The sequence below is a fragment of the Carassius carassius genome, chromosome 18 (genome assembly GCF_963082965.1).
Source record: "Carassius carassius chromosome 18, fCarCar2.1, whole genome shotgun sequence".
NCBI classification, from domain to species: domain Eukaryota; kingdom Metazoa; phylum Chordata; class Actinopteri; order Cypriniformes; family Cyprinidae; genus Carassius; species Carassius carassius.
In genome coordinates, this window is record NC_081772.1 from 18,650,994 (window position 1) to 18,772,889 (window position 121,896).

The 121,896-nt window shown below is 38.0% G+C and overlaps 3 protein-coding genes, 1 long non-coding RNA gene and 1 pseudogene across 5 annotated transcripts; 3 read left to right on the forward strand and 2 right to left on the reverse strand.

Annotated features, from left to right (window-relative positions):
- Positions 1 to 55,664: 55,664 nt before the first annotated feature.
- On the reverse strand, positions 55,665 to 67,345 carry LOC132092606 (desmocollin 2-like protein). 2 transcript variants are annotated; one of them, XM_059498909.1, is made up of 16 exons: positions 67,059 to 67,345; positions 63,825 to 63,915; positions 62,955 to 63,145; positions 62,752 to 62,865; positions 62,455 to 62,610; positions 62,198 to 62,339; positions 61,051 to 61,205; positions 60,755 to 60,889; positions 60,391 to 60,576; positions 59,684 to 59,931; positions 59,233 to 59,375; positions 58,037 to 58,258; positions 57,662 to 57,898; positions 56,838 to 56,953; positions 56,461 to 56,742; positions 55,665 to 55,931 (listed from the first exon to the last, which is right to left on the reverse strand). In XM_059498909.1, exons 1-16 carry the CDS (start codon positions 67,098 to 67,100, stop codon positions 55,719 to 55,721), a joined length of 2,673 nt encoding a protein of 890 aa, XP_059354892.1. In that variant the 5' UTR covers positions 67,101 to 67,345; the 3' UTR covers positions 55,665 to 55,718. The 2 variants fall into 2 exon arrangements, with proteins under 2 accessions (XP_059354892.1, XP_059354891.1); XM_059498908.1 differs by having other exon boundaries at positions 63,813 to 63,915; positions 67,059 to 67,344.
- Positions 57,274 to 57,578, reverse strand: LOC132092608 (uncharacterized). Its single transcript, XR_009422237.1, has 2 exons — positions 57,523 to 57,578; positions 57,274 to 57,334 (listed from the first exon to the last, which is right to left on the reverse strand). It is a non-coding gene; the product is annotated as an uncharacterized LOC132092608 (long non-coding RNA).
- Positions 67,346 to 75,034: 7,689 nt separating the features above from the next.
- LOC132092873 (5S ribosomal RNA) lies at positions 75,035 to 75,151 on the forward strand (annotated as a pseudogene).
- A 14,193-nt stretch (positions 75,152 to 89,344) lies between these two features.
- On the forward strand, positions 89,345 to 101,572 carry LOC132092609 (desmoglein-2.1-like). The gene is made up of 14 exons (XM_059498910.1): positions 89,345 to 89,553; positions 92,550 to 92,678; positions 93,475 to 93,636; positions 93,756 to 93,897; positions 94,890 to 95,053; positions 95,308 to 95,439; positions 95,529 to 95,714; positions 96,483 to 96,913; positions 97,014 to 97,156; positions 98,143 to 98,364; positions 98,551 to 98,802; positions 99,632 to 99,759; positions 99,873 to 100,181; positions 100,427 to 101,572. The coding sequence occupies exons 1-14, from the start codon at positions 89,500 to 89,502 to the stop codon at positions 101,471 to 101,473; spliced, it is 3,501 nt and encodes a 1,166-aa protein (XP_059354893.1). The 5' UTR covers positions 89,345 to 89,499; the 3' UTR covers positions 101,474 to 101,572.
- Positions 101,573 to 107,747: 6,175 nt separating this feature from the next.
- Positions 107,748 to 120,553, forward strand: zmp:0000001074 (desmoglein-2-like protein). The gene is made up of 14 exons (XM_059497992.1): positions 107,748 to 107,854; positions 109,140 to 109,262; positions 109,882 to 110,037; positions 114,245 to 114,386; positions 114,527 to 114,696; positions 114,802 to 114,936; positions 116,049 to 116,234; positions 116,384 to 116,874; positions 117,101 to 117,243; positions 117,503 to 117,724; positions 117,916 to 118,155; positions 118,269 to 118,390; positions 118,527 to 118,814; positions 119,015 to 120,553. Exons 1-14 carry the CDS (start codon positions 107,801 to 107,803, stop codon positions 120,521 to 120,523), a joined length of 3,981 nt encoding a protein of 1,326 aa, XP_059353975.1. The 5' UTR covers positions 107,748 to 107,800; the 3' UTR covers positions 120,524 to 120,553.
- Positions 120,554 to 121,896: the final 1,343 nt, after the last annotated feature.

A 121,896-nucleotide genomic window follows, 5' to 3' on the forward strand; every position in this document is an offset into this window, starting at 1 on the left:
GGGTGGCTGATGAGGGTTTGGTGGGCTTTCTTGAGATTTAAGCAGTCTGATCCGATGTAGCTCTTAAAAGCTTCTGATGACCAGCGACCGAGTGTTTGGATCTGATGTTGGGAAAGGCCATTTTGAGCCGCTGTGGTGGCTGCACCTATTCTGAAGGAATGGCTGGAGAAATCATCAGCTGAGATGCCGCACAGACATAAGACAGATTTTAAGTGTTTTTGGAACCAAAAACGGGAGACAGGGCGGCTACAGTCATCTGTGAAAAGAGGGTCGGAAAGGGATTTAGCTTGGGCTTTCCTGAGCTGGAGGAAGGCTAGGAGAGTTTGGTATTGGAGAATAGGTGATTGGAGGTTAAAAATATAAATAAAGTGACCCTTCATGTCAATGTCAATGTCAATGTCAATGTCACCTTTATTTATATAGCGCTTTAAACAAAATACATTGCGTCAAAGCAACTGAACAACATTCATTAGGAAAAAAGTGTCAATAATGCAAAAATGATAGTTAAAGGCAATTCATCATTGGATTCAGTTATGTCATCTCTGTTCAGTTAAATAGTGTCTGTGCATTTATTTGCAATCAAGTCAACAATATCGCTGTAGATGAAGTGTCCCCAACTAAGCAAGCCAGAGGCGACAGCGGCAAGGAACCGAAACTCCATCGGTGACAGAATGGAGAAAAAAACCTTGGGAGAAACCAGGCTCAGTTGGGGGGCCAGTTCTCCTCTGACCAGACGAAACCAGTAGTTCAATTCCAGGCTGCAGCAAAGTCAGATTGTGCAGAAGAATCATCTGTTTCCTGTGGTCTTGTCCTGGTGCTCCTCTGAGACAAGGTCTTTACAGGGGATCTGTATCTGGGGCTCTAGTTGTCTTGGTCTCCGCTGTCTTTCAGGGATGTAGAGGTCCTTTCTAGGTGCTGATCCACCATCTGGTCTGGATACGTACTGGATCCGGGTGACTGCAGTGACCCTCTGATCTGGACACAGACTGGATCTGGTGGCCACGGTGACCTCGGAACAAGAGAGAAACAGACAAATATTAGCGTAGATGCCATTCTTCTAATGATGTAGCAAGTACATAGGTTGTTATGGGAAGTGTTTCCGGTTCCGGTTTACCTAATTAATGCAGCCTAAAAATCCTTTAATGGATTTGGATAATAAAAGCATATTAGTATGTTATGTGTATGCCAGGTTAAAGAGATGGGTCTTTAATCTAGATTTAAACTGCAAGAGTGTGTCTGCCTCCCGAACAATGTTAGGTAGGTTATTCCAGAGTTTGGGCGCCAAATAGGAAAAGGATCTGCCGCCTGCAGTTGATTTTGATATTATAGGTATTATCAAATTGCCTGAGTTTTGAGAACGTAGCGGACGTAGAGGATTATAATGTAAACGGAGCTCATTCAAATACTGAGGTGCTAAACCATTCAGGGCTTTATAAGTAATAAGCAATATTTTAAAATCTATGCGATGCTTGATAGGGAGCCAGTGCAGTGTTGACAGGACCGGGCTAATATGGTCATACTTCCTGGTTCTAGTAAGAACTCTTGCTGCTGCATTTTGGACTAGCTTTAGTTTGTTTACTAAGCGTGCAGAACAACCACCCAATAAAGCATTACAATAATCTAACCTTGAGGTCATAAATGCATGGATTAACATTTCTGCATTTGACATTGAGAGCATAGGCCGTAATTTAGATATATTTTTGAGATGGAAAAATGCAGTTTTACAAATGCTAGAAATGTGGCTTTCTAAGGAAAGATTGTGATCAAGTAGCACACCTAGGTTCCTAACTGATGACGAAGAATTGACAGAGCAACCATCAAGTCTTAGACAGTGTTCTAGGTTATTACAAGCAGAGTTTTTAGGTCCCATAATTAACACCTCTGTTTTTTCAGAATTTAGCAGTAAGAAATTACTCGTCATCCAGTTTTTTATATCAACTATGCAATCCATTCGTTTTTCAAATTGGTGTGTTTCACCGGGCTGCGAAGAAATATAGAGCTGAGTATCATCAGCATAACAGTGAAAGCTAACACCATGTTTCCTGATGATATCTCTAAGGGTAACATATAAAGCGTGAAGAGTAGCGGCCCTAGTACTGAGCCTTGAGGTACTCCATACTGCACTTGTGATCGATAGGATACATCTTCATTCACTGCTACGAACTGATGGCGGTCATATAAGTACGATTTAAACCATGCTAATGCACTTCCACTGATGCCAACAAAGTATTCAAGTCTATGCAAAAGAATGTTGTGGTCAATTGTGTCAAACGCAGCACTAAGATCCAATAAAACTAATAGAGAGATACACCCACGATCAGATGATAAGAGCAGATCATTTGTAACTCTAAGAAGAGCAGTCTCAGTACTATGATACGGTCTAAATCCTGACTGGAAATCCTCACATATACCATTTTTCTCTAAGAAGGAATCATGGTCTGATCTGTTTTACTCCGCTTTAAATGAAATGACATGGCTTCATTGTCCAGGACTGCTAGATCAGAAATGGTGGGGTGGATATTCGGTTTAAAGCTGGAAGTGGTAGTGAGCTCTGAGCATCTGAGAAAGCCGAAAAAGGCTAGGATAAACATGGCATCTAGCGTTCGAGCAGTGTGGACGGAATAATAACCTTTGCGGAGCGTAGAAATGCATTTGGTCAGGATTTCAAAGGTTATGGGCTGCCTGGAGTCTGGGCGCGTGGGGTGGGCTCTTTGAATGCCTTTGATGAGAAGGGAGGTCTGTGAATTGGCTATTTGGGGTGAGGTTGAACCAAATATGAGTTTATGGAAAAATTGGATTCCACTTAGATAGCTTTCGATGGAGCTGACTTGGAAGGTTTTGTTAATGTTGAGGTGCGATATAAATGAGGTGATAGAGAGCAGGGAAAATCAGGGAACAGTAGATTATAGGCGGAGTGGAATGCTTTAAAGCATTTCCATGCTGTGAAGTATGACTGCAGGGTACTGGGGGAAATGGCTTGGAGAATAGAATTTCTTGAAGTTTCAAGAAGGGGTCTCAGAGGATGATTCAGAGGAATATTAGCTCTGAATAAGGAGGCACTGGGTTGGGAATGGTTCCGCCTGCGGTGCCAACAGCCTGAATTTCTGAAAGGCAAAACGAGAGAGAGAGTCAGCTATTTGGTTCTTTACCCCGGGAATGTGTTTTGCGGTTATGATGAGCTGATCGCAAGCTGAGATCCAGATTAGACGTCTTAGTAAGGGCATTAAGGTGGGGGAATGAAAACGGCCATTATTAATGCAATGTATGGTAGCCTCGTTATCGCAGTGAATAACGATGCTGGTGGTGGACCACTCTTTTCCCCATAGAAAGGCTGCCACGACGATAGAATATAGCTAGAAAAGGGCTGAGGAAATTAATGGCTGGGGTAAATCTAACAGTTGGGAGGGCCATGTAGAAGCAAACCAGCGGTTTTGGTAAAATCTTCCGAAACCGATGGAGGGGGCGGCTTCTGTAAATAATTGTATGTCAGTTGGGGATGAAACCAAATCACTGTAAAAGAAGGATAATCCATTCCATTGATTAAGGAAGGATATCCACAAACTGAGCTCGTCTCGGCATGGATTGGTTATGAATAATGGGTCCTCTAGCTCGTGAATGGAGGACGCGAGAGAGAGGAGGAGAGAGACGAAGGGGCGGCCTTGAGGGATTATGCGCATCACGAAATTTAGATGACAGAGAAAGGATAGCAGCTCACGTTTGGAGCAATTTGGATTTGCTAAGAGAGTGGAAGCCACCAGAATAGTTCTGTCGATTTTTTCCTGGGGTAGAGAAGCTTGAAACTTCTTCTGAAATCTAGGTTGATTCCCAAAAATTCGATGGAAGTGCTTGGACCTGAAGTTTTTTCCTGAGCGAGGGGAATCCCGAGCTCTGCGAAAACCTTTTGAGTTGTCATGAGTCAGGCGGTGATATGATTAAGAAATCGTCTAAGAGGTGAAATAGGTAGGGTATGGCGTAATTGTTGGAAAGGATCCAGCAAATTGCTTCTGACAACATGTCAAAAATCTTTGGGCTGCTTCTGCAGCCGAACGTGAGGTGGACGGAAAAGTAAAATTAGTTAGAAAAATCTGGGTTGGGGTGATGGAGCAATTCGGAAGATAGGCGAAAAATATTTACAGGAGTCGGTAAGTATTGTTTTTCATTTTTATTGACATATTTTTGTACAGGACAAATCAAGCAGGCGTGAGCGCCGCCGCAAAAGTTGCAAATATGCATGAACCAGCAGCGTTGTCTTGAGCACCTGCCGGCATTGAAGCTGATGCAGAGTTGCCTGCCAGAGAAAGAAGGGGGGCGGCGATTAGTGGAATTGGGGAGGGAATGATTGTTTGGGAAATTCGGTACATAGCTGGTGGACTTGGGCTGGGATGGTTCGTCACAGGGAGGAATGGATGGGTTGACAAAGGGGCATGTTGTAGAGGAGTGTGCGATGTCCGAACATGTTAGAAAAAAGGGAGGGAATGGTGGATGTCGGGGCTTTTGCCGTTAGCTGAGGTCGCCTCACCCTAGAGCAGGATGGCGGGGCTGGGGGCCATGGGTAGGGGAGAGGGTTGAGGGTGGGAAAACACTGGGACTGGGAGTGAGACTGCGCTGATAGCAGAGGTTCTGCTGGCCGACGTTCGGAGGATCAAAAGTCTTTTTGTGCTGGATCTGACGCTTGGCCCCGGCTTGCCAGAGGCCTTTTGTTTCGGCCTGATGAACGGGACTCCGTCCTTGAAGGTGTTGTCGTTGGATCGGGCCAGGAATAAGGAACATAGCGGCCCCGATTTGCTTTGTCTTTAGCTTTGGATGGAGGAGTGGACATTGGCGGTGGCGCCCTCGCATGGAGGGAGACGTAGAGGGCTTGTACTGTAGCTCTGCCTTGTTTAGCCGGCGAGGAACGGTGATGCCGGCGTTTGAGAGTGCTTGGCGTAGACTTTTCAATGTCCATTTCTCCGTGGCTGGAGCGGAGGAGAGAGCTGAGGCATGGGAGGATGCTGGTGACGGTGGCTGATGCCTGGAAGGTGAAGGAGAATCCCTGCGTCTGGAGGTATGAGCGGTGGTAATGCGGGAAGACCTGCGACCCCGAAGTGCAGCCGCGAGCTCAGTAGAAGTTTCTTGCGGGGCGTTGGTGTCCCGAACTTCGGCTGTGGACGCATGTACACTTTACTATAATGTCCAATTAATTAATGTTAGCTAATGTATTAACTAACAATAAACAATAAGCTGTTCATTGTTAATGCTAGCTCAAGTCCATTAAATAATATTAACAGATACAACGTTTGATTTTAAGAAAGTATTATTAAATGTTGAAATTAACATAAAGATAATAAATGCTTTAGATTTCCATTGTTAGTTCATGTTCAATAATGTAGTAACTAATGTTAACAAATCTAACCTTACTGGTTAAGTGTTACCGAATATCAAAAGCACATCAAAAAAATTTAGCATTTTGACTTTTGCACAGAGTCTCACATCAGCAAATTACATTTATTTATTTATTAGAAGCTTTTCACTTGCATGAACCCTTTTAATGACCTCCACTAAAACAAAACAGACTTTATAGCACTCCATACAATTAATTCACAAAAAAAAATAAATAAATAAACATAAAATGGTGCAGATTTTGTTAACATACACTGCTACTTGATGGAAAAAGGAGCTTGTTATGGAAACTGAAAACAGCAGGGCTACTGATAAAAATGTAATTAAGTTTTCAAATTTTTTTTTTTTTTCACATTTTTTTTGTTAGTTATTCCTCAACTCTTTATCAAAAATATCTAAAATGTAAAAAATTATTTCAATGTTAATGTGTCTGGAATGACTCTTAAATTTTCTGAAACTCTTAATAAAAAGTGAAGTTGTATTAAAAAAGAAAAAGAAAGAAAACTAATTCAGAAAGGATAGAAAAATAAGAAGTTTTGCCCTGGTAAAAGGCCATTATCAGCCTCTCTTATGCTCTGTGTCATTTTCCTTTTCACAACTTACAATTTAATACTGCTCATTTTCCTACTACCGTTGGGAGACCAAAAAAATATATTTAGGACAAAGAGGGTCTTTTTTTATGATGCATACATTTTTACCTTACAAATCTAAACATGGCTCATTAAAAAATGTATTTCCTTAGAGATCTCCTTAGAAAAGAAATGAGCAAAAAACTTTTCAAAAAATTTCATAAGATAAATGCTTTTTTGTACATCATAGGATTTCTTCTATAATATAGAAGAATATATGTCTTCATTGTGCTGCTTCATCACATCAAACCCAGAGGGAGGACTAAAACGCACACACACACACATACACACACAAAGACCTCTCGCACACTGACACATTAGTACATGTATAACCCGCAAAAAATCATTCACTCCTTCTGTGTTTGAATATTTCATTGTTTCAACCATGCATTTGACAAAAAACTGACTCACTAACTCAACCCCAACTCTCACTTGAAGCCTCGATCACATTGCCATTAATTGTTCTCCTGTAATAAAACCTGACTTTAATATTCATCTTTGAAGGGACAGATCAGCCAAAAAAATAAAACTGGTTGGAACCCATTGTCTTTCATTCAATAGACAAAAACACAGAAACTTTTCCAAGAAATTAAGTCGGTTTATGTCCACTTTAGATATTCTATAAATAACTTTGAAACTGAAGTACATGTCAACTAACTCTTATTAACTCTTATTATTTTCCAATTACATGTCAACTTACATTCATTAGAGTATTAGTTGACTGTTAGGTTAGAGTAAGTTGGCAATGACATGTACTTGCATAGATACTTGCAAAGTTCTGTGTCTTTATGTCTAACGTGGATTACCAAAATAAAGTGTTACTATGAATTCATACATGTTCGGAATGACATAATGGTGAATAAATAATGACATTTTCAATTTTGACCTCTCCCTTTAAGAAAATACATTTTACCATACATTACGATGCAGTCACTTAAATACAGTTAAATAGCAGTTCTGTACACAAAATGGTGAGCAGTATGTGAGAAAATATGTTTTTTAAGCCACTTTGATTTGTAAGACATGGAGATATAAGTCAGGAAACAGTATTAAAAAGAGTAATGAATGAGAATGTTGCAAGCCAGATTCAAACTCTGATTACCTATTTGAGCACCACAGCCTAATAAAATACCTATTTAACATGTTGTAAAAGATTTTGAAGTTGTACATAAAAAGACTACTACAGTATATTTTACAAGTAAATAGTATTTCAGTATTTCTTAATGTCAAGCTTATTTCAGTGTTACTTGTCATATCTTTGCAATTATTTGTGATATTTACTATCAATTTTTGACTGAAAATAATTCGAGCCCTGAACAAAAACTTCAAAAACATCAAATGAAAAACATACTCCTACAAAGAAGTGTTGTTTTATCCTGACTTAACTTGTCTATAGGACACCATCTGTGACATAAGTAATCAGTGGAGTTCCCTCAAATAAGCAAAAAAGCCCATGGTTCGTCCTATGCTAACAGGTCACGGCTCTGACAGACATTTTCAATGTAAAACACTTTTGGGGGAAGTCGTGGCCTAATGGTTAGAGAGTCGGACTCCCAATCGAAAGGTTGTGAGTTCGAGTCCCGGGCCGGCAGGAATTGTGGGTGGGGGGAGTGCATGTACAGTTCTCTCTCCACCTTCAATACCACGACTTAGGTGCCCTTGAGCAAGGCATCGAACCCCCGACTGCTCCCCGGGCGCCGCAGCATAAATGGCTGCCCACTGCTCCGGGTGTGTGCTCACAGTGTGTGTGTGTGTTCACTGCTCTGTGTGTGTGCATTTCGGATGGGTTAAATGCAGAGCACAAATTCTGAGTATGGGTCACCATACTTGGCTGAATGTCACTTCACTTTCACTTTCACTTCTTTCACTTTCACTTTTTGAGTTTTGTGATGGAGTATGACATATCCACTTTAATTTGACACTTCATTAGCCACAGCTTAACAGGACAACAGAAGAAACTCTTCAACATTTCAACTCAGTGGAACAAACATTAAGTTACTGAAGATGTGTATCCAGCACTGAAAACAGGACGGCCTCTTGGTGTCTGTCTCTACCAGTAACAGCAATAGGCCGGGCGACAAATCTATACTGAGGCAAACAACTGAAAGGCTCTGTTGGACAGCACATCAGTCAATCGTAAAGGAGCATGCTGTCTTTTATCTCACACAGTCTCTTCTTTGTCTCTTATTCCCTTTTGTGGCTTTGCTTTGTTCTCGCTGTTTGTTCTCCCTGGTTGCAGTCGGAGTAAAAGTTTTCTTCTGTCTGTCTGTGTGTCTGTGCATCTGTCTGTCCGTGGATTCAATGGATGCCTAAGAGAAGCAGAGGAGATAGAAATGGGTCAGGATTCAAATCTGTTTCAAACAGAAGAAGGGGACTGAAGAGAGGGGTCTTGTTGATATCAATGGAGAGAGAAGGTGGAGAACGGTTCAAAAGCAGGAATGTTGAGCGCTTTACCGGTTTCCAAAACAATCAACCATCAACCACAGTTTTCTTTGAATAGTAAAAGGGCCATTTAATGTAGCCCATTTGAATTAAATGATTCAATCAACTCAGTGAGGTATAAGAGTGCCCAAAATAAAGAATAGAAAAATTATTTCACTAATTTTTGAAACACACTCTTTGTATTCAAGTTTGTGGTTTTGAAAACAAAAAACATCAACAAAAAACAAAACTGTTCATATTTTATGAAGTGATGTAATCATTAACATTTTTTATTTTCATTTACATTTATTATTTATTGATTTTTGCCTAATATATATTATATATATATAATATATATATATATATATATATATATATATATATATATATATATATATATATATATAATACTAAAATAACACTGGTTCTACCACCCTGACAATTCTGACTTCATGGCCAAAAATAATAATAATAATAATAATAATGTTTTATTGTAGTTTTAATGATTTTTTAATAGATCTGTACCAACACAAAAATGTCATGTCATTTTTTATTCTTTTTTTTTTTTTTTTTTTTTTTTTTTGAGAAAAAGTAGCCAACAAGGGGTTTCATCAGAATGTTCTCCCTGTTATAAAAATATCTGACAGAGTGTCCATGGGATTAAGACTCCAATATTAATCTTGCCTTTTCATTAAGATGACAAACAAACTCATCTCCGGAGACATTGGCTGTGCTGGTATTTCCTTGCAGCTGACTCTATTAGCATGAGTATGTCTCCACTGGTCTTTCACAGTTTAAAGGGATCGAGCAGTGTCAGAGTAAATTAGTGGCTTGTAGTCTTAATCTATGATAGCACATTTGTGTGGTCTGTCAGCATGACTGGCTTGAGGGAGTGAATGGCAGTGGCCCATGTTGGCCAGAGAGAATGCTGGGAATGGTTCGGTGCTGCAGTTGAATTGTCTGCCTCTCTTTGTGTCAGATACGGCTAATGTAGCCCCTGGCCCCCAGACCGCCACATGGCTGACACTGCGGTAATTGAGCTGTAAAGACTGTCGAGAACGACACATTGAAATACCAAATCATAACTGACTCCGCAACTCCCCCATTGTTGCTGTTTTTGTCTTTGCATGTGTGCATTGTGCAACCGAGGGGCTTTTGAGAAGGCATTGATGCATTGGCCTAAGGCCCTTTCGCTAATCAGGTTGTGGGTAATATCATCCAGTGACCTTTTCCATTAAAAACAATTTTTTTCCACAGCTTAATCCCCAAACCCCTCCCTCTCCATCCTTCCCCTTCTCATTCTCTCTCTCACTTCTCTAGTTATGATAGGAAGGCAGCTCTCTAAATTGGGTCGGTACAAGGAGGAGGTGCTCTGATTTAATTTTCTCTGCCCTTGTCAGGGGGCATTTAAATAAAGGAAACTTCAACTGCACACTCATCACAGGAAATCAACAACAGGCAGATCACATCCATTTTCATGCAGTTTCAGAGTTTTAATTATTTGTGGTCAATTGAAGGTTTTGATGATCAGTGCCAATATATCTTATATAAATGAATATAACACACTATTTTATTTAAAGATAATAAAAACACATGCATAACAATTGCTGCAATTAAATTTATATTTACGGTGCTTCAAGTTTATCTTAATAATCTGGAAATTAATAAATATGAAAAAAGTTGAACTTGATAAAAAATTATCAAGATAAATTCTGTAAAATAGTTTTATTAGATGGCAACTTCTTGATTCTGTAATTCTAATATAGTACTTTTCAAAAAAAATATGAATAAAATGAAAGTGCACTCTGTAATCAACAGTGCAATCTGGTAAATTCGTGTGCACTGGGAATCATATTTTTAGACAAGTTAGTGCTATTTTACATACAACATACAATGAATATGCCGTAAATATTACAAATACAACATATTTACAGTTTGTTGATTCTGTGTGTGTGTGTGTGTGTGTGTGTGTGTGTGTGTGTGTGTGTGTGTGTGTGTGTGTGTGTGTGTGTGCGTATATGTGTTTCTTCAATTAAGTCACCCGTCCAATTCACACAGACCAACCGTTAAACGCATAGTAAACTTTTTTTATGCAGTCTACAATTGCATACTTCAGAGGATCTCACATCTGAATTCCACAAAGTTTGCAAGTTTAGTGAATTTAAAAGTTTATTAGATATACAAAGACTTGTTTAAAAGAAATGCATGTTTCCTGAATGCAGACTGTAGGTGAGAAAGTAGGTCTATTATAGTGTTTGCATTTCTGTTACTAGAAAATCAAATGCTATACAGTATGTACAGACCAAAAGTTTGGAAACCTTACTATTTTTAATGTTTTTGAAAGAAGTTTCTTCTGCTCATCAAGCCTGCATTTATTTGATCAAAAATACAGAAAAAAACAGTAATATTGTGAAATATTATTACAACTTAAAATAATAGTTTTCTATTTGAATATACTTTTAAAAAAATTATTTATTCCTGTGATGCAAAGCTGAATTTTCAGCATCATTACTCCAGCCTTCAGTGTCACATGTAACATCCAGTCTATCACATGATCATTTAGAAATCATTCTAATATTCTGATTTATTATGAGTGTTGGAAACAGTTCTGCTGTCTAATATATTTGATGAATAAAAGGTTAAAAAGAACTGCATTTATTCAAAATAAAAATAAAAAATTCTAATAATATATATTCTAATAATATATTTTCTTTACTATCACTTTTTATCAATTTAACACATCCTTGCTGAATAAAAGTATTGATTTTATTTAAAAAAAAGAAAGAATGAAAAATTACTGACCCCAAATTACTGACCAGTAGTGTATATTGTTATTACAAAATATTTATATTTTAAAAACATAGCTTCTTTTTATTTTATTTTTTATTTTTTACTTTTTATTCATCAAAGTATCCTAAAAAAGTATCACATGTTCTGAAAAAATATTAAGCAGCAGAACTGTTTCCAACTTTGATAATGAATCATCATATTAGAATAATTTCTAAGGGATCATGTGATAATGATCCGAAAAATTCAGCTTTGCATCACAGAAATAAATGATAATTTAAAGTATAATAAATTTTAAATCAATTATTTTAAATTGTAATAATATATCACAATATTAAATTTTTTTCTGTATTTTTGATCAAATAAATGCAGGCTTGATGAGCGGAAGAAACTTCTTTCAAAAACATTAAAAATAGTAATGTTTCCAAACTTTTGGTCTGTACTGTAAGTCTTTTTCATATTTCCTTTACTAACTTTGTTTTTAAAAGTTCAAATTTATTAGTCAGCCATATTCAGACTTTTACATCCAAACAGACAAAATATTGGCCGATGCCAATAATATAAAAGTGCCAAATATCGGCATATCAGCTGACCACTATTAATACAGTAAATTAATTATATTTGGTTTAATTTGCAGCACTGCAAAAGCCTGTTTTCTCAAACTAAATTTTCATTTTGTTTATGACAGACATATCCTTTTTGTCATACTCACTTACAAAGTGGAAACTGTCAGTCATTTCCTGTACGATGGCCAAAACAAAGAGAGTCCAATTAAATCAACAAATGCCATATTCATGAGCCTATCGTGCATACCCATAATAGATTATTCAATAATTTATTAGCGATTAAAGTGAATAATTTGTATTGAGAGGAGTATGACAAAGCAGCTCACAGAAGGTCAAAGAGGACCTTATGGAGAGCAGCCTCACTCATTGGGAGGCAGGTGACATCCACTGAGTCAGTGCACCCTGCTAATGAGAACATAATGTAATCAGTGTGCCTGAAGGTCAGCGTGGGGCTCAGATAAATATTCCTCTTTCTCACTATGAGGAACCAAACGCAGGCAAATTCAATTAAACAATGTTATCTGGTGGATGTTCCTTTTCTTCGCCGAAGAGGAGGGAGATGGATAGAGACTATCAAGGCCAGATACTTTCAAGGGCACAGAAAACATTTCGAAATGACACTTTGTGGCATTTCATGAGACTGGAATGAATGTTTGAATTGTATGTTTGTGAAATCAGTGAAAATTAAACCGTAAAACCGTAAAACCCTGAAGAAAGATGTTGTGAGATGTCTGTTCAGAGCAACAGTTCACTGTCATTTGCACTCTCAGAAATAAAGGTACGGAAGCTGTCACTGGGGCAGTATCTTTTGAAAAGATACGCCTTTGTACCTAAGGTGTATATATTAGTACCTAAAAGGTAATTCCCCTAGAATGTTTTTACTGAGAATGTTTAATGAAACTATTTCTGACACTTAATTTAAAAAAATTAAAAAAAATAATATGTTAATTACTTGTATTGAACAATGGAGGTTTAATATTGAAAGCACATACAGAATTTAAATACAATTATTGTGTGCGTATATAGGTGTTTCAACTTTTTTCACATAGGTTGATTTTTATTAAAACTATCAGTAACAGTTATTAAGGTAAGGTTAAAACATCTTGGAGATATATCTTCTCTGAGAAACTCCTTTCTGATATTGCTCCACTATTTTTAATCGCAGCATTGGGGGAATTGGTGATCCTCTACCCGTCTTGACTTCTGAGAGACACTGCCACTCTGAGAGGCTCTTTTTATACCAAATTCATGTTGCCAATTGACCTTATAAGTTGCAAATTGGTCCTCCAGCTGTTCCTTTTATGTACATTTAACTTTTCCGGCCTCTTATTGCTACCTGTATCAACTTTTTTGGAATGTATAGCTCTCATGAAATCCAAAATGAGCCAATTTTTGGAATGACATTTCAAAATGTCTCACTTTCAACATTTGATATATTGTGAATAAAATATAAGTTTATGAGATTTGTAAATTATTCCATTCCTTTTTTACTCACAATTTGTACAGTGTCCCAACTTTTTTGGAATGGGGTTTGTATATATATTTTACTATGCCTTCATTTTGGATACTTTTAAGATGACTTTTTAAAAATGTACACTTCCCAAACCCAGACTTTTTTAAAATGCATCTTACAAATACAAAATATCTACTGTACAAAGAATAAAACAAACATTTTCTACTGAGAGAAAATTATTTAAATCAAATTTTCTACAGTCTATATGTATGTCCACATCTGTGTTGTGTTTCTTTACAAAGTGACATCGCCAACTACTGGCCTGGCATGCACTATACAACTTTTCGAAAACACAAAAAAACTTTTCAGTTTTTAGTACAACTGTTGTATAAATGTACCCTAACACTCTGACCTAAACAGTGTAAATGACAAACACTACATTTTGTCAGTTGTTTGGATTCCACCTCTGCAGGTTGTGCCATACACACACACATAAAACACACTGGACTGATGTACTGCACCTCATGTATAAAAATCAGCAAACAAGAATGAGTGGACACTGATTGATCAAGTTTACTGTTGGATATTATAAACCACAAATCCCTCAAGTTCCACAAGGAAAATGATAAGCAAAAAGCATTGGAGAGTTTGAGAAAATACAAGATATGTGTTCTTATGTATGCACTATTCAGTTGCAGTTGGAGAGAGAATGGAAAGAACTGTTCTGATTGTCTGTTTTGTGATTTCAACATATGATATAGACTGACAAATTGCTTGGTGTGAATCTTGTCAAGTTGTGCCTGATTAGGATATAATGCAAGTCACTTTTACATCAAAAAATATGTTATTCGATTGCCTCTTAGTGTATTATAGTATTAGGCAGTGTTGGGGGTAATGCATTACAAGTAACGCGAGTTACGTATCCAGATTACTTTTTTCAAGTAACTAGTAAAGTAACGCATTACTTTTTAATTTACAAGAAAATATCTGAGTTACTTTTTCAAAAAAGTAACGCCAGTTACTTTGTATTCCCATTTTTTGACTGACAAGCCTCCTGTTCCCATATTGGGAGAAATCAGAAGTATGGAGGCGTTGTGTGCGCTGTGTGAACATGATGTTACTGTAGTTCTACTGTAGACTTAATGTGAATGTGCATTAATTCATCCCACTCACAAAAAAACAAAAAACAAAACAGATTTAGTATTCATCAAAATTAATCAAAACAGTGAAATGCAAACTCAGAATATGACGCAAACCTGCAATAACTAAATATATTAAATAACACAAATGTATCTATTCCCATTTTATTAACAGTGTCTTTGCTGCTGACCTTTAATGATCCAGTTCAACCATACTAATAATTAAAAAATGATTTAGATAAACTAACAATTGTGCTTCATTGGTTTTTTTTTTATTGCTGAAGAGTGTTGAACCTTCTTCTCCTGTGTTCTACTGTACAGACATGAATTTACTTTTCCTTCAGCCTGAGGTTTATTCATTACACTTTTTGGTGTGAAAGGGCTTTTACATTTGCTATAAATAGAACTTCTTATATTAAAAACAATCAAGCCCTGCTCATATTTAAAAAGTAACGTGAAAGTAACGCAAAAGTAATGTAACACATTACTTTCCATAAAAGTTACTAAGTAACGTATTTAGTTACTTTTTTAGGGAGTAACGCAATATTGTAAGGCATTACTTTTAAAAGTAACTTTCCCCAACACTGGTATTAGGGAGGGATTATTTCCATGAATGGCTACTCAGCTTTATTTGGAGCCATTAAAGACTCACTAAATTCCTCATATGAAGCAGTTAATGGTATTTCAACGCTGCACAAATGTTTTTTTATATGCAATGCTAATCACTGGTGCCCAGATGATTGTGGGATATTATATGTTTTGAGATATAGCAACATTACATGACATTAGCTAAACTTAAATGAGTTTCAAATGACTTATTTCAGGCTAAATATAGATGAAATAATATGAGTATATATGAAGACAGCAATTATGAAGTAAAAGATGATTCTGACTGCAGTTTCTTTCTCTTGCTGGCACACAGACAGGCACACATACTCTACAAACACATCCCAATACTTCCAGCCTAATTACAGGGCCATATGTAAAAGCTCTCCTCAGGAAAGATTATATAGCTCTATTTCTGACAGGTAAAAAATAGATACCTAATGGAATGGAAGCTTTCTACGATGAAGAGGACAGTGAAAAATATATATATATTTAATTTAAAAGCACCTTAAATTAGATTTTAATTTGCAGAGTACCATTAAAAAACCTTATAGAATAAATCAGCTACTTTTTTCCCTTAGTTTGTGTGTGTGTTTGTGTGTGTGTGTGTGAGAGAGAGAGAGAAAGAGAGTGGATGGATGTTTGTATGATTCCTTCAGTTTTCCTTTGTGCTTAAAATTTAAAACTATTCATTTACAGGCCTAATTACAAAACACTGACATTTTCCTCATCAGTCTTCTCATAGTATAAAACTTCTGATTTAAGAGTGTATAGTTGGACAGCAGGTGTTTTTTGTTGTTGTAGTTGTTTGTCCAATCAGGACTGGATTCTGGTTACTGATCCATTACTATATAAAAATTATAAAATATAATGAATATTTTATTGCTGCTTGTTTAATTTACTTAAAAATATATCTTTCAAGACTTTGTCTTAATTTCATCATTCATCCATTCTATAAAACTTTAATAAATTGACTCAGCCGAAAGATTTACTCAACCTCAGGTCTTCTAGATAAAGATGAGTTTGTTTGTTCACCTGAACAGATTTTGATTAGCATTGCATCACATGCTCACCAGTGGATTCTCTGCAGTGAATGGATGCCAAACATCTGATTAAAACATCACAATAATCCACAAGTAATCCACATCACTATAGAAACAGGAAAGAAGATTTCCATATAATATACTGGGTATAAAGTAATAAAGTGTTATTTCATGCATTTTTAGCAAGATGAGGAGGGGGGTATGTTAATGTTAACTGCAGTGAAGTGTCAAGCACCTACTAACAGGAATTAAAGTTGCTTTAATAAAAACGAACAAGCACCATCTTCTAGCTGTCAACACCTCAACACCTAGCTTGCTAAATATACTGAACAGAATTATAAATACAACACTTTTGTTTTTGCCCCCACTTTTTATGAGCTGAGCTCAAAGATTTAAGACTTTTTCTATGTACACAAAAGTCCAATTTCTCTCAAATATTGATAAAAAATCTGTCTAAATCTGTGTTATTTAGCACTTCTCTTTTGCCAAAATAATACATCCACCTCACAGGTGTGACATGTCAAGATGACGATTAGACAGCATGATTATTGCACAGTTGTGCCTTAGGCTGACCACAATAAAAGTCCACTCTAAAATGTGTATAGTTTTATCACACACCAAAAGGCCACAGATGTTGCATGTTTTGACTGTAAGAATGTCGACCAGAGCTATTGCACGTGAATTGAATGTTCATTTCTCTACCATAAGCCCGTCTCCAAAGGCGTTTCAGAGAATTTGGTAGTACATACAACCAACCTCACAACCCCAGATCACCTGTTACCACACCAGCCCAGGACCTCCACATCCAGCATTTTCACCTCCAAGATCGTCTGAGACCAGCCCCCCGGACAACTGCTGCAACACTCAGTTTGCATAACCAAAGATTTTCTGCACAAACTTGCAGAAACCGTTTCAGGGAAGCTCATCTAAATGCTCGTCGTCCTCATCGGGGTCTTGATCTGACTGCAGTTCGTTGTCGTAACCGACTTGAGTGAGCAAATGCTCACATTCGATAGAATCCTGCACAATTCCTGGAAGCTGAAAACATCCTAGTTCTTGCATGGCCAGCATACTTACCTGACATGTCACCCATTGAGCATGTTTGGGATGCTCTGGATCGGCGTATACGACAATGTGTTCCAGTTCCTGCCAATACATAGTAACTTTGCACAGCCATTGAAGAAGAGTGGACCAGCATTCCACATGCATCAATCAACAATATGTGAAGGAGATTTGTGTTGTACTGCGTGAGGCAAATTGTGGTCACACCAGATACTGACTGGTTTTTAGGCCAGCCTAAGACACACCTGTGAAACAATCATGCTGTCTAATCAGTATCTTGATATGCCACACCTGTGAGGTGAAGGAGTTATCTCGGCAAAGGAGAAGTGCTCACTAACTCAGATTTAGACAGATTTGTGAACAATATTTTAGAGAAATAGCCTTTTTGTGTACATTAAAAAAAGATCTTTTAGTTCAGCTCATGAAAAATGGGGGCAAAAACAAAAGTGCTGCGTTTATAATTTTGTTCAGTGTTAATTATTGCTAGGTAACAGTTTACTTCAAAAAATTATTTTATTTAGTTGTATTTACTCAGTTGTATCGGAGTAGTGATAATGTTTATATTGTGTGGAGCTACTGTCCATTATCAAGTTTTTTTGAGTGTCATCTCATTCTGCTGAAGCAAACCAAGGTCAATAAAATAGTGTTTTTTATCTAGCATTAATTTTCAATATTCAGTTCTGTAAATTAGAGAATATTGCCAGTGAGAAAGTTGATGGCAACAATGGCTAGAAGAAATACCCTAGAAAGATACAACTTAAATACAAACAATAAGTTCCTTTATGTTCACACTATAAAAAGTCTAATATAAAACAACAATAAACATCTCGGTTAAGTATGGTAACCCTCGTTCCCTGAAGGAGGAAACGGAGATGTCACGTCGGTGACCGACTACTACTTTGAGTGTAAACTAAATGAGCCAATGCACCCAGCTGCATCCAGCTGCAGCTGATCACAGCATGAGCATAAATAGGCCGAAGGTTCAATGCATACCAGGTTTTTGCTGAGGAGCTGAGCCGGTGACCCGGCCACTCAGCGATGGTACAGCAGCCATGGCGACGTCTCCATTCTCTCCTCAGGGACCGAGGGTTACCATACATAACTGAGGCATTCCCTTTCAGTCGCTCACTCTTGACATCACATCAGTGACTGGCAAATTGAGATTCCCTACCAAAGCGGCATGGATGTTGTCCCTTCCAGTGCCCTGTGCGAGCCACCTACACCCCTTTTTGGTGTAGGCCGGGGTTTCATAACAAAAAGACCACTAACTGTTGTCGTAGCACTACCTACTCAGTGAGATTGGATAACACTGGGAAAACATACCCGTTCCACTTGGAACAGTGATGCTGTGGAAGCAGACAAAGTAACAGATAAAGAGCTGGTCTGAGAACCTTGGGCACATAGCCGGGCCAGGGCCTCGGGATTACCTGGGTGTAAGGAATTTTAGCTCTTTTAGAGGGGAATCGAATCTAAAGATTTGAATTAATTTGATTGAACTGATTCCAAATTTGATTAACTTATACTTCATCAACGGTTCATCCAGCAAACGTTAAAATCAGAATATCTTAACCATTCTGTCTATGCTAATTCATGGCCAAAGAGAATACAACAAACAAAAATGATTATTTATAAGCAACGAGCAAGGTAGCAGAGGATCTGGTATTTAGTTAATTATGATCAGGGCAAAGTTTGACTTTAAAATACACAACATAAACAATGAAACAAAAGTTTATTTACTAACTGCTATTACATGGAACTAAGCTAATGAACACACACACACACACACACACACAAATACAGTTAGTCTCTTCTTATATATCTTCTCGCGCACTCCGGTCTTCTAATTCTAAACTTCTTTGTGTACCTAGGTTCCACCTATCTTCAATGGTTGGCAGGCCCTTTTCTGTTACTGCACCCCAACTTTGAAATTCACTTCCCTTGGCACTAAGAACATTCACCTCTTTCAGTGAATTTAAATCAAGGCTTAAAACTTATTTGTTTAATCAACACTCTCACTAATTTACATTGTGTATTTGTCCGTTTTGTTTTTTTTATTTCTATGTCTTTACTACATAATCTGTGTTATAAGCAACTGTATTATTTGCAACTGAATTGGGCACATGTCCAATGGAATTGTTTCTTTGTAATCAATATTTGTTGCTTTTGTGTACCTTGTTTATGCCTCCTTGAGCTTGGGAAAGGCACTATATAAATGAAACATATTATTATTACAGTTACTGAAGATGAGGATTAATGGAATTTGAATGAAGCCCCAAGAGTCTAGTAACTTAAGTTATTCGTACTTAGATTGCACCAAGAAAATCACAAAAGCAGTGATTTGTCTTATCTTTACTGCTTAAGATCAATTCAAAGCTTTGTTTGTTTTACTTGCGTTAGATCTGAGAAGTGGGGTTCCCGTTTCTGCCTGAGGGAGTCCCATTGCTGATTGGCTGGCAAACTTCCTTGATGATGATGTCTTCTTGGGAGAGCTTGGTGATAACCGGGGGTTTTCTGGTGATGCAGCAGCTTTTGCAGTTCTTCTCAGAGTTTCTTTGTTCAAAAGCTTTAGACTTAGAAAAAAATTTTCTTTGTTCTATGTCCCTTTGTCTGTACAAGCGAGAAGCGCGCATTTTTCTGTAATGTAGAGAAAGTAGGGGGAAAAGTGGAGACAGTCAGAAAGTCACACTGGGCGATCCTGTGAGTCATCAAGCTGGGGGAACATCAGTGTAAATCTGTCCATTTAACTGATGCGATTATCAGTTTATGCGTTAAACGGTCATGGGATACCTTGCACATCTGTTTCTGGACTATCTCCAGATAAGTAGTGTCAAAGTATCATAGCACATCTGGTGCTTGAGTTAAATGTTATCATTGTCTTAGTGTTTTGCAGGCCTTTAACAGGTATTGTAAATCACTCTCTTCCTACCAAGTCTACCATTGCCTTAGGGCTCTCTTGAGGAGATAAGCAGAGCAGGACGAAAACTGAGACAACTGGACGCCTGAGCTGGACATGGATCAGTTTTATGGCTCACAAATGATTAGGAGGGTGAATCCATATATGTCTCTGGAATGTAGAGCTTCAACATCTAATGTGGTGATTACAGGGTTTATTGGTGTCTGTTCACTAAGGTCTTACATGGGAGTCAGCCAGCCCAAACTCTAGGCATGAATTGTCGACTAAAAATGGGGATGGAGTTGCTACTCTCCTGAGAGTGTAGCTTGAAGTAGCTCGTTGGTCGTACGGTTGAGCAGGCCCAGAATGTGAATGCCATGAATTGACCTTAGAACCTTCCAACTCCAAAGGAGAAGGTGGCAGAAAAATTGAGACATGCGATGGGACTGCACACCACCTTGTCGGTTGATGTACGCAGCGGTCACTGTGTTGTCAGTTCAGACCAGCATGTGCTACCCTCATAAGTGCCCTTTGAGATGGTTCAAGGCAAGGCACACTGCAACTCTAGGCAACTGATATTACCGACTGGCCTTTGTAACTTGGACCCGGCGAGTGCTGCACTGCCATGCCCACCTTGGGACTTGGCCATGAAGCCAGTGCTGAATTGGTCTCATATGCAATATCCGTAGCAGTGTTAGTGCCGCTGCAGCTGCAATATGCCCCAGGAGCCTCTGAAATAGTTTCAGTGGGACCACCGTCCTGCCCTTGAACAAATGCACAAAAACACAAGCAGGTCAGCACAGACCACACACTGCCCTCTGTGAGGCGTGCTGTCTATTCAACCGAATCCAACTCCATATCGAGAAAAGAGATCCACTGCATTGGGGACAGTTTGATCTTTTCCCAGTCGACCTGAAAACCCAACAGGCTGAGCACCAAGTCCCTGTGCTCGTACAACTGATCCAGAGATTGTGCTAGCATTAGCCAATTGTCAATTGAGGACTCCAACACCCTGCTCTCTGAGGGGAAAAAGAGCCCCCTTTGTGGCTTTCGAAAAGACACGGGGAGACAGGGACAGCCCGAAGGCCAGGACCTTGTACTAATATGCCTGTCCTTCGAACGCAAACTGTGAGCGGGCCAAAGAGGGACATGAGTGTGGTGTGCAAAACTTACCTGGTGTGTGAGTAGGGCCTTTGTTGACGCTCTTGATCTGCCCACTGCTGCTGCTGGCTGGCAAAGGAAGATGATGAGTGAGGTCCGGAGTTGGGCCATCCTTGACTCTGCTTGCCCTCCTGGTACCCAGAGATAGAGAAAACCATTCTCTCATCGAGAGAGGGGAGGGAGAAGTCCCGGAGCCTCTTGTTCTTCTGCTCACCGCCAGGATTGACGGGGGCCAGGGTGGATGCAGTGGCCTGCCTACACCCAGCTCCACGACACCACTTGCTGGAAAATGCTGCAGATGTGGCGCGGGTGTGGGGCAGTGGGCCACCCTCGGCGATGAGAAGGCCGGGGACTGCATTCTGCAGACGGATGGAGGCAGCAGCTGCCCAACGGGGCAGGGTTTGCACCTCAGTCTGCTTTTGTGCAGCTAAGAACTGCTGGGCCAGACTCTCGACCGCTTCACCAAAGAGGCCGGTGTCCCACATGGAAAGAACCTATATGTGTATATATGCGCATATATGAAACCTATATGCAGTGTATATGCACATATATGTTGCATATATGCACATATATGATAATATATATACTGCATATATGCGCATATAGGTTTCATATATGCGCATATATGAAACCTATATGCAGTGTATATGCACATATATGCTGCATATATGCACATATATGATAATATATATACTGCATATATGCGCATATATGCTGCATATATGCGTATATATACTGCATACATGCTGTATATATATACTGCATATATGCTGCATATATGCGTATATATGCCACATATAGGCAAAATTGAGTTGCATATACAGTATGTGCATATACAGGAAATATAGGTCTCCTGTATTGCTTCTTCATATCCACATATAAGCCCTATACATACAAGATATGTCTTCTATATAGCTAATGGCAAGATCTGGTCATTTTGTAGTCATCTGGTCATACATGATGCCTAGCTCATATTTTCTATTATCAAGGCAAAAACTAACGAAAAAAATGATGCAAGAACTTCTGTATGTGCAAACACTTAAATTTGGTATCACATGTAATTGGCATGTTATGGAATTTAACTATGGCAATATATTAACATGATATATATCTACACGTTTTCCAGAAACATTTACAAGGTCAATTCTATCTTGTATGAAGATAGTGGAAAAGAAGGAAATTTGTTACACAAAATGGTTTTTAATTTTACTATTATAGGTGAACATATAGGTGCATATATACGTGCATATATGTACCTATATAGGTATATGTATGCACATGTATATGTGTACATATTGTGTGTACATATGTGTACATATATGTGTATATATATATGTGTGTGTGTGTGCATATATATGTGTGCATATATGTACATATATGTGTAGATACTGTATATATATATATGTGCACATATATGTACATATAAAATAGGAAAACGGCCAATTTTAAATATGACACATATATTAAAAACCTATATCAAAACCTATATTGAAACATATATGTTTATATAGGTTTTTTCCATGTGGGCGTGGGACACAGGGGCATTGAGGAACTGAACTTGTCAGCATCCCTCATATCACCAGACACAGCGATATGAGGGATGAGTACCTACAGTACCTACCGGGAGGTGAATCACGGTTCACCCTGCCGGGTGGAGACAGTGTTAAAACACAACTGCACCAACCACTCCACCAGGGGATTACCGTATACTCCCTAGCTGCACCACCGTCGAGGGTGGTGAGGGAGGAGGAACCAGAAGATCATTTTCTAGCAGTAAAAGGAGCTGTCCATGACCTGGTGAGCTCCTCATGCACCTCTGGGAAGAAAGGCTCCTAGGTGGGGTACTGAGAACCTGCAGAACCAGTTTCATATGAACGAGTTTCATATGAGTCTGAACGAGATCTAGAGATCTTATCGTTCGTGTATGAAATGACTGAACTGTTACCCATGTCGTTCGTGAACGAGTTGAATGATTTAGTACATCTCGTTCGTGAATGAAATGACTGAACTGGCACACATGTTGTTCGTGAGCAAGTTGAATGAAAGGATACATGTCGTTCGTGAATTAAATGAACTGGTACATATATTATCTCGTTCGTGAACGAAATGAATGAGAGTAAACTGGGAGAGTCTGCTATTTAGCATGTCAATCTCGCAAAATGCAAAGCGCAGTCATAGGCACTGTGCATATACGCTTGTTTTGATATTTAGCAAACAGAACTCCACGTTTAATCCCCGATTTATGAATGTGAATATATAATATACAAACTGTCTGACCAAACAATTAAAACAAAATTAAAATGCTAATTAGGCAAGAAAACCTCGTGCTTTGTTCATCTGAACAACTTAATTAGACTTTATATATTGAATGTGTTTATGCACACATTTTAATAAAGCCAGATCAGTTGTAACAAGTGAATACGTTCGTTGATTTAAGACATAACACATAATACACTCTTTTTTGCCACCTGCTGGGATATTTTGTGTAATACGAAGAAATGATCACTGAACAAATCAGTGAACGATTCTGAACGAATCATTTTGGTGACCGAACTGAAAATGAACAAATCTCTTGAAAGAATCATAATTTCCACCACTATACTACTGTGAAAAGCCCTTGTCTGGCAGCCGCCAAGATGAACACTAGATAGCATCAGAGGCAATGAAGCTCCCCCCCCCCCACCCCCTTTTTTTTCAAGGAAATGGAGGCTGGCCCACAGCTCCAAGATGGTCATCTCGCATCCCGCAATGGTAATTTGACTCATCCATGAATGCCACCTCAGCGTGTTTAATCTTTCAAGTTACAAATAGCCATTTAACAAATATATATGAAGATAAATGTATTAACAAACATAAGATAATAAATGAGCAAGTGTACTGGTATTTACAAACTAAAAGTGTAGATCAATGAATTGATTGACCTAATACAAATTAAACCCTATTGTGAAAGTGTTAAAAGTGCAAAAACGCTTAGAAAATTATTTGAAGTCAGCCAATAAGTTTGGAACTGGCAGTTTATGTCAGATTTTGCTATTTTTATACGCAATATGCATCTGCTAGTCAGTAAACAGCCTCATATTGCATATCAATGCCACAGTCTAACATGTCATTGTAGAATATAGACACATGTTTCTAATGACTTTGCCTATGACTTAGATTGAATATGCAGTGGTGCTAATGTAATAAGCCCAGTAAAGTACCAATCACTGATGGACAGCCTGTGTATATTTACAGTGGTTTGATTCAATTAGCAGGGGAAGAGAGATCTCATGCTTAGTCAAATTGCATCCCTACAGCTTCAGATATTAGCACAGCACATAATAGGAGAGAAAAATAAGAGTAGGCTTCGTTCTTGAGAAACAGGGAAGAAAATGAAAAAAGCATAATTTGAAGGAGCATACTGTTACGAGAGAAGCGAGAGGATACTAATGCCATAATGACAGAACTGATCAACCTTTTCTGCCCGCTGTGCAATGCATATCATCACTTCGTGTCAACAGAAAGAGAGCATGCAAATCACAGTTAGCAGGTCAATAAGTAGGCTACAACAGCACGTCTGAACAACATAGCTGCTTGTGTGCACTCAGTAATGGTTTTGTGTGATATGTGTGTGTTCTTCTGCGCTAAGCTCTCAAAATAAACACTTCCAATATGCCATGCATTTGCATGGGGACAAAAACAGTCAATTATTGAACAAATGAAATCTGGGAATGAGAAATGTAGGCAATTTATTCCTCAAATCAAATGAACACAAACACGTATCCATTCCACAAAATGTGGAGTGGCTTCCCGAGGCGTTCAAGAAAAGAGGTGGAAAGACACAGAAGGGGAGAGAGCAAAACAGAAGAAGAGACAAAGCAAGAAAAATGTGGAGAGCTCTGGGAGGAGTTGTTCACACAATGCCAAAAGCAGACGTGCTGCCTCCTTTACCGCAGGCCGATAATACAGACAGTGTGGTGGAGGCATTCAAAGAAGATGGCAGCTACAGCCTCAAAAGCACAGAGGTTAGATTGTGCCAACATGGTGCACACTTAAAAATGTCATCAAGAATTGAAATGCAAATAATCTGTGAAAACATCCACACAAAGATACATGCACATTGTAAGCTTCACCTCATCTGTGATGAATGAAAACAGAGTTTCACATACCTGTTGAAGAAAACAGCTTGATTGAATCAAAATAGACCTTATTTATTTTCACAGTGCACATTCCTAGATTTAATGTAAATAATTTATTGATATAAAATTGCTTGTCTGTGTATCCTGTAATCAAAATGTAATAGAGTTAATGACATAACACAATTCCTCCTTTCTGGTGAATGCGTTTTCAATTTGAAAATGTGAAAGTTGTGACATTTGCCAAGTGTGGTAACCCATACTCTGAATTGGTGCTCGCCATTTAACTCATCCAAGTGCACACACACAGCAGTGAGTACAGAACACACACACAATAAACACACACCCAGAGCAGTGGGCAGCTATTTGTTCCAGCACCCAGAGAGCAACTGGGGGTTCAGTGCCTTGCTCAAGGGCACTTCAGCCATGGGTGTTGAGGGAGGAAGAGATCACTGTTCATTCAATCCTCCCACTTACATTTCCTGCCGGCACTGAGACTCGAACCTGTGACCTTCAGGTTTCAAGTCTGACTGTCTAACCAGATTTTCATGAAAATAAAAAAAATTAATTAATTAAACTGGTGACTTTTAATTTGAAATTCATTTAAGAAAAGTCACAAGTAGGTATGCAACAAAATACCAATGCCACAGTTGGATTCAGTTCACAGTTTTGGAGCCAAGGTTCGGTTCGATTCTGTTTGCTGTAGGAACAGGGTTCATGTCATGGCACCAGCAATGCTAGAGAACACTAGATTCACTTTTAACTTAATAATAATAACAACAAAAATAACTTAACTCTATCTTTATTAACATTATATATTATTTTCACGTTTCCTTTTAATGGGGTCAACATATCTGAGAAAATTCAATAAATACCTCCAATATAGACTTGTCAGAAATAAACACTGGTTTGTCCACTTACCTTAACAAACATTTGGAATGTTCAATTAAGTTTTCTTCAAAAACCCCTTCTTCATGTCCACATTCTCGGGGGAGAGGCTTGCTCTCTGTGCTTTAACAATGTCCCCTGCTGTAGAGAACACCCTCCCACTTTGGACAGATGTTGCTAGGACTCCAAGGTAGCATTTAGCCAACTTGGCCACATGAGGAAACTAGCTCTTGTTGTCTTTGCACCATATAAGTTGATTTGACTCCACTGGAAGAGTTGGCACTTGCTTGTGACACACAACCTCCTCTTTCACCATTTGAGATGGAGACGAGGGTGCAGGAGTGCTCGGCTCCACTGGAAATAACTTTCAAAAAATTTATTTCAGAGATTGGTGCTCTTTTGGCTGGAGAATCACCACTGCTGGATGCCACTTTTAACTGCTCCTCTGAGGCCTGGGCAAAACAAAGACAAAGTCACAAAATAGTTTAAGGTTAATATAGCTAATTGCAATTCATATATGACACATGTAACTACCAAAAACAAACACAGTGATGGTCATTTCTGATGCAATTTTCAAACCAGTCTAATGTGGTTTACTTGTCTAGTAGCTGGTCTCTCAGACTGGACAAGCTGGTGTTGAGTTGGTTAAGTGCCCAAGAGACCCCTTGAGAACCATCGAAACAGACCTGCTTGGAAGACTAACTAACCACACAGGCTGATTTAACCTGTTTTCTCAACATTTAATCAACTTATTTTGTTAACAGATACACACAATAAATACACAGATAAACACAATATAGGCTAGTTACATACCCAACAAAACACTGTAAAATATATAATATTTCAATATCTAGGACAGAGAGATACAGTGCAGAGAAAGAGAAAGAAACAAATAAAGAGACCACACTCTGTCATTCCAATCCATTAATGCAGTCAGTCAGTTACTGTTGCCGTACCCAACCACATCTGAAGGTGTCTGCATTAATCAGACAGATGTGAATCTTGTAACGGAAGAGTTTTTGGCAAGCAGTGCAGGTCAAATTTTGTACAGCTCACACCTCAATGGATCTGACAGCCTTCAAGGTAATAACATATACACCACACCTGTGCTCTCTCTTTTCAATCATAACATTGCATTTTAATATTTATGAAAACCTGGCACACTGGCCACATCCTAATACATCCGCCGGACTAAACCAATAAACAGTTGCATACAACAAACCTAATGAGAACTAAAATTAACATGAACTGAACCATCATATTAACCCCCATAAATACTGTTATTGCACTGCTGGAGAATATCGTTTCTTGATTAGAGGGGAACTGCAAATGCCCGCTGCATTCAAGTTTTCCATCTGGCATCATAATTAGATGACGGTTCTGGAGCAGGAAAGGTCTTGGAACCTGAAGTGGAGGTTTGATTAAGGATGCATAATGTAAACCAGGCTCTGATGCATATTGATGCGATGCTCTGGTGTTACGTGGCCACCTCAGATACTCCCTGAGTTAATTCCTGCCCCCCAATTATGTCCAAATGTATCTTGCTGATTGAGAAGGATGGAAATAAAAACTAAAAGTACAACTGGAGATGAATTAAAGAACATCAGGATTTACGCAGAATTCATACAGATAAACTTCACTTGGTCTTTTGCAGACTGTGGCCTTTTGCATGGCAATGGGTGTTTCCACGGTCTCACACAAGTTCCATTAGAAGTGCTATAATGACTAAAAATACTGTTCACAGTACAAAGGGGAGTTTGCTATCATGCTTCCCACACACACACACACACAGCAAGGTCTGTTGAGGGACTCTCTAATCTGCAGTGGTTTGATGATGCTTTCTAGTGCAGTTCTTACCCTCTTACACTTTAACAGCAATAAAAACCTTATTAAGTAGTTGAAATATTATGACCTTCATTTTCTGCATTGTCAAAGCAATTTGTTGACATTTTACTAATAGAAACGTACCATGGTCATTCCCAACATACTTTCATGGCAATTCATATTATTATCTCATTCGTATTTGTATTTCTTTATTTATTGCATGATCTGTTTAAATCTCTGACAGCTTCATGCTAACCTCATGCTTACCCTTTTCTAAAAAAATTTAATAAAATAAAAATTGCATGTTTCCATACGATCATCACCGCATAAAATAGTTACGATTCCTCATAAGACCAGACATGACACTATATTATATCATAGCTTTTGGACAAACCATGGTTTTTAACTAACAATACTTCTCAAAAAAAAAAAAAAAAAAAAGCAGTAGATGCAAATTTTCACATCTCTGCTGCTCCGTTCTCTCCTTCACCTCACACTACCTCTACCTTCATATGGTCTATCTCTCTACACACGCGCACACACAGGTTTTGACAGCACATTCATCACCTCCTCTGTTTTCAGTGCTTTAATTAGCTCTGCACTTAAAGCTGCTGTCATTGTGCCTGTGTGGCACACGGTGCTCATATCAAGAGGCGCTCATGCATAGGGCTGGAATTGGTGTGTGTGTGTGTGTGTGTGTGTGTGTGTGTGTGTGTGTGTGTGTGTGTGTGTGTGTGTGTGTGTGTGTGTGTAGGTGATGGTAGCTTCACCTTTGCCAGGGGGAGGAGATGAAATGAAAAATATTTATCAACTTGTTCAATGAGCCTCTGTGAAATTTGTTAACTTTTCTGCTTAAAAAGAATGATCTGTGTCAGTTCTTCCTTTTTATATGCTCCTTTCTGTTTTCTGAAAATCACCTTTGAAATGTTTTTCACATTGATTTTTCTCGTTTAAACCTCACTTCAGTATGTTAGATTTATAGTTAAAACTATAAAAATAAATACAAAATAACTAACCAATAAATGATAAATCAAATTCAGACAAAGTCTTAATAAAGTTATACATACACGGTATATATATATATATATATATATATATATATATATATATATATATATATATATATATATATATATATATATATATATATATATATATTAAATCACCTTTAAAAGAATTACCCCAAGATCGAAATTTGCTGAAAACCCTCAAGCCATTCAAGATAAGTTTATTTCATTGGAGCAGATTTGGAAAATTGTAGCATTACATCACTTGCTCACCAATGGATCCTCTGCAGTGAATGGGTTCCGTCAAAATAATAGTCTAAACAGCTGATAAAAACATCACAATAATCCACAGTTCCAATGAAGTAACAAACTCATATACATGAGGGTGGCATGAGGGTGTCATTTTTCATTATATTTTCATTTTTGGGTGAACTATTCCTTTAAGAGATTGTCATAACAGTTAGTAATGAAATATGATTTTTAATAGTTAGTAACAAATCTCCAAATCTGTTGCGATGAACAAACAAACTCATTTTCAGCAATACATGTCGAGCAAATTCTCCTTGGGTGTACTATTCATTTAAAAAGGCTCTGAATACGTTTGACTGTACTACATTCTGAAAGGAAAACCTACATTTAGCGGCACAACCTTTAACGCTATAAAAATGACATCAACTTTTACTGCTAAATCTAAAAAGACTGCTTCTGACAAAATGAACATCAAAACCAGCCAACATGGTGAGACAGTCAGACACGCTTCAGTTTAGATGTTTTGAGCTGTTGATGGCAAGGTTAGAAAGTACTTAAACATTAAACAGATCTATTAATAACTGACAGGCCTCTGTAGAACCCAATGTTATATGAAAGAGGCAGATCTCAACCATAGACTGTATAAAAATTAAAAATAAAAAGATCTCAACGGGCGGATCTGTGAGCAGGGGAAAACATGATTGACATGTCCATGTGACAACTCCATTAATTGCATCATCATAATTTCATGGGAGTCAGTGGGAGTGTTTAATTTAGATGTGAATGTTTGTGAGTCCATTACAGTTTCATCTCAGCCCACTTTGGGACACTTTGAGCATTAGCAGCATTCAGTATCACATTCAACAACATGCTTAAGATCAATCAGAGATGATTGAGATACAAGGACAGATGCAAACTCTCATATGCACAAACAGTGAGACTTTAGGCAGAATGCATGAATTAATCAGTTGGTGTAATTAATCTCACTGTGGTGTTAATTCAGCTGGTGTTCTCATTAGGCTAGAATAAAGGGCTTGGCTGTTGTCAGATAACTCTGTCACTGCCATGCAAATCATTTTGCTTAGAGATTATCTAATTGTTACAGAAGAATATATATATATATATATATTATTATATTATATATATTTTTTCTTTTCTTAATTTAATTACTTAGCATTCTTGATAAAATAAATGTCAGGCAGAAAAAGTATGAGCTGCATTTCTTTGAGGTTTCTAATAATAATAATAATAAAAATAATAATGAAATAAAAAGCAGTAAGAAATAAAGAAACCAATAATTAAACTTGTAAAGAGCTCTTCAAAATAGACTGCAGAGACGTGAGATTCCAGGAGTAATTCTGCAGGAGTTAGTCTGTTTCACATAAGAGGAGCGGGAAAAAAATATAAAGAAATCTAAACACCGTGCTCAATAAGACTAAAAGAGCTCCTTCTACAAACATTTGGGATACAGGGAAAACTGTAATGGAACAGAGGTAAGTTGGCTGTATTTATACACATGTACTGGGCTTGTGATGAGATCCACCTGGGCCAGACGGATTGATTATCTGATCGTGCTCCTCCTGAACCTTGTTAATAACACATCATATAGTTGCAAAATTATTTAAAAACCATATTAACAGTTTAATTTACAACACTGTGCGAATAAGAACACTCAGAGGCTGCCCCACAAATTATCATAATGCATCACTTTGATAATGAGTTCTTGAGTCATGCTCCATTTAAAACCCTAAATTTAAGTTTTCAGATATTTACTATTTTAATAAGAAGCAAAACACAAAAAGTATTTTTTACATTTAATTTATACAAAAATTCATAATTTGGCAGAAAAGTCTCCATTTTATTACTGACTGAAAATCATCGTTTTACACAAAAAAAAAAGAAAAAAATAGGAAAAAACAACAAAAACATCTTAATTTCATAATTTACACAAATACATTTTACAAAAATAAAAAGAACCAAACCATACACAAAAATATGAAAATAAAATAAAAAATATATTTTGTTATAATTGATTAAAAATCCAATCAAATCAATAGTATTTCCCAACTAGCATAATCATACAGTTTGTATAAGAAAATGAAAAACAGAGAGAAGATTTTTTTGTAGCAGATGCACTCAATCAAGTAGATTCAGTCCGTTTCTCAGCAGATTCTGCATGTATTTGGTGCACATTAAAAGTCTGTGCACTGAAGCAGCCATCAGTGCTCTTGGGCAGAAACGAGCCATTTGATGGAATACTGGGGACACACACATGCTGACTGCTGCATCAACGGACTGGAGTGTCTTTGAGGGCGGATGTGCCTGGAGGCCCGATAAACCGGCAAAGACTTGCTGATTGGATTGAATCAGAAGCAAGGGAAAGGACGCTGCATTCTCCATCACAACGCCGGCATGGACAGATGCCAGACGCTGACACAAAGACAAACTTGGCTTGCCTTCAGTGAACTCATCCCACAATCTTGCTCACTTTCCCAGAAACATTGTCTGCTGACAATAGCACAGGAAGTGAGGCTCCGTTCACAGTGCAGAGGTTATAGGGGTTGACAACTCTACAGCGACCCTGCAGACAGATGCCCCGCTGGGATTTATTGCATTTTGCCGCATTGTAATTTAACTGAATGACTCCTTTGAGATTAAAAAATGATTGACAGGTGACAGAAAGCAAATGAACTTCAGCAGAACAGCAGCTATAAATTAAAGTAACAAAGATTCCTGTCAAAACAACAGGAATGGAGAGAGCCAAGACATGCGGAAACAGAGATGGAGATGACAGACACAACAGTGCAGTGTGGGGTTTATTCTCTTTCCAAGATTTTTGTGAGTGTGGCAAATATCCAACTGGCATCCTGTTCATAATATTACTTAAAAACACCCAAAAGGAACATTTTGAACAAAGCATTCCAGGCAGAAACATTTAACCAAACAAAAGTTTGAATTTTTGAAACGGCTGAAAAAAAAAAAAAAAAAAAAAACTCCCTCTCGAACCTGTGCAAAACCAAAAGCTGGATGCTTTGCACCTTTTTAACTCACTCCAGATTGCAAACTGCAAACAATATGACATTGAAATTAACAAAGCTAATCACTCAAGTAAAATACAAGCAAAAAAAAAAAACACAGTCAGATCGGCTAATCAGAGTGGCTGATAAAATCTTTGACGCACATTCAAAGCAACAGATATAATAGGCACAATCTTAGTACAAAGAATCACAGACATAAAAAAAAAATAATAATAAAATAAACCTGGAAACTGCATTGTGGACTGACATCTTCATGTAAACATAAAATAAGAGTTTCTTTGAAATTATCAGAATTCAGGAGAACGAGTTTGAGAACATTATACAGTGAAGCTGCTTGACAGCATAATAAAATAGTGAGGACATGTGCAAAAGAGTATTTTTAAAAATGAAAAATATAAGCACAAAGGATACAAAGAGCTCAAATTCTTTTGCTTCTTTATTGATTTTGCAAGAACACTTTTTTTCTCAAACGAGTGGATAAAAGTTGCATACAGTATGTTCACAATAAAATTATCTTTATGTTGCTAGTGTTGTTTAAAAGATGAATAGATTGCAGAAAACTGTAATTCGCATAAATAAATAATCACTATCAAAAAGCACAAATGTGTCAATGAAATAAGTGTGAAGACTCAAACAGAGTTCTTATGAACTCAGGTCACAATTTTTCACTATAAATGATAAGATGATTTGTTCTTTTTACTTCCAAAATGGAACATTTAACCATATTGTACTGTAAAATTACATGAAATGTAAGATAAGAATAAGATACATTAAATGTAAGTCAGATCAGCTAAAATGGAAATAGTGACTGCAGATGCATACTGTACGTTACTTGCGATCACTAAAAATCAATTTATTTGCAATCAATCAATACAAAAATGTAATTTCCAAATTTAAAATTATGCATTTAGTTTTAGAATTTAATATTTATCGCTTCAATTTGAAAATGTTACAAATATTTGTACATTTATTATTTTATATATTTTAAAACACTATACAGTAACTGTACATTTTCTACATATTTATCCAAAGGAAAATTGGCAGTACAGTAATATTTTATCTGCGCTTACCAATTATAATTTTGCCTAGCTTATAAATTAAACAAATTGAAAAGTAAAATCTGCAATCAATCAATGCATAAAATCGAATGTTTAAATTGGAAAGACATAAATATTAATATACATTTTTAAAAAAGTATGTTATAGGCCAAGTGACAGTCCTGTAAGAGAACCATCCTTTTTGTTGAGCCATAACTAATGCTACTATAAAGAAAAATCACAAATGAGATCTTTTTAATAGCTCAACTGTATCTTTTTAATAGCTCAAAGGCCATGAAAATAAATGATAAGATGTGATGTCTGGAGATGTCTGCTGTAGCCTGCTACTTCTTTTTTTTTTTCTCCAAAGAAAAAGGCCACAGTAATCTCACATTTGCCTTAACTGGAGTTTCTGAAGAAATCTTAATATCTTCTGCCAAAGACTGTCTGCAATAAAAATTCTAAATATACAATTTAAAAATAAGTTTAAATATGAACTTTTCTCTTCTCTTCAGGAGAATTTTGGAGTTGTTTTAAACCACTTTTGATTTTTACTTTCTATGATATCCCTGAAAAATAAACAGGGCAAAAGATTGTGCTATAGCTACAAAGCGAGGCCTTCCAGCTATATGTGAGAGAGAAAGAATGAAGCAGAGTAAGAATGAGGGTGATTTGTAGAGGGTTCAAAAACCTTGCAACACTATCCTAAAGGGGCTTCAGGATAAACAAAGAGAGCAAAATGACAGAAAGCTGCAAAGTGACAAGGATCATGTCTTGGTGTTTGATTCTCCTGTGACTGGTGAACAAAACAAAGGATGGTGTCACTGATTGAGTATTTGCTGTGCATGTGTCTTCTTGTTGTTCAGAGCTTAGGCACGAATGACATCAAAAACATCAGACTCCCCTCAGCCAGACTCCCCTCAGCTCCTCAAAACCTCACCAATCACACACACACTCTTACTTTGACACTTCAGTATGCTGCTACACACAATGCTTGAAAATTAAAGGGCTGTTCCAAAACATCTCAAATCAGTGTTTTTCCTTTTTAGCATTTTTTATGAAAATGGTTTCAGTAGAACTCTTAAATGATGTATGAGTAAAATCTGTTTGTGAAACTTTTTGATAGTTTCTCACAATTTACATTGTGCAAATAGTTATAGATTATACTTACAATATTTTAAAATTGTACTACTTATTGCAAATAGTGCCAATTATCTGCACCTCAGTATTGTAGTACATTGTAAAACAGTATGCAATATTAACTTATTGAGTGTACATTTTAATTTTAATTAAAATTAATAAATGGATGCCACCCAATTGGGACAATAAAGCCCTCCCTAAACCTATCCTATCCCTACCTGATACTTTATTTTCATATTTTTGATAATATTCTTCATTTTCATTGAAAATAAATGCTTTTCTGAGGTGAAATGAAATTTGAAAAGGGAGAAAAAAGTTTGTCAAAAGGCGGAATTGAACCCAGTTCGATCTGGTCAAAATGAGCATGTCACACATTCTACCATCTGAACCAGTGAAACTGACAACTATTGGCTGTCTTTTGTAGTGTTGACTAGCCGAATCACACGTTGGTGGGTGGAGTTTCAGCCAACAAGGCGAGCTGTTCGCACTTAGTGTAAATAGACACTCCGATTTAAAAATTGTGCTTGACAAGCATGAAAAAAAAAGAATTATGTTAATAAGATGTTAAAAGTCATGAAAAAGGCATTGGAAAATGTGCATTTCTCTGATTAAGCTCAGCAATGTAAGCACAAAAAAGCTCAATTTAGCCACATCTGAAATCACAGGCCTATTTATTTATTTTTTTTTTTTTTACAAATAATTATAGTTATCGTATATATATATATATATATATATATATATATATATATATATATATATATATATATATATATATATATATATATATATATATAAATAGATAAAGTTGTGCTTCAGTATTTATGAATAAATACCAATCAATAATAGGTAGGTCTGAGTATCTTATATACCATTGTTGTTTGCCACTTGTTGAAAACCATTGTTTTACAATAATGAAACATATTTCTGAAAAGCCAAGCTGATGTTGATTCATGTTTTATTACGGACACTGTCACTTTCCTTTTTTGCTTGTAATCTCATTTCTATTTGAGGTTCATTGTTACTTCAAGCTACTATGACAGCTTATAACTGTGGCCTAACCTTCTTTTCTTTATTCACAAATATAGAAACACGCACAAAAATGATGGAAGTACATATAGTTGCCTATCTGTCGGTCACTATGTTATGTCGAACGACATATGGGGTCTCACTTGGGAGGCCAATCATCTCTGAGTTTAAGAGAAAACGCCAATGAAAATTGGCTAGTGGATTTAACATACCTGAGCCACTCCCGTGCCAGCGGGTATAAATAGGGCGACAGGTGCATCCACTCATTAGATTTTTGCTTCGGAGCCGAGTGGTTGTATGAAAGCTGTTATACTCCACAAAGCCATTCATCTGCTGTGTCGGGAAGCTGTTCCAACACGGGCTGGGGCACGACATGCAACGGGCAGGCAGCTTCAGGGTCCTGGACAGGACCTTGACTGCTTTGGCACATCAACTGTCTGGAGTTGCTGGCAGTGCATCTAGCCTTACGGCGGTTTCGACCACTGTTTCTAGACAGGCAAGTGTTGGTCTGCACGGACAACACTGCGGCTGTTTTGTACATCAACCAACAGGGCGGTCTACGATCACGTCGCATGTCTCCACTCTCCCGCCATCTCCTCCTCTGGAGTCAGACGCGGCTCAAGTCGCTGGGCTCTACCCACATCCCAGGGGAGCTCAATCGTGCAGCCGACACGCTCTCATGACAGCTCACCTTTCCCGGGGAATGGTGACTCCATCCCCAGATGGTCCAGCTGATCTGGAGTCGATTCAGGGAAGCCCAGGTAGACCTGTTCGCTTCCCACGAGTCCTCCCACTGTCAGTTGTACTATTCCCTGTCCCAGGACCCCCTGGGCACGGATGCACTGGCACCCGGACCTGGTTTTCGGAACTCATGCTCCTCGTGACAGCCCCTCCCTGGCGCATCCCCCTGAGGAGGGACCTCCTCTCTCAGGGGCTTGGCACCATTTGGCACCTACATCCAGATCTTTAGAACCTCCATGTGTGGCTTCTGGATGGGACGCGGCCTAAGTGATCTGCCACCAGCAGTGGTCACTATCACTCAGGCTAGAGCCCCCTCTATGAGGCAGGCCTATGCTCTGAAGTGGAGTCTGTTCACGAATTGGTGTTCTTCGCACCGAGAAGAACCCCGGAGATCCCCAGTCAGAGTCGTGCTTTCTTTCCTGCAAGAAAGGCTGGAGCGTGGGCTGTCACCCTCCACCCTGAAAGTGTATGTGGCTGCCATTTCAGCCCATCACGATGCAGTAGACGGCCGGTCCCTGGGGAGACATGACCTGATCGTTAGGTTCCTGAGGGGTGCCAGAAGGTTACATCTTCCTAGGACACCCCTGATTCCCTCATGGGACCTCGCTATTTTCCTGGCAGGACTTCAGAGGGGTCCCTTTGAGCCACTGGATTCAGTCGAGCTTAAGTTCCTGTCTCTCAAGACAGCGCTCCTGATCGCGCTCACTTCCATCAAGAGGGTCGGGGACCTCCAAGCATTTACGGTAAGTGAAGAGTGCCTTCACACTCACACTCGCTGGGCGACACCTAACACCTTCGCGAGGTTTTACAACCTTCGTGTAGAGCCAGTTTCTTCCTGTGTGTTGGGTAACAGGTAAATTGGCGGGAAGGGCTGGCTGGGTGTCACGCTTGCTGCGCCATTCCCCCTAACACAGGGATGCGAGCTCCTTTCTTCTCCCAGTAGAGTTCCCTGGTTGGCGCACCCTGGTTGAGCATCCTCCAGCACCCTCAGCAGTCAGACTTGGCGGAGCAGTCTGTCACCAGGCCCAGTACTGGTGTTAGCATGCCCGGAGCTCCGGTCAGCCCCTGTACTGGGCTAGGTGTCCATATGGCTTGATTCCCTACAGGTAATCCCATATGTGTATGTGTATATCTCCACATGTCACCTCCCTACGGGTAGGATTTGGTCTCCGTAGCGACCTTTTCCTAAGGCTCGCTTCCCCATTGTCTTGCCAAGCTGAAAGAACAAATAGAGAAGATTTGAAGCAATCTTTCACTGAAGGTTGAAATCCCTTCCATTAACTTTATGTGGGCGGAACAGCAGCGTTGCCTTCTCCAGCAGCGATGTACTCACCCTCTGGCCCCTTCGGTACCAAGGTCAGTGAATTTGCGCTGGGCATTTGGGAAGGTTACGACCTTAAGCGTAGCTTTTGTGGCACGCCACGTCTTGCCGACAATTGCAGCGCCACAGGGTTGTGACGGTGTTCAGGTTGTGGCGTTTTCCATAGGACCCCATATGTCGTTCGACATAACTCGTAGTGACCGACAGATAGGGAACGTCTCGGTTACGTACGTAACCCTCGTTCCCTGATGGAGGGAACAGAGACGTTATGTCCCCATGCCACAACCTTGAACCGGTCGCTGTTGCCGGGACACGTTCTCGGCTCCTCAGCGTAAAACCTAATGAGTGGATGCACCTGTCGCCCTATTTATACCCGTTGGCACGGGGAGTGGCTCAGGTATGTTAAATCCACTAGCCAATTTTCATTGGCGTTTTCTCTTAAACTCAGAGATGATTGGCCTCCCAAGTGAGACCCCATATGTCGTTCGACATAACGTCTCCATTCCCTCCATCAAGGAACAAGGGTTACGTACTTAACCGAGACGTTTCCTACACAATCTATCTTAATTGCTCTAATATAAAATAATAATAATGATTATTATAATAAAAAGCTATTATAGTTTTACTAAAGGAAAGCAAAAATAACAGTTTAGAAGATGGATTTATAATGTACTAGCTTATTTCTTAAGGTTTCTTAATTTAGAACAAAAAAGTTAGTTAATCGGAACTCATGATGAAAAACAACTAATTATCTTTCAGATTTTCTACAAACTACAAACTGAGCATCTCTGTTTGAACCATGAGTGTGAGTGTGTATGCATGTGTCTGTGTGGTTACAGCATGGTTTTGAAGGTATCTGTGTGTTTATACAGTGTTAAGTGGATAAGTGCTCTCTCTTTGAGCCAAGCACACACAGATAATTTTGTTTGTTGCTCAAGGCTGTTGTTTGAAAAGGTTAAACATTCAAACCATCACATTTAACATTAATGGACACACCGTACAAGGCCAATAAAGTTTTTTTTCTAAAAATGCATCTGAAAAGAAAAGAGATGGAAGGGAATAGAATGACACATAAAGAGCAAGGGCGACTCAAAAGGCCTTGTGAAACACTTGAAGCATGGAAACAAGACTGTTCTTCAAACTTAGCCAGTTGAGGACACCACCTGAATGCCAGCTATTTGCATTCAGATGTATGAACTGTAAATGTAATTAATCTCAAGAAAGACACAGTAACAACAAAAATTAATTATATTTCCTACCTGTATTTCACGGTTCCATAATCCCGCAGTGGTGAAGTGTAGCGGTTCGAGTTCAAGAAACAACCATTTACTGACATGAGAATCATTTTCCCTTACAATATTTTAACAATAACGTCATATGGCCCCTGTTTACACTGTCTGATATGAAGAATCAGAACTAGCTATGCTTGATTGGTGAGTGAATGACTCTTTTGATTTGGTTCATTTCTAGCAAAGCGGTCTGAATTGGTTCGCGATTCACTCTGAATTGTTTGCACTGCTAAATTAAGCACTGAATCATTTGGAGCGATGTCCAATTCCGTGAAAAATTAAAGTGATGCTTTACAACACAGAAAAATGCATTTCACTTGCCAGGGTAGCTTAAGGAACTTCTAATCATTCAACAGAGTCAGAAGGTTGTAGTCATGCATTTAATCAAGTCACTCAATTTGATAGTTGTGCTGTTCTACATTCATTATTCAGGTTTTGCCTATCATTTACTGTGTGTGAAGGGTGAAAATAGAAAGCAATGCTTCTGTCCTCTATTCATCTGACATGCTCTTTTATATCCTGTGGCAGTGTATGTATCTGTGTGTGCCAGGATCTCTATAATACCTGGAGAAAGCTATCTGTTAGCATCCCCATTCATCTCAATGGCACATGCTAGGTTGGTGCAGGACTTCCCAAAAACATGATTTGAAGTCTGCCATCTTTGCTCATGTAATTCTCTCTGTTGTCAGATTTCTTAGAGCCAGTCACTTGAAACTACTGTAAATGCAATGGCATCATAACAATGCTGATGGCACCACAATACAATATTTAGAAATGTAAGTAATATATATATATATATATATATATATATATATATATATATTCTACATTGTTACAATATTTTCAATATCTCTCTACCTACTATAATATACTGAATATATACTAATAATACTTGAATATATTCAATATATAAGTCATTTTGAGAATGTTTATCAATAATTTAAGATAGGGCAAGAATATTTCTCAATATTATGAGATAGTAAGTCATTATAATGAAAATGTATTTAGAACAAAAATAACATTTTTCATTATGATTAGATATCATATTTACAATGAAGTTCCTCATAATTATGAGAAGCCCACATACTGTAAAATTTTTTTTAAATTAAATAAAGCAGATTATTAAGGTGCTTTTTAGATTTTCTACAAAAAAATAAAATAAAAACTTAATATCTAATCATTTTGATCAATCAATCAATATGATAGCATACAAAAAATATATAGTGGATGTTTGTAGAATTTTAGAATTTCTGAAAAATTTATGTTCATCTAAAAGTAAGTGTTCATTATCATTATCAGTAACTTTTTAATGAATAGCCTCAAACTTTGCTGTTCTTCCCTCTGTGTACACTGCAATAAAATGATTGTACAATGACTGTAATAAAAGTAAAATTACAAATTATTTTACATATTTATTTATTTTTTTTACCAATGATTGGATATACCAGTATCTGTGATATCTGAGACTGTGGAAATTTGCTTCAGTTACAAAACCTCTCTGATTGTGTGTGTGTGTGTGTGTGTGTGTGTGTGTGTGTGTGTGTGTGTGTGTGTGTGTGCGTGTGTAAGACTTTATTTGACTAATTAATCTCACATTGTGTTAATGAGCATGGGTTCTCTCTGACTTTGCTACACTGAGAGGTAGTGGCCTCAGCATCAGCACCGCTGCTATCAGACACATAATGGATGTAGTGCTGTGCTAATGGGAGAAAATATTGCCTGGAATAATTAATTTGCAAAAATTGAATTGCTATATTAAGGGTGCGTGGTCCCCGCCAGCAAATTGGCCTTGATAAGAGATTTTTCATTAAGTTCACTTGTTTACAATGCAATCAAATTAGTCAGACTATTGTCATATGGGTGAGGGAATGAAAAAAAAAACTGCTGCTATTGCTAATATGGACAGTGCTTATTGAACTCAGAAGTCGTGGAAAGATAAACTAAATATTTTTTTTTTACATGTAGGCCCTGGATCTGATGATGTGTTTATCCACGCATGTGTACTTACTGGCTATTGTGGTCTGTTTTTTTGGTGAAGAGATTTCATGGTGTATTTGTGATTGTGTGTGCTCCAGTGGCGGATGCAGAACGTGACAGATGGGTGGGCCTAGATTAAGTCGAGGTGGGCCTGAATTTATGGGTGTTCCGAAATCAAGGCTGGGTTTCCCGATAACGGTTGTTTCTTAGCGCGAAGACTCTAAAGGGGGCCACACACCGGACGCGCAGCTCAGCGCCGCGCCGCGCCACGTCTAGGACAACGCTCACCTGAAAATCCGATAACATCAGCAATTTTCTGATTTCTGTAAATAAATATAAAACTAAATGTATATTGCAGCACATGGTAAAGTCCGTATATACATTAACTACGATTTGAGACACATAAATGTAAACACGGTCCTGAGCCGTTGCTGGGCATTATATTATATATTTATTTACAGAAATCAGAAAATTGCTGATGTTATCGGATTTTCAGGTGAGCGTTGTCCTAGACGTGGCGCGGCGCGGCGCTGAGCTGCGCGTCCGGTGTGTGCCCTCTTTAGGAAGCTGATATATCTTCTTATGTGCGATGTTACCGGGTGCTGTCCGTGGCGATGGTGCTGAATTGGTTGATATCGATGGCTCGAGAATCAATTATTCTCTCGTGCAGGGGCTTTTTATGTAAGAAAGCGGTGTTCTTTATAAAAGAAGCGCTTCAGAAATAGTTGAAATTTCATTTATTAGGACTCATGGGATATTATAAAAAATAATCCAAACTATAATAGCCTAGCCTACATATTTTTAAATTGTATCATATATTGCTGCCATAATAACCCATAATAACCCAATAAACCCAATTTGTATGTGCTTTCGTCTCTTTCCCATTTTTGTTCGCTGAGGTGGAGCTGCGATTAAATTTTGTTCTTGTAAATACTTTACAGCATTTCAATAATAATAAAAGTGTACATCTTACGTATGGTGCTCGGCAGTGATCAAAAAGGATTTTAACAGTGTATTTTGAATTTCTTCTTGTAAACTCAGAGATGTGGATTCAGACGGCAATTAAATCACCACACGACCTGTTTGTCAAAAAACAGTAGGTACTAATTTGGAATGCCTGTAGATGAGGTTGGGTAGCAGGTTCCCCCAGAGCTGACAGATCCGACGGTGCAATTAAGTGAAGCAGTGATCGTCGATTAGCCATAGGCAGATCTGCTTCCCGGTTAGCATCAGTGGAGGTCGTCGGTTCGGAGTTAATCTCCGCTCCATTCTCAGAGCCAGTGGTTGTTCCATTACGATCCACAGATTGGTCCTCCAAATAATTATTAATCTCAATACGAGGTTTTTTAAAAAAATGAGTGAGAGTAACTTGTTTGGCCATACTAAGAAAAATCAAGATACCGTACACTTCTAGCGAACGTTATAACCGTTGGTTGTTCGCGTCATAGATGGTTCGCGCCAGATTACAATAGAGCGCGCTACGATGTTGCATTGACCAATGAAAACAAGTCACCAACACACTTAAATATTAAATAGTTATCAGGCTTACTTATAATTTTACTGTTTTAACATAACATGTTATAGATGAAATACACCACATAAAGTAGTATCCATATTTAACAATACAGAGTAGTATTTTATTTATTTTTTTATTTCTGATTGGGCGGGCCAGCTGTCAATGTGGGCGGGCCCAGGCCCGTCCAGGCCTGCCCACAGCTCCGCGCCTGGTGTGCTCCCGGTAAGATCCATTCTCAGAGTACAAGTCAAAATGCTTTTGTTTGTCTACATTTAGTCTCTTGCAAATGTAAAGGACTTTTTCTTCTGTGGAACATATTTAGCACAAGGTTTGTGCCCCTTTTTCATACAGTGAAATAGAGGTGTAACAATTATGTGTTAAATAGAGTACTTTAATATATATATATATATATATATATATATATATATATATATAACATGTATGGTAAACAGTTAACAAAAAGTAAATTTCACTGAGATGCTAAATTTTATATTACCTCAGCTGCAAACTTTAATAAGTTTGGACTTCTGGATTCTGCTTAACTTAACATAGATATGATTGCACTCTGTCCCTGACTACATACATTTGAAAAATATAAAGTTGAAAAGTCCATTCTATTTTTAATTTTTTAATAATTAATATTAAACATGGAAGCTCAAAAAGTGTGCCAGATTTGAGTTTATCATATTTGATACTAAATTTAATGTCTTTAAAATGGTTTTTAACCATTCAGAATGCATATAGTTGCTATGCATGACACATATTGTTGTATTTTTTTATTGCAATATATTGTGACCTGATGTATTGTTACAGCCCTACAATAAAAATGAAAAAAATAAAAAATTATTCACTATAATATTTCTTCATATCTCACCTTTATGGTACATTCTTTGAAGAGTTTCAAGAAACACAAGAGGTTATTTCTGCCAAAGGGGGCAGTACTTATATTAACAAAAATATAAATGTGAATTTTTTGTTGAAAAAAAAAAAGCTTTTTCATTGTTGTTTGTTGAAATATCACATTCACTAATCGATGGATAAATTGTTTGTTATCAATATCCACCATATGTTGAAGAAGGACAAAACTTTTTCACAGCGCAGTTAATTTTTTCCATGATGACTTATAGTATCATCATATCTTTTGAATGAAAAGTTAAAATTATCAAATTTATTTCTTTTATGGCACTGGCATTTGAGCTCCACCTAAGGATCATGCTTTGAGATTATCTAAAGAGCATCTTGTACATCAATTTAAGTAAAAACATCTGACTCTCTATACAAAGAGCCACATGATCAGTGTAATAAATGTGCTTATTTGATTAGCAACCAAGAAAAACAATGTTATTACATAACAAGACTTTTGTACAGTATATTTGATTGTGATTGTATAGGGTCCTTCTGATGAAGGCTAGCTGTGCCCTGTCGTTCATCTGCTGATTTGCTCTGCCATTTGTCTTGCAGAGCACATTATTTTGAACTCTTATTAGACTCTGTGAAAAAAAAAGGCCCAACCTGTACTGTTTCCTGTACAGATGACCTGGCCTCCACAGTCACCGGACCTGAACCCAATCCAGATGGTTTAGGGGTGAGCTGGACCGCAGACAGAAGGCAAAAGGGCCAACAAGTGCTAAGCATCTCTCGGGGAACTCCTTCAAGACTGTTGGAAGACCATTTCAGGTGACTACCTCTTGAAGCTCATCAAGAGAATGCCAAGAGTGTGCAACATTGATAATGTCTGAAATATATTTAAGCAAATTAGAAGTATTTCTGAAGGATCATGTGTCACTGAAGACTGTAGAAATGGCTGCTGGAAATTTAGTTTTGACATCACAAGAATATATTCAAATAGAAAACAGTAATTGTGTCAACTGTAAAGTTGAAGTAATTCAAAATATTACTTTTTACCATATTTTTGTTCAACTAAATGCAGCTTTGGTGAGCATAAGCAACACATAGTGAATGTGGATTCCTGCACATGACCTTGTTGCCAAGCTGGTCTCTTTCTCTGTCTGTTTCTCTTTCTGACTGTGGATTCTTGCCACGGAGTGTCATTGTGAAAACACACATTCAAGTAAACAGATTCTATGCTGTGACTTCAAGCACTTGCATGCTCTCATTCTCTCACTGTCTCACACACACAAATAAAAGAACAGTGAGTGAGAGTAAAAAACTCCCTGAGTTTCTCAAGCAGTGGGAAAGCATCTGATGTACAACGATGGTGTGTGAACACCCAGCAGTCAGAGTGCCGCCAAATGTCTTTCTCCATCCTTATCACATGCAGATATCATCCTATAGCCTTGACAGAGCATCAGAGGAAGCTCTTATTGTACAGTAGATAATGCATGTAGAGTTTTTATTTTTAATTTATAATAATTTTGTATTTTTAACCATCTTTTAAAATGTAATATCAAGCTCTGATGTCTGTAATTGCATCTGACAGGATGCAATATTTTGAGACAAACCAAATATTACATCACAGATCCAATCCATACTGTACTTACACATATTGTTTTCTCATCAGAAAATGTTGACTGTAATTGTGAAGTTCTAATAAAAGAAAGTTAAGTAATATGAATTCCATGTTTAAAATGCGTATGTTTAATAATTTATTTAATTTGGTTTATGGATTTCATCATTGGTGCTACGTCAACCTCATTCACAATAAAATAAATAGTCTATAGCACCTATTTGTGAAAATATATCATACCATGACACATCAGATCTGTTTTTCACAGCATTCCCTGCGTTTCGACAAAAAGTGAATGAAGGAACAACAGTGCCATCAGGTGGAAAACGCATGTATCCAAAATACAGAGTTAATACTTGACATCATAACAAAGATCAGGGCCTTTTAAGTTTAAGTTCAAGAACAACATTTTTTTTTTTTTTTTTTTTTTTAATGTATTAAAAAGCCAAGTGAATCATAGAACCACTGATCTATAATATAGATAATAATAATAATATATGTCATATATATTTATCAGTGCATAGAACCCTAATACACAGATCTGGAGAACCTATAATGTAACAATAAACTTTTTAAATAAGAACTAATCAGCTCTGAAGACCTATACAGAGAAATGTTTTTTTTATTATTTTAATATTAAGGTGCTGCACTGCAACCTTAACAGAGATAGTATAACTTGCCCATTTGCCTCAAGGTACATCAAAGAATATCCTCTTTTTTTTTTTCGATGCAGTGGCAATAAAATAAAAGGCATTCTTAAGGTTTGTTATGTGAAAATGCAACAATTTAATAAATAAATAAAAAGAAATGTTATTTTTATCATTTAAAGAAGAATTCAAAAATAGCAATAATAATTTACTATTCTAATAATAAATGAACAGGCAAACAACATTACTATAAATATAACTAATTAAAATGAAAACAGAAAATATAACAATACAATTTAATTCAAAATACTAGCAAAGACTATAACCATGTAGCTATAACTATATAACCATGTACATGTATTCCGTTGTACTTTTTTGTCTGTCAGTTTACTTGTTTACTGTTCACAAAAGCAAACCCGCTGAACTCCATAATGTGATGTTCAATATGATTTTAGAGTCTCAGGTGCAAATAAAGCATTATGAAGGATTGCACAATATATAGAACAAGATGTAAGCTTATAAATATTTTCTTTACACCTGAGATTCCAAAATCTTGTTAAACATTTGCATTTATCCAAAGCTTGTAGCCTACAGCAATAAAGGCCTGCAGGCTGAAGCAGACTGTACAAACTATCAAAGTGATAATGTAATCTTCATCTGATGATGCCTCTGTACAGCTCACACAAACCTCTCTCTCTTGCTCCCTTTAACGCATAGAAACATCTCTCATAGTCTCAAAGCAATAAAGATTTTTGATAACATATCTGTTTTAATACGGCACATTGCTGCTGTGAAGTCTCTTTAGACATTAGGGGCAGAAATTGCACATTAAATAAGGGTTTCATCGATTGCATCATTTTTATTATTGACTGCAAAAAAAAGAAGATCTTTTGAGAATAAAATGCTAGTTAGTTGCCAAACCTCAGGACTTTATTCCCAGTGTCTGCGTAAATCATCTCAATGAAGCAGATATTTCTTTGGCATGAACAGCAGCCGTTGGAGACGTTTTGAATGTTTGCACATGGCAGTAAAAAGAAAATGCTGTGTCTTGCTGTGCTGAGGGTAGATGGAGAGGAACATGATTAAATCAGATTTATGGACAATTCGAGCAGTCCCACTGAGGGATTTGAAAGCTTCCTGCTGAGAGGACATTTGCAGGACCATTTCAACTGGATACATGCATACTCTTATGCCAAAATGAGGTTTAATCCTAAAATGCAAAATGTCAAAATCCCACTCAATTTGTCAGTTCAATTCAATTTGTCCATACAATCGAAGTAAGTGGTAAATAAAATTGTTTGGTTAATATCTTTCTTACTTTCAACAGAATAAAGTCAGGTTTGGAAATGATGACACTTTTATTATTATCATTATTATTCAGTATCCCTTTAGAATAAGGTTCCATTAGATAATATTAATTAACTACTTTAGTTAACATGAACTAAGCAAGAGCAAGCATTCTACAGCATTTATTAATCTTAGTTAATTTCAACATTTGGTAATGCATTATTCAAATAAAAAAAAAGTTGTGCTTGTTAACATTAGATAATGCACTGTGAAATAGCATGAACTAACAATAAATAACTGTATTTTCTTTAACTAACATTAACAAAGAAATAAAACAAATTTGAAGAGAAATTAATGTATTGTTCATTGTTTGTTCAACTTTAATTAATACATTAACAAACAAAGACCCTATATATCCATGATATGCACATCTGTTGCAAAGACAGTTTTATTAAGCTTTTTTTTTTTTTTTTTTTTTAAACAGATCTTTTACTTTCCTTCTCCTGCCACATTCTCTCTGGATGATTTAGTAAATGTTAAAATTGCCTTCTTCAAGCTTTTAATTTTAATGAGATCCTTTGGGAGTCTAAAATAGCAGAATATCTCTCCCTCACTAAAAATCTATTTCGTTAAAGTGATCATGTTAAATTCGTCATTCCTAAAGTAGTCTTTACACAAACAGCCTTTAATCGATGGCAACTAATTAAAATGCATGGGGAAATTCTGCTGAAACAAAAAAAAAGTATCATGGTGATTGTTACATGTAGATACATATCACTGGGTTTATATAGTATTTATCCCTTGTAGTAATTGTGAAAATATTTAAAGGTGTGTTCTCTTAGTTTAGTCACACATATTGGGTCAACAAAATCCAATGCTATCTCATGACCAGTTCGTACGTATTTTACGAGGTGGCTAATTCGTACGAATTCGTACGAGATTTTGTACGATTTGTCTAGAGTCCAGTGATGGGTAGGTTTAGAGGTGGGGTTAGGTGTAGGTCATTCCTACAAATTCATACAAATTGTGTAACTCTGAAAATATGGTCAGCAACAGTAGCTCAGTCACAGCGCTTTAACAGTCCTGTCTCACACAAAGCAAAGGACTTCAGATCAGATTCTATGTAAGAGAGCAGTGGGACAAAAAAAACAAACCCCAGATTATTTATTTCACGTAACCTACAGCAGACAGGAAGTAATACACTTAATATTTTTACATCCTTTAACTGCGGAATAAAAATGCAATGCAGTGCAGACAAGTAGTGAAATTTCAGTTTGTTCCTTAACACAAAGATCTATCAATTACTTTAGATCAGTGGTTCCCAAACTTTTCCATTCTACGACCCACCTAGACAAGTGTAATCTATTTCACGACCCACCAAAATATATATATATAAAAAAAAATAAGAAAACGATTGACATTACTTTAAGCCTAATCTTAAAAGTTTGATGACAGAAATTAAGTATTTAATAAAAATAAAAAATTTTCACTACTAATATTTCAGTTTTAATTTTTGTTTACAGACGTTAAAATATGTAGTGTCCATAAAAACGTGAAGCAGGCTCACTCTAGTGAACTGTAATCTGCGCTGCTGTGTTTTGTTGCAGAAAATACATTCATGATCTTCCGTTTGTGTCGGCGAGAACGGAGCACAATCCAACACTTATTTAGAAAAGCATGAGAAGCAAAGCAGAGCTATCTAACACAGTTTTGAGATTAAAATAATTGTGAAATTGGTAAAAAATTATAATAAACAGATGTGTCTCATTTTAAATAATAATAAAAAAAATATATTTATTTTTGTGATGGTTAAATAAATGTTCAGCAATATCTTCAAAAGACTTCTGAACTTTGGCAAATTTTTCTCTAAACAGAGATGATACATCAAGGAAATATTGCAAACTTTTGTACATTTTGTTACGTGGAAATGTTTAAATCTTGTAGTGTTACAATTAATCCTGCATTTGTGCCCTGCTTATGGAATTACATTTGTTTCAATAATAATGAACGAAACTTTATAAAACTGAACGTAACTTTTTCAGAAACTATCAAAAATATGCCATTACAAAAGAAGAAAAACACTATGAAAATGAAAAAAAATTAACTCAGTCGCACAAATTTAACAGGCTCTTCAAATATGCTTCATTCTTTGTTAATGTTTTTCAAAGATTCGTTTTCGCTAATCGTGGATTCTGAATTCATTGCTACAGATTTCGCTTACGTTTCGCAGTTTTTCGTTTGGTGTTTTGACACAAACATCTCATGGGGGTGGTGTTAACAGTGATCTACTCTGATTGGATAGTGAGCTTTTGATGGACAGGTGCTCTCTGACCGGGAAGTACAGACGCCACCCAGTGGCCTCTCTCGTCCTTCACTGTCGTCGCTCCTCTTTTGTATACTTCCTATCTCCTCCGGGGTTCTCGAGACCGGTGAGTGTTGCAGGTGTCGCTCATTTCCCAATCACTCCACGGCTCTCGGCCCCGCCCCACTCGTCACATTCGTGCAGCCCTAGACTGAACTGTGTGAGTGTGTGTGTGTGTGTTTTTATTGAAACGCAAATTTAGCTGCAGCCAAGTGACTTTGTGTGACCCACCTTGTTCCATTCTGTGACCCACAAGTGGGTCGCGACCCACAGTTTGAAAACCCCTGCTTTAGATGACTTGCTACCCTATACAGACAGTGATACACAAATTTGGACATACGCATGGTCAAATGTCTGAATTTTAAAATGTTTTTGAGAAAAATCTCTTATTCTGACCAAAGTTTTTAATTACATTAAAATACTGTATTGATGAAGAACACATAACAGTTTAATCTAAATGTTCAATTAAATATAATCAATTGGAAGGAAAAGTTCACTTCCAGAATTAATATTTCCTGATAATGTACTCACCCAATTCACAGGAGTTGTTAACCCTCTGAAGTCTGATGGTGTTTTGGGGCTCTGGAGAGGGTTAACTGGAGACTTAAACAGACCAGGTTATTTGCTAAATTTGATTTGCCTCAGAAATCAGATGTCAGAGCTGGGAATGACATCGCAACCAAGTGGACCATGTTCCAGTAGAGAAGTCATAACTGTAGAATTACTGTAACCCACCCTGTGAAAATCCACTTTGTGGTTATTTATCATCCCCCAGGCCAATTGGGAAAATTCTTGGAGGAGTTAGATGTGCTACTATCAAACTTTCCTGAGGATGGCACTCCTCTGGTACTACTTGATGACTTCAACATCCACCTAGATAAACCTCAGGCTGCTGACTTCAACACTCTAGTCGCCTCATTTGATCTCAAGCGAGTGTCTACTAAAGCGACTCACAAATCAGGCAACCAACTGGACCTCTTCTACACAAGCTGTTGCTCCATGGACAACTTTTTAGTAGCTCCACTGCACACCTCAGACCACTTCCTCATTACTGCTAACCTCACACTCACTCCTGAAGCGGCACACACTCCAACACAGGTCACCTTTCGATTGAACCTATGCTCAGTCTCTCCATCTCGCCTATCCTCTATGATTTCATCCTCACTTCCTTTACTCTCTCAGTTTTCAGCTCTGGACACGAACAGTGCTACTGACACTCTTTGCTCCACTCTAACCTCTAAACTCAGGGCTGCAGAGAAGAAATGGCATAAATCAAGAAACTCTACCGACCTCAGTGTGTATCAGTCTCTCCTCTCTTCCTTCTCTGCAAATGTCTTCACTGCTAAAACATCATACTACCACAACAAAACTAACAACTGTTGTGAAGCTCGGACACTCTTCAAAACTTTCTCTTCTCTTCTTAATCTGCCACCACCTCCTTCTCCATCGACTCTTACAGCTGACGACTTTGCAGTTTTCTTCACAAATAAGACAAGAACCATCAGTGACCAATTCTCCACACCGCAGACTGAAGATAACTTCACAAAAACTAATGCACACTCTCTCTCCTCCTTCTCTCCACTCTCAGAGACGGACGTTTCCACACTTATCCTGTCCAGTCATCCTACTACTTGTCCACTTGATCCGATCCCCACTCACCTCCTTCAAGTGATTTCTTCTTCAGTCATACCTTCACTTGCTCACATTATCAACTCCTCTCTTCACTCTGGAACATTTCCCTCAGCATTTAAGGAGGCTCGGGTAAGCCCACTGCTGAAGAAACCATCTTTAAATCCAGCACTTCTAGAAAACTACAGACCGGTATCCCTTCTTCCATTCATTGCAAAGACACTTGAGCGAGCTGTGTTCAACCAGCTCTCTATGTCCTTTTACAGAACAACCTCCTGGACAGCAGCCAATCTGGCTTCAAAAGCAGCCACTCAACTGAGACTGCTCTGCTCTCGGTTACTGAAGCCCTGCGACTGGCAAGAGCAACTTCCAAATCCTCAGTATCCTCTTGCTGGACCTGTCTGCTGCTTTTGACACTGTTAATCACCAGATTCTCCTGTACACCCTCAGAAAGATGGGCATCTCTGGAACCACACTCCTGTGTTTGAAGTCCTACCTCTCAGATAGATCCTTCAGGGTGTCTTGGAGGGGTGAAGTTTCTAAGTCACAACAACTTGCTACAGAGGTTCCTCAAGGCTCAGTACTTGGACCACATCTCTTCTCCAACTTCATGACGTCATTAGGATCTGTCATTCAGAAGCATGGGTTTTCTTATCAATGCTATGCTGATGACACTCAACTATACACCAACCAGATGACCCGATGGTAGCTTCTTGCATCGCAGCCGGTCTGAGTGATATTTCTAGCTGGATGAATGACCATCATCTTCAGCTCAACCATACTTAGACAGAACTGCTGGTGGTTCCAGATAACCCATTGTTTCATCACAACTTCTCTATACAGGTGGGTTTGTCAACCATAACTTCTTCCAGGACAGCCAGAAACCTAGGAGTTGTGATGGATCATCAGTTAAGCTTCACAGACCATATTGCTACAATGACCCGGTCCTGCAGATTTGCCTTATACAACATTATGAAGATTAGACCCTTCCTGTCAGAGCAAGCCACCCAACTTCTTGTCCAAGCTCTTGTTCTCTCCAGACTGGACTATTGTAATGCTCTCCTGGCGGGCCTTCCTACATATACTATCAAGCCTTTGCAACTGATCCAGAATGAAGCAGCGAGGGTTGTCTTCAATGAGCCAAAAATAGCTCATGTTACTCCTCTCCTCATCAGGTTAAACTGGGTACCAGTAGCTGCTCGCATCAAATTCAAGGTACTGATGCTTGCCTACAAGACGACCACTGGCACGGCACCAACAAACCTAAGCTCACTAGTCAATCTTATGTGCACTCCAGAATTTTGCGCTCTGCAAGTGAACAACGCCTTGTGATGCCATCCCAAAGAGGTTCAAAATCACAGACCTTTTCCTGGACTGTGCCCAGCTGGTGGAATGACCTCCCAATCTCAATTCGAACAGCTGAGTCTTCACTAATTTTTTAAAAAAACATCTAAAGACTGATCTTTTTTTGCCAGCACTTAACCAACTAGTACTAGTACTTACCTTTTCTTTTCTTGTCTATCATATTCTTAAAAAAAAGAAAAAAAGAAAAGAAAAACCTGGCTACGGATTCTGTGCTAGACTAACTGAGCCTTGTCATGGCACTTGTATACTGTTGTTGTTCTCTTGTTGGTCTGATTGCTTCTATTGTTCTCATTTGTTAATTGCTTTGGATAAAAGTGTCTGCTAAATGATTAAATGTAAATGTAAGTCAGAAAACCAAGATGGGCACGTTTGAGTTTATTGAGACACAGACAAACATAAGTGCTAATGAACAATATATTACTACTGTTTCTCTTCTGTTGATGGTCTGAGCAGCCATAATGGATTCTGAAGTTTGAGTTATTGCGAATCCTCAGAGATTCAGAGTTGGAACTAAAAAAAAAAAAAAAAAAAAAAAAAAAAAAAAAAAAAAAAACATGGGAACTTAGAAACTGGGAATTCCGAATTTCATAAATGATCCATTCATTATAATTTGTGAACAGCAGAGGTGGGTAGAGTACCCAAAAACTGTACTCAAGTAAAAGTAAAAGTACTTCTAGAAATATTTACTCAAGTAAAAGTAAAAGTACTAGTCTTGAATAGTTACTTGAGTAAGAGTAAAAAAGTATCGGATAAAAAATCTACTCAAGTAGTTAGTTACTAGTTACTTTGGGTCATATATACTGAGCCTATTTTTATTTAGATATATATATAGATAAAATGTATGTAATGTATGTATGCGTGTATAAATGTATATATTTCATCAGCCTTTACTCCAATTTATGTAATTTATTATAAAACCTTGTCTGTTTACTTAAGTAACAGATATAGGTGTCATGCCATAACATATTTTTAATACGACTGACTTTATATTAAATGTAAATTTAACATTGAAAGGTAATGTGATATAAATATTGCTACTAATCTTTCATTGTTCAGAAAGAGAGCAAATAACATTTACATTATTAAAGATCATTTTCACTGACAGTCTAGATTTCAATCACTCTGAGAAACTCCCATTAAAATCACTGAAACTGTTAACACTGTGAAATCAATATCTTAATTAAAGATTCGTACACACATCTGCACTTTGTTGTTTCTGAAGAGAATTCGCCAGAAAGAGGTCTCCAGTCAGTGAGCGAGTGTAGGAAGCACCGGCATTTTAGCGATGACTCATCGGAACACCTCTGATTGGCCAATGCTTTAATAAGCTCAAAAGAATCATGTGTGATTGGTTATAATGCGCAGTGCTGTAAAAACACATCTATCTCTGGCTCAGCGCCAGCAAGCAATCACAGATCTGAATTTAGCAGCTGATGATATGAATAAAATATTTATTAAGATTTATTAAAATTAATAAAATCTTAATCGGCTATTTTTTGTCTTTTGGAAGCTGCATTCAACTTGACTCCCCTCTGTTATAAGCCACACACGTACAACAAACTAATGTCACAGTGGTATCGTGTACTGTAATCGAATGTAGCCCAAGTTATTACCTGTTAAACAGAAGACAGCACACGCGGTGTTCATCTAATAAGGATCTCCATCGCTAGCAAATAATAGCCTTTGCAGATTTGCTTTCAATTCAGTGCAGTTCCAGCCACGTTTTCAACGCTGCTGATGTTCTTAAACGTTACAACTCCGAGTGAACCGCTTCAGACGCTAAGCGCGTGCGGCAGGGAACTGAACGAATCATTCAGACTGATTCATGAACCAATTCACTCGTTTGCCAATTGGTTTGATCAAGCCTTTGAACAGAATTGGCTCAAAAGAATGAATCATTCGCGAATGGGCATCGCTCATTGCCCAGAGAAAAGTAGACGGCGCGTTTGGAATAAACTGAAGCATTTATAACATTTATTGCGTTAAGATAAAGTAACGAGAGGAGCGTCGCCCACAGTAACGAAGTAAAAGTACAGATTTTTCCCCAAAAATTTACTCAAGTAAGAGTATAAAGTACCCATCTTTAAATATACTCCGAAAAGTATTAGTTACCCCAAAAAATTACTCAAGTAAATGTAACGAAGTAAATGTAACTCGTTACTACCCACCTCCGGTGAACAGCTACTGTTCTGTAAAAAAAAAAAAAAAAAACCTTATCACAAAATTAAACGGGTCTTGATTTCTTCAGTTTGAAATAGAAACACAGTTTTTATTATGCTTTTTAGTAAAAGTCTACCAAAATGAAACAAATGATAAAGTACAGCTACTTCAAGAAGCTACCAAAGTGGGCAACAGTATCTAAGTAAAAATACTTAGTTACCATCAGCCACTATTTTATGTTCATATTTGTATATGTACCATCATCTTTTTTATTTCTATATTCAAAATGTCATATTTCACACATTAATTTCATAGCATAATGTTTTGCCATTATAGTATCTGTGTAACTGTATTTATGACTTTTTGGTTCAGCATTAAACAGCATTTTCACACTGTTCGTTATCATCCTTCTGACTTGCTTTTAACCCCCGCTAGATGAAAATTCATACTTCAGGGCTTTTCACATTGTGCTATCTTAACCCTGGATTACCATCATTCCAAACCCTGCAATGTGTAATAATATGACTGTTAATTATAAATGTCCCTTTGCACCATAAAGAAAGTACTCAGCAATAATTTAGGGTGTGTAATCAATTTTATTAAAATATTTACAAAGAATATCCCTTTAAATCTAAAATCAGAACAACCCTCTCAATATATTTGTTGGTGATATTTACCACAAATACAAAAAAACTCGTAAAATGTGCTGTCAAAACAAAACTGAAATATCATAAAGTTAAAAAAAAACAGTACTTCTAAGTAGTTTTTCCCAAATGTACCTGTTCTTTCAGCTATATCTTAATTTAAAACATAAAGTGACTTCTATACAAAATATTTGGTTTTCTTATTCATTTAAAAAAAAAAAAAAAAAACTTAACAACTATACAAAATCTCCAGTAGTACATCATGGCCTAAGGATGAGATCAGTGTCCAGAGCTGATGTTGGGTCTAAGTGCTTTTGGAGCTGATGAGCACTTTGAATTCCACACGTTGCCCAAAGTAAAGTTTATGAACACACTTCATCATGGTCTTGTATATATAGACTCAGTTAATACTTCACACGGCTGAGAACTGCAGTCAATCGGGGAGAGAATAACATCTCTTCTGTAATAGCTCTGTGAGGAAGAGGTTTGCAAAGCTGAGCGAAAGGTAGCAAACAATTACAGAAAAGCTTATTTGCATCATTTACACACTTAAAAACTACCAAAAGTTAAAAGACACACACACATGCACTTGATAAATCCAGCCGAAAGGCATGTACTGCTAAAATAGTTTTCTAAATCGGCATTGTTTGTTTTCCAGCAAAAATAACAAAAATTTCTAAAAACAATATACATTTAGTTAAGAAGCAAAACTGAGATACTAAGTTGTTTTGATATTTTTTACTGGAAAACAAGCCAAAACTTCTGATTAGGAATATGATTTTCTGCAGTGTGCTTTGAAGGCCCCTGGCAAACATAATACAGCACTCTCTCATCTCAGTCATGTCTTGATTTAGTTTCCGGTTCGATTCGTCGTGTAGCAGACGTCAGCCAGTGGTTTGAATTTGGGGCCAAGAGTGTTCAAAAAGTCCACTGATTCTGGCTCACCCAAGAGGCTACAACATCCTACAGAACCTGCATGAGATCCCATCCCCTCATCCCCATAAATCTTCAGCAGGTCATCCGCATACCGGCCCTCCTCCTTATCTCCAAAGTAAGCCAGTTTCTGTCACAAAATAAAGGTTGCAAGTTAGGTTTCATGATAACTTCAGTGGAGCATGAATGAAAAGCAGAGAGCGTGTGAAATATGAATTTCCTGGGTGAATGAATGTAGCAACTTTGCTAGTCAGATTATAATTCACAGGGGTATTTTCTAAAATATTTGCTGCTTATGGTTATGGAATAAATTTATCCATTTATTATTTTTAACTCTATTAAAGATTTCATAGTCCAATGAAATCTGTCATCATTTACTCTTATGTCCTTCCAAACCTCTATAAATACTTGCTGATCACAAAAGAAGATATTTAAAAAAAAAAATACAGTTCAGTTGCCACTGTCTTTTTTTACCAGCATTCTTCAAAATATCTTCTTTTGTGTTTCATAGAAGCAATAACGCCATACAGGTTTAGAATGACACAAGGCTTTCTAAATTTTGGAAGAAAGAATTTAAATTTTTGGTTGACTTATCCCTTTAATTAATCAGAATATCATGTAATTATTGCAGTTGAAAATGTTTTGTAAATTCAGCTCACTCTGTCCAAGTAGAACCCATTGGTTTTCCATGTGTCCAGAGCACTCATATTTGATGATTTCTGTAACGTGTTGTTGCCATACAAGTTGTTTTCAAAGCGTCCGGATGAGTAGAAATTTTCTGTCCCAAACCCCTGATTGGTGGTGTTGTACATGCTTCCTCCCTGGAAAAACTGCCCGTAGCGTCCTGAAGCTGAAGTCATGTTCTTACTTTCCATGAGGCCGCTCTGTGGTGTCCCGTCCACTACCTCTGGCCCATGAATCATCATCAAAGCTCCATCTTTCTAAAAAGAGAGAGACATTCCAGCCAAATATGGTCAAACTCTTCCAGTGGTATTTCTGTTTAATTTAACCATTTAAAAGGAGGGTTTTTTTTTACCACTTCTTCACCAGGAGCCTCAGTGTTTGATTTCAGCAGCATTCCTCCTGTTCCTGTGTCATCACTGATGTACAGCTTTTCTCTACTAGTACTGCATATGAAGATGAGCAACAGACCTGAAATGGCAAGAAAAGCAAATTTACTGGTGTTTTTGAGAACCATTTTCAGATGTACAATGTAAAATCTATTTAAACCTATTTAAAATAGCAATTTAAATCAACTTTGACATGTTTTGAAAACAAAAACAAGACCGAATACCAAGAAATTCTGGAATCCATGTGAACATTTCAATCCAACTTTTTGTTTAGATTATTATGATGATATATAATCTGTAAAATAAAACTAAAGAAAATTGAAAAAAGTACTAAAAGAAACATTTTCACTAGTCTCAGACCCTTGGACTTGTATATATAGTGTAAGGTCAGTTAGATTTCAGTTTTATATATATTTTATACTTTAATGAATACTTTTATTCAGCAAGGATGCATTAAATTGATCTAAAATTGTTGCAAAAATTCAGCTCAAATTCACAACTCTTCAGCTTTGATAATAATCAGAAATGTTTCTTGAGCACTAAGCATATTATAATGATTTCTGAAGGATAATGTGACACTGAAGGAGTAATGATGGAATAAAACAATGGATTTAAATTGCTAAAATATTTCACAATAATACTGTTTTTTACTGTACTTATAAAATCAAATAAATGCATGCATGGTGAGGATTATTATTCTTTCAAAACATCAAAATATTGTAACAACTGTTTAATGGTAATGTTTCTATCTGTAAATATATGGTGCTCATAGCCAGAAGGGGGCACTCACTTAAGAGTAGCAGCAGCAGGCCAGAAAGAACTAAGGCAAGGATTCCCAAATTGCCCAAAGAGGACGAGGCACTCCGAACTCCACATACTCCAATCCCATTTTCCTCCCTTTCACAGGTGCACACTCGCACATTCACGGTCTGTTCTTTCCCGAATCCCTGTAGATCCTTCACCAAGAGAGGGACACTGTAGAGACCGGTAGGCATGGCCTCAGCCTGTTCCAGCACCACAGATGATTCTGCATCAGAAGAGGAAAAACATGATGTCTCTTACGATTTCAGTTTATCAGTTTGTTATTGCTATATTGAGAAATTTTCTCATAAGAAATCTTGATAAACCCCCAGCCCTAAGAAACATCAGTACCCTCTATCCTTACCTTTAGCATCCTTCAGTTTCCACTTCCCATCGTGATCTGCTCCAAGTTCGAAAATGAAGGGAGTAGAGTAAGGTGACTTGTCCATGTCCACAGCTTCAACCAGAACTGAGCTCAGCATATCATCCTTATTACACATGATCAGTTCTGTACCCGGAGTCACGGGCATGTTATCATTCACATCTTCAATCTGGATTATAACCGTCCCCTTTCCTGTCTTCTTACCTGAAGAAAGAGAGATTCCAGTGAATTTCAGCCAATTTCCTACAAATACAACTTTCTCATAACTATGAGCTTATATGTAGTAATTACAACTTTATATCTCGCAGTTGTGACTAACTGCAAATCTTTTTCACATAATTGTGACTTTATTGCAATTATTGCTTCACATCTCATTATTTTGTCGGTTTATATCTTTATTGCAGCTTTTTCATAGCTGCAACTTCAGAGCTCATAATTGTGACTTTATCATTCACAATTGCGACTACATATCTCATAATTGTAACTTTATATCTCACAATTGGGACTATATTTCTCATAACGGCAACTGTATAACTCACATTTGTGACTACATTTCTCAAAACTGCAACTTTTTACAGTATGTCATATTATGACATTGTTTCTTTGTCGCAAAATCCCCCTTTTTTGAAACAGGTTTAACATACATGCATATGATTTGTGATAAGTTTCTCAAAAGGTATGACCAATTACAAAGTCCACCAATAAAATTAGGCCAGCAAGATGCAAAAGCACCAATTAACACCATAGCAACCTGATGACATCCATAGATTAAAATCACATGTAAAAGGCACATAAGAGTTCGAGAGAGACGAACATACTGTTCTTCCTGGAATGAAATTCAATAGCATTCAGTGTTTAGTACATGTAGTGGCAAGTAAGACATGTTAATCATCATTAGAAAGACGTTATATAACGCCACAAAATACTGGTGAAATCTTCTGAGAGGCCTGAAGCTAATTCGACTCAACCACACCTAAACAAATAACAAAAAAACAGACAGAGAAAACACTCACACACCTATCGATAGAACAATAGAGTACTGTGTGTACTCAGAAATATACCAACATTACAGTGGCGCATAGGTGTTTCTTGTGCTGAATGTCAAGAGATTATTAAGATAATATCTTAAGTTGAATCTAATAATGTTGTTAAGTGTGTGACATTAAGTCCAGACTCACTCTCATCCACAGCTCTGATGGTTATGTTGTACATATCCTTGTGGACCAAAGGTGATTCTCGATCTATAGTATTGGCTGTTTTTAGTTCTCCAGTGTTCTCCACCACAGTGATCCAGTTGCCTGGGTCAGTCATCTTATAGTACCTTACATATTAATAGAATAAATAAAAGTGAGAATGTGCATTCGGAATATGGTATAAAGTATATATATAAAAAAAAACACTGATGTCATATATAGACATAGATGCTTTAAATTGAAAAAGTTACAGGAAACACATTTACCCCTGAAATAATCAATCTTAAAGCCCTGTATAACTAAAATGCTTTTTATATTCAATTCTTTGGAAGCATTTGCATAAAACATGCTGGTCTTCAAAAACAGCTAGTCAGACCACAAAAGAACAGAAGACCAATGGTGGTGCTTTAAGGGGATTATTTAGTTATTTACATACTTTATTCCATTGCTGTTCTTATTTTCTGGGTCCAGAGCTTTATAGGTTCCAATGATGGTTCCATTGGCAACGTTCTCCTTGACTTTGAGATATAGAATGTCAGGGTTGAACTCTGGACCTTCATCTTCATCTCCCACACTGAGCTCGAGTGGCACAGAGAGCCATTTAGCGTCAGTCCCAACCAATGGAACCTCATTACGGGCAGTTATTTCCAGATTCACCAGTGGAGTTTTTTCAAAATCCAATCCCTTAAAGTAGAGAATAGAAGGGTAATGAGGACATTGATCATTTATCCTGGTACATCTACATAAAACTTGCTTATTAACCCAAAAGCACCAATTCTTTGAAGAGCTGTCAAAAGCTCCACCCTGGATTCTCATTGAAGAGAAGAACGTGTGTTTGCCTGCCTGATGGATGTACTTTGTATAACAGGGTGTGGCTGAACTGCATGCATATCCAACAGACAAAGATTTTCACACACAGCTGTAAAATAGTGAGACAACCCTGCAATGTCACTATAAATAAAACCAACACAACCCTGTCAGAGAGTGCAGAGACCTCTCAAGATAATGACTATGACCCTCAGCAGAAGCTATTGCTACAAGAACATACTAGCAAATTCTGCAAAATTGGATATAATCAAGGACATTTTCAGATGCTTCGGCAGAACAACTTTCTATACATACTATGCCTTTAAATCCATTCACCTTTATCACATACAGAAGCCCCTCATTGGTTTTGGGGTCTGTCTCCATCCTGAAGTTTCCACTCTCATTTCCTTTGGTGATCTCAAACAGGGCCTTCCAGTTAGGGGTGTTCACCAAGTCCTTATCTTCCACTGGGATCCTAGTGACTAGCACATTTTCTTGGTTCTCCTGAACCTTGGCTTTGTACTGTTTCCAAAAAAAAAAACCAACACAAAATTGACAATATATAACATAAAACCTTCCAGTTAGATGTTAAGTATGTTAATATATCAACATGATTGCTATACAGTTCTATTCTTTGGTTTAGTAGTTTTGTAGATTTGTTTATTGTTTTTTTTGCAGTATAGACAATAAAGGCCCCTACCAGCTTCTCCTTAAAGGTAGGAGGGTTATCATTAACATCTGTGAGCGTAATCACAAATGTTCCTCTGCTGAAGAGCCCATTAGGAGCTCCGCCCATATCTCTGATCTCTATTTCAACGTAGACTTTGTCCTGAGCCTGAGTATGAGGAACAAAAAACAGTAGCACTTAAATTATTGACAGATTGTATCACCTGAACACACAACACAGAAACACATTGTAGCCATAGATCGCATAGCAATAAACACAAACCATACATTTTTTTTTTAATTCATTGCTAATAAATGATTGAAAAATACCTCTCTGTCAAAGGTGTTGGTTTTGGCAGTTATTATTCCATTTAAAGGACCAATGGAGAACATGTCAGTAGCATTGTGCAGAGTAAACTTGATCGAGGTGTGGGCAGTGTTAGCCTGATCCTTATCAGTGGCATTCACTTGTCCTATTACAGTACCTGAAAAACAGAATGCATAAATCACTTTCAGTATATCGAATTGAAAAAAAAAGATTGCTACAAACTATTAAAATTATAATTATATGCTATAATGACAATGTGTCAGACTCTGTCTTGTGTTTCCCTCACTCTTGTGACCATATTTAAATTTTCCGTTTCCTGTCCTTGTTTTGTTCTAATCATCATGTTATTAGTCCCCAGCCGTGTGTTTTTAATTATCTAGTTTACTCTTCGTTTAGTTCTAGTACTTAAGCCCTGTGTTTCCCTGTCTTTGGTGTCCGGTCTTGAATGTCATTCTGTGTTCGCGATGTGTTTGGAGCAATAAAGTCTCCACGTTCTCTGCTCAAGAGAAGCATGACACAATGAAGCTTATATTTTGGCGCATTAATATTTTTTGCTTTGTGGTGAGTGGTGTTGTTGTTGTTAACTAAAAAACAACAATTTAAAATTATTTTCATTCATTAAAAGAAAGCTTAAATAAAATAACATTTTTTGAAGGAAATTTTTGAAAAAAATAAAAGAAACGTATATGTTGCACTGGGCAACTAACAAAATAAGTTTAAGTACTAAATTTACTAAAAAATAAAAATGAAAAAAGCACATAACAAAATTAGCTGAAAGCTGAAACTCTGAAAGTGAAAACTAATTCAAAATATTACTAAGCACTATAATAGCATACAAAAACAATACTAACATAACACCAATTGTGAAATTTGTAAAAATATTTTGCCCACCAATTCTCATCACTCATCGCAAATGCATTCTGGACTGTTTCCTTTTTCTTTATTTTTTCTATTCCCATTATTTTCAGTAATGATTTTCATTACTGTAATACAATATTTTTTATTACATTACAGTATGGTAACAATGTGGTTTTACAATAGATTTTTCCTAATAAAATCAACATAAATTAAATGAAGTTAAAAAAATGACTATACAAGAATATGCCTGTGCTTGACCGTTAAGAATGTATGTTTTGTCCTCTTTCATACCTGCCCTGCACCGCTCTTCTACGGTGAAGAATCGACCTCCTATGAATTCCGGGGCATTATCATTCTGATCCACCACATTCACAGTGATGGGCAGAAATTCATCTGTTTCCCTGCCACTTAAGTCAAACACACGAGCAATAAACTACAAAAGAAACAAGAGAAGCAGACATATTTACTTGTACTGATGCTTTAATCATATTCCAGACCATACTTTAATGCACTGTTTTCTGCATAAGGTCTGAAATCTTCAGACTCACATTGAATTGTGGGTACAGCTCACGGTCAACGGCCCTGGTCACACTCAGCATGCCGCTATTCCCGTTCAGAATAAACAAGCCCGCAGGATCTGTGGTCACACCCTGCCCACTGATCCTATAATACACTGAGTAATTTACTGCAGAATCAGACGCAATCTGAGAAAAGATGAGCACAGAAGCATTAAGAATAGGAAGTATAGAAAAAGGTCAAAATGAGATCTAGGAAGGGAGGAGGAAATGTGAAGGGACTAGTGGAATGACTGAAGAAGAGATACAGCTCATGTTACAATGTCTCACCGTCTCCAGTTGCTTTGGGAAAGGAGGGATGTCATTCTCAACAACAGAGAAAGGCAACGGTCTCCATCTTCTCTTAGTACGCTTATGAGCCGCACTGCTGGACTTCTGAGATAGCTAAAGTCAGAACATATAGAGAAATATTCCTCATGCTGCTGATCCAGATCAAATGTTTTATGGTGAAGAATTATAGGCTGTAGTTTTACCTCATCTTTACAGGACAGGATTATGTCCACCCTCCAATCCGATCTGTTCTCATCCTGCACCAGGACAGAAAACTGCTTAGTTGTAATCTCCAAACCACGAACTGTGATAATGGTTCCATCTGTATTTACAGTGAAGTCAGGGTCACTGGAACTAAAGGCCACAGGTTTGGCCGCACAGCCTTTGAGAGTTACTGTAGGAAAAAAATGCAACTAAGTCTTCAAAGTAAAGTAAACTTTCAAAGTAAAAAATTAAGAACGAAAAGCACCATAAAAGTATTACCAGTACTGCTTTTATCAACTAAAGGTATTACAAAACATTTCTGTTAACTGGAAAAAAAAAGTTGTTGTTTTTTATTTAGTTTACATAAATATAACATATTATTAATATAAAATAATAAAAAAGCAACAAAATATTAAAAACAAAAGATGCTTTGGCATCTAACTGAAATAAAATAGTAATAAAGTACTAAAATTACTAAAACTTTAAAACTGAAGCTAAATTAAAGCAGTTTTATTCAGCATTATTCACTGATAATCTTCCCATTCAGTTGACTTTTCATTTTCATTTGAATTCTATGTTACTTTTATGCTGCTTTTGTGTCTATTTGAAGGGTACTTTTTCATTCCATAGAAGCAAGAAAGTCACACAGGTTTGGAATGACATGAGGGTGAGTAAATGATGACAGAAATTAACATTCTTGGAAGATCAATTTTTTTACTATTTATTATCTTTATGCAAACGTAATGTTGTCAAGCTTAATAAGCAACAAATGAAGGAAAAGCTTGGTCTGCATAAAGTCAGATAAGGTCATTTCATGTCATTCGGATGAAAAGGTTTAGTGACATCAAAAATCTTACATTCTTCCTTGCCTTCGGAAATGACATAACCGGCGGGCAGCCTCTTAGGAACCTGAGCGAGCACAGGCCTCACCTCACAAGACGCAGCGCTCTGAAGCAGCACCTGAAGGGAGGAATTGAAAGAGAGTGAGAGTGAGAATCAAGGATGTATTACATTCCCTAGTGTGACTGAGCAATACCTGCATAATGTGGCTTGAATCATCATATTACATCAAATCCTAATTCTAATGAATCAGGCGAGGATTGTGATTGTTTGATTATCAGAATCATGTTAATTGTAGCAATTAGAATTTATTTTTAAAACAGTATATACTCCTTATTGTCATAATATAGGATACTGTATTAAAAATGTTTGGTTAGCAAAAAACATTATTCAACCCTCTACGGACACTTGGCTAGTCAATGTTTGTAAAATGGCACAATTTTTTACATTTTAAATAAGTACACTCTTTACATCAGTCTATCAAGCATTATAATGTGATAATCAAGTATTATTTAATGGTATAACTTTAGTAATTAGAATTAAAACTTGATAACTATGATTGAATGCATATTATTATTTTTAACTGAACATTTCAACTGGACTGGTGGTGGTGGTTTTTTGGTCATTCTGTGTTTCTGTAAAAAAAAAAAATTGGGAAAAAATGAACACAAATATTGGTTAGATAATAATAATATGAATTCTACTAATAAGAACAATATAAAATGCACTAAGGATTAATGAGCTACTGGATTCATGAATATTAATCCAGTTGTGTGCGTTCGCTCAAACTGATTTGCTGAAATCAATACAGGGACGATAATATAGGCGAGCGCCAGCCAATCAGATTGTCATTTGTGCATTAGCTCCGCCCACTACCAGAAAATCTGACAGTTCTTCAAAACTGAAGAATTCCAAAGGAACACCGTTATTTTGACAGGAAAATACAACAAAGAATATAATTCACAGGTGGCGCGTCAATTCGCTCTCTCTTTCTCTCTCGCTCTCTCTCTCTCTGCGTGTGCGAGACAAAGCGACGGCGAAGTGTGCGCCTTCACACTAGAGTTTACGACACGTCAAATACACAAACACAGGTGTGCTGCGCATCCAATCAGATTAACTGAAAAATATCACAGATAACAGATGGAGAATGAAACTCTGAAGCGTTCAATCAAAGTTTTTAGGGATTAGTATTACCAGGTGACCTCCAGTCATTTGTAATAATTTCGGAGGTTGTCTGTGATTTTAATCCCGTGCGAATCAGCCATGTCTGTAATTTGTAAAGTAAAAACTCCCCCCAAGATGATACTAATACTGTGCAAATAGGACTTTAGCCTCCAACTCTGAGAATTTAGCCACTGGCTAATATTAGACATCACTTAGTCCCCCCCAGGGTGAAGATTTAGTCGCATATAGGGCTGCACGATTAATCGAGCCATAGAGCCGGTTCTGTGATTAGCAGTAAATGTCCATCACCTGCTTTCAAATGGAGCGGCACTTAATAGACAGCCGTAGTTCTCTGACAAGCTACGCAATATCACGTTCATAATCGCATGTGATTCATCTGCGATTATGAACGCGATATTACGTAGCTTGTCAGCGAACTACGGCTCTGTCTATTAAGTGCCACTCCAGAACCGGCTTTACTAACGAGACACGAATGACAATCGCATGCAATTAATCGTGCAGCCCTAGTCGCATATGTGAGTGATTTACTCTGTACTCTGCACTGTAGAGGGTTGTTAATCGGTATATTTGTCTTATTTTCTTGTTTTACACAGCAAACCACCTCGCATTTTTACTGTGGAAGCATTACACCGAAGTGCCTTTGTTTGTGTGTGACAAACAAAGAGTGATGAAACAAAACAATAACTCCCATAACTAAAGAATGACATGGGAAACCATGGCTAATAAAATACAATAGGAACATAGCTAAACAAAACCACTAATAAGGAAACATTAACCATAAGCCAAGTACTCTACATGTTGCGACATGGTATTCTGTCTCATTTCATGGTGTAAAGTTCTGGGTTTTGGTAATATATCAGCTTTATCTTATCACCAAACAAGCATGATCTGTCCATGAAGACCTAAACACTTGAAAATAAGAGAAAATAAATTTTACTTTGCTTAAGTGTTTATTGTCATTGAATCTTTGTGTGTCTTTAACTGACACCAATAAAGGAGTCAATAAAACATTAAAAAAAATAAAGTGTGCCTTTGTGTGTTTACCTAACAATATCAGCACATCACAAAGTTTACAAATGATGGATCCATTTAATAGATCCATCACTAACAAATACAAATAACTGACCCACCCTGTGAAATAAATAGGAAACATCAGTGAATGAATGAATGAATGAATGAATGAATGAATGAATGAATGAATGAATAGCACATTTGAACATAATTTCGCTCTGGATGATACTAAGCACACATAGCAGCACAGTTGTTTGATGGAGAGAAAACAACAACAATCCATCAGGCTATTCAAATGCAGATAACTAATTAGTGAGATCTACATTATTCAAACATTTTAATGTTCATGTAGATTCATCCCTTTGAACCAATATCCACCAGAAATAATTTCCCAATAGTTTGTTAAAATGTGTGTGTTTGATTTAACTTGATTTGATTTATTCGATTTAAATATTAAAATAAAATTTTAATATTTGATTATTATCACTTAGGAAAGCCTATTTAAAAATAAATCATGGTAAACATAGTTTCCACCAAACTACTATAGTACTATTTATTGACTATAATAACGTAATCACATGGTAATACCCTCACTGTCGTGACAAAATTTAAAAATTAAAAGACAGAAATATTCTGTAAGCAGAAGAATTCATTATTCTATTAATTAAATTTAATAGGCCTATATGTTTTTCTGTAAAAACTTGATTAAAAAATACACTTATTTTGAGAAGAATAAGGCCTAGTCTATAATGAAACTTCCGTCAACATGTAAAATATATCTAACGTTAGTGTATACATCTTGAGATTATTTTAGTATATATTAATTTGTTTTAAGGGTGTTTAGATAAGTTTTGCTGGAAAAAAAGACAAACCATTGATTAATAAAATGCTCTTCGCAATGCAGGCTTCTAACAACTAAATAGCGTTTGACGGAAACTATGGTTACCAACGTAATTAGGATACGACAAGAATACAGGTAGGCCTAAAACTATATATGACCTAAAACGAAATGACAAAAAGCAAAAAAAAAACAACAACTGACAACCGCAACTTAAACATTAACTTACCAAAGTAAGCAGGCAGAGAGCGAACAGCGCGCGTTCATACATCCTTCCGTGTGTGTGTTGAATTTCTCTGGACTGCACTGCACTGCACTTTACTGCATGTCTCTCAGACGTGCTGGGATAAAGTCCTCTGGGCGCGGCGCAACGCGGCTCTCATGCCATTGAAGTCTTTAATATGGGTGTGGCAGAGCCTCAGACTCTCTCTTTTTATATCAATGGGGCAGAACAGTTAGTCTTGAGTACACTAAACAGTTTGAACTATGCTTTGTCCATGACTTCCTTAGTTTGGGAAGCTCTGGACAGTTTAGACTCCGCCCCAAACTGCCCCATGAAACTCCCCCTGAGCTTGTGTTTGTGAGAGAGTGAGGTTATACTTTAACAGAACAGACTTTTACCTGTTATACCATCTGACTTTCAGACATGATTAATGCATGTCTCAGTTAATCTCAATCTCTTTGGGTGGAGTACAGGATGTAGGCTACTCATGATGATACAGACAGTCATTACATTTACACATTTAGCATAGAAAATAACATTTTTTCACAACTTTTGCATTTAATTGCCTAATAAGCATATATATATATATATATATATATATATATATATATATATATATATATATATATATATATATATATATATATATATTCCAGCCTGAAACAACTCAAATGTGTACAACTTTTTCACGTGCGATGTGATTTATTCGTTTTGAATTAATACTGCTTGATATATGTGTGATATCTTGCTACAAGAAATTGGAAGGGAATGGGAGCACCATAAGGAAAGTGTTCAAATAAGACCGTTCAATATGGTACAATTTTTTTTTTAACATAAGGGGCCTCAAATCTGATGTTTTTGTTGTGCAAACTATAAGATAAATAAGTAAAATTATCTGATTAAATCAACTTTGCATGAAAGGTAAGTTGTTTTCTCAATATTTTGGCCCATGACACCTTAGGGGCTATGACCTTATTGGCTTTTTCCAACAATTAAAGTTATACAACAGTCTGTTGAAGTAAATGCAAATTAACTGTAATTAACCAAAGTCTCTACAACCTAGTTATTATATGATTTACCCCACTGCTAGAAAATAATACAAGCACACAGAATTCATTCATTCATTTATATGTCTACAAAATTAGCAAATCTAATTTAAAATCAATTGAAACTAAATAGCTCATATAATATTGGACCCCATGAGGTTGATTATCATCATTTCTGAAGTTTCAGTATCTTCTTCAGTACCCTATCTTTTTATGTAAAGTGCCATTATTTGAACATATATTTTTGAAGTATGCAACTTTATTTGCTTAAATCCTTTCTGGCCATATAGTAGTGTCCATTTCTAAACTAGTCTTTGTTTTTTGCGGAAAAACGATAAGAGAGACAGAGAAGGGAGATTCAAACAAACAATGGACAAAGGTAGGTATTGTTTTTGACAGAAAAGTTGTATATCTTGTTTCTGGGGGTCAATTGTCAGGTTTTGAGACCCTTCTGAAATGTGTTGATGTGGAAGTTTGGAGCACAACAGCCTGGAGATGAGCATGTTGCAATCTGATGGTGTTTGTGTGGAGGGGAGGTGGAGGAAGGGTTGGGTTGGGCTGAAAGGAATTTGGCAGAGCCCCGTCAGTAAGTGTTGAGTCTGTATACTATTGTGCACAGCTCACTGAACTGTTATCCATTTAAAACCTTCATTTTACTACAGCACACATAGAGAGCAAATAAAAACTGTTGGGTTTTTGTTGACATATTGTAGTTAGGTGACTAATTTATGCAAGTGCATTTTATAAATGGCACTAAAAGGTGTTGGGTTTTTGTAAGTTTAAAGGATTTTAAACATTTAGTTCTGAATCAATAAAAACAGTACATTCATTAATCATCTTGATGTCTTTAAAGGCATTGAAAAAGAGCAGATTGTTGTCATAAAATAGGTGGAATTGTGTCTAAAATGTAAAAGAATTAGCAACTGATAAATGTTAATTGTACACTTGTAAAGCATGTCTGGATATTATAGTATTCATAAAACAGAAATCAGAGCAATTAAGGCCTTATGAAATACATCAAGTCAGTCAACAGAAACTGCAGAAATTATTAAGGGTAATTATTAAGGACATTTTTAAGGGACTTTATGTTCTGTTGCCATGGGAATGACTTAATCAGCAAAGGTGGATTGTTTGCACATTGATTCACCCACCCTGCCTGAATCTCGAATAACTGTTTATTGCAACACATGTCCCGAGGAGCACCCAGGTGAATAGCATGTACATGTTTCCAGTCTCCACCCATTGTCCATATTTTACTCTTTTCCTAAATGTGCTTTGCTCATGCTCAAAGCTACACAATTTCCTCTCAGCAGAGGTGGGTATGATATAATAAAAAAAAAAAAAAAAATTGCTGTATAGCGGTCCAATTTTCAACAGTATATATTTTTCATGCATTGTTTTTATTATCTGTTTATTGTTTAATTATTTTGTTAATTGACTTATCAATTTTACCAGTAAGAATTTAGTAATATTTTATATATTCTATTATTATTTTTTAATTTGTGTCTTGTAATTGTAAACGATCTATTTTTGGTAGGGTGATTGTGTCATGAAAACTCCCAGTTGATGAGAAATAAAAATCCTGATCTTCTTGATATGGGGGAAGAACATCGTGTGTTGGGTGATATTGAAGACCTACGCTTCTTTTGAGTCTGGGTGTGAGCACCTGCCGCACCTCCAAACACCTGACTGACATACTGTATGAAAATCACACAACATTCTTATTCTTATAATAAGTCATTATAGCTTATTGTTACGTTCTAGCTCCCCAAAGGGAGGGGAGCCTGACAACCCACTGCTCGGGCCCACCGATGCCAACAAAAAGGAGGTATGGAATTGCGGTGTGAGAAAAGGACACAAACACCAAATACCATATAAAAACAAAGCTTTTATTTAACCACGATAGTGGAGTAAATAAACAATTATATTGTAAATAAACAATAATCTGGGGAAAAGGGGAGGACTGGACGGACCAAAGCAAAGAAATAAACAAAAAGGACCCCACCCCTAACCTATACTAAATCACACAAATACAATCCCTATCTGGCACATGATCAAGGCGCCCTAACCAAACTTACAGCTGGTGGTCCACCCAGGTCTAGCTGGTGTTTATAGACAAAGAAATATACCTACGGGTGATACATGTATACCCCGGGGTAGCTCTAAATCTACTCCCCAACTCCCTATTAACAAAGAAGAGAAAAACAAGTTAATACAAATTATAAGAACCCATGAACACAAGTGCTCTGTCCTGCTACTACAAGTTCCAATAAAGGAACACAAGTTAGGTTTACGAACACACAGAAATGGTTTAAAACTATTCTCAAATATTTCAATCAAAAATCAAGTCAGAAAGCCAAAACACAGGGTACAAACCAAACCTAAAACAGGAACAGAGAGACCAAACTGACCCAGGACTGAGCTTTTTAAAGAGCCCAGCCAGCTGCAGCCACTGATGAGTGGGCGGAGTTCCAAGTCCCAATCAACCATTGAACCACCAATCAGCTGCCGGAACAATCACAGAAGTCATCTTACCTGGTTTATAAAAAAAAAAAAAAAAACCAGCACAAAATACCAGAACAAAATAATTATAAAACGAACCCAGAACTCTATTAGAAATTCTGTGTGAAACAAGGTGAAGCAAATATTCTCAGATTTTGAAAATTGTTTTGTTATCAATCTATGAGTTGCAATTTGAATTATGGGCTTAGCTCAACATGCTGAATTATAACCCAGGAAATATCCATCAGAGGATGGACTGTAGATCCTGTCGATCTCCATCCCCTCAGTAGCCAGAAGTGGTGGAACATCCAGCGCCAGGCCTTTCTCCTAATGAATCCTTGAGAACCGATAGTAGGCTGGGTTCCATATGTGAGACCTAAGTGGATCCCATGTGTAAAGTTAATGGTATAGCCTCAGAGCCTGTGTTTCCCTGGCAGACTTCTGCCATTTCCAAGTGGGTTTCCATCACCTCCAATTGTCCATATGCACCTAAACAGATGTTCATATGCATATTTGTTCCCAAGACCTCCTTTGGAAAGGAAGGGGCTTCCGCAGTGTCCCTGTTCCAAGTGGAACAGGTACATTTTCCCAGTGTTATCCAATCTCACTGATGGGTAGTGCTATGACAACAGTGAGCGGTCTTGTTGCGAGCCCAGCCAGGGCACTGGAAGGGGCAGCATCCATGGCGCTTTGGTAAAGGATCACCAATTTGTAAGTCACCGATGTAACATCAAGAGTGATCGACTGAAAGGGAATGCCTTGGTTACATATGTAACCCTTGTTCCCTGAAGGAGGAAACAGATAAATCACGGCTGATTTACCACTGCTGAACGGCCGGGTGACTGGCTCAGCGCCTCAGCAAAAACCTGGTATGCATTGCACCTGCTGCCTTTTTATGCTCAAGCTGTGGTCAGCTGCAGCTGGATGCAATAATTGCATGCCAATGTGAATTGGCTCCTTTAGTTTACACTCAAAGTAGATTGGTCTTTTGAAGTGAGATCCCAATTCGTGGAAAACTTGGTTTTCAAGTAATTTTCTCAAATTAAATAAAAGTAAAACAGAAATTCCTCTTGTTAGTACAAAAACACAATAGATAAGTCAAACGTTTCCTCTGTGATAATAGACAACTGTCCTGTTTCTCTGTCTAATCAGATTAAAAGTTTGGGTGTCATCCTTGATAAAACCCTGCCATTTGAAACTAATATTAACAGTGTCATCCGTTCTGCATTCTTTTATATTAGGAATAGGTATACACCGATAGCACTTTTTTCGGAACGAGTCCGATACAGATGCTTTCTTTTTTTTGGTATTCACTGATACCGATATGATACATGTAATAATAATAATGATTATAAAAAGAAGAAGAAGAGCAATCATGTTAGTTGGCTTCAATTAGCAAACAAATATTTCCTTCAGTTATTTCCACACTTAATTATACCTGTTAAAATGTATGGTATAAGCTTTTGTTACTTTCACTGTTCATTTAAATGGTGCATTAGAGCTGCTCCATTGCAGCAGCTCAATGCTGTAATGCAGGAAACCACTCCTTATTTTAACATTATACGAGTATGCCCATAAGATATTGGTGATCTAATTTGCATTGTACGTGGACCATCACGTACGAATTAAAACCATAATTTTAGAGCCAGCTAAACATGCGCAGCGTACACACATTTGCATTAGTGCAGAAGACACTTCCAGCCTATAGCGCATTTCACACAGTCTGCTAGTTTCACTTTTGCTATAATCGTGTATGCTTGACGTTTGTCTGCTCCATGTCTTTTCATGGCTACTCTTGTGCATGCTATTGTAACATCACAAATCGACTGTTGCTTTGTTTTATGGACTTCCTTCCAAATCACTTCACAAACTACAGTTGCCGCTGCTTGAGTTATTACCATAACTTCTAACTCTGAACACATCTCTCCTGTTCTACAAAATTTGCACTGGCTCCCGGTTAAATTCTGTGTAAATTTGTAATTTTTACTTTTAACCTACAAAGCTCTCAACAATTTGGCTCCTTCATATCTTTTTGATCTTCTTCATATAAACACTCCTTCTCACATTTTAAGATCTGCTTCTACACTTTTGTTATCCAATGCACTCTGACAACTTTCATGGGGTCAGTCACAAGCTTTTGGTTATATGGCTCCCTTTTTATGGAACTCACTCCTGTAGAAGTTCACAATAGTTCAAGTCTTCCGGTCTTTAAATCTCGTATTAAGACTTATTTGGTGAGGCAGGCTTTTATGTGATTTTATGTCTGTTTGTTTTGGATTTTGTTGTTTAATGTTATTGATTTAGTCTGTTTTATGGACTTTGCAAGGTGTCCTTGAGTGCCATGAAAGGCACCTATAAATAAAATGCATAATAATAATAATAATAATATGATCACAAGTTTATGTGTAAATCAAATAGAAAAAAAAATGTATTATTAAAAGCTATTAATGATGTAATATTAAAATGTACACCATTTTAATTCTGTCATTAAATTCTATTCAGATTTATAGTTTTGCATCCAGTTGGCTGCCTCAATTTAAATTCAGGAACTCAGATTGGAATTATTTATTCAGTTCTGAATGATGTGCAAAAAATAAAGACAAAAGAGATTAAACCTGAGAGAGTGTGAGAAAGAAATACCAGTCACTCAACCAAGTGTGAGATGGGATGTGATAACTATTGACAGTGACAGTACAGCTGCTAATGATGCATGCTGACAGCAAACGTCCCCTATGCATCCAAACCTCAAGCATAAACCACTTTCACTCTCAACCAGATTTATTTTCAGATAGCTCACATATTTACTTCTGTATCATGTAGCACATCTTTGTTTAGGATAATGCATTCTGCCTGCATGAGCACTGATGCATGCATGTAATTCAACACGAGTAATATGACTCTGCGCTCTGTTTGTTCACTCTCTGAGCGCAGGTATTTGACCCTCTCTCTTATTTCCTTTCCCTCATTTTGAAACCTCTCAGTAAATGCTGAAATTAAACAAATATAGAATGTCTGAAACATTATAATAGCATGTACAAAAAAATTATTACAACAACACATTTTCCTACCTAAACATGATGTTTTCAGGACATTTAAAATATAGTTTAGGGGCATTAGAAGTTTTTTCACTTGAACTGGGTGTGCCGTATTTTAAGTGCAGATGTGTGACAGGTAGGTATGTCTGATGTCAGACAGTGAGTCAGTGTTTCACCCCAATTGGCCTCTTATAGTGTCACATCACAGGCCGGAGACAAGGGATTTGTGCAATAACAGGTTTGTTTATTGAATGAGTTGCAGGATAAAATAGCTGGAATGGTGAGTAGCAACAGATTGAATAGTTATTGGGTTCTTATATGAGGTGACTGGTGTTGTGTATTTTGCAGGTTAATCAGGATTTGTGCAGGAGTTGAGGAGCACAGGATTGGAAGAGCACTGGAGCATCTGAGGGTAAGTATAGACAGGTTAGTAACATAAGAGAGTCTCGTAAGTTTGGGTAAGTGTACTGGATGATGAAAGACTGAATGTGGGGTGTTTAAGAAGAGGCTTTGATTACAGAGTGCAGATGCGGGTGATCAATATCAGATCAGATCAGTTGACTGGGATCTGGTGTGCATTGGGGCTGGTGATTGTGCAGAATCCATGACATTACCCCCCTCCTTCAGGGGTGGCTCCTGATGCCCTCAAGCAGCGAGGGGGCGGCCACAACCTCTGGGTGCAGGATGAACGGGATGGGTGCAATGAAATTCAGCCAGCAGAAAAGGGGGTGAGTACATCGTCCCAGCCCACCCATGATCTTTCCTCTGGCCCGTATGCTTCCTATACGATCCTAGGTGGACAGCCATACCTTATCCCCGGTTGGTATGTGGGGGTGTTGTAGTGACAGGCATCTGCAAATGTCTTGTACCTCCGCACAGCACGTTGGAGATAGATGTGAACTGAGTCCCACACTCTCTCACTCGCTCGGAACTTGTAGTCCACAGCTGGAACCTTCAAGGGGTTAGTCGTCCAGGGGAAGAGCTGGGGTTGCAAAGTGAGTAGTCACTGGAAAGGGGTCAGCCCATTGGTATTTCGGTGGAGGGAGTTTTGGGTGTACTCAGCCCAAGAGAAGAAGTCGTTCCAGCTGTGCTGGTTGTCATGGCAGTATGACAGGAGGTAACATCCGAGCTCCTGGATCTTACGCTCAGTCTGGTCATTTGTCTGTGGATGGTAGATGGAGGATAAACTCACTGTCACTCCTAATAGACGGAAGAAGGCTTTCCACAAATGTGAGATGAATTGGGGACCCCAAGTGTGTCGCCACTCCTCAAGAGTTTACTAAACATAATTTACTCCTTCATGGTAAGCCCAAGTCCCTGTCCTGGACCTCCACCACTCACGGAGCCATTGAAAGACTAAAGGAAGCATTCAGCATGCAATCTTGCATCATCCCGATCCCCAAGCAGCCATATCACCCTGGAGCCCAAAACCAGTTTCCCACTGAAGCTAAGCAGGGCTGAGCCTGGTCAGTACCTGGATGGGAGACCTCCTGGGAAAACTAGGTTGCTGCTGGAAGATGGAATAGATTTGGGCTGGAACTGGAGTAGAACGAGGCTTGGGTGCCTCGGTGAGTCAGTTATGCTGGCAGAACTCACTCCAGCAAGTTGTTTCACAAGGTCTGACATCTGAAAAGGGAAGGGTTAACCAGGGACATCTCAGGATGATGTCTACGGTGGTTCAATTCAGTACCAGAAACATGACTGTCTCCTTGTGCAAACATCCAATGCATAGTCTCAAAGGGGGAGATGTATACCTTACCCTCCCACAACCCAAGCGGCTTTCCCTGGATGGTTTAGATTCAGAGCTTCTGGGCATACCGTTTCTGCAGAAGGTATAGTTAGCTTAGGAGGTCTTGTGATATGAAATTGCCCGAGGATCCCGAGTTGACGAGGGCGGAGACTGCAACAGAACAATTAGGGGTGAGTAGTTGGGCTTGTGACTGTGGTGATTGCGATATATGGTGACAATGTTTCAGGTATGTGATGACATATTGATGACTGTATATTGTAGTTGATACATTTTAAATGGTACTAATATTTCACAATATCGCTGTTTTTACTTTATTTTTTGATCGAATAAATACAGCCTTGATTAGCATAAGGGTCGTTTTTAAAAACATAAAAAAACAAATGTTACAAATCCAACATTTATGAAAGGTAACATACTATAAAATATACCGAAAAATGCAGTAAATGTGAACTAAATACGAATTGTTTTTGTTTATTAAAATAATTTGTTATTAACTTAATAACACAAAATGTAACATAAAGCACACTATACTGTCTATAAGGAATAACAAACCTATTTAAATAAATGAATAATAATAATGCTGATAATGATAGCTAATTGTGATGTGTCACACAAGGACTTGTGGGAATGTTCTTTAATCGTTACTATAACTTAATTTATTCAATTATAAGTTGATTTTAATAATGATTTTAACAATAATTTACTGTATGTGGCTGCCATGTTACCTTGTAGACCGGTTTCCCACTGAAGCTAAACTGGGTTGAGCTTGATCAGTACCTGGATGGGTGACCTCCTGGGAAAACGTACTCGGTTACTAACGTAACCTCGGTTCCCTGAGATGAGGGAACGAGTACTGCGTAAGCTAGCTTACGCTATGGGAAAAGGTCCCCTTTTCTCGAGAATATGAAGCCAAAAATTATCCTTAATTTTTAAATAATGTAAAACGCAGTGCTGCAGCACAGCAGACCTAAGCGAAGCGGCTCGCGCGCTTATTGGCTGTGCTGTGGCAACTGCAGCAACCTATGGTGAGGCGGCGGAGAGGAACGAACCAATGGGGGCGCTTCGTGCCCATTGGACGTCAGAGCGCGCCAAAATAGGCGTGGCTGGAACTATATAAGCCACCGCTTCGCCATAGGGATCAGGTTTTAAATCGACTGAAGCGATCACCCGGTCCGAGCACATAGCACGGCAGGTTACGCAGTACTCGTTCCCTCATCTCAGGGAACCGAGGTTACGTTAGTAACCGAGTACGTTCCCTTTCGAGAGTACTCTCGTACTGCGTAAGCTAGCTTACGCTATGGGAACACAATGTAAAACGCCGTGCGTGCTCGGGAACTTCGACCTGTCACAGCCCGAGGCGAGAGGCCCAGCCTGCCGCCGCACAGATATCATCCAGTGGTATCCCGCAGGACCACGCCCATGACGAGGCCATACCTCGGGTGGAATGGGCTCTGATGCCGAACGGGCAGTGAAGGCCTTTAGATTTGTAAGCCAGCGAGATAGTGTCTACTATCCATCGCGATAGGCTCTGCTTCGTGGTGGCGAGACCTCGGGTGCGCCCACCAAAGCATATGAAGAGCTGGTCCGACCTCCTGAATGAGGCGGAGCGCGCAATATAGGTTTTGAGAGCCCTGACGGGGCAGATGAAGCTCGCGTTGCTTTCGTCGCTTTGCGAGGAAAGGGCTGACAGCGAGATGACCTGTGCTCTGAACGGTGTTGAGAGCACCTTGGGGACATAGCCGTGTCTTGGTCTGAGAATGACTCTGGAGTCATTAGGCCCAAACTCGAGACAGTCAGCGCTTACAGATAGCGCATGTAAATCCCCCACTCGCTTGACTGAGGCCAGAGCCAGTAGAAAAGCGGTTTTGAACGAAAGAAGCTTCATATCGACAGACTGAAGCAGTTCAAAAGGGGGGCCCTTTAAGGCCTCTAGGACCGTAGACAGGTCCCAGGAAGGGATTGAAGGGGGTCGGGGAGGGTTCATCCGACGAGCTCCCTTAAGGAAACGAATGACCAGTTCGTTTTTTCCCAGTGATAGGCCGGCCACCGGAGCATGAGAAGCTGCAATGGCTGCCACATACACTTTGAGCGTAGACGGGGATCTGCCCGCATCTAAACGCTCCTGTAGGAAGGAGAGTATCTCCGTCACGTCACATAAGTGAGGGTCTAGGTTCCGTGTCCCGCACCAGGTGGAGAACACTGACCATTTCTGCGCGTAAAGGCGCCTGGTTGAGGGCGCTCTGGCTTCCGTAATGGTCTTTAACACTCCCTCAGGGAGGTTCCAGGGTACCCGTTGAGGGGCCATACATGAAGGGCCCAAAGTTCGGGGTGGGGATGCCAGAGCGCGCCCTTCAGCTGCGTGAGGAGATCTTTCCGCAGCGGTATTGGCCATGGGGCTGTACTGGACAGCTGCATCAGCTCGGAGAACCAAGGTTGGGTCGTCCCGAGTGGGGCTACTAGCAGCATAGCACATCTGCTCTTCCTGACCCGATCGATGACCTGCGGTAGCATCGCGACCGGTGGGAAGGCATAAAGCGGGCGTCTGGGCCAATCGAGGGCCAGCGCGTCCCTGCTCTTTGAAAAATATATTGGGCAATGAGCATTGTCTTCTGAGGCGAAGAGGTCGACCTCTGCCCTGCCGAAGATGCTCAACATCAACTGAACCGTTTGTGGGTGAAGAGACCACTCCCCAGGGGGAACATTCGCCCTGGAAAGCATGTCCGGGCCCCGGTTCAGGATGCCAGGTACATGCGCTGCCTTTAGCGAGCGCAGATTGTAATGTGCCCATGTCAGAAGACGTTCGGTCAGGGTGTGCAAGGTTTTTGACCTGACACCACCCTGGCGATTTATGTAGGCCACCACTGACATGCTGTCTGATCTGACCAGAACGTGGTGGCCCTTTAAAAATGGGAGGAAAGCTTTCAGGGATAGTTCGACTGCTATCATCTCCAGACAGTTTATGTGTAACAGTCGCTCCGGGCTCGACCAGAGGCCGGAGGCAGACCTGCCCTCGTACAGGGCGCCCCAACCGAGGTTGGATGCATCTGTCGAGACTACTTTCCATTTCGAGACAGCGCCCGTGCTAACGCCTAACTGATACCATTTGGCTATTTTCCAAGGGGCCAGAGCTGTGATGCAGCCTAGCATTTCTTGAAATCGTTTGAGCGGGTAAAGAGACCCGGCTTTGAACGACACGGCTAGATGCTGAATAGTGAGAACGCGCTGTGACGTCAGACGCGCTGTACACGTCACAGAGTCTATGTCTATCCCCAAAAAGGAAATCCTCTGGCTGGGAGACAGAGCTCTCTTGACAGTGTTGATCGTGAGACCCAGGCATTCTAAATGGCTGAGGATCCAGGATCTGTGTGCCGTCAGTAGTTCCTCGGAATGGGCTAAAACTAGCCAGTCGTCGAGGTAGTTCAATACTCGCACTCCCCGCATTCTCAGGGGTGCGAGAGCGGCATCCATGCACCGTGTAAACGTACGGGGCGCTACGGAGAGGCCGAATGGAAGAACCATGTACTGATAAGTCTGCCCCTCGAAGGCGAATTTCAAGAATGGCCTGTGATGAGGTGCTATTTGAATGTGAAAGTAAGCGTCTTTCAGATCCACTGAGAAAAACCAATCCCTAGGGCGAATTTGCGCGAGTATTTGTTTGGTAGTTAACATTTTGAACGATCGCGCCATAAGCGCTTTGTTCAAACGTCTGAGATCTAGGATGGGTCTGAGACCGCCATCCTTTTTTGGTACGAGGAAGTAGCGGCTGTAAAAGCCTGACTCGCGCTGCGCAGGGGGGACAGTTTCTATCGCCCCTTTTGCAAGAAGGTTTATCAGTTCGGCGCGAAGGACGTGTGTCATTTCGCTTTTCACTTTAGTTTCGACCACGGCGCGAAAGCGCGGCGGTCTGCGAGCGAACTGGAGCGAGTAACCTCGTTTTATTATATTCAAAATCCAATTTGATATGCCGGGGATGGCCTGCCATGCAGCGGCTCGTGCGGCTATGGGTTGAATGTGCTTCGGGCACTGGCCGCCTGTTATGAGGGGACCAGTAGCTCGAGTATGCTGTGCTTGGGACACTGTGGTGACAGCGCTTATTTGTAGGGTTGCGCACTGAGAAGTGGGCACGCGCGCTACATTTAGAGCACCTCCGGCGCGAGCGGGAAGGTGGGCATGAAAGGGGACCCGAGTGTGTTTTTGTGACACTTGGGGGAGTGTGTATACATGTAGGGGTGCGTACTGTGTAGTGGGCACACTGCCTACATAGAAAAAGCTCTTTTTGTGCTTTATTGAGGTCGCCGTGAAAACAGCGTTTTTGTGCAGGCGTGCGTGCATTGTAACAGGCTCGTTTACTGCAGTATAGACATCTCCAACCGCCTTTAGTGAGGGGATTGGAGGAAGTATGTGAGGTTTCTTGTGTGGTGGTCCGGCCGCAGCGGGACTTAACCACGGTCTTTTCAGCGTTCAGCGAAACCCTTAACCGACTGGCCAAAGAGGCCGGAAGGCGAGATAGGAGAGTCAAGAAAGACGGATTTGTCGGCGTCTTTCATCTCCGTGAGCGTGAGCCAGAGGTGTCGCTCTAAAACAGCGAGGCTTGCCATGCTTCGGCCGATCGCTTGTGCTGTGGTCTTTGTCGCACGCAGGGCTAGATCAGTAGCGCTGCGGAGATCTTTAAAGTCATAGGTATCTGGGGCAGACTCGTCCATGTTACGGAGAAGTCTGGCCTGAAAAACCTGCAGCACAGCCATGGTGTGTAGAGCCGAAGCAGCTTGACCAGCGGAGGTGTATGCTCGGCCAGCGAGAGCTTAGGTGGTGCGGCACGGTTTGGATGGATGCACAGGCTTCGACCACCATCCTGCGGCTGAGGGCGGGCAGAGGTGTGCAGCAATTGCCTCCTCGAGAGGGGGGAGGCTCTCGTAACCATGGTCTCGGGCGCCGTCGACAGAGGAGAGCGCTGACGAGACAGAAGTTTTCAAGCGTGCGGAGAATGGGGCTTTCCACGACTTCGTGAGTTCATCGTGAACTTCCGGGAAGAAGGGGGCGTTTCTTTGCGGAGGGGCCGAAGGGCGCCCCTGCAAGAACCATTCGTCCAGCCTGCTTTTAGCGGGCTCGTCTGGAGGAGACCAGTCGAGCTGAAGGTCGCTGACAGCCCTTGTAAGCACGCGAGTAAGCTCCGCGTCGATATCAGCGCGTTGTCCGGTGCAGCTGGGGGCTGTAGAGGGGGGGGGGGGTCCGCAATGGAGCCCGACCATTCCTCACTACTGGACGCGGCGAGAGAAAGGCTGTCATGTCTGTCCTCTTCCGCCTCAGGCGCTCCGAAGGAGAAGGGGGCGCTGGTGAGCAGAGACTGGCGCTGCTCGTCCACGAAGAGGACAGGCGAAGGAGAGAGAGCGGGCGAGGCACGCGGGGAGTGTTCCGGCGTGAGCTCGCGTGTAGCAGTGTGCTCAGGCATTCTCTGATCGCGGCGTTTCTTACGCGGCACTTGAGAGAGAAGAGGCGAAGCGGGTGGAGCATCGTGGCTGGTTTGAGCTAATCGAGCCCGCAGGGTCGATATAGCCATGTTGTCGCACTCAGGGCAGCCGCCCTTGGAGAGTGCGTTCTCAGCATGCTCGCGGCCCAGGCAGGAGACACAGAGGATGTGGCGGTCCTCGCTGGGCAGAGGGCCTCGGCAGGAAGCGCAAGCCCGACGCATTTGAAACAACGCCTCGAATTTTGGAGAAAAAAGTGTGATGCAGCGGCAAACACACTAGCTTTATAAAGGATATAGTCACGCCGGATGGCGCAGCAGGAAGCGAGTGCTGAAGGCGGCGTCGAGATGAAGCACGAGCCGACGTCCTCAGATCTGCGTTGCAGTGCTATCCCGCTGAGAGGCTTTTCGACGGCGTGTAGAGGCTTCTCCGGAGAAGACAGCGAAGTGCAGGTGAGATCGCTGAAGGAGATGAAATCTGATCCCTATGGCGAAGCTGTGGCTTATATAGTTCCAGCCACGCCTATTTTGGCACGCTCTGACGTCCAATGGGCGCGAAGCGCCCCCATTGGTTCGTTCCTCTCCGCCGCCTCACCATAGGTTGCTGCATTTGCCACAGCACAGCCAATAAGCGCGCAAGCCGCTTCGCTTAGGTCTGCTGTGCTGCAGCACTGCGTTTTACATTATTTAAAAATTAAGGATAATTTTTGGCTTCATATTCTCGAGAAAAGGGGACCTTTTCCCATAGCGTAAGCTAGCTTACGCAGTACGAGAGTACTCTCGAAAGGGAACTAGGTTGCTGCTGGAAGAGATGCTAATGAGGTAAGCATGGGGTGCTCACCCTGCAGTCTGCGGGGGTCCTAGCGCCCCAGTGTAGTGATGGAGACACTATACTGTCAACAAGCACCATCCTTTGGATGAGACGTTAAACTGAGGTCCTGACTCTCTGTGGTCATTAAAAATCCCAGGATGTCTTTCGAAAAGAGTAGAGTTGTGACCTCGACATCGTGGCCAAAATTTACCCATTGGCCACTGATCATCATGGCCTCCTAACAATCCCCATATCCACTGATTGGCTTTATCACTCTGTCTCCTCTCCACCAGTAAGCTGGTGTGTGGTGGGCGTTTTGGTGCACTATAGCTGCCGTCGCATCATCCAGGTGGATGCTGCACACTGATGGTGGATGAGGAGAGACCCCCTTTCATGTAAAGAGCTTTGAGTGCTTAAAAAAGCACTATATAAATGTAAGGAATTATTATTATTATAAGTACACATACAACCCGAATTCCGGAAAAGTTGGGACGTTTTTTAAATTTTAATAAAATGAAAACTAAAGAAATTTTTAAATCACATGAGCCAATATTTTATTCACAATAGAACATAGATAACATAGCAAATGTTTAAACTGAGAAATTTTACACTTTTATCCACTTAATTAGCTCATTTAAAATTTAATGCCTGCTACAGGTCTCAAAAAAGTTGGCACGGGGGCAACAAATGGCTAAAAAAAGCAAGCAGTTTTGAAAAGATTCAGCTGGGAGAACATCTAGTGATTAATTAAGTTAATTGATATCAGGTCTGTAACATGATTAGCTATAAAAGCTTTGTCTTAGAGAAGCAGAGTCTCTCAGAAGTAAAGATGGGCAGAGGCTCTCCAATCTGTGAAAGACTGCGTAAAAAAATTGTGGAAAACTTTAAAAACAATGTTCCTCAACGTCAAATTGCAAAGGCTTTGCAAATCTCATCATCTACAGTGCATAACATCATCAAAAGATTCAGAGAAACTGGAGAAATCTCTGTGCGTAAGGGACAAGGCCGGAGACCTTTATTGGATGCCCGTGGTCTTCGGGCTCTCAGACGACACTGCATTACTCATCGGCATGATTGTGTCAATGACATTACTAAATGGGCCCAGGAATACTTTCAGAAACCACTGTCGGTAAACACAATCCGCCGTGCCATCAGCAGATGCCAACTAAAGCTCTATCATGCAAAAAGGAAGCCATATGTGAACATGGTCCAGAAGCGCCGTCGTGTCCTGTGGGCCAAGGCTCATTTAAAATGGACTATTTCAAAGTGGAATGGTGTTTTATGGTCAGACGAGTCCAAATTTGACATTCTTGTTGGAAATCACGGACGCCGTGTCCTCTGGGCTAAAGAGGAGGGAGACCTTCCAGCATGTTATCAGCGTTCAGTTCAAAAGCCAGCATCTCTGATGGTATGGGGGTGCATAAGTGCATACGGTATGGGCAGCTTGCATGTTTTGGAAGGCTCTGTGAATGCTGAAAGGTATATAAAGGTTTTAGAGCAACATATGCTTCCCTCCAAACAACGTCTATTTCAGGGAAGGCCTTGTTTATTTCAGCAGGACAATGCAAAACCACATACTGCAGCTATAACAACAGCATGGCTTCGTAGTAGAAGAGTCCGGGTGCTAACCTGGCCTGCCTGCAGTCCAGATCTTTCACCTATAGAGAACATTTGGCGCATCATTAAACGAAAAATACGTCAAAGATGACAACAAACTCTTCAGCAGCTGGAAATCTATATAAGGCAAGAATGGGACCAAATTCCAACAGCAAAACTCCAGCAACTCATAGCCTCAATGCCCAGACGTCTTCAAACTGTTTTGAAAAGAAAAGGAGATGCTACACCATGGTAAACATGCCCCGTCCCAACTATTTTGAGACCTGTAGCAGAAATCAAAATTGAAATGAGCTCATTTTGTGCATAAAATTGTAAACTTTCTCAGTTTAAACATTTGCTAAGTTATCTATGTTCTATTGTGAATAAAATATTGGCTCATGTGATTTGAAAGTCTTTTAGTTTTCATTTTATTAAAATTTAAAAAACGTCCCAACTTTTCCGGAATTCGGGTTGTATTTACTTGTTTAGAGTTGAACTTTAAATTATATGGGGATTCATAATTTCTTACTTCCAAAACTTTTACAGTAAAGTTATATATAACAGAAACCATGTTAGAGCAGAAATTATAAATGAAGATTGACTGGTTATAGTCTTTAGTGAACAGTAATAGCAAAAGGTTGGCAAATTCTTCAGCTCCGCACGCCTGAGTGCTGGAAAACACTGTTTATTTGAGACTCTAGACATGCCTACCGTATCGCTGAGCTCAGGTTTCACTATAACTGTTGCCATGGAGCTGTTTTCTATTGACTGCACTCTGAAGGAGACACAAAGAGAAAAAGAAAGAAGGTAAAAGAAAGAGTGCCCGCATACAAAGAGAGGAAAGATGGAGGAAGAGAAAGGGAAATGAAGATTGTGGCGACTGATATCTGTAAAATTGTAAACGTTGGAAAAAATGAATGATGTCAGTGAAATGCAAGGATGTGACATTCAGCCAAGTATGGTGACCCATACTCAGAATTCGTGCTCTGCATTTAACCCATCCGAAGTGCACACACACAGAGCAGTGAACACACACTGTGAACACACAACCAGAGCATGAATTTCATTCAACGTGCAAATTTAAATCAACTTGGTCCTTCACTATATAAGTGAAGGCATTTGGTCCTCACAAGTATACAGTAGTTTAACCAGTACACACATACACACAAACATACACATACAAATTGAATTGATTTCTTTCCCCAAATGCACTGACTGTTCATAAATATGAGACATCATATTGTGTTTCAGGAGTTTAGGGCACAGATAGAACACATAGGTTTATTCTATAACTTGAATCAATAGCTTTATTTTTAATATTAACAGTTTTTTTTCAAGGCATTGTTAGATGCCAGTGTTTCCTAACATATTTGCTATGCAAAGGTTTGATTTAAAAAAATATGAAATATCATAGCTATTAAACTATATATTGTTATGATTTCAAATCATGACAAAGCAATCTCAGAACAATCTAAAAGTAAAAAGAGGTGCTAAAAGTCTGATTTATTGGTGGCTGTGATTTAAATTTTCATCATCTTAATTCTAGTGGATTTTTAGAGTTTTTAGAGTGAAAGTCTGAGAGTAATCAGTGTTGAGTGCTATGATTAACCATGCCTGCTTTAAATGTTTGAGTTTAAAACATTCATTAGAAATTTAGAAAAGTATTTCAAAAGTAATTAAATTACATTACTTTATTAAAGTAAAATTGGATAACTTGTAATCTACCTTCCCAACACTGGTGATTGTTATTACAAGTAATTATTATTACTGACAAGTTGCACTAATCTTTGTGTGGAACAGGCTTGTGCAGAAAATTGAAAAAACTATCAAAAGTTTATCTTATTTATATTTCACAGAATTGGCAAATTCATTTGCATTTGTATGATGACCTTTCTAAATTTTAATATGTAAGGTTTAGGAGTGGAAATTAATGCTTCTTTCTTTCTTTTTTATTGCACATTTCAAACATTTTTTAGAACTAGGATATTAACTCAGAACTACAAGATATAAATTCAGAATTCTGACTTTTTCTCAAAATTGTTCTCAGTTTTTCGGAAATGTTTGCACGAAAAGTTTTTCATGAGTTTACATCTCAAAATTCTGTTTATTTTTTTTCACTATATAATATAAAATAAAAAGGGTAATTGCAAATTGAGTTTACATCTCAGTTTACATCTTGCACATTTGATTTTATCTCACAATTTATATTCTCAGAATTGTGAGAAAAAAAAGACAGAACTCTGAAAAATAAACTCAAAAATTACGAGGCAAAAAAGTGCACCACATGTGTTTAATGTCTTTGAATCACAATACAATAAATTCATCTTCCTGTCATTTCAAAATCTTACCAAAACGTCCTGTAGGGTGTGCCCAGTATACCATTCAAATCACATTTATGAAGGTTTTGTTTGTTTGATGGTTTGTTTGTTTTTGCACAATCCTGTGGAAGTCTGCATTGCCTAAATTTATCCTAACCATGTAAACCCAGCCATATTGAAGAAGACTGAAATATTTAATGCAGAAATATACACATTTAACAAACATCTATCTATCTATCTATCTATCTATCTATCTATCTATCTATCTATCTATCTATCTATCTATCTATCTATCTATCTATCCATCCATCTATCTATCTATCTATAAAAATTACAGTAAAACACAACAAAATGTAAAAAAATAAAATAATTAAAAAATTATTCAAGAGATTAAAATAATATTAATAATAATAATAATAAAAGTTGTATCTCAGTGATACTTTAAAAACACCTTTGAACAACCCTCTTTTAAAGCTGTGACTATTACGGTAACATAAAACATTCTGGCCACATACATAAGTGGGGTGTGAAAGATGTGTGCCTCCAGAACCAAAAGTAAAAAATGAGCACACCGATATATAATCTTAGCACTTCAAACAACTATATGATGTGTAGGACTGCATCCTATAGGTTAGGCAGTTTTCCATGTGAGCACGGAAAACTTGGGCGTTGACAGCCTAACCTTTCCCTGGAGCACACTCTGCCTAAGCCAGACTGACTCTCCCAATCTTTTTGATTTCACCATGAGTCATATAATTATTGTGCACAGATGACAAGCGTGTGCATGTGACAGTTTACCGTCCAAACTCTGGGGAGTTTCCTGCGCAACTGGTTTTCTCTGTATTCTTCTATTCTCCATCCAAGAACAGCATTAGACAAAACTGACACACACACTACACAAATATCAAAACGTTTGTAAAAAAGATACAAACTGTGTGTAAGAATTAAGACTTTTTCAGAGAATATATCTTGAATGAAGTTAATTCTCTTACTCCGTTGACAAAGTGCTGTTTTAAGTTTAAACCTCACCAAATAGTATTAGATTTAGAATAAAACAGCACTGGTAAGCAAAAGAAAATAAGATAAAATTTCTTAAAATATAAGTATTGTTATCTAACATGAGTAATTGTCATAAAACTTGCTTTATTATTTTATTACACTGCTTTTTTTTCTCAAAGTTGTAAATAAAACAAACAAAATTGGAGCACATTACTCGAGTTACTCGAAGAAACAATACTGTTTCAGTCTTTCTCCTTTAAAATTCACATTTAAATCAATTTATTGCTGTTTACTATAGCAATTTCTGAGTGAAATGTTTATTTATTTTTATTATTTAACAATGCCAGTAATAAAAATAAAAATAATTGTAGATATATTTTCTTTAATATTTCTTTTTTATCTTACACAATTGTGCTTCTCAAGTGAATGTTACATTATATTTATATGATTTTATATTATATTTATATTATATATATATAATTTTAAGATTTATTTATTGAAGCGCAAATAAAACATTTTCTTTTTTTGTTAAATAAAAATATTATTGTAGTGCATTTTATGAGAAAATGCTATTTAAATCTAGCATTTAATTTATGGTGCTCTTTGCTGTTTCTTTGTAATTATTGTTGAAATTTACTAAGAACTTCTGAGTGAAATTTTATTTCTACACAGTTTTTTTTCAGTGTACAAATCCAATGTTATGTAATAAAATTGAATCTATTTCTATGCTTTCACATGAATGTTTCTAAAGCATGACTGACCAAGTAAATGCCATGGAATGTCTCTCTTTCTTCTTTCCTCTCGTTCAGTGTCTTTGTTCAGCAGTTGTGTCTGAGAAACAGATTTATGGTGACTCAGTGCAGGCTTCATCTGAATAGAGCTCACATTCAAGATATTCTCTAAATGTGTGCAAATGGTGAAGACTTTCTATTGAGAGCCTCTCTAAAGGGCCTCTGTAACCACCCTTGGCATCATATTCTATTTCTAGTCGGAGAGACACCAAGGCCTTTTTAACATCTCTAAAACCATATTTAAACCATATTTTAGTACTTAATGACATGATGATTTGCCTTTGTTTTTTACAAATTGAGAGTCAGCAAAGTGAACAATTGAGTGAAAGAAAGTGTGTGGGAGTGAATAAGTGAAAGAGATTGACTGACAGAAGGGAAGAACAAACAGCTTAAGTTGTCACGTCCAATTTCTTTTTCCCCCACTATTTCCCTACACCTCCTTTAAAGCAAGCAGACATGCCATGACTTCAACTTCCAAAAAACCCTCCTATTTTCCACTGAACTGCTATTTTCTGAAATAATTTAGTCAATAGAAAATATATCTGCTGATTTTTGTTTAGTTGGCCAAACCCTGACGTGTTTCTGTTAAGCCATTTTAAGAATAACCAACTTTATATGTTAAGGTGTGAGCTTCTGAGGAATCGATTTATTCTACAGTAGATGTGATTATTAATAATTCTTAAGAAGAGCAGCTCAAAAAGCATTGCTTCTTTTAATCTGCTACTGAAATTGATATCTGGACCAGTACAGTAGATTTATACCAATGTACTACATGATTGCTTTTGCATATGAAGGTTTTTGTGTGATTTAAAAATGATTCATCTCAGAATGATTTTACGATCTATTATTTCCATTGAACGAGCTTAAAATGTATTTACGTGAGATAATACAAGATCATACTGTCAATGAGTTATAGAAGCATGCATGTGTTATGAAAATACTGTATGTGCAAACTGTGGTTTTAATAATAGGTATTTTAGTATGTCAAACAAACAAATAACGAATACAGTAACTGTTAATTTTCAGTGTTATTTTTAACTTTCCCCATGAAAATTTTTTTTTTGGCCTTTTGACACAGACCTGTGTTTTCCAGCTTCTTGATTGACAAATGTTGTAATCAAAATGTTTAGGTATAGTATATACTGAGTGTTTCTACATTTATTTAGGTTACATACATAGATTATTTAAGGCTCTATACTTACATACATTTTTAAAATTATGCATAAACTAAAAAAATAAAAAATAAAAAAAAAACCCTTTGGTTTTAAACACTTTAAAAAGGTGAATTTTTCAAAGGAGTAATTTTTCCTCTTTTATCACTTTATTTTACGTTTCGATTGTTTATTCTGTATGTCTGTCAGTATGAAACACTCAACCCTGAAACTTTCCATTTGAATACTGAAAACATTATATTTGTAGAAATATCCGCATTAGATTTACCTGCTAGTTCACTCCAAAATATTATTGTGAAATCATAAAACTGTCAACCCATTTTGCCTGTTACTTTTCAAAGGACAGTTATAGTCCAAGTTAAAACATATATTAAGATGTAACTCGAGATGACACAATGCAATTTATAAACACATTCTTTGAGACATTCTTTGTCTGACATAATATTTAAAATGTTACAGATAAAAATAAATGTATTATTAATTTTTCATTTAAATAACTTTAATGTTTTATATTTGTGTGTGTGTGTGTGTGTGTGTGTATTTTTTTGTATTATTATTATTATTATTATTATTTTTGATCTAAGTTTTGTTGCTCACAGTACACCACATACAGGGTTAAGGATGGGTCTTGTGGATATATGTTAGTACTACTGGGTGAGAACACTTGCCACCCCACCCTTTATGATACATGAAGTGTAATTTTGAAAATGTGTTTGAACCCACCCCCCCATTCTCTGTCTAGCTCGCTCACCCTCCATCTTTGTGACGTTAGGTCCTCCTATTATCCCGCAAGGTGAGGGTGTGGGAGAGACACTGAATAAGGAGTTTCTCTAAAGCTCTCGGAGTCGATCTCTTTGGCATTATCGCGCATCACACAGCACCGGGACACCGCTTCTTTTCCAGAAGCAGCTGGTGACAGCAGCGGATCTCAGGTGTCAGGAAATATCGTGTGTTCATCCGGACATGGCCCGGCGTATTTTGCCTGCGGTTGCTTTTCTGTTTTGTATCGGATTATCGGTAAGTTTCTCGTGTTTTTAATCTTTCTGCAATAGATAACCAACTAGGGGAGAGCGGGGTCGAAAGTAACGTGGGACGAAAGTAACAAAGCGATTTTCTCAGAGCCTATTACTGCATTTGCATTCCCAGCTATGACGGTATATTCAGCATTCAATCCTTGATGGAGCTGAGAAATATCATGTGATTTCCTCATCATTTCCCGCAGTTAGATCGGTAAAACTGTTTTCGAGTACAAAAAGTAAATTATTGAAGCGGTAATTTTTTTTTAATTAGTTGTGTTGTTTTTTTTGTTTCATGTGTCACAGTAATGATCAATCTACAGGTCATTTAGTGCTTTAACACATCCTAAAGTTTGCATTATCAAAGTTTTTTAGTATAAAAGTAAATCAGGTTTAAATGCCAGGAGTTCCTGTCGGGACGAAAGTAACAGTTGTTACTTTTGTCCCGCTACAGTGACAAGAAGTATTTATTTTGTTCCGGTACATGCTATTCTGTGAATTTCTGTCTCTTGCATTATTTATTAAAATGTGTATGTCATATTATACCAAAAGAATAACAAACAGTGGTCTGGTTTTATCCACCTTAGTTATATTTAGGTTTTAGCCATACCTTAGCTTTTACACCTCCAGCTATGAATTTGCAGTGTTTCCAGATGTTTTAATGCACATTTTGAATTTATGCATAAAAACAACTGGATGGAAACATGAATAGGCCTACTGTTACATTATGTTTAGAATTTATATTATGCCAATGTAATTTAATTATTATATTGTTCATTCTGTTGAATTTTTTTTTATAAAAATACACTGAAATAAAAAAAATAAAAAAATAATAAAATAAAGTTTGTACAGTCGGGTTTTGAGACATTTGCTGAAACTTAAATTTAAAATAAAAATAAAAATATAAATATGTAATTTAATAATTTTTTTTGCAAAAATAAAAGACAGAATATGTTTGCAGTTACATATTAACAAGGTCATAGTCAGGTATACTTAATAAAAATAAGAGTAACAGAAAATAAATCTAGCTTATATTGTTGTGTTACTTTTAACCCACCTGTGTGTTACTTTCGTCCCAACCGATGGGGTCAAAAGTAACAATGTGCAACTTATGTTCAAATTGAAATTATACTGAAGCCTTTCTACATTTCTACAAAATACCAACTGGTATTGATAGACCACACTTCTGAGTTACTGGCCACAGCAGAAATATATCTCTGTCTACAACATTATCTTTTAAAATGATGTTTTTCTGAAAAATGGTACTTTCGCCCCTGCTCTCCCCTACTCCATTTTAGTCTATAGTCTTGTATGGCGAAGTATCGTTTTATCAACCGAGATAATCGCTATGTGTCTCTGCTTTTGTGTATCTGTTTGTTTCTAGCACTCTCGATGTGTAAAGCAACCATCCTTAAGTTTATAAAGTTAATGTGAAAATGTCATGTATTTTCTTTAAGCCTTGAAATGTCGAAGAGCAATTTCCAACCCTTTACAGAAATTGTATAAATAAATATACATTATTAATTATATAGTGCATACAATATTATAATATTGTATTATTGTGTATTTATTATGTTATATACAATAAAACCATGATATGAAATTAGCCACCATTGTTAATGGTATATATATATTTACATAATAATATATATTATTTAATATCCGCCTAGTTTTATAGATAGATAGATAGATAGATAGATAGATAGATAGATAGATAGATAGGTTTACCATAATAACGGCACCATAGTAATTGTATTGTAGTATTTTGTTACTGTTACTGTTATTTAACAGTGTATTTTTGTAAAGGGCATTTCACTACAAGCTCTGTCTAGTATACAGACTCAAATTACAGCAGCGAAGCTGGATCTGCAAGTATAAAACTGTACAGCCTGTTTTATCCACTTTCAGGAGTGTTGAAATTCCAACCCCCTGGCACCTTAATGATGAACATTTCTCTGTAATACTTACTAAGATTCTGATGATGATGAGTTTGTTGGATGAGTTATACTGAACAACAGTTGAGTAAAATGGTTACTAAATGAGTGCAACCTTTGGAGAATCTCAGGGAAGGGTGATTTTACTGCTGGGTAGATATGCAAAGAGCACAGTCTTGGTGGATTTGGCTTTTGTTTGTAATATTTTAATATTTACCCATTATACCCATAAATGTGTCATACACTTTTGGTGTAAAACGTCTCTCATTTGGGTCAAAAGTTGAGTTTTTACCACTTCATATTTCCATGTCACAAATTTAATGGTTCTACAAATTCATATGACAATCATTGGGCCTTCAGTTTACATAAAACAACTTGATGCATGCACCAAACCTTATGTAATTACTACACAATATGTGATGTGTATCACAAAATGTATCACTTGTAGAAGTAACTATTGAAACTTTGCGCAGTACAATTCAGAAATGCATAGTTGAAGAAAGTAAAGAAAACCCCCTACTAGGAAATCACATTTTATTTTTGTGATAGTGCAGCATATTCTTTACTTTCTGCCACAGTGTGCATATGCTTTATCTTAGTTGTGTGTGGTCTGATTATGTTAAGGTGATCTCGACTTAAGTGGAATGCATTGTGCTTTTGCCAAGTATTTCTTCATCTTATCTTCCTTAATTAGACATCTGCTAAAGTGAAATAAATGATTGACTTCTGTGCAGTGTTTTTTTTAGGTTTATATTATTGTATCTATTTCAACTCATTTCATACAAATGATGGCATCTGTTTAATTTTGTCTCTGTACGGACAGGATGAGCTTAGTGTCAAACAATGCATGCGTGCAAGTTACAACCACAGTGTTTCGATCATTTATAATGACTCACTAGTGAATCATTTTTGAAAGCTGCAAATGAGAACGTTGTCACCAGACAGGGCAGCAAGTATAAAATCAAATATTACTCTGTCTTTGTCTTTTCTGCTGTGTGTGGGAAAGTTGGTGGAATAAGTCTGTCTTCACAAATTGTTGTTGTGTATTTCTGTTCTCCCACAGAATGTGTTTGAGGTTAAAGCCAGATTCCAGAACTCTGTGGCCCTCCACAGGCAGAAGAGAGAATGGATCATCCCTCCCCAAATCTTAGAAGAGAATGTGGATTACACCAAGAGAGAATTCGTTGCAAAAGTGAGTGAGACATTTTCTGCATTAAACATGTTAATATGCTGATATTAACATTAATGTACAAACAATGTGCAAAAATGACACGAAAATAAATCAGGCAAAGCAAGGCATCAGCTTTTTCACCAGGGAGTTGAAAAGGGAAAAATTAGATGATGCAAATTATATTATAGGAATAGTTCACACGAAAGTGAAAAGTGAAAATGTACTCACCCTCAGGCCATCCAAGATGTAGATTTATTTGGTTTTTCATCAGAACACATTTGGAGAAATGTATCAATACATCACTTGACAAAAACATCACATTTATCCACAATTAGTTTCTTTTATCTTCACAATTCATTAATTGATAGACTGGAATGGTGTGGATTACTTAAAGATGTTTTTATCAGCTGCATGGACTCTCATTCTGACGGCACCCATTCACTGTAGAGTCATCCATTGCTGAGCAAGTGATTTAATGCTCACTTTAACTCATAAAATCATCTTTGAGAGTACATTTTGAACAAATGTTAATTTTGGGAGAGCTATTCCTATAATTCCTTTAATGGTATGCACAGACATTACACATGAAAATTGCAAGTTTAGCTTCTTGTCATTCAAACTTTGGAGATAAAAACTGATGTTTACAGTATCATTATTGGTGCACATGTAAGAGTAGTTGGTGAAGTCCAAACAAACAATACAGTGAAACAATATCATTAACAAATCCAAATATTTAAGATTTGGAGTGCTTAATGTGTCAGGCCACTGTGGCTTGATTGGCTTTTGGGTTAAATAAATGTGTTCCTGATTTATTTAGATTCGCTCAGATAAGGAAGACCTCAAACATAGAAATGTGAGGTACAAACTGAGGGGCATCGGTGCAGACCAGAGGCCGTTCAATTTATTTGTTGTGGATCCTGAAAATGGATATGTAAGGATAACAGGGATCCTTGATAGAGAGACCATCGCACTATACAATGTAAGTAAAATGGCCATGATGACAATGATGATTCATGAAGATGATGATGAAGGTGGCTTTAACACCTACACTTGATTATGAGGGATGGTGATCTTAAATGCATTTCTTCACCTCTGTAGCTTTCAGGCATTGCTGAATTCATAAATGGCACAATTGCAGAGAATGACATTGGGTTGAGAATAAAAGTGAAGGATCAGAACGATAATTCACCTGTTTTTGGGCCAATGGTACCTGGGAATGTGAGCGAGCTCAGTGATGTAGGTATGTGAACTGCAGTTGTTATAGGTAAAAAACATAAAGGGACTTGAAGTGTGTACAATAAGCATAATGGTGATTAAAATAATTATCAAATTCTGCATGTGGGTTATTGACTCAGACCAACACGTTTTTATTCTAGATCTTTGTATGTATAGATCTTTGAATGTATTATAATTCATTTATAAAAAAAAATCAGCTGCACTTCTTATTAATATTTGGTAAAATAAGGTTAGTTGTAAAATGCCATGTGATTTAATGATATTTATGAATTAATAATTATATATAATATAAAGAATCTTGAAATAAACCCTACACTTAAAAAAATATGTTTCTTATGCTCACTGGTGCTGCATTAATTTGATACAAATATAATATAAACAGTAATATTGTGAAAACATTATTAAAATTAAAAATTTTATTTAACAGTTTTTTCAACTGTAATATTTTTTTTATATAATTTATTTCTGTGATGCCAAAGCTGAATTTTCAGCATCATTACTCCAGTCCTCAGGGTCATATGATTTTTCAGAAATCATTGTAATATGCTGATTTGCTGCTCAATAAATATTTCTTGGTATTACCAATTCTGAAAACAGTTCTACTGCATAATTTTTTTGTGTAAAAACAGTGATACATTTTTTTTTCAGAGTTTTCGAAAGTTTAAAAGAACAACCTTTGTTTGAAATAGAATTTCTTTGTGAATTTGTAAATGTCTTTACTGTCACTTTTGGTCAATTTAATGCATCTTTGCAGTATAAATCTATTCAGTATACACAGTATTAATGTAGAATTGTCATTTTTGTTTTTTAGGATAAAAATGTTTTACTTGAAGGTTACACCTCTTGATATGTATACTGTATAAAATAGTAGGAAGGTTTTTAAAATTTTATGAAACCACAATGAATACAAAGAGTACATTTCTAAAAAGTTTTCAACTAGATTTTTCGAAAGTATTTTTCTTTGCATTTATCACGTGCACTCCTTATTTTGTACAGAAACACCAGTTATGAAGGTTAATTGCTTTGATGCTGATGAGGTAGGAAACCTAAACTCTCAAATCAAGTATGAGATTGTTGAGCAGCAGCCAGCTGGGGATCAAATGTTCAGAATTGATTCTGACGGGACAATCCGTGTTACCAATCCTAATCTGGATAGAGAGGTGAGAGGTCACCATCACTGTATCAAATGTGCACCTAATATCCAACATACAACATAACACACACAGACTCCATGTGTTTGCACTGGTTCTGCTTCATTGACAGCATTTGTAGGCTTCAGTGTCAGTGCCAGATGTTCTGTTATTGTTTCAGTTTAAATGAGTAATGCAGGAACACAATACCCGCTTTTGTTGAACATATTGAACAATATGTAAAAGATTCCACCCGTTTATTTACACTCCATCTGTTTCTTCAGACTATTGATCAGTATGTCCTGCTTGTCAAAGCATCTGATCTGTACGGAGCCCAAGGCTGCAATGTCGCCACAGGAACAGTCACCATCCAGATCAATGATGTCAACGATAATGTGCCTACATTGGAAGGCCCAGTAAGAAAATGTTTACTTCCACACAGTTTTAATATGTTGTTTTAGTGGTCCCTGCGATTTTTGCAACTTCTTTTTTCCTTTCTCCATAGTTTGAAGCCACTATTGAGGAAAATACAGAGAAAATAGAGGTGATGAGACTTAAAGTGTCCGACAAGGATCTTGAGAACACAGACAACTGGGTGTCTAATTGCTTTATTGCATCAGGCAATGAGGCTGGATACTTCAGCATTCAAACGGACCCAAAGACCAATGATGCCGTCATTATGCTAGACAAGGTGTGCAATGATATGTGCTGGTTATTTATTTATTTATTTTATAATTTCTAGGATAGTTGTGCATAGGTTTTTTTGTCATACCAAAATGACAGTATTCATACCAATATTGGTCAGGCATCACAATTCTCAAAACCAGTTTTGACACCACAGGAAAAAAAGAATTCAGTTTAGTAAACAATTATTTTAAGTAAGCTGTCAATAATAAAGGAATAATGTAAATGCAGTTTCTCAGGTTCTCTTTTCAGTATTGTTGTTTGATTAACATTATTGACATTTTCAGACATTTTCAAATGTAATTTATTTTTATGATGGCAAAAAATCTTGTAATGTTATACGTCTTTAATCTCGCATTTTATTAATTGAATGCATCAATGCCAAGTGAAAGTATTAACTTATAAAATACTTTCCCCAAAATTTTAATTAGTAGTGTACATTAAGTATTGATCAAAAAGTATTATGTTAACATTCACATGATACATAATTTACAATGTTTACATTAATACATTGCAAAGATGGGACATTCTGATAACCCGTGTAGAAACTTGCCTTTTTACCATCCAAAAGAGTTAGTCAGACAGCACTTGGGTGATAAACTGAATCGGTTATACTGATACAGAAGAAAGGCTAGTATTGTTACCTTGTTATAGGATCAACTTTCTTTAAAAGTACCAGTACTTCTCACATTGTTACTTATAGCATGTAACGGAAGCAGATTATACTCTCAGCCATTTGCTTGAAAAAAGTATATCATGTCTGTTTTCTCTGAAGGCTGTTGATTATGAGAATGTCAAAGACCTGAAACTTACCATTGGTGTAAAGAACAAAGCTCCGTTCCACTCCTCTGTGACTGGAGGACAACAAGGAATAGACATAAACTATGGTGGCACCGGTGCAGGAGGAGGAGGCGGCGGAGGCGGAGGTGGAGGTGGAGGTGGAGGCGGCGGAGGCGGAGGCGGAGGTGGAGGTGGAGGTGGCGGAGGCGGAGGTGGAGGTGGAGGCGGAGGAGCTGCCGGTTCAATGTCAGGGAGTCAGATATACAATGTGAACATAAAGGTGAAAAATCAGCCAGAAGGACCCAAGTTCATTCCCCTAACAAAAGCCATTCCCATCTCTGAAGGCAAGACTTTTAACAGCAAGGAGGTCATCGCAAGGTACCCGGCCACTGACACAGACACCCAAAAGGAAGCTACCAACGTCAAGTAAGTTTACATAGAAACTGTTCTTTCAACAATTAAGAGGAAACAGCATACAAAAGAATAAGAAATGAGCTTGAACCAACTATGTTCCCTTTTCTTATAGGTATGTTAAAGGATTTGACCCAGATAACTGGCTGACCATCGATGAGAAAACTGGGGCCATTAGAATGAACAAGGCTCCTGACCGCGAGTCCAAGTATCTAGTTAACGGCACTTACTACGCCCAGATTTACAGCATAACTCAAGGCAAGTTCCCGGCAGGATTATTCATCAAAACTTAAATTGGTAGTTCACCCAATAATTATTATTATGTCATAATTTACTCTCCCACAAGTTGTTCCAAGCCTGTATGAGTTTCTTGTGCCGATCATAAAAGAAGATTTCATGAAAAATGTTGGTAACCAAACAGTTGCTGGTAGCCATAGACTTCCATAGTATTTTCTTTCCATGTATGGAAGTCAGTGGCTCCGAGCAACTGTTTGGTTACCAACAATATAAATAACTTATTTTATTTCAACTAGCTGTCAAGGCAACATTTCTCATTTTTATTTAGTTTAATGTGAAGTACTAAAATAACTTAAACTAAAAACTATGTAGACATTAATTTAAGAAAAAAATAGTATAAAATAGTATATAAATGTTACTAAAATAACACTGGTTCCGGGTAAAAGGGAAAACTTTTCTTTTTTTGTTAGTTTATTTATCTACTGTAACTGTTCTTTTTGTCTGAATTGTTGCCATATGTTACCAGGTTATTGTTCTCTGCCATAATATGATATGATAATATACTTTATTAACTTATAGACCAATCATACTTCCAGTGTGCTGCATTTTTTAATCAAATAGACATTGCAGGTACATAACCTGTCCTGAAGATGTCGCCATCTACACATTGATCAATAATAGTTACTGAAAACCTGGTCAATGTTTGGATACTTATCCATTTGCAAGTTATGTTGTAAAACTTAAGTTGATTTAATTAACTTATACCATTAATTTATAATGAATTATATTTTTCTATCTTTTTCTTTTAGTATTTATTAATTAATTTATTTTTTACCAAGGGAAAGTAGCCCAAAAGCTTTCTTTTATTATACTTTTTGACATTTCAGTTTGTATTACATTTAACAGTATTATAACATTTCTCTCACATTTGTGTTTATGTATTTTTATGCAAATCAAAAATAATATATAATGTTTTTTTTAAATATGTTTTTCCTTCTCTCTTATAGACTTGCCTTCGAAGACGGCAACAGGCACCATTGCCATCCAGGTAGAAGATTTTAATGACCACTGCCCAACTTTGACAAGTAAAGTCAAGACACTTTGTACTGAAAAGGATGCCGTCTTAGTCACTGCGGTGGATGAGGATGCACCACCCAATGGAGCTCCATTCAGCTTCAATGTTGTCCCAGAAGGAACTAAGGGGAAATGGACAGTCGAGTATTTAAACGGTATGTGTGTCTTTTGGAAAACAATAGCCTACACATTTTTTGACCCACAACAATATCTCACTAACGTAACATTTAAACATTGCATTTGAGTTAAAATATATTTTCCTAGTTACTAGTCAGGGATCTGTTAATCAGGATAAAACTACTGACTCTGTGGTTGAGATGTTCTGTTTTTCTTCTGATCAGAAACCACTGCCATCTTCAGAACCCATGAAAAGCTGTGGCCAGGAGAATATGAGCTGACGGTGGAGGTCAAGGACCAGCAGGGATTATCATGTCCAGAACCTCAGAAATTTCAGGTGGATGTGTGCACCTGTACCGACCAGGAAGCTTGTGACCGAACAGGAGTAAATGGTCAAACAGGAGCATTTAAGAAGGGCTCTAGATTGGGACCTGCTGGAATCGGCCTTCTCTTCCTTGGACTGCTTTCATTATTGCGTAAGTCCACACCAGTATCTTTACGAAGTCTACCATGTACATCTGACTTCCTGACATTCCCTAGATGTTTAATTAATTGCCTGGTTTCTATTTATGCCGCATTTAAAGCTGGAGTGTGCCGTTTCTGCATGACTAATGGAATTACAAAACCAATGCATATTTTCAGGAGCAGGTGTTGATTGACAGTAAGGAGCTAGCATGTGTGGCTGTGTTGAGTTAACATGTGTTAAGCTTACCTGTCGAGAAGAAACACAACACAAGCAAACTCCTCCTAAACATTCCACCAATTCATTCCACCACAGCCAGTGTTTACCCGAACTTTTGCCTGCTTTAACCAAATATTAAGTCCTTTTTCCATGTGACGTGTCAGCCCTAGTCCCACACTGACTAAACTACAGAAGCCACACCCCAGTCTCTCACTATAGGTTGAGCTGGAAACAGATTGAAAGATCTGAGCAAACTGCTCTACATTTTGAATCCATGAATGGCATACTAATAATACAATAAGTTTGGTTAAGAGAATGTATTTTGACAAAAACTTTTGTCCAATCCTGCTCTCCAAACAACATTGGATAGGTTCCCCAAAAATAACAATTCTGTCATCATTTACTCACCTAATTTGCAGAGTACAAAAGAAGATATTTGAAGAACTTTTTTTTTTTTTTTTATATGTTTTGGCAGGTCCAAAACAAAGTAAGAGTTGGAAAAACATGATGACATTTTCTTTGGGTGGACTTAGCCTATTATAATACTAGCAGAATACAAGACAGATCATGATTGATAGCTATTATTATGTGAAAATGAATGCTGTATTTCTCCTCTGTTACAGTCATCCCACTCCTGTTGCTGCTGTGTCAGTGTGGAGCTGCTGGGATGGCGGGAGCTTTCACAGACATGCCCTTTGACACTAAAGAGCATCTCATCTCTTACCATACCGAGGGCCAGGGAGAGGACAGGGTAAGATCTTGATCTTCTGATTGATTTGCAATGTATGTTATCAGGAACACAATCTGATTAAGACGTTATTTCTGTTATAAAGCCTAATAAATCAAACCCTTTTTCTCTGATAGGATGTTCCACTACTTGATGTTGTTGACGGACGAAAGACGACTTTTGTGTCGAAAGACGGTGTGGGTGCTATGTATTTCGCAGGAGGAGCGTTGGGAGCAGGGGGAGCGTTAGGAGCAGGAGGAGCGTTAGGAGCAGGAGGAGCAGGCTTCCTGGAGTCCACTTCCACAATGGGTGGCCGTGGCTACAATGACATGGAAATGTCCTACTTGAACTCGATCAGGAGAAGTGATACTCTTAGGAGCAGAGAAATGATTGGTTTTGATGGAATGGGCGTGTCTGAAATGTTCCTGGGTGAATACTATTCACAGGTTAGTATATACAGTACCTACAAGAAAGTGTGTATAAAGTCAATTCAACACATTTATGTAGTGTGATTAATTATCTGTCTGTCTGTCTGTCTATCTACTGTTTTATTTTTCAAACTTCTATTGTTCTATTATTTTATCATTCTATCTATCATTTCATAATTCTATGTATGAGGATCACATGTCTGTCTGTATGAATGTATATTATATTATATATATATATTTATATTGCTTTATGTGTGTTTCAGAAAAGCCGTGCAATTGAGGATGGATTTGGTAAGAATGAAGCTATGGTGTATGACTATGAAGGGAAAGGCTCTCCTGCGGGCTCTGTGGGCTGCTGCAGCATCCTCGAAGATAACAATGACCTAGAGTTTCTCAATGACCTCGGGCCCAAGTTCACTACTCTCGCTGAAATATGTGGCGGTAAAAAGAAGGAAGCCCCAGCTCCTCTTCCTCCCCCGGCCAAACCCATCGTGGACCGTACCGAGGTGTCTTCATCAACCAATGTTATAAATTCTGGGAATATTACCACTAACAGAGCTATATCTTCAAATGCTCTGAATACAGCTTCCAACACGGCTATGACATCATCTACTCATGTGGAGAACTTCCTTGTCACAGACAACCGGCCCACAATGATTACGAGTGTGCAACCGGCTCCAACAGTCCTGATGCAACCGCAGCAAATGTACTACATGGTGGAGCCGCAGCCCAGCCCGGTTCTGCTCACTGAAATGCCCTCCATGGGACAGAGCATGTACGTCCTGAACAGCGGCCCAGTATCCGAGGGGATGGTAGTCCAGGGAGGCAACATAGCATCGAATACCCTGACCCGCGGTGAGAGAATGGTGCTTGTGGACAGAGGTGCACCGGCTCAGGCTGGGATGCTGCACACAGGTAATCTGTCTGGATCACAAGTGCTCTTGGTGGATGGGGGAGCCACAAGTGGTCATATCCTTCAGGGTGGTCAAGTCCTTCAGGGGACGCTTCAGAGAGGGTTTGCTGGATCTCAGGGCGTTATGGTTATGGAAGGACAAGGGGGTCAACTGATTCAGGGGACCCTCAAAAAAGGTGTTACTACTCATGGTGGATCTCAAAATGTCCTTTATGTGGAGAGCAAAGGGGGATCAGGTGTGAGCCAGGGGGGTCTTCAAATGGGCATGTCGGCCACCACAGGGTCATTTGGTAGTGTCGGATCGGGTGGGACATCTGTCCAGATTAACCAAAACCCATCATCACACAAAGTTGTTGTCCAAGAGAGAAAAGTTGTGACAACACAAAGAAGCAAGTAACAACAAATCACTCATACAGTACTTGTACAGTCATAAAAGTGTAAATCAAGTCTTCAGAGCTCATAAATGCAAATCATTAGTTTCATGTTGTCAACATGTTAGGTTGTAGGGAATATGCAAATTAATGCTTGAAAAACAGGTTTTAATGCCCTTGAGCATGTATCTCGGTTTGTAGTGCACAATACACTTTCTTTTCCTGTTATTTGCAGAAAATATGCCTACGTTCTGGTATCACTGAGGCTATTCATGAGCAGTTTATGCAAATAAGCTCAAATCTATTTTCGTAAAATGCAAATATTGTATGTATTGTTTTGTATTGTTGTTGTTGTTTTTCTTTAATGAAAAGTACAGTGCTGTAAACAACAATTTATGAATCACTTACAAATCAAGTGAACTACAATGTATATTTTGAGTAGCCATTTATAAACATGTTTAGCGTGCTTCGTTTACCAGCACTGGTATGGTGTGCAATCTTCCAGTATTTTCCAGTTCTCTTCTTAGTTTCTGTTTGTAAACAAGTAGGAAGTCTGATTTAGAAGCTTGTGTTTTTTTCTTTGCAGTAAATAAAAAAGACCAAACCTACATTCCAAGCAATAATGATTTATGTATGAAATGAATTAAAAAAAAAATATTTTATATATATATTTTTTACATTTAAGAATAAAGTAGCTAATGCACATTCTGTTTGTTTAGTTCATTGGAATTTAATGCTTAATACAAAAAATATATATATATAAAATATTACAGTTGTGGTGCTGGGATTTTCCTATTCACAGCTCTGGTTTGGTTTTAAAAAGAATATATGGTTTTTTTTAGATGTTTTTTGAAGGGTTGGGCAGTGGTTTGCAACTTTCCCAGAAATTGACTTATTAGCTGCATGGTGGGAAAGAGTTTTACTGGTTTTGAAAGATACACTTTTTTTTTTTTCAGGGGTCAATATATTGTAAAACAGCTTAAGGCTGTTTAGAACTTCATTTTTTAATGCTGATTTTATAAATGTTTCATATGTTTCACTATGGAACAGAATTCCAAAAGTCAATAAAATTTCATTTTAATGTCATCTGGTGTAAACCTGTGTCTGTCTGTGGGCAAGTGTCAACAAAAACTGCAATCTAAAAATGGTAATTCAAGGGAGGCCAGTCATTCCTTAATTAAGAGAAACTGGTGAAAATTGATAAAACGCATCAGAGGTGAAACAAGTAATGGGGGCTCATATGAAACAGGTACCAAATGTGACCGAATATTATCAATTTTATGCACAAAGAAATTCAGCAAATCTTCACATGTAATGGTGTACAAAACAGGACATGTAGTTATAGTATTTAGCATAAAATTAATAGTATGAATAGAATTTTAGAATTACTATGGTGCCTTGAATGTATATCAGAAAAAATATTTTCTCTTAGCTGACTTAACTGCATTCTCAAAAATAATTGTCAATGCAAGAGTAAAACCTGAGAAAAGAACTATATGAGGGATCCTTTGCCTTCATCCAGTGGTGAGAATTACATTTTCAAGGATAGTCTTTTTAATCTTTGTAACTATTACAGTGTAATTTTGTGTCCAGTCTCCAATAAAATGGTGCATTTTTTGTGCATTTTTTTTTTTACAATATTGCATCATTTTACACAGTTTTGTGAAAGTTTGACTTTTCTTTTAGGATGTAGGCTTTTGGGTACACTAGTTCAAGACTATATAATTACATTTCCCCATAAGAGTCTAGAGAATTGTGGTTTTATTGAGGTTGAGCAAAAAACATAGGACTAGTTCACAAAAGTAGGTTTTATATTTAATCTGAATTATATTATAATGAACAATTTGATTGACAGCATTTATCCTTGAGGAAAAGTTGTTCAGAATTTTTTTTCTTTTCTTTTTTTTCAATTTGAGGTTATTTACCATAGAAGTATTGTGTTTTTGAAGCCTTTTTAACTGTTAGCGCCACTTATGGAAACGTCTTGGTTACATATGGTAACCCTCGTTCCCTGAAGGAGGGAATGGAGATGCCACGTCCGTGACCGACGCAAAATGGGATATCGCTTCAATAGACCAATCTACTTCGAGTGTAAACAAAACAAGGCAATGCACATTGGCATGCAATTATTGCATCCAGCGGCGCTGATCACATCGTGAGTATAAGAAGGCAGCAGGTGCAATGCATACCAGGTTTTCGCTGAGGAGCCATGCCGGAGACTTGGCATCTCAGCGGCGGTACAGCAACCATGGCAACGGGACGCGTCGTCTCCGTTCCCTACTTCAGGGAACGAGGATTACCATATGTAACCGAGACGTTCCCTTTCAGTCGTTCACTCTCGACGCCACGTCGGTGACCAACGCAAAATTGGATCTACCATGTGCCATGGGTGCTGCCCCTTCCAGTGCCCTGTGCGAGCCATCTGCACCCCTATTAGGTGTAGGCCGGGGCTCGGAACAAGTAGTTCCACTCACCATTGTCAAAGCACTACCTCACTGGGTGAGACTGGATAACACTAGGACAACGTACCCGTTCCGCTTGGAACAGGGCGCTGCGGAAGCCCCATCCTTCCCGAAGGAGGTCTCGGGGGCAAATACACATATAACATCCGTTTAGGAGTATATGGAGAATTTTGAGGTGATTAATACCCTCTTGGGAAGGCAGAAGTATGCCAGGGAAACACGGGCTCTAAGCCTATACTGTGGACTATACACATACAAGTACCGCTTAGGTCTCAATATGGAACCCAGCCTTCCATGGTTCTCACGGATTCATCATGAAGGCCTGCCGCCTGACGTTCCACCGCATCCAGCTGCCTAGGGTGATGGAGGATCTCAACAGGGTCTACAGTATGGACACTCTGGAGCAGTTTAAGCAAGCCGACACTAACTGGGGCCTCTCAGTGCCACAGAGGAGGATACCGGCTTTACACGAAGGCTATAGAACCTAGCGGACGTGTTAGGGGAGTTGCCCAACCCGCAGCTCTTACAAATATCTTTCATCGAGGTGCCACGAGCCAGCGCCCAGGAGGATGCAACACTTCTAGTTGAGTGAGCTCCCAACCTGAACGGGCAAGGCACACCCTGAGCCACTACCTGAGTTCACTACCAAAATGCTCTTTCTGCCGAGGCCCACAGGAGAATTGGACACTTGCAACATGACAGGGGTAGTGCAGCCTGAAGTGTGCAATCCACTCGACACTGGAACGACCGCTGCTGAAGCACCATCTCGCCAACACACAAATCTTCCTAGAGCGTGCTGAACTCGTAGTTCACAGCAGACACAGTTGAGCAGTGTTGGAGCCGAGCGAAAAGCTGGTTTGCATTGCACCTGCTGCCTTCTTATACTCACGCAGTGATCAGCGGCAGCTGGATGCAATAATTGCATGGCAATGTGCATTGGCTCGTTTAGTTTACACTCGAAGTAGATTCGTCTATCGAAGCGGTATCCCATTTTACGTCGTTCACCGACGTGGCGTTGAGAGTGACCGACTGAAAGGGAACTTTGCATACTTGTTTAGAAATATATTTCGCATGTGCTCACTGAGTTTTGTGATGTTTTGAGTCTTCCCTTTGGGTATATTTGGCCAGACCTTTTTCTAAATGACCCTATTAAAGATACCCAAAGGGTAAAATTATTATTTATTTTTTTGTTTGTTTGTTTGATAATTGTTGATCTAAAACGTCCAGAGAATTTTACTGAAATGGGATTATCTTAGGTTTTAAACATTATTGAGAGTATTCAATGAAGCTCATTAGCCCTAACTAGTGGTAAATTTGTTTCAAAATACTCACAGACCTTTAGGGCCATGAGACGAACATGCCCACTAAGTTTTGTTCTGATCAGCCTATGTTAACCTTGTCTAATAGGTGCTCAAACTTAATTTTTTCATACAGATTCCTACATAATGGTTCGGAGTTTGACAACGATTTCTCATTCCATTCAAAAGTTATAGCCATTTTAGTAAAAGTGGCCCTGCCCCATTTGAACATTTGACTGTGAATTGAAAGTTCAATTATTTTATTATTATTATTTTTATTTTATTATTAATATTCACTCTACAGAGAATCTTTCTACACCAGTTTGGTTCCGATTGGGTGAAAAACCTAGGACTAGTAGGTTTTTCCAAAAAATCCAAAACACCAAAAAAATTAGCCAGGGTGACAATCGAATCCGAGGCATGTGATTTGTCCGTCATGAGCCAAGCATTTCAATGACAAAAGGCACTTGACCCTGCAACTGTACTTTTGATTGCTTTAGTGCCCCCATCAGGCCGATTAGGGTCTTGGGGTCTTGGTGACGTTGTAAGTCTTTATGACTTACAGTTTGGTCATCCCAATCGGTTTTACATAGAGATTACTGATCCTAGGCCATTCTAACATTAGGTGTGTTTCCATTACAGATTTGTGCAAAACTTTGGCACTTTTTGGACCTGATATTTTATAAATATCAATAAAAAAGTATTGCGGAATGATGGCATATCCGTTAACCAATGTGTCCAACTAAAATGTAACCTTTTGCCTCTCGCGATAAGTCATGGCAACTAATTTTGAGGCGTATGCATGTATCTTTACAGAAGCAGCACATACTGTAGAGCCACTTCAGAAACATGCGTGGCGCAGCTGGAATAAACTCAAGCATTGACTAGAGTGGCATTTCCATTAGGCATATTTTCAATTCGTAATTTTAATTTGTGCAATTTGAAGGGCAATGAAAATGCACCTAATTACATGTTTGAACCATTTATAAACTTAGAATTCGGAGAGAAAAAATTCAGAATTGTGAATTAGGTTACACTTTATTTCGATAGTCCACTTTAGACATTCTACTGACTAAGTAACTACATGTCAACTACATATCAACTAAATCTCAGAAATTTGCAACTACATGTCTACTAACTCTCAGAGTAGACTGTAAGGGTAGGTTTAGGGTTAGTGTTAGGGGTAGGTTTAGGCTTAGTATAAGTTGACAATAAGTTGACAAAGAAAATGTTAAAAGATATTAAGCAGACAGTCTACTAATACTCTACTAACTGCTAGTTGACATGTAGTTGCAAAGTTACTTACTGCTAGTAGAATGTCTAAAGTGGACTATCAAAATAAAGTGTTACAGTGAATGACAAACTTATAAAAAAAGCTCAATTATGCCATAAAAAGTCACTATAATCTTTTCACAATTTTATTTCATGATGGAAATATAAAAAAATATGTAAACATGAACAATTCTGGGAGAAAATGTAGACTTATTATATAGACTTGCATACCATATATTACTGTAGTAATGAGCAGTGGATATGTTTATTACATTACATTACATTACATTTAGCAGACACTTTTATCCAAAGCGACTTACAAATAAGGATAACGGAAGCAATCAAAATCAACTAGCGAGCAAAGATTATTTAAGTGCTGTAAACAAGCAGTTAGTAAATGAATAGAGTTCAAATTTAAAAGGGACATTTATTAATATTTTTTTTAAAGAATGGAATTAGAATAAAGACTGCTAGAGTTAGATGTTAAAAGGACACTTTAGGGGTGGCCTTCATAATTTTAGCAACTTCAGTAAAAGTGGTTGAAAAACAAATGGCTTTGATGAGTTAATAAATACAAATCAAATGCATTTCCCTAACTTAATAAAGAACTGCTTTGCAGGTTGAAACCTATGTAAGTTATGCCAGCTATTCATATCAAGGACAGACATCTACTAAAGAAAATGTGTCATGACTCTTCTAAAAGACTTTTAAAAAGAAAGTATGTAGGGTGTCTTCTTCAGAAATCATTGACATATATGTGATGCACTCTTCACAATAGGTTAATGAAAAACCAATTAAATTTGATCAGGTTCATCAGATGGTTTCTTTGCATAGCTACCCTGCAGCTGTTACCAAGAAATAATATGTTGTTGTATGTTAATGGTTTATTCCTTAGAACTTTTATGGTAACTCATTTACATAACTCATAGGGTAAATAACTTTTAAGAACACCCAAACTTCTAAACAATAATTATTATAATAATGAGTTGCTTTTTTTTAATAAATAATAAAATAATTGTAAATGTAAAATTATTATTAATAAAATATATCATTTAAAATAATTGTTTTTTATAAAATTTTGTTTTTCAAAGGTTTATTTCCCCATAAGCAGAAACAGATCTCAAGTAATTTGATATTGCTCAACCCCCACACACATAAATGCAGGGTGAAAACGGCACGTGATGATGTTTTCTTTTTTCTTTGGGCGGACCTAAAGATGCTTTAGTCTTATATATGTGTGGTGCCATAAACAGTGTCAGGTTGATAAGCTCTGTCACTTACAACACTCCCACTGAAAGATTTGTTTCATCTCTTCTAGAAGATGTTCCCACGCTCTTCGCTGGTTCCAGCCTTGTTGCTGTTTCTCACAGTGCAGGTGAGTAGAAAACAATGTGGATGTATCAAATAAATTCTCTTTTGGAGAAATTGGATCATTTGAGTGTTGTGGAAGGGTGTTAAATGCAATATGTAAATACTGTATACCTCGATGGAAATCATTGTCGTGATCAGTATTTTTGTCTGCTGTTCAAAGAAAAAAAAATAAAAATATATATATATATATATATATATAAACTTCAAAATATTATCAAAATGAGATTACCTGAAAAGAAAAACATTGTAAAAAATGTCAGTGATTCAGTAGTGAGAAATGCTGTTGTAACATTACCAAATATTGTATAGTAACACTTTAAGGTTCCCATTGTTATCATTAGTTTACTACAGTAGTTAACATAGAATTAGGAAGCATTTGTTAATCTTAGTTCATGTTATTTCAACATTTAGTAATACATTATTAAAATAAAAATATTTTAATTATATAATGGTAATATTATTTAATGGACCTGAGCTAACATAAACTAACAATTTTAGTTGGAACAAAATTTTATGTTTTACTTAATCTTTAAGTTTGTTTAACTTAAAGATTGCTGTGATAAATGTATTGATCATTCATAATACATTCAAAATCTCCATATGATTTTCACATCCCGGGTCTTTTTGGACCTGAAGAAACATTGCTTAGATAAACAGTCATAATTGAATTAATCTTAATTAAACTTAAACAATAAACTTAATTAAACTTAATCATAACTTAATTGTTTTCAACTAAAACAATATTATTTGTTATCACCAAATTTTCATTAATGAATGGATGTGAAATATAAGTAAACCAATTATCTTTTAAAAGACAATACATGCAATTGTATTGCAAAATATTATTTTTATCTAAGTAAAAAGCATTTCATATATAAAATGTATATTATATTTAACAAAGCAATTCATAGTTTATTCATACTTTATAAGGTAAAAAACAGCAACATTCTGTTTGTGAACAATTACATTTTTGATAAGTTTAAGTTATTGTGTGGTTTTCAATACCACATATATTATTATCAGTATATTTTACAGTAATAAACAGATCTTTAATACTGAATTGTGACGTTGTGGTGTGATGGTTTCACAATGCTGCTCAAACATTAAAACAGGTCATTGGCATTGTGACGTGACATATGATTCACTCTACTAAATATGTGTGTCTTTTGTCTCACATTGGAATGCACAACCACCTATCACTATTAAAAACATAATTAGAGCATCAGGCCATAAATAATAAAAAATGGCATGAAATGATATTTAATTTATTGTTATTATTTTTTAACCAGATCCTGAGCACTGGAGACTGCTGGACCGGTTCACAGAAGCGGCGTCATAAAAGGGAATGGGTCGTCCCTGCCAAAAGATTTACAGAAAATGTAGACTACAGTGATTCACCCTATTTCAGCAAGGTAGTAGAAAAAAAACATATTGTAGATACAGCGATTCTCTCCAGTCATTGCATGTACAGCACATTAAAATGCTGGCTTGCTTCAATAATAACGTTTAAATGCTATTTAATATTCATGATTTATTCTCTCAATAAATCAGTTTCCAAGTTACACAGCCAGCTCTTTCCTCAAACAGGGTACAAACGAAGGTTATCACTCATGAGGGATTGGGTTTAGGGTCAGATTAACTTTACTATCCAAAAATTAAAGACAATAGTAATATTTGTTTGATCTCTTTTTTATACCATAAGGTGTGTTACAATTTTAAGTAATTTGACATTTTCGTAATGGGTGAAATCATGTGGTAACAGGACTGTTTGTAAGACACATATAAACATCATAATTTTGGTCTTAAAAATCAAGTTAATTCCTAGTAATATGAATTGAATATAATTTCAACAAGCCAGACTATGTATTGTATGTATTGTATCACAACTTTGTATGATTTTCATTGTCATGTTAATTGTGATTTTAAACTTAAATTTTCAAAAAATAAAAAAAAAAAATAAAAAAAGGAAAGTTGCCTTGTGCTCTTGTCTTTGATGACAGAAGTCTAACCATGCAATGTTACATTTCTCAGATACGATCTGACCTTGATGAGATCTCGTCACTGCGCTACACTGTAAGAGGCCCAGGAGTCAACCAGCCACCTGTTGGTAACTTCATACTAGACGAGAAAAAAGGATGGGTTCGCATCACACGGACTCTGGATCGCGAGGAGAGACAAAACTATACCGTGAGGATAATAAACACACAGATTTAAGATGAAGTATATTCAACATACTGTAGGTCATGTGTTAGGCCTACTGGGACTAGTTTTAACAAGATATATATATATCTGTAAATTGTAAGGTTCTAAGAAAAAAAAACTAAATTAAATAAATAAAATCTCCAGAGAGCACTGTAAAAAAAATGTAACGTAAAATGTTAACTTGAAAAGTGACGTAGATATTAGAGTTGGTTAAAACAAAAATTTAAGGCAGCACAAACACTTAAAAAAAAAAAAAACTAAAACTAGACTGAAAAGTTTAACTTAATTTAGCAAAAGCATTTTCTTAAATGCCATGTTAGTTTAGAAGGGGCAACTGCCATGTGTGTCTCAAATAGTGTCAGGATCCTGCCCTGACAGTCTTGTCTGTCCTATCTTTGTTTAATGTGTCTCTGTTCATTTTGTGCCTGAGCACATGGTTGTGTCTTTGTTTATGTTGGCCGTGTGCTCCCCTTGTCCTGCCTCCTTGTTTCTAATCACCACGCCCCCTTGTTTAGTCCTTTGTTTGTCTAATTGTTCACCTGATCCTTGTGTGATCTGCTCCCTTTATATTGTGCTCATTTCCCTCTGGTCCTTGCTGGTTCGTTTTTGTGTGTGCCTTGTGTACAGTCTCTAGCTTGGATATTTAGTCTTGTTAGAACTCTTTAATCAGTATTTTGCATCTTATTTGGTTCCCTCTTATTTTTTAGTTTTCATTTGTTCCCATGTGTAGTCTAGTTCTAGTCTTTGTAGTTTAGTGTTTTTGTTCTTTAACCTTTTGGGGGTTTTCCCACCTTTTTTTATTTTTCTTTCTAGTTTTCAGCAAGGTTGCTGTTTTCTTTATTTTGACATTGGGGCGCTACAAGGGGTTCCTTCAACCGGGTCAGGCCCTTCCTACTTGAGTTGCTACAAGGTCTCCTTTTGCCACAGAGTCTGGAGCCATCTCCTTCTGATCCGCCTGTTCTCCTGTCGTGAGCCCTGCCCTATTGTCTTAGTGCGTCATCTGTGTTCCACACTTGTTAATAAACTGTTTCCCCTGTTAATTCTGCATCTGGGTCCTCCCTTGCCAAACCCTGACTGAACGAACCAGCCCTTCTAGGACCCAGCAGAATGAGTATTAAAATTGTTCCACCTGCCACTGCGGAAGGGAGGTTGGCGCTCCAACAGGCACTGGCATCGCTTCGTCAGCAGGGCCAGGAACCACGGTCCTATGCCCAATTCTTTTGGACTATGGCTAGGGGCCTTGAATATGATGATGCAACCCTGAAGGAGGCATTCAACCTCACTCTGGATGACCCCTTACCTCGATGGGAGATGGAACAGCTGCGTATTCTGAATTTCTGGGACTTCTCTAATTATGTGCATCACCGCAAGGACTGGCAAATCCTTAATCCTCCAGAGGATATCAGCAGTGACCATCAACCTGCCCTCCTTCCCTCTTCGAGTCAAGTCCACGATCATCATCTGACTCCCACTGAGAAACGAAGGGACCGCAGGAGGAGGGCAGCCCAAGTTGCTGCAGCTGCCATGGACTCCTCTGTGCTGGCTCCAGCCTCTGAGAGTAGCTCAGTGCCAGCTCCTGCTTCAATAAAGCCTTCTGAAGTCGTCAAGGTAGCTCTAAGAGAAGTTTCCCAGTCAACCTCTGTTCCGGTGTCTGTCAAGTCTGTCCCAGTTAAGTCAAAGCCAGTCATGCCGAGTCTTGATAATTCTGTGTTTATGTCAGTCCAAGTCACTCAAGAAGTGGGCAAGATGACAAATTCCGGTCCTGGGGGACGTAAGGGTAGGAGGTCCCACACAAGGATGGCTAGAACCCTTTGTTCAGAGACCCCTCGTATACTTACCCTGGATCCCAAGTTGCCTGATGCTTCAGTTATGGCCATGGAGGCAGGTTCTGAGCAGCATGTTTTTCCTGTTATAGTAACAGACGTCACTCCTGAGCAGCCCCCTCGCTCTGTCACCGACACTCATGTCAGGCCTGAGATGGAGACCACTCCTAAATGGCCCACTATTTCGGTCATATCCATGGAGGGCATTCTCAAGCCGTCAGCCCCCTCAGGCACTGAATATGCTTCCGCCCTGGAGCCTCCAGAATCTTCACAAGCCCCTCACCAGAGTCTAGAGTCTTCATCCCAGTTCATTCCAAAGTCTGCTTCAGAATCCGCTTCAGTACCAGTCCAGGAGTTTGTTCCTGAAGACCCAGTCCCTGCAGCCCCAGAGGCCAGTCAAGCGTCAGCATCAGTAACCCAAGAATCCGTTCATGAGTCTGTTCCTGCAGCCCCCAAGGGTACTCAAGAATCCATCCCAGAGCCTGTTGCTATGGCCCCAGAGGACCGTTTAGAAGCCACAGGATGTGTTCCTGAGACCGTCTTTGTGCCAGTTCCAGCTCTGGAGAGTAGTTTAGCAGCCCCCGAGGGCTGTCAAGAGCCAGTTCAATGGTCAATCTTCATAGCCCCAGAGGGCAGTTCGTCATCCCCCAGCAGGAGTCAAGAGTCGGTTCCTGAGCCTATTCCTGCAGCCCAGGAGGGCATTTCAACAAATCCCAAGGGCTGTCCAGTGTCAGTATTTGAACTTGGTCCAGTGGCCCCTAAGAGCATCCCTGTTATATCCCCAGAGCCCACTCCAGACTCTCCCCCCACTACAGAAGAAGTTCTTGTCGCATCCTTGGAGGCCAACCCTGAAAGTCTTGTCAGTCATGTAAAGCCCACAGAAGATGACTTTATCTCTCATGCTGTACCTTCAAAAACTGTCCATGTTCTGTCCAAGGAGGCCCTTCCAGAGAGCCCTAAACCTCTCGTTGATGCCACCTCCGAATCCCTTGTTAGTCATGTCTTGCCTACCAAAAATATCCTGGAGTTTGGCCGTAATACCCAGTCCAGTAGGAGACCTTCACCTGTGAAATGTGCTGGTAGAGGTGCCACTAACTATGCCCCCACCCTTAACCCACCCTCTGTCTGTCCTGGTCTGCAAAGTTTCCCTAAGATGGCACCACCCTGGTCAGCCTTAAACCATTCCCCTGGAACATTTTCCGCCTCTCCCGTCCCACCCCCTGTGTTTCCTTACAGGCCTGGACATCCATGGGTCCCTTCCCACCCACCACCCAAGTCAGTACCATTTTGGCTCCCTACCAGCCCTGTGACCCATTTGACTCCACCCAGGATGGACGCCAGGAGGCGTCCTTTGGAGGGGGGGTACTGTCAGGATCCTGCCCTGACAGTCTTGTCTGTCCTATCTTTGTTTAATGTGTCTCTGTTCATTTGTGCCTGAGCACATGGTTGTGTCTTTGTTTATGTTGGCCGTGTGCTCCCCTTGTCCTGCCTCCTTGTTTCTAATCACCACGCCCCCTTGTTTAGTCCTTTGTTTGTCTAATTGTTCACCTGATCCTTGTGTGATCTGCTCCCTTTATATTGTGCTCATTTCCCTCTGGTCCTTGCTGGTTCGTTTTTGTGTGTGCCTTGTGTACAGTCTCTAGCTTGGATATTTAGTCTTGTTAGAACTCTTTAATCAGTATTTTGCATCTTATTTGGTTCCCTCTTATTTTTTTAGTTTTCATTTGTTCCCATGTGTAGTCTAGTTCTAGTCTTTGTAGTTTAGTGTTTTTGTTCTTTAACCTTTTGGGGGTTTTCCCACCTTTTTTTATTTTTCTTTCTAGTTTTCAGCAAGGTTGCTGTTTTCTTTATTTTGACATTGGGGCGCTACAAGGGGTTCCTTCAACCGGGTCAGGCCCTTCCTACTTGAGTTGCTACAAGGTCTCCTTTTGCCACAGAGTCTGGAGCCATCTCCTTCTGATCCGCCTGTTCTCCTGTCGTGAGCCCTGCCCTATTGTGGACTGTCTTAGTGCATCATCTGTGTTCCACACTTGTTAATAAACTGTTTCCCCTGTTAATTCTGCATCTGGGTCCTCCCTTGCCAAACCCTGACTAATAGAATGTAATCAATCTATCAATTCAATCAATCAACCAATCAATTAATAAATCAATTAATCAATTGATCATTTGATCGATCAATCACAGTATTTGTTGGCCAAAACATTTTAACTTTGTTTGGTATTTTATTTAAATTGTATAATTATTGCTGTTTAAACTAAAAACCTTATACTAGTCTGTATAATGGCATACAATTATGATTACTTCCCTCCCATATCAGTACATTGCTAACAAACTTGTTTACTAACCAAGAACTCTCTTTGGTCTCGTAGCTTATTGCCACTGCATGGTATCCTAACAACACCATAGCTGAAGATAATATTAAAATAAACATTATTGTGGAGGACCAGAATGATAACCCACCTGTTTTCAACAAGCCAGAACGAGTCAGCATATATGAGGGGAGACCAGATGGTGAGCCTGCCACTTTCTATTTTTTTTTTTTTTTTTTTTTGGCAAAAATTGCTTGATTTTCTGAAATTAGAGATGACCAATCCTTCATCCTAAAGATCTAGTGGATAGATTTCTTTTTGTAATAGCTGTGTCATTTCTAGGTACCTTTGTAACACAAGTTGTGGCTAAAGATAAAGATGAGCCAAACACTCTTCACACTAAGATAGCGTACAGCTTGATCAAGCAGGAGCCAAACAATGGCACGCTTTTCTTTGCTGTTCATAAAGACAATGGAGCAATCTCTGTAAACAACCCAACGATTGATAGAGAGGTATTTGTTACCAGTTATACTGATGTTTGTATTTGTGTTTGAATGTCGATAGCTTCAAAAGTTATCACCAAACTGTCTGGTTCAAGTTTTCATTCTCTTCAACAGGAACATAAATCTTTTATTCTTACGGTGCAAGCTGCTGACATGTATGGAAGCCCTGAAGGAAATTCTGCTACAACTACTGTATTTATAGACATCCTGGATGTCAATGACAATATTCCTACTTTGGAGAAGGATGAGGTGACTATGTGCATTGGCTAATAGTTAGTCACGATTATGTCTTTTTTTTATTAATTTGTGAAAAATTATTGTGTCTACCTTTATTCATTGTAAACTTGTAGCACACATTTAAAAAAAAAAACTGCATTTAATATGATATTAATGAAAAGTGTATTTAAAGAAACCAGACTTTCACACAATTATTTAAAATGTGATTGGGCTTATTTCAAATGAAAAGTTTTACTTTAAAGTGCATTTTTTATTAAATGGGGTCATATGACGTTGCTAAAAAGAACATTATTTGGTGTATTTGACGTAATTCAATTTGTTTATGCGGTTTAAGGCTAAAAAAAAAAAAATTATTATTTTCCACATACTGTACATTATTGTTTCTCCTCTATGCCCCACCTTTCTGAAACACATTGATTTTACAAAGCTCATCGTTGTGAAAAGCGAGTAGTGCTCTGATTGGCCAGCTATCCAGTGCATTGTAATTGGCCGAATACCTCAAGCGTGTGACAGAAATGTTACACCCCTTAACATAATGGCATGTCCTGGTGTGACAAGACAAAAACAATGAATCCCATTATAAACGAGGCATTTGTTTTATCCAGCAGGGACATAATTACTGATTATAATGACTTATACTGTCTTTTTACACGTTGCATTGAAATATTAAAATTTCAGTCAGAAGCGCCAGACTGTCCTTATAAGTAGACATGTGGGGGCATGTTTAAACGAGCTGTTTCAGGGGGCGTGGAGAAATCTTAACTTTTATAAAGAATATCTCTTTGGATTTGAGACTTTAGTCTTTGCAATTGTACAGATCTTCTTTATGCACCAAGAGCTTGTAACACTCCAAAGAGAAAGGAAAAACTTAAATCACAACATATGACCCATTTAACTAACAAATGCTAAAGATCATGTAAAGTACTCCATTATAATAACATGCAGTAATAGTGCCTACAAGTTCACACTTAAGTTTATTCTTTTAAAGTATATTTAAGTACTTTTTGAAAACATGCTTAATAGTATTTGTACTTCTCCTTCTCAAGAATATTCCTCTCAATTACTTACTGTAGTATAAGAAAAACTCAAGAAAACAAAGTGTGGACATTGTTTTGGTTTCATAGTTTTCAGCAAGTATTGATGAGAATGAGGCCCCTGTTGAGGTTTTGAGGATCCAGGCTCTGGATAATGATGAAGAAAGCACCGACAATTGGTTGGCTGAGTTTGACATAGTCTCGGGGAACGAGGATGGACGTTTCTCTATTCAAACTGATCCGAAGACAAATATGGGTGTTTTGTACCTGAACAAGGTCAGTGCTTATTTTGTAAACAGTTCTAAGAAGTTTGTGTGATGGAAGAAAGGATATCAGGGCTGAAATGTAATATGGCTGTGTGTTTACATATTTGTTACTAGGATTGTTTTTTTGAGAAACCAATTGCACCTTGCTCTCTCCTCTAGCCTGTTGACTTTGAGTCAGCATCTGATATGAACCTGAAACTAGTTGTAGCAAACAAAGCTCATCCAGGAGCACCTCTTGCTTCTGGAGCAGGTGGTGGAGATGGAGCGGGAGCAGGTGGTGGAGATGGAGCTGGAGCAGGTGGTGGAGCTGGAGCTTCTGGAGCAGGTGGTGGAGGTGGAGCTGGAGCAGGTGGTGGAGGTGGAGCTGGAGCAGGTGGTGGAGGTGGAGCTGGAGCAGGTGGTGGAGGTGGAGCTGGAGCAAGTGGTGGAGGTGGAGCTGGAGCTTCCGGAGCAGGTTTTGGAGGAAGTGTTCTCAAGCAAAAGACATACTCAGTGAAGATCGGTGTCAAAAACAAACCTGAAGGCCCAAAGTTCAAGCCAAGGACCAAGCCTATATCTGTATCTGAAAACACCAAAAATTATTTTCCAAGAGTAATTGACACCTACACTGCTATAGAAGAAGACACAGGCAAAACAGCAGAAAAAGTCAAGTAAGTGTTCTCCAAGGATTTATTTAGTCGAATATATGCAGTACATACCTCAAGCCAAGCATATTAAACATGTTTAGAAGCATTCTCACAATATTTGATTGAATACTATAGGCCTATTTGAGGTTTCAGAAACTTTTATAAACTTTTATAAACCTCAAACCTTCAAATTACTAAACCAAATGTAGAACTTAAAATTGTAATAGTATAATTGTCCATGTTTGTTTAGATATGCAAAGGCATATGACCCTGACAACTGGATTTCTATTGACACGGACACGGCTGAGATAAAACTGAACAAGGTACCAGATCGTGAGTCTCCATTTGTGGTAAATGGGACCTACTATGCCAAGATCCTCTGCATTACAGATGGTTAGTATGAACAGTTAGTCAGAACATTACATTGAGATGTTTGGACACACCTACTTTTTTCATAACCATTACTAGTATTAGCATATATAATTTAGACAAATAGTCTAAATAAACAAATTTAGACTGTTTAATTTCTTCAAACTTCATAATGTGCATCCTGGGATGCAGTTTAAACAGTAGCGAAGGAGTCAGACATGTCAAACAGTAGAACATGATTTAAGAAGGTTAACTGTAGCATGCTTTTTGTTTGCTATTTTAGAACTGCACTCTCAGACATCTACAGGGACTATAGCTTTGCAGGTGGAGGACCTGAATGATAACTGCCCTAAACTCCTTAATAATGTGCAGACTGTCTGCAGTGATACCAGTGTAGTCAATGTCACAGCAGAAGATCACGATTCAGATCCCAACGGAGCTCCACTAGAGTTCAGTTTGATAGAAGAGAAGACAAGGGGCAAATGGAACCTGCAGAGAATAAACGGTAATACCAAACAGATAAAAACAGGATTTATTTCTAAGGGTCCGTATGTTAAACAATTCTTGATGTAAGCATTGTTTGGTTATTTGCAATAAACTGAAGCAATCACACCACATATAAAGTAGATAATCATTCTTGTTCACTTTTGAGTAGAAAGTGACATAATAGTCTCTCACTGTTTCTCACCTCTTCAGATGTAAGTGTTTCAATGCTCCCTGAAGATCACTTATGGCCTGGTTTTTATGAAGTCACCATGGAAATCAGAGACAAGCAAGGACTTGCCTGTCCTGATGAGCAAGTCCTCCGTTTAGAGGTTTGCACTTGCTCTGAAGGATTGTTTTGTTCTTCAAAAGTGGCTGCATTACACACTACATCAGCCAGCATTGGAGCAACAGGAATTGGTTTCCTGCTTCTAGGATTCCTCTGCATAATCTGTGAGCATGAGTTTACTTTACTGTGATCTGCCACTGTATTATAAATGTATTATTGGTGGTGACATTGTGAAACAGACATTGTTTTGTGTTTTTTTGTCTGTCTCTATCTTTAGTGGCGCTTGTGGCCGTTATAAAATGTGATTGTGGGAATGCTGGAAAACATTTTACTGATATGCCATTTGATACCAAGCAACATCTTATGTCCTATAGCACAGAGGGAAAAGGAATAGATGGGGTAAAGAAAATCCCTTTGTGATCTTGCACAGCTCATATTTATATTCATATTTATATTTATATATATTTATATAAGAGAACAAGTGAAATTGTAAAGCACTTCCGTCATGCGATAACTGATTCTGTTTCTCTTGCAGGATGCTTCTCTGATGAGAATCCCACCAAAACTCTACAATGAGGGGGGCAATGCAATTAAATTACCCAAAGACACTTTACAAATGGTTAAAGCTAAGTCTTATTACCCACTGGATGAAATTCAGGGCCCCAGGTCGAACCAGACTGCACATAACAGTGCTAAAATGGTAGGAGAGATGCAGGAGAGTGCATTTGGAGGCTTTTACAGTGATATGGACATGGAAAACTCTGTGAGGTGGCAAGAAGGACAAGTCTTGCATGATGCATTCTTAAAAGAATACTTTGCACAAGTATGTGATTTAAAAAATATATATTGATTTGTTTTTATAGGAATAGTTCACAAAAAAAAATACAAATTTGCAGAAAATTGTTATGTTATTCGCTCACCACTCTTTAGTGAATGGGTGCCATCAGAATTTTTGGGTGGACTATCCCATTAACACTGAATGAAATTACATGTAGGATGATATTACTCATTCTTCTGTTGCAGAAATCCACGTATATACTGGAGGATGATTCTCCGATAAAAGGACTGAAGCTCTATGATTATGAGGGTGAAGGATCTGTTACCGGTTCCATTGAGAACTGCAGCTTCATCGAGTCTAATGATGATCTGGAGTTCTTGAACAACCTGGGTTTAAAGTTCAGGACCTTGGCTGAGGTGTGTGGATTCAGACAGACGGACCCAAATGTTATTGTTAATACTGTTGAGACAACACCAAACGAAGCTGCATCTTCCAGTAAAATGACCAACATCGTCCAACCCAGTCCTGAGGAGATACCTGTTAAATCACCACTTGTCCAACCAAGTCCCGACGAGAAACCTGTTAAACCACCACTTCTCAAACCTGCACCTACTCAGGAGATTGTCATACAGGAGCCTATGTACTATGGGTTCAACCAACCAATGTCAAGAAATGTTGTGCTATCAGAGGATGGGCTTGGGCAAGGTGTGTACATAATTAATGGAACTCCAGAAGCTGAGAGAATTCTGACTCAAGGTAAAGGCTATACACTTGCACATACTGGACAACAAGCTGTTCTAGCAAACAACATCATTGGTAATTCCTTCTTGTACTCACAAATTGGACCTCAAAGTCCAATCATGATTACCGAAGGATTAGTTGATATTAATCAGTCTGTAATCCAGAACTTTTCACCAACTCAAAACCTTGTAATGATGCCACAGCAACAACTAGATGGAATTGGTTCACTGCAGATGGTAAGAGTTTCAGGAGGGAATGCGCAGGGTAGAGTTACTCTTATGGATGGCTCAGTCAATGGAGGTAAAGTATTCATTGATCGCCCCATGAGCCCTCAACAATTTTACCCAGTAAATTCTCAAGAATTGGGTGGATCAGTACATATGAACCAAAGAGTAGTTGACGGCTCCCTTTACAGTGCACAGAATGATGGACAAGGGACAGTAACAATTGGACAATGTCCTGTCAATGGAGGTAATGTAATGATAGGAGGCTCAGGAACTCAAAACCTAGTAATAATGCCTCAAATTGCACCTGGTCAGGTAAACAACCAGCTATTAGAAAGTGGTCCTTTCCCCAGTGCTTCAAACATTATATCAAAAGAAGGTTCAGAGACTAGACTACTGGTTGGTGGTCATTCTACTCTAGAGGGTCCTGTTAGTGATGGCAATTTATTGGTTGCAAGCCCAGGTCAGTTTCCTGTGTCTATGAGCACAAGAGCTCCAAATTTAGTGAGACTGGCTCAAGTTACAAATGGTCACTTGCCAAGTGTTCAGAACATTGTATCAGGGGAAGGTGGACAAAGTAGATCATCGGTTAGTGGTTCCACTATTCTAGAGGGTCCAAGTCAGCTTCCACTTGCCATGAGTCCAGGAATAATTAGTCCTTTTGAACTGCCTCAGGTAGCAAACAGACAGTTGTTCCGTTCTAAAGTGTCCAGAGTTCTGACATCAATGGCTATGATGCCAAAATCCAAAGGACTTGCATCAAATGGGCAGCTGAATGTTGAGCAGTGATCTAGTTTTTGGTCTAGTGGCATTCATACTGCATTAGCATCAGATGAATTAGAAGTTCTCAATATTAAAATGACTGCAATAAGTGAGTATGAGCATTTTTGATAATTGTTGATTTTGTTTTCAATAATTACTTGGTCTGGGTGGTCTGAACCTATTTAAAAGGCCAATAATGTTAAACATGTTGCATTTTGTTTTACATCTTAAATCTACAGATAAGATTTCAACTAAAAAGTTTTATTGGGCAATTAATAACTTGATTAACAATACATAATTTAACACTTTAAAAACATTTCTTTAACTAAGATTGATATGGTATACTGGTTTAAACAGTAGGGAGGCATCAATGTTATGTCCTGTGGAATTCATACCACAGATACTACTATATTTAATATTTCTTTCAGTATTTTAAAATGTGATTTCTCTTGGGATTTTTGTCATGGAACGTATTTTTCTGAAGCTATGACTTCTGTGATAAAAACTGTTAATGTTAGGGTGTTTGTAAGATTTTGTATTTTTTTAATATTTTGTCTTGTGTATGGTAAATACATTTTTTATTTTTTCCCCAGTAGTGTCAAAAAAAATACATGTGGTGTTTTACTCTTTAAGCCATTTCATGAACAGTATTTTGGGTTGAGCAAAAATAAAGTTGTAATGACTAAAGAGCAGTCCATGATATTTTATTTAACCCAGGTAATTTAAAGATAAATAATTAGATTTTTTTTCTTCATGTTTGCTTAATAAAGCAGACATTTTCTTAATCATCTGTTTGGCTAGAGTGATTTATTTATTTAATTATTGTTATTAGTTTTTTTTTTGTGTGTGATTCACACCATCTAGTGGTATGAAACTGTATTGATGTTTTTACTACACTGGTCAGGTTTTTCCTTTTGGTTTATTTTTTAGCTTGGGGCAGACTGCATTTCAGTGAGAGGTGTAGCACATGAACCTATAGCAAAAGTGAATTCTCAAAGTTCTTTAAAGTGTTGCCAGTCTGTTTGGAGGAGCCAAAAACACGCTACACTAAAACTAAAAGTGTATAATTGTTTCTGCATAATGTAACAACATTACCAAACCAAGTGTCATTTGTTTAAATTAAATATATCTTTTAAAGCAAAATATTTCACAAAAAGAGAATTTTCGGGTTTCACATGATAAAACAATACTCAATACAAAATTATTGTGACACTTTAAAAGTGACTTTCAAACATTTGTGAATATGTTCATATTAATGTGATTCTTTACAGCTATGGTAACTCTAATTGGACACCTGTGTGAATTTAAGGAGAACTGAATTCACGCAGCCCCTATATATCACCTTGTTTAAAAGTAATAGCAAAAATTAGTCTGGAAATATACATTTGGTTGATATTTTG

Excerpts from the sequence above, each read along its gene's own strand:
- LOC132092606 (XM_059498908.1), bottom strand. The coding sequence starts at position 67,100 with ATGTATGAACGCGCGCTGTTCGCTCTCTGCCTGCTTACTTTG. Across the intron at positions 62,866-62,954 it reads TCCTGTCCTGTAAAGATGAG|CTATCTCAGAAGTCCAGCAG; the intron begins GTAAAACTACAG and ends TTCTGACTTTAG. Across the intron at positions 56,954-57,661 it reads CCTGCTGCTGCTACTCTTAA|GTCTGTTGCTCATCTTCATA; the intron begins GTGAGTGCCCCC and ends TTGCCATTTCAG.
- zmp:0000001074 (XM_059497992.1), top strand. The coding sequence starts at position 107,801 with ATGTTCCCACGCTCTTCGCTGGTTCCAGCCTTGTTGCTGTTTCTCACA. Across the intron at positions 118,156-118,268 it reads AGGATTCCTCTGCATAATCT|TGGCGCTTGTGGCCGTTATA; the intron begins GTGAGCATGAGT and ends CTCTATCTTTAG. Across the intron at positions 118,815-119,014 it reads TAAAAGAATACTTTGCACAA|AAATCCACGTATATACTGGA; the intron begins GTATGTGATTTA and ends CTTCTGTTGCAG.
- LOC132092609 (XM_059498910.1), top strand. The coding sequence starts at position 89,500 with ATGGCCCGGCGTATTTTGCCTGCGGTTGCTTTTCTGTTTTGTATCGGA. Across the intron at positions 95,054-95,307 it reads ATCCTAATCTGGATAGAGAG|ACTATTGATCAGTATGTCCT; the intron begins GTGAGAGGTCAC and ends CTGTTTCTTCAG. Across the intron at positions 95,440-95,528 it reads TGCCTACATTGGAAGGCCCA|TTTGAAGCCACTATTGAGGA; the intron begins GTAAGAAAATGT and ends CTTTCTCCATAG.